General features: G+C 47.3%; 2 protein-coding genes across 2 annotated transcripts; one reads left to right on the plus strand and one right to left on the minus strand.

Moving 5' to 3' along the window:
• The first annotated feature begins 6,929 nt into the window (after positions 1 to 6,929).
• Adam19 (ADAM metallopeptidase domain 19) lies at positions 6,930 to 93,550 on the plus strand. The gene is made up of 23 exons (XM_006997378.4): positions 6,930 to 7,177; positions 11,020 to 11,102; positions 15,564 to 15,634; positions 43,317 to 43,395; positions 49,407 to 49,483; positions 59,965 to 60,157; positions 60,790 to 60,855; positions 65,501 to 65,572; positions 68,618 to 68,784; positions 70,328 to 70,412; positions 71,772 to 71,911; positions 74,374 to 74,551; positions 75,808 to 75,897; positions 77,511 to 77,706; positions 79,783 to 79,891; positions 81,508 to 81,721; positions 82,399 to 82,476; positions 82,585 to 82,693; positions 83,998 to 84,136; positions 84,845 to 84,929; positions 85,185 to 85,409; positions 88,916 to 89,068; positions 89,809 to 93,550. Exons 1-23 carry the CDS (start codon positions 7,081 to 7,083, stop codon positions 89,860 to 89,862), a joined length of 2,760 nt encoding a protein of 919 aa, XP_006997440.1. The 5' UTR covers positions 6,930 to 7,080; the 3' UTR covers positions 89,863 to 93,550.
• Positions 93,551 to 94,797: 1,247 nt separating this feature from the next.
• On the minus strand, positions 94,798 to 112,572 carry Nipal4 (NIPA like domain containing 4). Its single transcript, XM_006997379.4, has 6 exons — positions 112,030 to 112,572; positions 107,387 to 107,626; positions 104,351 to 104,407; positions 100,804 to 100,894; positions 97,535 to 97,695; positions 94,798 to 97,069 (listed from the first exon to the last, which is right to left on the minus strand). The coding sequence occupies exons 1-6, from the start codon at positions 112,070 to 112,072 to the stop codon at positions 96,441 to 96,443; spliced, it is 1,221 nt and encodes a 406-aa protein (XP_006997441.1). The 5' UTR covers positions 112,073 to 112,572; the 3' UTR covers positions 94,798 to 96,440.
• Between the last annotated feature and the right edge of the window lie 13,699 nt (positions 112,573 to 126,271).

Below are 126,271 nucleotides of genomic sequence, written 5' to 3' on the forward strand. Positions count from 1 at the left end.
GTAGGTTCCAACTTGCCAAATTTAGATCAGCAGTTTTGGATGTTCAGGGCATATTAAGGACGTATCAGGACCCAACTTGGAGAGCAATTGTTTAATTTTTTTAGGAGACAGGTCAAAAGGCTCTCTTTGGGGATATAGGGTTATTACCCATGTTGTAGGTTTTAGATGGGTTGAGGCGAGTTTCTTACCTTGAAATGTCCCCTGAAAAGTTCCCGAGAGTTTCTCAAGGGAACTATCAGGAAGAATGACAGACCCCTGGGGTCTGAAATGAAGCCTAAGTCTCAGGGCAGCACTGAGACTCAATAGATCTTTCTCTACTTCTGTGTCAGCAGGGAGAATGGCCCGTGTGATGCGTCTTTTTAAAAAATGTCTTTCTTTTGCACAGCTGAGGTTCTGCTTAGATGTAATTTGGATCTTGCACTTTCTCTCCCTGAACATCAGAGCACAAACCCTCGACATTTTAAGCAGCTGGGTAATAATCCATCATATGGAAATTATGTAATTTATGACATATTCCTCCACAGTTGGATCTCTAGGTTGTTTCCAATATTTTTACTATTATAAATAACCCACTATGAGCATTTTAGCCCATAAATCTGTAAGTGAACTGCAGAGTTTGTTGTTTTTAGGATCATTTCCCAGAAATATAATTACTAAGTTAAGTGTTACATGGGGAAGTGGTATTACCGATAAATAGCACACACACACATTTTTTTTTAAGATGGGGATATCCAATCTTTAAATTTTATTTTTTGTATGCATATGTTTATGCATCGTTTGCAGAAGCCTAGTGTCCCTGGAGGCCAGACGGGAGTATAGCATTTCCTAGAACTAGCATTTCCTAGATTGTGAGCCATCGTGTGGGTACTGGTAACTGAACCCAGGTCCTCTGCAAGAACAGTCAGTGCTCTTAACCTCCTGATCATCTCTCCAGCCCCAGCACATACATTCTTCATAAATAAATGGCAAGCCTTCCAGGCGCAGAAGTTACAAGTCGGCTTGTTCCTGTGTCAGTGCGGCACGGGGTGGCTCTAAACGACCCCACTTCTGGCTCTGGGCTTGTACGTTAACCATTGCACCTTCTCTTAGGGGCTACTTCTCAATTTAGTTTTTCTTTTTGAACTATTACGGCTCAAACATTTTTTTAAATGAACAATTGATGTGTGTGCATGGTGGATGCAGTGGTGTTTATGATACTACTACTATTATTTTTTTTAATTTATTTTGTGGTGTCTGTGTGTTTGTGTGTGCGCACATGCCCCATGTGTAGACCAGAGGAGGGGGCCAACTTCCTCTGTTCCTTTAAGACAGGGCTTCTCACTGAACTGCGACTGTGCTGGCTGGCCAGTGAGCTTCGGTGACCTATGTCTCCACACTCCTCCCAAACCCAGCGCTAGGGTTACAGACATGTGCAGCTTTGCCTTTTTTTTTTTTTTTTTTTTTTAAGATTTATTTTTATTTATGTAATTTGTGTTTGTGTGAGAAAATGGCAAGAATGTGCAGGTGCCTGTGGAGGCCAGAAGGGGGCGTCAGATCCCCTGAAACTGGAGCTACAGACAGTGACAAGCCTATAGAACTCAGAAATTGAACTCCCGTGGAGTAGCAAGAGTTCTTAACCACCAAGTCGTCTTTCCAGTTCTCATGCCCAGGGATTTGAACTCAGGTCTTCATGCACACAGAGCAAGGGCTTTTTTCCACTGAGCCACTTCCCTAGCCCCTTATTATACTCTTTTTTCTTCCGTTTTTCTGTCTATTGAAGAAGTTTTCCTAACAAAGAGTTAAGGGGGAAACGAGGGGTGGAGTTTAGCTGGTAGAGTGCTTGCCTACCATACACGAAGTCCTAGGTTCAATCCCCAACACCAAATGAAATCAGGAGCAGCGGCGGCGGCGGCGGCGGCGGCGGCGGCGGCGGCGGCGCACACCTGCAATTACAGAACTTTTGAAGTAGGAGGTTGAGGATCAGAAGTTTAAGGCCATCCTCAGCAAGTTTGAAGCCAGCCTGGGCTAACGAGACGCTGTTTCAGGAAAATAAAAAAGTTTCCCTTTCTAGGAACACTACGTATTTCTCTACATTTCTCATCTACTCTTTTGTATTTCTCAATACATTGAGTTTTATTTTTCTAAACAATGACCATTGTGTTCACAAGCTTGACGGTAACAGTAAATGAAAGTATCCTATTTTGCAAATGCAAGCTGTGTTTTTTTGCTTAATCACTTATAACAGGACCTTAGAAACCACAAGGAACGTTCTCCAGGGAACTCTGAGATCTGTCTTGTGACTCAAATTCTTCAATTTATGCTGGATCCAACACATTGCTGGGGGGAGCTGCCTTAGATGTTGCAAAGGGAGAGAAAAAGTGATCTCACACTGTACTAGACTTCCGTCTTCCAAGCACATTTGATCTTGGTTGACTTGGTATCAGGTTACTGTAAGAATCTGCCTGCTTGGCCAGTTCCTCCTGGCCTCCTACTCTCAATTTTTAATTATTTTTTTAAAAGATTTATTTATTTAATATGTATAGTGTTCTGCCTACATGCATGCCTATTGGCCAGAAGAGGGCACCAGATCTCATTACAGATGGTTGTGAGCCACCATGTGGTTGCTGAAACTTGAACTCAAGACCTCTGGAAGAACTGAACCATCTCCCCAGCTCAATTTTTAATTCTTAGGAAATTACATTTTTAAAATTTATTAGTGTGTGTGTGTGTGTATGCCACCATGGGTGTGTAGAGGACAATTTGATAGAGTTAATTTTCTCCTTTTACCATGTGGGTCCTGGGTATCAAAGTCAGGTCATCAGGCTTGGAGGTCAGTCCCTTAAGCATCATGCCAACCCCTTCTGATCTGAGTACCTAAGGATACATGCTCATCAAATATGCAGCAAATCAGTGTCAGCAAATCGAATTTTCTCAGTCTGTGACAAGACTACTCATTTTCTTGTGAGAAGAGAGTGTGCTAAAGCCCTCCCCCCCCCCCCCGGGGGGCATGTGGAGAGATGAGGACATAATACAGGACATTGAAAAAAGGTGGACATCTTCTTTATTCATTTAATCCATTATTTTCGGATAGCACTCTTGCCAAAGTAATGCAAATTTTAGCACTGATAAACTGAGCCTCCTGTAACAGTATGGAGGTGACTTTGGGGCCGAGACATGGGTAGAGGCTGCAGAGCTCTGAGGAACATGTTTATGAAGAGCCAAGAACACATTGAAGAATGCAGAAATGCAGACGTTAGGTGATCCACCAAGGGCTCAGTCAGAAAAGAGTGAGGTAAAAGTGTCCCAGTCTCAGAGATTGCTTATATCAGTGATTCTCAACGTGGGGATCGAACGACCCTTTCACAGGGGTCACGTATCAGCTATCCTGCATATCAGATATTTACATTACGATTCATAACAGCAGCAAAATTACAGCTATGAAGTAGCAATGAAATAATTTTATCGTTGGGATCACAATGACATGAAAAACTGTATTAAAGAGTCACAGCATTAGGAAGGTTGAGGACCACTCACTGCCTTATATTGTAATGAACATAAGCCGATAGAAATACATATAAACATTAGCAGTGACTCAAGATGAGTGTGATGGATCCTTCCTGTAATCCTAGGACTCAGAAGCCTAAGGCAGAAGGATAGCCCCAAGTTTAAAGCCAGCTTTCCCTATTTCCATCCATCCATCAATCAAATAAAAACCAAGGTAGTCCTGGCGAGGTCTTAGGAACTAGGGTTGGCAATCAGAAACACGCTATGAACTGTGCTCTAGCGTTCTGTGCAAAGTAGAAACAGCAAACAACAAAGTTGGATATTGTGCTAGCCTTGCGTTGCTATAAGAGAATACCTGAAATAACAACTGAAAGGAGGAAAACATTATTTGGGGCTCATGGTTATTTTGCATGGTCACTTGGTTGCATTGCACCGAGGACTATAGCAAGACAGAGTTATGGTGGGAGTGTGGGGGTTATCACCTCCTCATAGCCAGCAAGCAGAGAAAGGTTGGGGTGAAGATAGCCTGCAAAGGCAGGCCCCCAGTGCTTTACTTCCTCTAAGCAGGACAATAGCCTATTCAGAAAGATGAACCGATGAAGTTAGCATCCCTATGATGTAATCACCTCTGGGTGGTGCCAGACCTTCCCCACATATACATGGACCTTTGGTGAGGACACTTCCTATACTCAACTCATAGCAGGTATGCACTTAGCTGTGGGGATTCCTAGGTGAAGCACCCTGATTTCTCCATGGTGCTTAGTTAAATGCAAGAAAAAACACACGTGAATTGTAAACGGAACCTGAACTTGCTGGTCTGGCCCATTCTCAGCCTATTCATTGTAAATAATGAGGAGCACGGTGGAGGGAATTTGAAAGACTGTGTAGCTGGACCATCCCTCCATCTCTCTTGATTCCATACGTAACTAATGAGTCAATATAGTAGAAGTTGGGAATAAGGAAGGGATCATAGGAGTACAGCCAGGAAATGAAGGAAGGCCCTCAGTCACCTGCTTCTCCTTGAAGAAATGGGAAGAATGACCCTAAAGACATTTCAGAGTTGATGAGGACTTCCACTCCCACCACACTCTCAGGGCAAGGGTGTTTTAGGAAGCAGCGGTCCTCTCCTCCTCCTGCACCCATATTCTGGCTCTGCCAGAGAGCCCTGTGGTTGAAGGATGACCCTGCTGTGCCAGGTGACCTAGAGGGCAGATAATAAATTTGGCCTGGCTAAAGTGTTGGACTCCTTGGTACCTGCCATCTCCCATTCTTTTTTTTTTTTTTTTAATTACCCCCTTTGAAATACTACCATTTGGAAGCTCATACCTTGTGAGCTTTCACAGGCTCACAGCTGGAATTTTGCCGGAGGATGAGCCACACCCATCTCAGACATCCCTAAGTGAGATGCTGCTGAGAGGAGATTTTGGACTGTCAATCCACTTCAGTGTAAACTGACTTTGAGGGCTGCCAAGAGAGGGTGAATGCGTTTTTGTTGTTGTTGTTTTGCATTTTGTGTGTGTGTGTGTGTGTGTGTGTGTGTGTGTGTGTGTGTGAAAGCATGATTTTAGGGAATGAGAGGACAATATGTGATTAAATTGCCCCCGCCCCCATATCTTGGAACCCTAGCCCTGGTGAGACTGTATATGGAGATGGCGCACACAAGGAGATAACAAGGTTAAATGAATCCATGAGGATGGCTCACACAGCAGTGGCATCCTGGGGAGAGAGGAAGGCCCAGAGCTTGTTCTCTGACATACAGAGAAGGGGCCAGGCCAGAGCTTGCTCTCTGTACACACAGAGAAGGAGCCAGGTGAAGACACAGTTGTTTACAAACAAGGAGAAGTTATCAGAATCTGACCCCGTGACATGTGAGGCTTGAAATTCCAGCTTCCAGGACTGTCAAACAATTCTTTACTGCCTTAAATCAGTCCCAGCACTTGTTGCCTGGGTGAACACTAGAGCAACTCCCTACGCCACTATCTACTATTCCATCGGAGCAGACTGGGAGAACACATACAGTTCCTGTCCACAGCAACGGTTAAGAACTACAGTTTTTATCCCTCCTCACAGTGAGCTACCCTTGCAGATATCCCGCCCACCCACCCACTATCTTCAGGAGTTCCCAGCCTGACATCTTTAGTTATGCTATCTGGCTGGGGCCAGAGGTTTTGGGGGAAGGAACAGACAAGTGTCAACACCAGACTCAGTGTCCAGAACCTCGCCTTGAAATTGTGCTAAGCAATCTTAGACCGCTTTCTGGTTATCGCTGTTTCTGTTCATCGTTCACCAAATAAGCATGTGGAATCAGGCTTTGTAATAGTGCAGATGTGGACCTGGGTGGAAAGCCTGATATTAGCCCTGTGACTTTGGGCAAGGGACTTAGCTTTTGCAGGTTTGTCATCCCCCGCGCCGCGCCGCGCCCCCCCCCCCACACCTTTAATAACAGAGATAATGCTAATAACCCTCCCATGATGGGGCTAATTATTAGTGTTATTCTAGATAGTATCTCAAGTAGTCCACGTTGGCCTCAAACTCACTAGGAAGCAAAGGTAATCTTGAACTTTTGATCCTCAGGCTAAGTGCTAGGATTACAGTGGTGCACCACACCATTGGAATTATGAGGTGCTGGGGATGGAACCCAGGGCTTCGTGAGTGCTAGACAAACACTCTACCGGCTGAGATACATTCCTAGTTCACAGTGGACTCATTAAAAGATCATGTATCAGAGGCCCTACCACCTAGAGAATGTCAATAAAAGAACGTCCCAAGGGTTTGCTACTGTAATTTTCTTAGTGACAATCATTATTCGCAGGTTCCGTCTTCCATTCCATCCCAAACCCTAAACCCTCACCATCCCAAATTCTGCTCCCTCCCGTTCCCCACAGACCCTGGCTTCCCTCCTTTGCCTTGGTGTCTAGGCTGTTTCTTCGGCCTGGTGTTCTTTTCTGCTCTTCAGGGGCACAGACATCCTGTCCTCTGGGATGCAGGATCCGCAACCACCCCTCCTCGTCACCCCTCCCCCCAATCAGAAGGCGTGGACTAAAGGCCCAGATTGGAGCACTGATAAGAAAACCACCCCTTTTAGTCCTTATTTCTTTGCCTTGGAATTAACTCTTTCAGAGCCTGTCTCCCAGAGTGGCCAACCCTGGGTGGCAGCGTTGGAAAGAGTACCTTCAGTCACCCAAAGCCCTGAGCACAAAGCAGGTCAGAGTAAACTAATCTCAGTGCCGCAAAAGGGTCTGGTTAACCCTTTCGACCCCAGCCCTGTATTCTCCCCAGGCCTCAAGCATGGTGGATTACTCTAGGGATTCGGACCATCCCTTCCCCTGGGTGCCCTTCACCTGAGTCAGCGGGGTTCCCAGGGGGCTTCGCTCGCTCCTCCCACTTTCTGTCCCTCCAGCCAACCCCCCCACCCCCGCGTGGCGCCTCCCCTCCTCCATCTCCAGGAGCCCTGAGGGGCTGGGGGCGGAGCGTCTGGGCAGCGAACTAGGAGGCTTTTAGGCCAGCGATTGCTTGAAAAGCGCCGCCGCCGCTAGGCCCGGGGCAGGCAATGGCAGGGGACGTGTGATCGCGGACAGTGAGAGGGCCACTGCTATCATGCCCGGGCGCGCGGGCGCCGCCCGGTTCTGCTTGCTGGCTCTCGCTCTGCAGCTACACTGGCCGCTGGCGGCGTGCGAGCCGGGACGGACCACAAGTAAGTGGCAGCGCACAGCAGGGTCGTGCGGTGGCTGGGATGGGTGGCCTGGGGGGGTCTAGGAGTCGCTCTTGCAGGCCTGGAGCTCCGTGACCGCTATCCCTGTTAGCTCTGCCACTCCCCGGGGCGTGAGTGCCGCTACTAGGAGCCCAGGCTTTGTTCTCATGCGGTGAGCCACGGGAGGTCGTGGATCCGCTGCGCGCACTGAGCAATCAGAAAGCAGTGGGTCCTCTCGCTGCTTGCCTTCCTCTCTCCATCTCCCTTCCCTGTTTTCCTACTTTGGGCTTCTCTTTCCGCTGCTCTCCCCGTTTTTGCTCTGTTTTCTCACGGTTGATCATCTCCGCTCCGCCTCTCTCTCATCGCTATTTTGCGCCTGCTGCTCTCGCAACCCCGGAGCATCCCCAGAGGAGCACCCCAAGCATCCTATGCACAATGGGTGGGGGAGCCACTCCCTGGGATCTTGCTGGGAGTCAAATGCATGGCAGTGGGGTAGAAAATCAAAGGCTTCCAAGAGATCAGGGTAGGGTAGTTTACTGGGTATCTCTGGTTGTACACTTTGCATCCTTGCGTTGGCAGCGACCCTAATCTTAGACCATCAAAGGGCCATGCACACCCATTACGCTGATCGTAAGCTGAAGTTCACTACCGAGAAAGCAGAATTGTATAGGTACAGCCCATATTGAAGACCTCCTGACACTGGAAACAAGGACTCTCATTCCACCTCACCCAACGCCCGCCTCCCCTTGGCCTCAGTTTCCCCATCTGTGAAGAAAGGGGGATGCGCCCCGCGCTTCCAGTTTGGAAGCTGGAAAATGTCTGTTTCTCACAACTGTTTTCCCAGACACCACTCCCTCCCGGGCCCCATCCCTCTGAGGCTCTCCTAGGATTTCGCGGAAGAGAGGGTCCCGGAGGGGCAATGCCTGGCTTCTGTCATTCTGACCCCGGAGAGCTTAGCTTTAGCTCTGCAGCAGCTGGAGAGCTGGGCTGACTCCAGAGGGGGTGCTTGCTGTATCAACCGTCAGCGTTTTCAAATCAAACTAGCGACGCCCCGTATACCGGCTGGGCAGGCTGCACCCCGCCCCCCAACCGAGAGCCTGACGCAAGGGTCCGCCTCACCCCCACCCCATACTCCAGTTGGCAGAGGAAGCCTTTTTTCAAAGCTCTTATACCAAAAGGGAAACTGAGGCACAAGGGGCTTCACAGAGGAAGGAGGAGGGTCTTCCTTTTGTTGGAGCTTGGGGTGCCTTAAGGAAGAGGGAGCCAGGTACCGTTCGTTAGTCTGATTTTCCAGTCTAAGGAAAGCAGAAGGGCAAAGAAATCAAGCTTCACTGGATCACAGCGATCACTCAGGCAGAGTCGCTGTAGACCTGGGAAGAAATAAAAATCTACGGAGTAGTGAAATGACTTATGATCCCCAAATGAGCAGTTGCTATTAATATTTTGCTTTCCCTCTTTCCTGGTTTCCTGGTTTCCTATGACTATATACAGATGAATTTGGAAACAACACACACACACACACACACACACACACACACACACTTTAAAGGTACTCCCCAAATCATGACGTTTTCCAAAACTATGGTTTTAATGACTGTAAGGTCTACCAAGGGACCACAGATATATAATTTCCCCAAAGTTAAACTCCTGGCTCTCATACAAATGCAACAAAGATTTTCCTCCCACTTAAGACTTTCTCTATGAGGTGGCAGAAGCAGCTGCTAAAGCTGGTTAAGAATCATTAGCAGAACCCTAGAGATAAGGGAGCTGATGTGGCAGAGTCCGGTGGATGAGACAGAGTCACGCAGTTGTCGCTTATCTCTTCACTATGCTGAAGTCACTTGCATCTTTGCCCAACACAGGCCCCCGGTTAATGTTAGAGTTCACCGAGTGCAGGCCTTCCATCAAAAGCAAACAGAGCTAGAGATAACCTTCTCTTAGCCAAGTCGCCCATCCTGTTGTTAGACAGTGCTTCAGAGCTGATGCTGGAAAGACATCCCACGTGGGTCTTGCCTTATTTCCAAGTTATGAGCCAGTCTTCATACGCTGCATTGTGTTCTTAAACTGTACTGTGTTTGTTTAGACTTGAGATCGCTTTCAGTGCTTTTCATGATCCTGGGACCTTTAGACATTCTCTTAGACACCGCACAGCTCCTTTTGTCTAAGAGTCGAGATTTATCAGTCACTATAGCAGGGACTATGCTATAGTGTCTCCCAAGCCCAGCGGCATAGGGTTAATAACTCAGAAGGTACTGAATGTATGTGTGAATGCATCTATCCCTTCTGACCAGCGTAAATGAAACCAGGGAGGTTTCTAAAGGATGTATTTTGATTGCAAATATATCACATCAGTCTTTTGAAAAGGAATTTACTCAATGGTAATCCCACCACTACTCCAGCCATCTTTAAATTTTCTTCCCTGAGACAGGATGCTGTGTAGCCCGAGGTGGCCTCAGAGCTCACTATAGCCAAGGATGGCCTCTTGCTGCGATTACACATGTGTCACAATAACCAGCACAGCTATCTTTTATATCACTCATGTGATGGATGTGGTTGAATTAGAAGGAACAGAACATGGGAGGGCTCACCTACATCCCTGGGAGTCTTTGGATTTACCCCGTTTCAGAGACTTAATTTGCTCAGGAACCGGGAAATTCTCCATCAGGGTTGCGGTCGGTCTCCCATTCTTGGACGTGGCCTTCCTGTGGTTTCTGCCTCTTTTCTTGAGAACTCACTGGCGACCCCCAAGGGTGCTGAGAAGGGAGAACTAGGTGTGGGAAGGTTTGGAGACTAGGGAATGAACCACAGCTGCAAACTTGCCAGTAAGCCGGTCCAGTTAAGGTTACTGGTTTGCAAGTTAATGCTCATGGTTTGCAGGTTGGGGGCCCACGTCACCTTTACTCTTACGTGTGGCCCTGTAAGACCTCCCAGGGAGGTGACTGTCATCTCCAAAGAGAAAATTAAATCTCAGTGGTAACCAACGTGAGCGCAACCCTCTGATTATACCCAGAATTGTACCACTTCATCACTCCCCATGATGCTATCCCAGTCGGAGCCCTCCACATCTCTCACCGGGCTCCTGTGTGCCTCCATCTGTCCTGCCTTCCCGCTTCTACTCCGTCCCTATTCCCCTCCCCCACCCTCCACCCAGCAGGGATAGTCATCTTTGAAAACAAAACTACTCCAGATCATATTGCTCTTGTGTTTTGAGGCATCCAGAACCTTCTGAGTCTATTGATGATCAAATCCAGCCCCTCTTCGCGCCTTTCTGTTATTACAACCGCAGCTGTCTGGCTTAGCACGATTTACGAGACCATCTCCTCTTCCTTGCTTGGCATATTTACCAGCGTTCCCTGACTTACTGGACTATTTCCCCTTCCTGCTAGTTCCTTTTCGAGGTCCAGCCCATTTTGGCACTTGTCACTCTTTGCTCTTTCCCCAGTTTTTTGCACCACAGTCTTTCCTTTGGTTCCTGGGGTCCCAATTAAACACCACCAGTACTGACCATCCTGTTTCAAACAGGCCCCCTGCTAGGTGTCCCTTTATCCTGTGTGTGATCTGATTTTTCTCCAAGGCAGTTACCATCACCTCAGAGTATCTGTTCATTTCCTGTCTCCTGGCAAGGACACAGACCTTGTTTGCCTGTCTTTATCACTTTGTCACCCAGCCACAGTAGATCCCAGCAGGTCTTCTGATACCCCTGGGCGGAGCACTTTCCAGGCAGCAGTGATTGCCTCAGAAGTGGTGTGGAGCTGTACTTGGGCTCTGGAGCAATATGCCTGCTCCTGAGTGCCTGGGGTGTGGAGGTCTGGGATTCTTAGGGTTGTGCTGTCTTGTGTTGGCAGGAGGAAGTCAAGAAGGCCCCCAGCTGCAGCATGAACTTGTAATACCTCAGTGGCGGACTTCAGAAAGCCCAGGGAGAGGAAAGGTAAGACTCCCAAACACTTCTGTTGGAGAAGCATGACAATTCTCTTACTGAGATGTGGGGCCACCCAGGTATCACCATGGCTTCCGATTCTGGCCCTAACCTTTCACTGTGCCAGTCTGGGATATCTTAGCAGCAACTTTCCTTCACTCTATGGCAAACTTATAGACCATTCCCAAGCCCTTTTCATTGAGAAAATGAAAACTCACAGTAACACCAACACAGACTGGGGCTGGAGAGATGGCTCAGCAGTTAAGATCACTTTCTGTTCTTGTAGGGGACTGGGGTTCAGTTTCCATCACCCGCACGGTGGGTCACAACCATCTGTAACTCCAGTTCCAGGAGATCCAAAGGCTTCTGACCCTTGAGAGGGTACCCGGCAGGCACATGGTGTTCATACACACACACACACACACACACACACACACACACACACACACACGTATGCAGGTAAAACACTCATGTACACAGGCAAAAAAATAAATCTTTAAAAACTGCTGACACAGATTAAGTGCAAATGTGACTTTGTCACAGATCTTGATTGGAATTTCTGTTTTGTTTATTTTTGTCTGTTTTCTGAGGCAGGCTTTCCCGCAGCCAGGTTACGGTCTAACGCTCTATGTAGCCGAGAATGACTTGGAACTTCTGCTTCCATCTCCTGGTTCTAGGATCACAGGCATACACTAGTTCCCTTCTGAGACCAACTCGGTTGTAGTTTACAACCTGGAGTTCCCTACCTTCCCGCTTCCATTTCTCAAATGCTGAGATTACAGGTGTGTGACACTCAGCAAATTCAGTAAGAGGCAAGATAGGGAGCTCGGATTAGGTCATGTATCTTAAAAAATCCTACAGGTTCCTTGAGCCAGAACACGACTAGCAAAATGCACAGGTGTTATCAAGGGGATTGGAACATGGCCAAGAAGAGTAGGCGCTCTTGGTTCTAGTTCCAGATGACTAGAAAGGGAAATCCAATTGTTGCGTGACAGTTACCTGTTCTGGGATCTTCTACTTTACAAATGATTTGCACTTCCTCATTCATAAAATCAGTTTTAGTGGGAATAAAGAGGAACAGAGTTGTGGAAAAGGGCTGACTTTTTCTTTTTTGTCAGAGTCTTGCTACATACCCTATTCTGGCCTTTAATTTGAGACCGTCCTGCGTCACCTTCCCAGTACAAGGATTACAGGGATACACTACCATGCCCAGTTTGAAGGACTGGTTTCTGTGGTCTCTGAGGGGGCCAGATGGCCTGTAATTTATTGGGCAACAGATAGGAACAAGATTAAAGCTGGGGAAAGACGTGTCAGGGAAGACTTCAGACAATTGTGGCCCTGGAATCTGGAAAGATAAACAGATGCAAAATGCCTAGAATTTGTTGAGTTACTGCAGAGTCATACAGACGTGTCCCCAGTTCACCAGCTTGGGCACAGTAAGGCAACTTACAGAGAAATTTCAGGACAATAAAAGTAGGGAACATTTTACCCTCAAAGCAAAGAAAAAAAAATGCATGAGCTCATTCCATCCTAAGTAAGAAAGGCTCAAAATAGCCTCAGGAAAAGTTAGACAAATTAATAGATGGCCATCCTCAGGCAGATTGTTCTTTTTAAATTTAAGGTTTTAGATATTTCATTCACCACCATTATTGCTGAAGAATGGATATGATACTTTTTATAGAGGCTCCTTTGTTCTCTCCAGATGTTGGATGCTGGGCATCCTCAGGAAGGGCCCGAGAAACAAAGTGGAGGACCAGATCCTGTCTTTGTTCCCAGCCATTGTCTGTCCAGAGCTTGGTTCATTGTATTCTGTGGGGATAGTCAGCCCAGTGCCTGGCACCATAAATATTTGTTGAATGAGAGAGAAGAGGAGAGAAGAGAAGAGGAGAGAGAGTGTGTTAGTTCACTATGATTCTTACTTGCATCTGGGTAATTCACGGATTTACTAGGCAGTACTTAAATGCTGACTGTATATGGACTCTGATACAGATGTTTTAGGATGATACATATACATGGAATAGGCGTCTCAGATGGTGCGGAGCTGCAGGGCTGTTTAATTTCACCCTAAACAGAAAGGACTTTGGGTCCTTCTTTCAGGGAAATACAAACAGTGGGCACCTTCCAATGCTTCCCAGGACGTGTGCTGCTGTCCTTCTTCAGGCAGTATAGGAGTTCCAGGAGGAACGCCGCCGTCTGTAGTAGAGCTGGACAGGGAAGTGTCACAGAGCTGTGAGGTGCCGTTTCATTGTTTGGCTTGAGCTGTTCCCTGGAAACAGGGAACATCTGATCCTAAGCCTCCTGTCCGAGCACCCTCCAGAAGCCGAAGTATTTTTGGATTACCTACATTAAAAATAAATATTAGTCCTCATGTGGCAGGTTGTGTCTCTGTGTGAGGCACATGGTATCACTTGCCCTGTGCCAGCATTCTGTTTTTGGTGTGGGCTGTCACATGGGTGCCTGCCCCGTGGGTAATGACTTGCTGGGGTTCTGTTGTCATGTACTCAGTGCCCGCTGGGGCTGTGTGTCCTTGATTCTCAGTGTGACTGGGTAGGGCTCTTACTCCAGAAGTCCCCAGGGCAATACCACAAACGGGCGGCAACGACAGTGGGCACTGGCTGTGTGCTGAATCAGCACCGCAGAATCTGGGAAGTGAGTCTTTAGTGAAAGTGTCTGGGCACCCATCTGTCTCCCTGCTTCCTGGTTTTCAACCCCCCCACCCCCCCACCCCCGCTTTTTAATTTTTTTTTTTTTAATGTATGAGTGTTCTGCCTACATATATGCCTGCATAGCCAGAAGAGGGCGCCAGATCTCATTACAGATGGTTGTGAGCCTCTATGTGGTTGCTGGGAATTGAACTCAGGACCTCTGGAAGAGCAGCCCGTGCTCTTAACCGCTGAGCCATCTCTCCAGCCCCTCAAACCCTTCTTAAGACGAGGCAACAGGATTAATTAGGCATTGCACAAGGTACTTGATCATCAGAGGCCTTCGTGATTTTAAAGTCCTAAGCCCAGATCACAGTTGGGAAGGAGAGGATCAGGAATTAAGAAAGGGAATGTGACTGGGCTGTGGGTGTGGCTCAGTCTGTATTGTGATTGCTTCAAGTCCTGGGTTTCCTCTCCAATACACGCCCGCATGCCCGTGCTCTTGTATACAGTACACACACACAGCAAAAATTTTAAAAAATGCAAGTAGTGTCATTAGTTCCTTTCAGACAATCATATACTACTGAGTTAGTTTAAACATTTAAAAACTTTTTTTTTTTTTTTTTGATTTTTCAAGACAGGGTTTCTCTGTGTAGCTTTGCACCTATCCTGGAACTCACTCTGTAGCCCAGGCTGGCCTCGAATTCACAGAGATCTGCCTGCCTCTGCCTCCTGAGTGCTGTGATTAAAGGCACGCGCCTTTAATCCCAGCACCACTGCCTGGCCATTTAAAAACTTTTGGTCTATATTGTCAAATTACTTTTCAGATGATTTCAGTTCAAATTCCTAGTCACAGGGTCTGAGGGTATCCATTATGATTTACAGTTTTAAATGCCCTTTGTTCCTTTTGATTTTGCTGAGGATATCCTATTTTTTTTTAATGTTGTTGTTTTTCTTCCTTCCTTTCTTTTTTTTGGGGGGGGGCATGGGGAGAGGAAGGAGTTTACCATGATGTTCAGCCTGCTCTTCATGCCTGTTGGCCATTTGCATGTCTTAGGTGATCTGAGCTGGGTGTATGTATAGTGTGTTTGGCCATTGGCAAATTGCTTATGTATGTTTAAAAAACATTTACTTCTGGATTTATAAAACCCTAATTTGTGGTGCTCTTTGTTGCTACCTCTGAGGTGATTGGAGTTTCCAAATTGAGGGCTCACATACACACACACACACTATATATATATATATATATATATATATATATATATATATATATATGAACTCACTCTGTAGAATGTCCTTTGGTATTTTTTGAGATGATAGCTAATGTGATGATATTGAGGGCTTCCTTTAAACTAGGCACTGTGATACATTATTTACAATCATTTTCTCATCTGGTCCTTAAGGATCCTTGTAAGGTTGGTTATTAGCACTCCACGTGAGGAAAGAGGAAACAGAGATGTGGGGAGGCTTGGTAACATGTCCAGGTACACACAACCACAGATGTCATCCTGCACAGCAACCATGGGTCTGACCCTCCGGGTACTGAGGGTCAGGTCTCCCTGTGTGAACCTTCACAGGACCGCATGTACCTGCTCAGCCTTGAACCTCAGCTTGATTTTCTCTGCTTTGCTTCCTGGAGGAAAGCAGATGGGGAAGGTTTGGGTTGTTTGGGGACTGAGGTCACTTCAAGCTGAGGCTGGAGAGGCTAAAGACCTTTCCTTGCCTGCTTCCGGAGGATCCCTGTGCTGGCACTGTGTCAGATCCGGCGCTGGGCCCTGGGAGCCTTGGTCCCTGCTTCCAGGAACTGACATCCTTTTATTGTTGTTTTTAGCATCCACTCACAGCTGAGCTCAGGGTCATGGCTGAAGGGCGAGAGCTGATCCTGGACCTGGAGAAAAACGAGTAAGTGGATTTCTCCCTTCTCCTGCCGGACACAAAACAGTCAACCCACCTGCAGTGTCGGTCTGAGGCAGGTGTCACAGTATGAAAGGAAGAAGCTGAGTGGCATGGTCCCCAAGCTCGCCATCCTTGGTCTCTGTGGGGCATCCTGCCAAGAGAGAGCTCTTCCTTGGTCTCTTGACCGCTGGGAGATGGCTGGGCCGCTTCACATCCTGCTTGGATTTCCTTGGGCTGTATTTCCGGTGCTTCTTGGAGTTCACTCTGTGTGTGTGTGTGTGTGTGTGTGTGTGTGTGTGTGTGTGTGTGTGTGTGTGTGTGTGTGTGTGTGTGTAAGGGCGGGAAGGGACTGGAAGCAGCTGCTGACCCAGCTCCAGCCCAGTGTATGGCAGGAAGTGGAGGCGATTAGAGGGAGACAGGGAGAAGCAGCAGCAGCCTGGGCAGGGATTTGGCACCTCTGACCCTGATTCTTTCATCTACCCAAGAGTCTGCTGAGAAGGGCTTTGCCCGAAGCCTCCTGGCTTCCACGGGCCCAGCTTTTCCCTAACCTCATTCATGCTGGGCAGTGGCCTAGTTCAGAAATATCCCCGTATTGATTTCCGGCCTAACTGTCTCGATTCATGGATGAAGGAGATGAATAGATGACACTGCCTGGCTGTGGCCATCGATTGATGGCCCATTCTTCCTTCAGCCCCAGTCTACCTGGCCCCCCTAGAGCTCTTCGTACTTGGCCAGGGACTCTGACGGCCTTTATGATTTCCCCACGGATGGTCCAACTTGCAGCGTCCACATAGACGCTGGAGATAAGGATGCTTGGTTTGGATAGCTGCCCGTCTGCTCTTGGCAGCCCCCGAAACACCCTGGAAGCTGATGAGTAATGAAAGTCTCGCTGCCAAGAAAGGGTTAGAGCAAGGCCTTCCCCATCCAAAAGGGTGGGAATGGCTGCTTGGCTTGGGTGGAAAGGGAGAAGAAGGATTTATTCCAAATTTGGGCTGTTTGGACACTTGCAGAAAAGGATCACTGGAGTCCCCAGTGTGGTGAAAGGGTAACACACGCACTGGTACAGGGACAGGGTGTTTTGTGACACTACTCTTGGGGAATTGTGAACAAGGATCTGCTAACCAGTGACAGAGCAAAGTAAGGGTACCACCAAAGCCCAACTTTGTGACCCAGTAATTTTTATAGCATCAGGATGAGGGGTTACCTACAGACACAGACGTGACTCAAAGGATGGCAGTCTCACCAAGGCCTGCCCGGCATGGGTAGCAGCAGCTCATGAGAGCTGCAAGCCTAGAGCCTACTGCATGGCTTGCAGGCAGCTCAGGTGGCCTGAGCCTCCTCCAGGGGGCTGGGCCGGGCCGAGCCTTGGGGAGGGAGGTAGTCCTTACTGCCTTATACAGTTGAGAAGGAGGGAATCTAGTGATTCTGGTCATTTCCAGGGACTTCCTTGAAGCCTTGAGTGGTTTACTTCCTGAGTTTCATGAGCTTCCCAACAGAATGGGAAGTTTTCACTCCCTCTAGAGTAGTGGTTCTCAACCTTCCTAATGCTAGCACCCTTTAATACAGCTCTTCATGTTGTGGTGACCCCCCCCCCCCACACACACCCGCCAATCATAAGATTATTCCATTGCTACTTCATAAGTGTAATTTTGCTGCTGTTATGAATTGTAATATAAATATCTCATGTGTGACCTCAAAGGGGGGGTCAGGACCCACAGGTTGAGAACCACTGCTTTACAGCAAGCGCCCTATGACTTAAAGAGCTGGGGTTTACCATGGAAGAAACCGCTATATAACACAGGGCTCTGGCTCTGCCCCCCACTTCTCTCTGCCTCTGGGACACTGGCTTTCTGCACACCAGGAAGATGAGCATCACTGCCGTGTTGGCTCCTTTCCTCCTGAGCCAAACCCGTGTTTTACTGGTTTGCCAGAATGTTTCCTTCCTTCCACTCCCTGGGACAGGCCTGGCTGGCTGGGTACCTGGCATGGGAAGCGCCTCCTTGCTCAGGGCTTCTCTTTGATTCTGATGCTGTGATCCTACAAGAAAAGGCCCAGGGAGGGCTAGCTTGTGCACGGCCTCTCTCAGGGATCTGCTTTGGTGCCTCACTGGCTCTGCTAACACTTCTTATATCACCCGTGTCTGTCCTGTTTACCCCATGTGGGACTTGTTATCCTTAAACTTCCTCCGTCCTGCTGAATTGATGATCCAGTCAGGGGCAGATCCTCAGCTGGATCAGCCAAGCAAGGACCCTCAGTCCTTGTCTTTTCCTTCTATGTTGAGTCTTCTGCAGAAGATCTGGGGAAGTTAGAACAGGAAGATGTCTTAGAGACTACATACGGAACACTGCCATCTCATGCACAGGTACAGGACTGGCCTGAAGTCACTCAGCAAGTGTCTGAGGAGGGCGAGTGGAAATCAGTTGAGTCCCTGGCTTCGATCTGGAGTTGTGATGTGTGGTCAAGGGCAGGCTGCTGAAATCTGAGAGGAGGGTAGCAATGGCCTCCTCATGCGGTGGGTTGTGAGGAATGGATGGCATGGTCAAAGCATACCATATGAGCACATGGAATTGTTAGCTATGTTGATTTTTAAAGATTTCTCTTTGTGTGTGCGCCCAAGTGAGTGCATGTATGCTCAGAGGCCAGGGCTTTATCTCAGGTGTCTCTGCTCCTCAGGAATGCTGCCTACTGTATTTTGAAACAAGATCTCTCATTGGCCCGAAGTTCACACCAGTCAAGAGCCACAGGGATCTGCCTGTCTCCCTTTATCTCCAGGATTACAAGTACATGTTACCATGCATGGCGTTTTTTACATGGGTTCTAGGATTGAACTCGGGAAGACAAAGTTTTACTGCGCAGGCCCTGTTGTGGTTTTTAATGCCCCTACTGAAGTGCTAGGGATTCCTCACAGGTGCACCCTGTTGTGTGCACCTGGCCAACAACTCTCTGTGAGGCCTGTGGGTCTAGATATGGTTCCTGGCCTCCCTGAGCTCTGGAGGCTACAGACTTGACCAGAATGGAAGCAGCAGAGCTGACCTCACCAGGTGTCCCTGGGGAAGGACTTCCTGCTATTTTCATCCAAATAATTGGGCTTGTTGTTTTTGCACACATGTTACTGAGCTGAATTGACTCCAACTGCACACAACTTCCTGGTGTGTTTATTTCCCCAAGTCCTCTCATTCACAGTGCCGTCAAGCCCAGATTCAAAACAGCTCTGGGCTGAGGAGATTTTTTTTTTCCTGAGTTTTCTAGTTAGTGTTAACATTTCTTTCTTGCAATGGTATCTAGGGAATCTAGGCCCTGTGCTCAGAAACTTCCCAAGCTCTATTCCTTTACCCTCCTGGTAGATTCTTTTGCTCTTCCTTCTGCTGTGGCCTGCGATGTCCCGTTCACGGGTGTGTAGGTCCTGGGGGGCTGAGCTGTGGGGAAAAGAGTTCTGCCATCGTGGAGGGAAAACAGTAAGTGAACAGTTAGTGTACAGTGTGCCGGACGATAAGAACTGTATACAGGAAGCAAAACACTGTGGGCTCCGGAAGAGCAGGGGGTGGGAGGGAGCAGATGTTGATGAATGGTATTCAGGAATGACCTTGGGGAGTTGGAGTGGAGACCTGAAGGGGTGAGATGGTATCAGGGAGAGAAGAGTCAAGTTCAGAGGTCCTGTAGATGGTGAGGATTTCAGCATCCCTGTCCCACTTCCTTACGTCTGCTCATATGTTGGATTCTCTGGCTTCCCAGGAGCCCTGGGCAAGGGCTTCTGGAACAATGGCTAGGGGAAGGATACTGAAATTTGTTTTTCATCACTCTGAGGTGTCTGGCTTTTCCCCATCAAATCAAAGTCCTCGTGCTAATGCGCAGCCCAAAATAGCAGTGAGCAGGCCTTTAATGGAATTCACACATGGAGAGAGCCTTGCCGAGAATGGTGAGGACGGAGGAGCCAGGGGAGGGGCCAGGAGATAGGAAGCCAGCACTTGAGCAGAGTCAGCAGCCTGGGCATCATCTTCTCCACTTTGAGGCAGCTCAGGATAAGTTGGTGCCATCCCTGTGACTGGTCACAGCTCCTTTTTCTCTGGAGCACCGGCCAAAAAAAAAAAACAAAACAAAAGTGACCCCTGTGAGAAAATGGGTACATGGCTTCAGGCTGGGTCTTGCATTCAGATGCTGGCTCTGCCACTTAACAGCCTCCCGGTGTCTCAGTCCCTTCACCCAGCACTATAATCACAGTCCTGCGTCCCAGAGCCACGCGGAGGCTGGAGAGATGCTGAGGTGGGCGTAAAGGACCTCACCCCGTGTCTGCCTTGTGCTGCACACTCGGTAAGGGACAACTGTTATTATCGCTCCACTGTTGGCCAATTGCACAGCCGGAGCATGCTCACTGTAAAACACGCAGCCGTGCCAAGGAAATAAAGCGGCGGCGGAGGTTTGCTGCTCGCAAGGAGAGCTCATTGCTACCTGCTGGGATTTTCTAGACCTTCCCTGTGCCTGTGAGGACAGGGATCCTGTCACGGGCAGTCACCGGGAAGCTGACACAGAGACTCCTGGGATGGCTGGGAGGAAAAGAAAAGAAGATTTTGTATATATATTATTGTATGTGCATGGGTGTTTTGCCTGCTCGTATGCACCAGCACCGTGTGTATGTCTGGTACCCTCGGTGGTGTCAGATCTCCTGGAACTGAGTTACAGTCGTGAGCTGCCATGTGGGTGCTGAGATTTGAACCCCGGGTCCTCTGGAAGAGCAGCCGGTGCTTTTAAGCTCTGAGCCATGTTTCCAGTCCCAAGAAAGGAGATTTTTACCATATTAACTGTTCTGTACTGTTATGTGCCTGACTGTCATGAAAATGACACCACCCTGTCTCGGGAAAGCATTATGGTGTTATTTACGGTAATACCTAACATTTGCACTTTGTATAATTTGGGGACATTGCATAGTTGTTAGGAGGTGGTCACGTGAGGTAGGCATCCATTCTGGTGAACATAGCCCTAAGTTCAGAGAGATGATGTGGGGTTCACAGACACACCCGCCCGCCCGCCCTCCTGGGCCTCAGCTTTCTCTTGTGTAAATGGGATTTTTGTTTTGAGTTGGACTTCAAGAGTCTTCTTGTATTACCTATTTAAAGTACACTATGTATGTGGATATAGGAAATTCCTGCTTCAGGAGACTCCCCCTACCCCCTCACAGAGGGCAGCCAGATGATGAAAAACCATGTCCCAAACCATGTCCTTGAAGCTGGGGTGAACTGTTAGCTTAGGACTCACCAGTTCAGGCAGCAGAAAGAGCAGGGGGGAATTACAGGCTGGAAATGACAGGCTGCTGCTGTTCACAGCCTGTAATTTGGTGGCATGCATCCATAATATTTTTTCTCTGTGACTTACCCCCTGTTTGAAGACTGCCATTTACCCAGGGACTGTGTTTGACAAGCCTTATGTGCTGCACAAAGCTTCTCTGGGGAGCTGTGGGCCCTAAGTCTCTGCCCTCTTGGTTACTGTTTCTGAGAGAGGGTCCACTGACCTGTTCACCCCAAGAGGGAGTGAGCCAGCGGGCCAAATCACTGTATGACAAGGTCACCTTCAAGAGCAAATGAGGACTGGAGGTGTAGCTCAGTTCACTGAGTGCTGGCCTAGCGTGCATGAGACCCTGGATTTCTTGCAGGATATAAATTGGCCATGGTGGTGCGAGTCTGTAATCCCGACATCCCAGAGGAGGAGGAGGAGGAGGAGGAGGGCGGGCAGTTCAAGGCATCTATGCTCGTGAGGACATCTGAGCTGTAGGAGACCCTGTCTCAAAAACAAACAAAACAAGCAAATGAGAAACCTTGTGCCAGCACAGGAGGACCTGTGGCCATATCGCTTTCTCCGCTTGTCCCCTGAGCACATCTTGGGCCTCTCCTCTCTTGAGTATACCCTCCCACCTTGAGTTCAAACCACAGTGACATTTAGATTTAGTCTCAAGAAGGGAGTGACAGTTGGGCAGTGGTAGTGCAGGCCTTTAATCCCAGCACTCCAGAGGCATGGATCTCTGAGTTCGAGGCCAGTCTGGTCTACAGAGCTAGTGCAGGACAGCCAGGGCTGTATAGTGAAACCCTGTCTCATCAATCAATCAATCAATCAATCAACCAATCAATCAATCAATCAATCAATATGACATCTTTTGATTTCAAGGGTACAAGGCTCATCAAAAACAATTGATATTTGTGTTATTTTATGCTGTCATTATTAATGCAGAACTTGGGCATTTAGAGCTTTGGAAGTTGAAATACCCATTATAGCTTTTGGCGGGTTAGAGTTTTAGGGGTCTTAATATCCACCCTGATTTTTGACAATAAGCTCTCTTCATAGTTCAGTTATTATAGGAAAGGAGATTGATTTCATTGTCCTGAAACTTTAGAGTCACTCTAGAAAATGAAGTCATTTGGCATTGTTTTGTTTTCCTGTTTCTTTTCTTCCTTCCTTCCTTCCTTTTTTTTTTTTTTTTTTTTTTTTTTTTTTTTTTTTTTTTTTTTTTTTAAAGACTGGGTCTTACTGGATAGCCAGGATGTCACCAAACTCATGGCAATCCTCTGGCCTCCATTTCCTAAGTAACGATATTACAAGTGTGAGCCACCCACCTCCCCAGCTTTTCTCATTTTCTTCCTTTCCTCTTAGCCCTAGTTGGGTTGTTTAATGATAGAGAAACAGAGGAGTGGGCCAGTCATCTAGCAAAGGGCTTTCTTCAACAGACGACTTGAATTACTTACTGCCTCCCATTCCCACAGTTTTCTTCCATGGAGTTCCTGTAGAATTATTCAGCTAATTCAGACAAGAGCCACCAAGCATAATGCTCCTGCCACCATGCTCCATCCCAGCACCTTCTCACACCGGGGCAGACTTTAACATCTTACCTAGAGGAGAGGACACCTCCCTTTGCCCCTCTCTGCTCAGAAATTTCATTGGTTGTTGGCAAGATTCAGTTTCCTGGGTCAAAGAGATGCTGGGAAAGGTTTAGCCGGGTCCCGGTGCCCTTAGCAGACCGTGCTTTGCCGACTTGAATTTAAATGAATCACAGACATATGGATTACATTTCACTTAAAATACACATGGCCCAAGAAATTAAAGGATATCATACTTTAACCAAGTATTTGGCAGATCTCAAGTATTCAAAATGTTTTTGCAAAGCCTGCGTGCAGCTGGGCTCCCGGTTCCCTGCAGTTAATCCTGTGAGACTTGGTGCCAAGGAAGCAGCTGGATGGATGGGTGGGGAGGACAGAATTTGATGAGAGCTGCCTGTGGGTATCTGAAAATCTTTGCAGACATTTTTTTTTGGGGTGGGAAATATGAAGAAAAGACCCAGTCCTACTCCATCAAAGGCAATGAATGAATGCATGCGTGCATATGAATTCTGAGTGCTGTGTTAGGTGCCTTGCCCTGGAATGACCTGGAAGTTCTGTTTGAGATGTGGTTTCCCACTGCAGCCAGCAGACAGATTTGTTTCACTTTACAGTTCCCATGTTGTGCAGAAGCCCTGGCATTGTAGAACAAGTGGAATAGCAGGGTGTCTGATAGGACGTCTGTGCAAGTTGGATTCTCAACCACACTTGTGCATAAGCAGACTGTCTAGTCACCATGGACCGGAGGTTTATGTCTCTTTCACGTCCATGTATTGAAGTCCTAGCCCCTTAAGGTGATGTGTTAGGTATGGCTTTGTGAGGTGATTGGGTCAGGCAGTCTCTACATTTATAACATGAGTTAGGTGGCCTTCTAAGAGTCCCCAGGATGCTCTTGCTACATGAAGATGCAGCTAGAATGAGTATCTAGGAAGCAAAGAGGCTCTTTTCCAAAACCAACTATTCTAGAATCACGAGACATTAGTTTCTGTTGTTTATAAGCTGCTCCGCTTGTGTATTTTGTTACAGCAGCCTGAGAGGACTAAGGCAGCATCCTTTCCAGTTACTGGAAACAATACCTTTTCAGGGTCCCTTGTTCAAAGTTGATCTCAAAGTATTAATAATAATTAGGAGTGGTCTTCTGAAAACATGCAGCTACACAATTACCTGGAGTGTCAGGCAACCTCCAAAATGGAAATGAACAAGGTGTGTGGAGGTTGAACCTCAGAGACTCCACCTTTAAGAAAGAGGCAGGGGGAGATTTGATCCCAGGCAAAAGATGATGATGTGACCATGTAGGCAGAGCATGGAGTGATGTATTCGTGAGCCAAGGATCAGTGGCAACCACCTGTGCTGAAAGAGGTACATTTTCCTGGTGAAGCCTTGATTTTGGCACAGTAAAACTGATTTTAATCTTTTGGCTTCTAGAGCTTTGAAAAAGCAAGCTTCTGCGGTCTTAACCCACCAAACCCAGGAAACAAACATGACAGCGTTTGCTTGTGGCTTAGAGATGATAGATTATAATATATCTATTTAGTCCAGTGTCTGGTACATGTCAAGTAGGTTTTCAGTATGTGTTAACTTTATTTTTAAATTATTTTGTGACTGTGCTTTAGTTGTATGAGTGTTTTCCCTGCATGTATGTCTGTGTACCGTGTGTATACCTGGTGCACACGGAAGGTGGAAGAGGGGATCAGATCCTCTGGAACGGGAGTTATAGACAGCTGTGTCCTACCATGTGGGTTCAGGGAATTGAACATGGATCCCCAGGAAGAGCAGCCAGTGCTCTTAACTGTTGTCTCATCTCTCCAGTTTCCTGTGAAAAAAAAATTTCCCTCTCTCTCTCTCTCTCTCTCTCTCTCTCTCTCTCTCTCTCTCTCTCTCTCTCTCTGTCGTGTGTGTGTGTGTGTGTGTGTGTGTGTGTGTGTGTGTGTGTGTGTGTGTGTGTGTGTGTGTTACTGGGAATTGAACTTAGAGCTTCACATGCCAGGCTAGTGTTCTGCCACTAGACTGTACCTTTAGCCTTCTTTGTTACTTTTTATTTTGAGACCGGGTTTGGTACTAAGTTGTCCAGAATGTCTTTGATTGACTGATGCTCCTACACCAGCCTCTAGCGGGGCTTCCAGGCCTGTGTCTACCGTTTACTTCTAGAACAGACTTTCCGAGACTCTTGGATGATGCAAGGCATCACCAGCGAGAAAGTGACGGGAAGAAAACATGTTGAGAAACCTGTGCGGTTGTTGCTTATCATTCTTACCTAAGTTCCGTGACAACCTCTCTGCCGGTCACTCTGCTAGAGAACTTAGGGATGAGGATAACTAGGGATAATCACTACAATGTTGCAGATGCCCACATAACAGGCCCACACTGCAGCCCTGACATGACTGGTTAATGTCATCGCCACAGTCACTGTATGAGATCTAGGGACCTGTATTAGTCTGCTTGCAAAATGGGTCCCTGAAACATTATAATTTTTCAGGGTCACCTTGGTGGGGTGAGAGGCAAAGAGATCGATGTGAGCCAAAGTCCAAGTTGGTCTAAATCAGTCAGTCAGTCAGTCTGTCTTTCTGCCTGCCTGTCTCTCTTTTATTCTCTCTGTGTGTACAGATAACATGTTTGTGCACATTCATGGGGTGCATGTAGAAGCCACAGGTCAGCCATGGGTGGTGTTCTTCTGGAGCTGTCCATCTTGTTTTTTGGAAGCAATGCCTGTGTTCTAGAGCTCACCAAGTAGGCCAGGCTGGCCAGAGAGCTCCAGGGATCCACCTGTCTCCAGTTCCCCAGTACAGGGATTGCAAGCTTGTGCTCCCCGCCCCTGTGTGTCTGTGAAAAGCATGGTTTCTGGGGACTGAACTCAGGTCTTCACACTTGTCCAGCAAGCCCTTTACTGACGACATTATCACCTCCACCCCATAATCCAAGCCTCTTAATGAAGCGATTATTTTGCCTTCCCTGCCTCGGTATGCTTTGAACTCTTCTTGGTTAATATGAGCACGGCACTTTCCCCACGTCTTTCCCTTGTCCTTCTTAGTTACTATTCCTCTGCTGTGATGAGACACCATGACTGAGGCAACTTATAAAAGGAGGCATTTAATTGGAAGCTTGCTTACAGCTTCAGAGGGGGAGGGGTTAGTCCATCGTCGCCATGGCGGGGGTTTGAGTAGGCAGGTGGGCAGGCAATGACATTGGGGCAGTAGCTGGGAGCTCTCACCTGATCCCCAGACAGCAGGCACAAAGAGTGAGCCGGAGCAACACAGAGCCTGGTGTGGGCTCACCCCAGTGGCAGACACACTTCCTCCACAAGGCCACACCTCCTAATCCTTCCCCAATAGTTCAGCTAACTGGAGACCAAATATTGAAATATATGAGCCTGTGGTGAGCATTCCCATTCAAAACACCATGCCTTCTGTCTTCTCAAAATTCAAATTAGAATTAGAATGCCAGTGTAATGTAATGGGGGTAATCCAGGCTGGCATGGACCAGAGCCTGGCTCCTTCTGTTCTCTGAAGTTGTGTGCTGGTTAGTGTTGTCAGCTTAACTGAGTCTGGATTCACCTAAGAGACAGGGTTCTGAGCATATGGGGAATTATATTGATTGTATTGAGGTGGAAAGGCCCACCCACCATTCCCTGGGAACTGTGTTAATAGAGGAAGAGCTGAGTGGTGACATGCATTCATTGCTCTTGGTTTTCTTGTGATGGAGACAATTTATTTATTTATTTTGTCTCCAGTTTATTTTCTTGAATGTGATGTAACCAGTGGCCTCAAGCTCCCCATGCCTTGATTTCCCTACCACGATGAATGTACCCTTGCACTGTGAGCTGGAATAAAATCTTTTCTCCCTTCAGTTGCTTTTCCAAAGGTATTTTTTATCAGAGAAACACGGTGTAAGCCTTGCCAAGTCCCCTAACCTTTGCGAGTCTCATGTTCCTTATCCATAGTGTAGAGCTAATAGCGGTGGTCATGCATAGAATTCAGTAACGTGATGGACCTTAAGGAGCTTTCAGTGGCTGGCGCACTGTGGGAGAGCAATAAATAGCCGCTATTGTTTGTATTTTGCAGGGTCAGAAAAACAGTGAAGAATGATGTAAGAGGGAATTCCCCAGAGTTGATTCCCAAATGTAACAAGAAGAGTTGACCTTAAAACCCACTGCCCCAGGGAGGAAACTCATTTCTGCTCTTCAGCCATGCCCAGTTTGACCTAACTGTATCTCAAACACGCAGTGTAACAGCCATGTCCTGTGTGGGCCCAACTGTACCTTTTTTCTGGGCCTGTAGAGTCAGTTTGAGCAGGACCTCATGGTGAGGCCTGAACCTGCCTGATAAGGCGGTTGGGATCGGCTTTCCAGTTCCGGCTCTGTCTCTTCCCCTGGCCTGCAGCCAGGGCTGCCTGCATAGCCAGGAAGGATGTGCACCTCGTCTTTTGTCTCCAGCTTATTTCTTCTGGCTGCCCTTCATTGGGAGCCAGGGAAAAATCAATGGGAGGAAGCTGTCCACTGCCCAGTGGTGGCCTCACAAGGACCCTTGCAGAGTTAGGGAAACTGGGGATTTGGAAGAAGTTGGGGATGTTACAGACTGTGAGGATCCCTTTATCGCCAGGCTGTCGGCCTTAAGAGAGCAACAGTCCAGGGAGTGAGCACTTACCATGAACTTCATGTATTTCATAGATTTGTTTAACTCTGTTTATTTACCCAAATGGGGTCCTACCGGGGCCCTTGATTTTATGACCTATTTTATTTCACTTGGAAATACAACATGGGCATTATTAATATTATTTTCAGGCCCAAACTATATAAATACTAAAGTTATAGGGTTTTTAAAAAATGAGGTCATATTTAATATATGATTTTGTACTTTAAATTAACTGTTGTGCTGGCTAGTTTTTTGTTAACTTAGTAAAAACTAGAGTTACTCAGGAAGGGGGAAACCTTACTTGAGGAATTACCTCCATCAGATTGGCCTGTGGAGCATTTAATTGATTAATAATTGATGTGAGAGGACCCAGCCCACCATGGGCGGTGCCACTTCTGGTAGGTGGTCCTGGGTTGTATCAGAAAGCAAACTGAGCATGCCGTGAAGAGCAAGTCAGGGAGCAACTTTTCCCTGTGGTCTATGCTCCACAGGTCTAGGTTCCTGTTCATTCCTTGACTTCCCTTCATAGTGGACTATAAGTGTAAGCTGAAATAAACCCTTTCCTCCCCAGGTTGCCTTTCTTTATGGTCTTTATCACAGCAATAGATATCAAACTAAGACATTTGTCATCAGGACAAATTTTTCCACTTTGTAGTTCGTTTTCTCTCTCTCTCTCTCTCTCTCTCTCTCTCTCTCTCTCTCTCTCTCTCTCTCTCTCTGGGTGTGTATGCAAGAGCATATGTGTATTATGATTGGTTGTTGTGTGTGTAGTATGTGCAGGTAAATGTGTGGGTGCATGAACCCATGTATACAAATGAGAAAGCCCAAGCAGGATGTTGAGTGCTATCTTTTAGCTTACACTTTATAGGATGTCTTAGTTAGGGTTTCTATTGCTATGAAGAGACACCATGACCATGGCAATGGCAACTCTTATAAAGGAAAGCATTTAATTGGGGCTGGCTTACATTTTCAGAGGTTTAGTCTGTTATCATCCTGGTGGGGCATTGAGGCGTATAGGCAGACATGGTGCTGGAGAAGGAGCTGAGAGTTCTGTATCTTGGGAGTTGAGAGTTCTATAACTTGATCCACAGGCAACAGGAAGTGAACTGTGACTCTGGGCATAGCTTGAACATAGGAGACCTCAAAGCTTGCCCCCGCCCCACAGTGACACACTTCCTCCAACAAGGTCACACCTACTCCAACAAAGTCATACCTTTTAATAGTGCCACTACTTTGGGGGCCATTTTCTTTCAAATATAGGATCTTTCTTTCGCTGACTGAACTGGAAGGATGTTGGGTGATATCTTCTATTATCTTACACTTTGTAGGGTCCCTTGCTGAACTGGAAGGATGTTGGGTGATTATTTTCTATTGTCTTACACTTTGTAGGGTCCCCTACTGAACTGGAAGGATGTTGGGTGATATCTTCTATTGTCTTACAGTTTGTAGGGTCCCCTACTGAACTGGAAGGATGTTGGGTGATTATTTTCTATTGTCTTACACTTTGTAGGGTCCCCTACTGAACTGGAAGGATGTTGGGTGATATCTTCTATTGTCTTAACAGTTTGTAGGGTCCCTTACTGAACTGAAAACTCGCTGTTCAGGCTAGGCTGGCTGGCCAGGAAGCTCTTGGGATCCTGCTGTCTCCTGCCCACAATGTTGGGTTTGTAGGCATGCATATCTCTGTCAGGCTTTTTACATGTGTGCTGGGGATTTGAACTCAGATCCTCATGCTTGCAGATAGCTAGTGCTGTAACCCACTAGCTATCTCCCCAGCCCTGTTTTATTCTTTTTAATGGAGACATAGGATTCCATAGTGGTTATGGTGGATCAAAACTTAATGGTTTTCTATTAAGGAAGAATGAAATTTCTGATTTCTTGTTACTACAAATAATGTCACAGTGGGTATGTGCAAGTCTTAAGTGCTTGGTAGATGTTTCTATAGGATTGATATCTGTCAACAGAATTATAACATCATGTGGTGGTTATGTTTAAAATTTCTTAGAATTTTGATAAATCATACTTTTCATTCCATAGGTGTCTGCCCAAAAAGTGTACCATTTCACTTGTGTATGGTTGAGTGTGAGAATATATTATGGATATGTTTTCATATGTACTTATGACCATTTAAAGTATCTTTATTGACTAAATATATCACAGTTATCTTGTCTTTTAAATTTTAATATTAGTTTTTGAGAGCTTACTTATTTATTTTTATTTTATGCATATGAGTGTTTACCTGAATTCATGTCTGTATACCATGTGTGTGCAGTGCCCCTAGAGGCCAGAAGAAGGTCATTAGGTTCCCTGGGACTGGAGTTATGAATGGTTGTAAGCTACAGTGTGGGTGCTGGGAATTGAATCTGGGACCTCTGGAAGAGCAAGCAGTCAGTACTATTAACCACTGAGCCCTCTCTCCAGCCCCTTACAATGAACTCTTAACAGTTCTTAAATGGAGAAATGATCAAGTTCACAAAAATAATTCAATAAATCCTCAAAGGCTTGCTGTTTTTAATTGTTTTTCTCACAGCTATGATGAACTACCTGGTAAGAAACAAGTTGTGGGAGAAAGGGTTTGTTTGGCTCTCAGTCTAAGGGGATACAGTTTACCATGGTAGGGCGCTGATGTCATAAGATGAGCATGAGGTGGTCACATTTGGGTCTGTAGTCAGGAAGCAGAGAGAAATGAATGCTGACTGATGCTCAGCTTTGTTTCTCTTCGTCCTGCTCCTGCTCCTGTTCCTCCTCCTTCTTCTCTTCTCCTCCTCCCTCTCCTTCTCTTTGTCCTCCTTCTCCTTCTCCTCCTCTTCTTTCCTTTTTATTCAGTTTAGGATCCTAGCCCATCTTCTTCCTATTTTTTTTCTTTTTTATTCAGCATGGGACCCAAGCCCATGGGTTGGTCTTCCTTCCTTCGTTAAACATTCCTGGAAACTTCTAGATATGCCCCGAGGGTTATCTCCTCAATGAGTCCAAGTCGTGTCAAGTTGACAATGAAGAATAATCACCATGATCCAGATTCTACAATACCCAAGATGCCTGGGTTAATTTCATCTCCTCTTATCAGTGGGCATTCAGGTTGCACCTGCCTTTTCTTTTTAAGGTTTTATTAGCAGTGCTGGGCTGGGTAGTGTACTTGTAGTCTTTGGAAGGTGCTTTCCTGACTGGTAAGAACCAAGTCAAGGGAATTTACAAATAACACATGTATATAAGAAGGCCTCTTTATACATTACATCCTTTTTTCATACATCCCCACCCATGGTTTTGAAACCTGGGCTCACCTACCTTTATTTTTCAAATAGCTTCACATAAAACCTACTGTATGCCCCCATTTAAAGCAACTAGTTTGCTGTTTTTCAGTTGGGCAGCTTCCACCATAATCTGACCTTGGAGACATTTCCGTCATCCCAGGAAGAACGTATTGGCAGTGTCACAGATTGAATTGAGTTGTTATCTGCCCACATCCTTACATTGGAGCCTGGGTTCCCAGTTACTCAGAATTATCTTATTTGGAAGTTGAGTCACAGATGTATTTTGTTAAGATGAATAAGGTGGACTCCTATTGCAGTGTGACCGGATTCCTTGTTGAAAGGGTAGTTAGAACACAGGCATGCCCATGGGAAAAAGTCATGCAAAAAATTGAGTTCCAGTGCCATAAGGCAAGAACCAGGCTGGGAATGCCCCTCCCATAATGCCTCCAGCCATCAGAGAGAACATGGGCCTTCTAGCACCAGATTATGGTAATAAACTTCTGGTTTTGGAGCCACTTCATTTTAATGCCTTGCTGAGGCTGTCCTTCCTCCTTTCTCTCCCTCGTCAGTCTATAAGTCATAGACCTCCAGCTGCTGTTTCTAGATTTGCCTAATCTGGGTGATTCCTGGGAGACTATGAGGCAGTCTGTCCTTCTCTTCCTCTCTCTTCCCCCTCTCCTCTTGTCTGCCCTCCCTCCTTCCTACACTTGATCTTAGCCAAAAGTCCGAGAAGCGATTCTCCCTCCTTCCTTTTGTCTTTTCCCCTTTCCTCCCTCCATCTATTCCCATCCACCTCTCTGACACAGTTTCTCACACAGTCCAGGCAGGACTCACTATGTACCCAAGGCTAGCCATGAGCTCTGGATCCTCCTTGCATCCCCCTCCTAAGGGCTAGGAACAACAAGGATGTACCATCCCATCTGGCCTCTGTGCTCTTTTCTAATTTTTCCTAATTCACTTAGGTTAATGTTTCTGAGGTTTATACTTGGTGCAGTATGTTTTAGTATTTTTTATTTATTTATTTATTTATTTTTTGTTTTTTTTTGAGACAGGGTTTCTCTGTGTAGCTCTGGCTGTCCTGAAACTCCCTTTGTAGACCAGGCTGGCCTTGAACTCACAGAGATCCTGCCTCCCAAGTGCTGGGATTAAAGGCGTGCACCACCACCACCTGGTTCATGTTTTAGTATTTTTTAAATTGCTATATACACAGTATTCCATCCTTCATATATAGCACCTTATAATGACCCATTCAGCTACCAGTTGAGATGTCCCCTTTGAGCCTCAGCTAACTTTCTGCTCTTTGATGACCTTGATTTTGGGGCTATTGATTGAGTACCTCTGTGTATAGTCCTGTGCTAGGTGCTGTTCTCAGGGGACAATAACAAAGTGGAGCTGAATAAAGTGCTGAAGAGGCAAAAGGAGAGAGAGCATCTCTGTCTGTGACGGGGTCCTAGGAACCTTCCCTGAGAGCGTCCTTAGAGCTCAGTCTTTGAGGATGAGGGACAGCTTTGGATGACATAGGGAGAAGGGATGAATGGGACAAGGAGAGAAGAATCCGGACTTAGAAGATACTATGTAAATATTTGGTCTCGATCAAGGAGAACTCAAATCCTAGTCATCTGTTTGGAATCTGGCATCCCTAAGTAGCTTCATTGTTGGAGATAGCTTACTAGTGATGTGTTAAGGTTGGGGAAGGGAAGGTTGGTTTCTCCTTCCATGTCTGGGCTTTCAGAAGATTCCAGTGAATCAATTTTAATTGTTTTTGAGACAGGGCATCTTTATTGTCCTGGATTTTCCCAGGTATCTGGCCAGTGAGCCCCAAGCATCTGCCAGTCTTTGCCTATGTGTAGCTTTGGAGCCTGTCCTGGAACTAACTCTGTAGCCCAGGCTGGCCTCAAACTCACAGAGATCCACCTGCCTCTGCTGGGATTAAAGGCGTGTGCCACCACTGCCCGGCCACACCCAGGTTTTTTTAAAAAAAACGTGTCTTCTGGGGATTGAACTCAGGTCTTTGTGCTTGCCTTGCAAGCGCTTCATCTACAGAGCCGTCTCCTCAGCCTTCATTAAGAATTCTGCATTTCATTTTTCTCTCCTTCTCTCCTGTTGTTCAACAGATACCATGAGTGCCAACTATGTGGCTGGGTGTTCTTGGGATAAGCAGTGGCAAGAACAGTAGTCCCTGCCATTGAGGGGCTTAGTGTCTTGTGGAGAACAAGCTGGGCTTCGAGCACGGAGAAAGCAGAAGGTGCTGTGAGGAGAACTGTCCTAGATCAAGGTCTTGGAGGCTTTTAGGAACAGTAAATAAAGGAGGATGGTGTGGTATAGTCTGCTCAATGATGGTTAAATGTGTACGGCTTGTCCTTGTAAGAGAAACAAGGGCCCAAAGACTAGGTGGGAGATGCAGAGATACTCTCTGTGGTTAGGACAGAGCAGGGGGAAGGAAATGAAGACAGACCCAGGGCTGGGGGTGGGGGAGACAGAGGGATGAGTCCCTGAAGGGCCTTGTGGGCTTTTATCTTGCGAGCAGTGGGAAGTGATAGAAGAGGCAGTTAGGATAACTCCAAGTAGTTTTAGGTCTGATATGAGGACAAGGTGGCCTATATGGAGAGAGGAGGATGGGTTGCTGAGAGATTTGTAAGATGGAGTCATAGAGATTGTGAGATAGGGCAAATATGGCCTGAAAGAGAGGGTGGATGGATGCAGGGACCATCTCATGATTTTCAGCTTGAGTAATGAGCAGGACAATAGTGTCACGTCCCTGCATTTGAACTTAGCTTGTGGTGGGACCCTGAATAGGCCATGTCCTTATTCAGATCTTGGTTTTCTCATTAGATGAAGATAATGATCGCTAGTCATCACCACGTGTCCCAGCACATGTAGAGGCCAGAGATAGATAAGAGTTCTTCTTCTCTATTGCTCATTGCTACCTTGCTTCTAAAGATAGGTCTCAGCAAGTTGGGAGCTCACCAGTGGTCTAGACTGTCCGGCCAGCAAGCCCCCAGGCATCCTCCTGTGTCCCTGTCTCCTAGCAGTGAATGCTGGGGATCTGAACTCAGGCTCTCGTGCTTGCACAGTGAGCCCACTGGCTACCGTGCCATCTGCTCAACCCTTCCTCTTCTAAAATTCTAAGTACTTCATTTCTCAGGAGCAGGGGAGTCTCTGCCTCTACCTATCCAGCAGTAGAGATTTCACTTGGGGGCCTCTCTGGGGGTCTCAGATTGGCTTTAGTTGCAAACAATTATACCATTGAGTGGGTGGAGCTTGGATAGGCACTCAGCTTCTTGACCAAGCTGGGTCTTTTCAGGTCTTTATGACTCAAGGGCATAAGGAAGGCTCTTTTCCAGTCTCTTCCATGGCTTCCATGTGCCCCCACGATCCCCTCCCCTCCCCCCAGGGGACGTGTTTGTGGAAAACTGGCAGGGGCCTCATATTCTCTTGCATCAGCCTCCTTGAGAGAGGTCCAGATGGGCCAAGTGGCTATAATGGCTGCATTATATCAAGCGTGGTTTCTTTTTTTTTCAAAACCTTCTTTCAGGAGAAGGGAATTCTGGGAAAAAGGATTCCTTTGGAGGGATGAAGGAAAGGGTGATCTAAGCTCGGGAGGACTAACAGGGGCCCTGTTTCTGAAGCTCTTTATTCCTTGACTTAACCAAATCCTAGATTGTAGGGCTTACACATGAATGCAAAGGTCAGACTAGATCCTTAGGTATGTGGTATAGAAATGTGACTGGGAAGAGTGGAGCGAGGGACACGCTCTCGGTATCTAGGCCAGCCTCACCCTCAGCACCCACACGATCGCACTCGCATACACTCCCACATGATTGCACTCGCATACACTCCCACACGATCGCACACACATACACTCCCACACGATCACACACTCATACACTCCCACACGATCACACACGCATACACTCCCATACAGGACTACATGTGCACATATTTGGTAAACAACCGATTAGAGGAAACTGGAAATTGGTTATCTTACCAGTTCTAAGAAGGAAGGAAGGAAGGAGGTGGCTTGTGAAATGGAGACTGACTTGAGGACTTGCTGGTAAGACCTACCTTCACGTGGCCCAGCAGCTCTTCATGAGTTGCTAAGGGTCCTAACTCGACTGTTTTCTGGTACTTTCATGACTCACCTCCTCTGATCTCCATCCCGGGAGAGGCGGGTCTCCACAGGGTAGGAAATGCTACCTACCTTCGAGGGCTGATTCTCAATCCCCTAGCCCAGTGCCTGGCACATGACTGGCCTTGGTCAATATTTGTGGGGTGAGTGCGGTTGCGGTTATAGGATCCGGGACTCGGAAGAGGTCCTGGAGTACAGCCAAGCACTTAAAAGTGTGTGATGAAATCAGGGCATGAGGAACGCAGGTTTTCTACACCCGCTTAAGCTGCCTCCGATACACAGTAGGAATGAGGCTGAGCCAACATCCTTCTGCCCAACGCCTGACTTAGCCACCCCTAGTATTTTACATACCCTTGGGTATCGAGACTGCTGGGTTTGGAAACAAAATAGAACCGCCATGTTGATATGTTGCTTTTACTCTTTTCAGATCCTTTATCTGTAAATGAGGAAGACTTGAACAGAGAGGGTAGGGTGTGAAGATTGTTTTGTTGTGGTAGATTCCTTGGCTTGCATGCTAATTCTGTCCCATGAAAAAGTTTGTGGAAGGGAGATGGGTGGCACACACTTGGTTGGGGCAGGATCAGGGATGATAGACCCTTTGAGAACATCTGCTGGGTGAGGCCTCTGGTATGGATGGATGCAGGGGTCATTTTCCAGGACATTTAGATGCCAGTCCTGACTTGTGACTCAATTATTTGGCTGAGTAAGAGCAAGCGCCTTGACTGATTCCCAGGAACCCAGTCAGTAGTGTAGTGAGAGAGGAGCATTTCGCTAAAGCAAGTCAGGCCACTCCCATCCCTAGAACTTGGCCCAGATGCGAGGCAGGTTGGGACAATGATCTCCTGTGGTCCAGGAGGGCCCTTCAAGTTTTGATGCTATTCACTCGTGTTCCGAGATGCTAAGAATCATGGGCAGGTTTAGAATTGTTCCTGCGTATTTAACCACAAGCACCCACCTTTGAGGCAGGTAAGTTTGTGGTCTTCAGGTACCCACTTTGTTTTTTTTTTTTTTTCAGGGTCAGATACACCTGGTCCCCTCTTCCACAGGTCTTCAAAGGTCTGGTGATCTAGTGGAGACTGCTTTCCTCCATTTCCCTGGGGCTCATTCTTAAAGCCTGTCTTCATAGTATGGCCATCTACTTCCCCCTCCCCCATCTGCAAACACCCTCCCCCTTCCACCTCCCCCACACCCTGGTACTCCCCTCCAGGCCTCTGTGGTTTCAGCTAAACTGATGAACAACTACTGTGATTATTTACCAAATACGGGTTACCATACAGGTTGCTATCAGGGAATAGTTCTCGCTCTTAAAAAATTTTGTATTTCTGAGGAAATTTAATTTCTCTGAACCGTTCTTAACCAACCATTTCCAATAACCGTCCAGGATGGGCTATGTAGGGTGTCTTATCAGTGAGCCATTTCCTGGGCCCCTCAGGTCTCCTGTCAGCTAAGCTTGCCTGATCCTGAGATAGCAGCAGCCCTGTTTGCACAATGGATAGTCATCCTCCTAGCCACACAGCCAAGAGAGAGAGACACTGGAGAGGATTAAAAAAACGATCCTGCTGGCTGAAGGATAAATAGTGCTTATCCAGTTGAGCATGACATAAAAAACAACACACAGGACCAGGAGCTATTGGGGTGGTGCTGGTGGGGTGGGTGGTGGGTGGGGGGATGAGGTCTTCAGCAACCAGAAGATACAATGGGAAGCTGCTGGTGAAGGGGAGAGTTGCCCTAGTGCCTTGTTTAGAGATGTCCTTAATAGGAAGCTAAAGACGTCATGCCCACAACTTGGGGCTTTTGAGAGCTGGGCTGGTGAGTGGCACCATCTTGCTTCTAGGGTTGCTTTGGAAGCTGGTGCCCTAGCCAAGAGGGATGCTCGCTCAAAAGAGTCCTTGGGCGGGAGGAGGGCTCAGCTCTTCACTGTGGGAGCAGCCTTCCAGGGCCCTTCTGCTCCCTCACAAAGGAATGCCTGTGCTTGGGAGCCCCTGGACTTATCAGTGCCTTATTTGGCAGTGGGGCTGAGCCCTTTACAAATCTGTTTCCATTCCTGAAGAGTCAGAGGAAGACCAAGCCGAGTGCTGGTTTGGAAAACTTACTTCTGAAAGCGCTCTGGCTGTCTTTTCCTCCTTAGTTTTACCCTTCTGGAGAACCAAAATAAAACAAACAACAACAACAACAAAAAACATAACACATTTTTTATTTTGTCCGTCCAAAATGTGAACTAGCAGAGGCCACTTCATTAGAACGGCACTTCCTGCTTTTCAGGAATACTTCCAGTGCCAGGGAGTCCTGGGTATCACCATTTCCATTTGATGGGAATCCGGGAAGCCGTGGCTATAGCTTGATGGTAGAGTGCTTGCCCAACATCTGTGAAGCCCGGCTTCCACCCGGCTTTGTAATCAATAGACCTGCTCCCTGGAACACTTTGGTCCCAAACTGTGTGGATTAGAGACAATGTGCAGCGCAAAAGGATTGCTGAGTTGCAGTTGTTAAATTAGACACAAAACTGGTTAACCCTAGGGGCCACGAAACAATAGCCTTTAGGGTTATCTTTTCTAGTGAGTGGAAATATTTGCAATTCTCTAGTCCCTTACTAAGCCTTTACATGTGGACATCTAAGTCCACAGGGTTGTATGAGAGCTACATAATTCACTGTGAGTAGTGTCCTGAAGCTAAGGCCTTTGATGGAGTCTAGAGAAACTTAGCTGGGCCTCCTAGAGTCTGAGTCTTGACAGCTTGTGCCCTCCCCCAGAGTCCTTGTGTGAGGTTAAAAGGAGCCAGAATCATCCTTGCCTTGTTTCATGTCTTGGAAAGACAGTCCAATGCAGTTGGCACTCAAGCCAAAGCATTCCGGGTGTGGCCGAGGTGGGTGCCATCAGCAGCCTTCAGGCCACACAGCTAGGAATACAACTGGACACATTTGTAGACAATGTCCTACTGTAGTGCCCAAAGCAGGGACACCCCTGGTTCCCTCTCTGGTGGGTTGGGATCATTGTTAGATTTTTTTTTTTTAAACCCACACATAAAACAGTACCTATTTCTAGGTCATTTTTTAGGGTTTCTCTGTGTAGCCCTGGCAGTCCTGGAACTCTCTCTGTAGACCAGGCTGGCCTCGAACTCAAAGATTCACCTGCTTCTGCCTCCGGAGTGCTGGGATTAAAGGTGTGTACCACCACTGCCAGCTTGTTTTTAGATTTTGTGGGGAGGTGAATAGAAGACTAGGAAGGGAACATAAAAAAGTTAAAACGAACCTAACAGCACAAGATAGTTCCCAGAGCATAAAACTCCATCACCTGGAAAAACCATTAAAGACGCAGATTTCTTACTAGTTCCTTAGAGAATAGAATTCTCAATGGAGCCGGATGGGTTCTGGGGCTTTGTATTTTCTTTTTCACAGCCTTTCCTGGTGTTGTAGAATGATTGGACCAGAGTCTGTGACCTTAATAGTGTGAGGGGAAAAACCCAAAAGGCAGCCACGTGACTAACTTGGACTGGGTGAGGACCACCCCCTACCCCAGGTCACGTAATAGGAGGAAATGAATCTGCGACTCCGTGTGTCCAGACACTTGGATCCTCTCGGAAGGACCAGATAGACCAAGGGGAAGGGGAGCAGTAAAAATAGCCTGGGAAGGAGCAGAGACGCATTTGTTCATGCCGAGCACATGGGAGGAGGTTGTTTTTCAAGGTGGCTCGGAAATCGTTATCACTTTGTACCAGTTCGCTTATCAGATGCTGGAGGAGGGTGGGCTGGGCACCAGGAAGAGGCTGCGTAGATTCATCTCAGCCTGTGTGCTCTTTGCTCCTGAGAGGGGGTTTTAGCTAGGAGGACCACCTGAAACTTCTGTTGGTAAATAGTTCTGCAAGAGTGCTGGTAGGCCTTTGAAGGCTACGGGCCTTAGGAATGTTCATCAGAGCTGTTTACATGCTGCATGCATTGGGACTTGGCTGCTCTAGCGGTTTCAGGTTGCCATGGTAGATTCTGTTCTTCTCAGGAGAGTGCCTGGGAGTGGTGAGGAGGGTGCAGCTCAATTTCTTAGGTTGGCTTAAGGAGATTCAGGGTGTTTTTAACGTTTTTATGGATTTTCTGTGGACCTCACATTTTTTAAAAAAGATTTATTTATTTTTCTTTATGTGACTGAGTATTAGCCTGCATGTATTATATGTTCACAATCGGCATGTCTGGTACCTGCAGAGGCCAGAACAGGGTGTCTGATCTCCTGGAACTGGAGTAATGGTTGTGAGCCACCATGTGGGTGCTAGGAGCCTAACCTGGGTCTTCTGAAGAGCAGCAAGTGATTTGAAGCACGGAGCCATCTCTCCATCCCCAAGATGGAGGTTTTGTGTGGGGACTTTGGGGCTGAGTGACTAGGGTTTGGTCTTTATTTAGGGCTGCAGTGTCGTCTGCTGTCACCACCATGATGACCGGGACACGGCAGAGACCCTTCTGCTACTCTCTGCTGGCCGGTGGGCTCCTTAGTGCCGAATGGACCGGACTAGGAGGCAAGAGAGGACGGCAGGAATGGTTTTTCTCTCAAAGCCAGTGGCGGAGGGTGGAGGGTGGGAAACGTGGACAGGCTCCCCCCATCCTGGATCTCCATAACCCACAAGTCGTTTCCTGAAAATCCTACTGCATGCCGGCGGTTAAGAGACAGTTTCCTGCCACCATGCTGAGCCAGCCCCCTTTCAGAGAGATGAGAGAAAGACGTAGTTAGAGAAGGGACAGCTGGCCACTCAGCATCCATGTATGTGGTCTCCTCTCTGGGAAGACGACAGCACCCTTTGTCCTGAGCACAGTGCCAGGGTCCCCCTGCCTGGGCACCTGGGCATATTCAGCCTTTGCTTGGGGCCGGTAGAGAGTCTTTGAAAGCAAAGCTTTGCTCCCATTGGTAAAATCGTACAGCTGATGATGAGACATGACCCCTTTGCTTCTAGAAGGAGGGACCTTTCTGGCCTGCATCCGTAGCCCATGGGGCATTTGGATAGAACTAGCTCAGACGTTCTTGCTCATCTACCATCTTGCTCCTGCTCTGTGCTTAACTTACTCCATGGCTCTTCTCTGCAGACACTCGTATCCAAGTGGGCACAGTTGCCTTGATCGTGACACGCTATATTATCAACCTCAGGGCTGCCACCACCACTATCATCATCACTTTTGGTATACAAGTTCTAGGCAATTGGTTTGATTTTATGTTTTCATCTCAGAGACTCAAAGCAACAAACCGCTTAAAGAGTCTGCCTCTCAGATGTGGGGTTGAAATCTAGCTCCAACCACGTGGTGGTCCCTTACAGTTTCCTGGCCCCATATCTCCACAGTGGGAATGGTAGGATTTCCTACCTCTCAGGTGTGCTATGAAGGTGCAGAAACAGCGTCGTAACTTAGCAGTTAACTGGAGAGGGGTAGTAAACTCGTGGGTTTGCATCGACCCAGGATGTGGTGGAGGCAGGAAAGAGTGGAGACTCAGACAGGCAGACATGTATACACATTTCTGAAGTTTGCTCAGAAACTTGTGGTTTAGAGTGTTGGTTCTAGGCTTGTTCTTGTATCAGGATTACCTGGAGGGAGGGGTTGCTGAGACAGAAGGCTGGACTCAGCCTCAGTTTCTTTTTGATTCAGTAGGTCTGGGGTGTGGCCCCATACTTTGCATTTTGCATGTGGTGTGTGCTTGTGTACCTGTTCATGTGGTGGCTAGAAGTCAGGGGTTTTTCCTCTATTGCTTTCTGCCTTATATTTTGAGAGAAGACCTCTCACTGAACCTGTCTCTCAGTGATTTCTGTTAGATTGGCTGGGCTGCAAGTTCCAGGAATCCTCCTGTCTCTGCCTTCTCAGCACTGGGGTTAATGGACACGTGCTACTATGCTGGGCTGTTTTTCCTTCATTGATGGGAATCAGGTCCTCGCCCTTACGCAGGGAGCCTGTTACCTCCTGAGCCCTCTCCCCAGGTCCTAACTTGTATTTTTAAGTAGACCTTGTTTAGAAATGGTGGTTAGGTAGCAAAGGGAGCAGGCTGTATCCTACAGATCTGGATTCTGTGGACAGGATGAAGCCAGTGGGTGCTGGATACAGAGAAGTGATTTTAAATTCAGGGTGAGAATCCTATGGGATGACATGAGGTCAGGACTGGATTGGGTAGTTGCAGGAACTCCCAATCTCTGGAAGCTTCTTTTGTTGAATGGCTGTCTGGTAGGTTCTTATACTAAGTAGGAGGGTTATTCATTAATTCACTCATCCACTTATCCAGGATAAATGTGTATTGCCTGCTTTTGGAGATAGTCAGAGCTTTTAAAGATAACATTGGTCCCTGCTTTCAAGGGAGTATGTAGTCCAGTGAGAAATCTATTTTTTTTTTCCAAGACAGGGTTTCTCTGTGTAACAGCTCTGTCTGTCCTGAAACTCAATTTGTAGACCAGGCTGACCTGGAACTCATAGAGATCCACCTGCCTCTGCCTCCCAAGTGCTGAGATTAAAGGTGTGTGCCACCACCACCTGGCCTATTTGATTTTCTAACCAACGTTAAATGCTGAGGATCCAAGAGTCCCATGCTGATGAAGACAAACCCCCAGTGAGCTGCAGAAAAGCCATCTCCTGAGCGAGTGTGCCTGCGAGCCTGTGAGCAAGGATACCACAAAGGCTCACTTTGGATCACTCTCTTTAGCCCATCCCTCACCCTCACCCCTTTTGGCTCATTTTAATGTCGCCAGATAAGTGATTGCCCCCCCCCCCCCCCGTTAAGACATGGAATAAGCTTAGAGCATATTTACCTTAAGTGCATTTCCTGTGGGAAAATTTACATCTCTTCCCTGGCACCCAGGATGCGCCATTAAACTCTGAACTCCTGACCAGCCGTCCATTATGCAGTCTGTGAAAACAACCCAGGAAATGGAGTTTAGGAATGAGCTAATTGCTTTTCATCTTCTCTCTTCAGTGATGTACGGAGTGGATTAATAGCTGAGGAGAGAGACCCAGGAAAATCCATTCATTTTTTCTGGGTTCTTCCACGATAACCATTGTTAAAAGCAATAGTGAGGGACTAGGGAATGTGACTCAATGGCTGAGAATACTTGCCTGGCATTCATGAAGCCCTGGGCTCAATCCTTAGCACCTATAAAACAGGGCATATTGTCACTCATTTGTACCTGTAATCCCAGCATTTGGGAGGTAGTGACAGGAGGAGGATCATGAGTTCAGGGCTCATTTTAGGCTACATAATGACTTCATGGCCAGCTTGGGCCACATGAGACTCTGTTTCCAAAAGTTAGAATAAAATAAATGTAATGATGGTAATCATTCATTTCTACCCAGTTCCACTCTACTGTGCTTGGCGTTCAGCTTGCTGTCTGCATCATCCTGTGGTTTGATATGGTGGGTAAATTGCCCTCGTTCATGGGAAGAGGAAACCGAAGAGAGGAACGGTGACCAGCGAGTGGCTGTAGAGACAGCCATGGCCAGAGCTGGAATCAAGGCGTGTCTTTCAGATCCCAGGCCATGCCCCAAGCCCCTGGTTTGCTGAACTACCCGGTAACTTAGACCAGTTAGCTGTGTCTTCCGTGTAGTTAACTTGCCAGTGCCGGAAGACGCAAGCAGGCTTAAGTGTGGGGCCTCTGTCCTCGTGAGACTTACTGTTGAATTCCTTGTGACCCATGAATGACTCCTCTCTGACTGTCTGGATGCTACACAGAACATGGGCTTGAGATTCCTCGGGGCCAGCTGGAGTCTGTGTTTTTCTGGTTTTACACATCTCTCTTGGGTTCCTCTGCTTCTCCTCAAGACTGAATGCTAATTCTTGAGTCATCTGCCTTCTGACTGCATCCTGGGGTGGGAAGAGCCCAGCCTCGACTTTGGAGCCATATCCCTTCCTCTGGGGAGTGTCACCTCGTCCAAAACCTAGTGTCCCTTCGGAGTCCATTGGCTGTTCTTTCTGGCCTCAGCCTGTGTTTTCTTCTGAAAGGACTTTTGAATTAGGTTTTCTGTTTTCAAAATATTTGATAAGTATTTTTTTTTAAATTGCAGCCATATGTAACTTGCCTTGTGAACATCTGCTCTCCCCCGAGATAATCACCATTGACAAAGGACTCTGGGCCCTGCCAGTTGTTTTCAGTACATGCATTTGGGGTACATTTAGTTTTTTACTCAAATGGACTTGAGGATACACATGTTTCTGAAATGCCCCGTGACTTTTTAGATTTTCCATGTTTTATATAAATATGCACTTCTTTCTGCCACACTTGAATTTCTGATATCTTGTCCCATTAGAAATCAGAAATCACTGTATTCCCTGACCTTGAATTTCTGGGTATTAGTTCTGTTGTTAGTTGAAACATCTGTTTGGTTCTTTTATTTTTCATATAACTTTGAGAGAAATTTTAGGAACCCTGCTCTGTATCTCCTCTGGTGAGAGGTCCTTAACTTCAGCTTCAAAGGGTCTGTGGCAAGAGAGAAAACAGTATCTCCTAAAGAAAAAGTGAGGCACCCATGTTAAAAGTTAGCGTATACAATATTGGAAAGATCAGTTGACTTTCACAATAGGGTCCCCTGACCCTGCGATATTGTGGATGTGTTTGTATGTACATCTTCTCAGGACCCAGAAAAACAAATCAAGAAAGTACAGGCTTAGTACTGTCTACTCCATCTGGCTGGAGTGATGATCTCTGAATATAAAGTTAATGACAAATTTCCTCCTGGTTTTCTTTTTGTTCCTTGGTTCCTTAGCAGCCACCCAAGTTTCTTCTAGCCGGGGCAGCCTTTCCTGGTTCAGTTAAAGTCACTGGCACCATCCCCAGGAAGATGGAATCTTCAATAAAGATGCAAATGTCTACTCTTATTTCTTCCAGGCACCTTTTTGCTCCAGCCTACACAGAAACCTGCTACACGGCAAGTGGCAACCCTCATACCACCCCGCTGAAGTCTGAGGTGAGCCAGCAGACACATGTCCCCATCAGCTCTTGACTGGGTGCTGCTCTTCAGGGTGGGGGACATAAGTGATCGAGGTGACCTATTTTCTGAAGGGCTTGTTTCTTCTGACTGAAGACCTAGGGCACAAACAGAAGCTAAGTCTATTGTCTCCTAGCTGTTCCCTGTGTTGTTGGCAAATAATAATAATAATAATAATAATAATAATAATAATAATAATAATGATGCAAACAGATGGCATGTTTGAGGGTAATTGCCTTGATTAAAATCCATGTAAATCATTATGAAGTACACATATTATTGGGCCTATGTTAACTAGTCATATATTAAGGATCTTTAAAAGGGATAATTTACTCATTGTCCTGTCATCTCTCCCAATTAGATTCTGATTAATCTTTTAAAAAAATGTAAAGTCTATAGAGTTTTCATCACTGTGCATACAAATTTATATTATCATCATACCATTTTAACGCAATCGTAAACCATTATGGTTTTTTGAGATAGGGTCTATTTAGACCAGGCTGTCTTCAAACTCATAGATCTCTTCCCATCTCTGCCTCCTTAGTGCTAGGATTAAAGGCATGTCCCACCATACCCTGCTCTATTGAGCCTTTTAAAATTTTGCTGTTGTCTTAATACTGGACATTTCCCCTTCAGAGTTGTTTTTAGTAGGAAAGTTTTAGACATCATCAAAGAGTCATCATTTTGAAAATGGTTTACATCTTAATTTATTTCACCATACCCTACTGGTAGATATTTAAGACAGTAAATTCTACCTGCCGTATGATTTGTTGGCTTTCCATGGTGATTTCTGTTAGAATTCATAGGCCCGGAGCAGTGGATCTCAAGGAGGAGTGATTTTTTTCCCCCTGGCATTGTATACTTACAAATGCTTGCTGATTGCTGGATGTTGTTAGCATCTCATGGACAGAGGACCGAGAAGCTGGAAGCACCCCATTGGACACAGAGCAGAGCCTCATAATAGATTTATCCAGCCATAGTCCAACCAGTAGTGTCTCAGTGGGGAAGCCCTGGACCAGACGAGGCTTCTGAACCTGGGCTCATGAGATGTGATGGTAAGGGGAAGAGCATGAACTACATGGATCTTTTGTGTTTGAGGCTTCTGAGATAAGAGATCTGATGTCTGACATGGAGGAGAACAGGAGAGGTTCCTCTGCTCAGGATTCCTCTAACAGTATCTGTGGAAATAGATACCCATGTAGCTTGTTCCTCAAATATCTCTGCCGCTGTGCAGATGTCTGACAAGATAACTACTATCAGTTACTAGCAGGTTAGCTTAGTTTATCAGACTCCCTGGAATGGAGAAAGGATGGGTCCCTTGAGTTTGGACTCATCTAAGAGGCCTACAGTAGAGTAGCTGGATAGCTGGAGGGGATGCTCTGTTGGGCTGGATGTGAAGGTCAGTGGGACTTCTTCCCAAGGGTTTCCCAGGTAGGAAAGAAGTTGGAAGTGTAGCCAATGATAGCAGCCGGCAGACTGGACTGTATCAGGGAAACTGTCCCGTTGTGACCCACAGCTCCTCAAAGCCCCTTGGTCCAAACGTTTCCCTTCTTCAGACTTCTGTTCTCTGCTTCCAGGAATAGGGACAGGCAAAGGGTTGGGTAAGTGCCATGTGGAGAAAGCCCGTAGCCATGACCATTTCACAAAAACACCCTCGTCTGACTGAGTTCAGCCCCTCCCACTTCCATACCCACAACTCAAGAATGGGTCTCAGTGCAGTTTACTATGAGCTCATGCTTCCTGCTGTGAAAGCCCCCTGGGGTGGCCCCTCAGCCCCAGATGCTGCGGAATGCAATGACTTCATGGCTGATTTGACTTGCTCTTTGTGCTCTCTAGGCTGAGCACCAAGCAGAGATGTGTTAAGGGTCTTTCAGAGAAGAGCAGTGGGAGAGGATGTCCCCTGGTCTCCTGAATCCCCCTCCTTCCCGAAGGCCTTGCTGGCTAAAGCACATCCTTGCGGAACCATGGGCCAAGATCATTGTTTTCTTCCATCCACTACTCTTGGATTCTTGCAAAGTCCCCACCCAGGCCCAGGGGGCTCCCAGTCAGCCTTCTCTTTCGGAAACTAAGAAAGCAAGGAGAAACCGGAGTGCAATTAACCATAGCTGCTCTTGGCCTAAATGCTGAGAACTGTACTCTGCCTTCAAACTTATCAGGCATTCTGGGAATCTTATCAAGATTCATTAGCTAGCTCTGTAGGTTATAGCCCTAATCTAGGTCAAGTTACTGGGGGAACAGGTCTGGGGATGTGTTCCAAGAGCAAGACTTACAGGGTTTGGGATCTGAAGCCAGGGCTGCGGTCTTGGCTTTCACTAGCTGTATGGCCTTAATCAACCCTTTGGACCATACTGAGTCCTTTGTTGTTTTGTTTTTTTTTTTTCAATCTCAAAAATTGGTTGTGCTGGTAACTGACTCAGTGCTGTGGAAGGGTAAGACGAGTCACTGATTTTTATGGGACTTTATAAATATCATTTCTAACCTTGTATTTTACAGCTGAGGGGATTAAGAAGTGGAAATTAACTTGGCTATGATTAAAAGTGGCGAGACCCAGACGAGAGCTTGTCCACTTGGTTGCTAGAGGGTAGAAGATCTTTGGAAAGAGAACCCAGCCGGGGGCCGAGTCTGCCTTGGTTGGCAATGGTAGAGGACTTGGTGCAGGGCCAAGTTGCTGGGGCCCAGGGTTCCGCTTCACTGTGTCACTAAGTCACCAAAGCTCTTTACATCTATCTGATCTTAGCCTAAAAGCTGAGGTCCCTTAAACCGATCTTTAGTTTCCCCCTTTTAAACTCGTGGGAATAATATCTGCTTCATAAAGCCATGCTCAGAGTTAAAATACAAATTTAGCCAATGTTGTCAAGTGGTAGGAGCCTGTTGGCTGTTAGTAAGGACAGGTACCCTGGTCACGTGAGCTCATGCCCTCTGTAGATTATAGAGCCCGTGACAGTTGTAGAAGATGCCGTTGAAGAGCACACAGGGGATGTCCACACTGCAGCCGTCAGCCAGAGAGCCGAAGAGGTCTAATTCTTCATTAGCTACTTCTGGATCAAAGTGCATGACCCTTGTGAAGGAACCGGCATTTTGAAACAGGGTTCCACCTTCATTTCTGAATGCTTGACACTCACTCACTCCACTGTCCATGTGCCCTGCTTTCCTCCTGAAGGCCTGGCCCCCTCTCCCAGGGCGACCTGGCCATTTTTTTTTCTCATTGTCAGTGCGCTACACCTTGGGTTTGTGACCTCCCTATCTCCCTATTGAATTCCAAGGACCAGGTCCAGAACTTGATTGCTGACCATCTATCTGCCTCCAGTTCCCCTGGCCCAGGGACAGATACAACATGACAGGCCGGCCTTTGAAAGCGGTGGGACCCTTGGCTGGAAGTCCGACTGTGCATACAGCACCTGCCTTCCTAGGTGCTGGGGGATGACAAACGGAAACCTAGCACAGTGGTTCTCCTTTGTGCTCACAGAGAGGTCAGAATCTGACTTGGTTAAGGTTCAGCCCACTTGGATGCCAAGGGGAGGCTGCTGTGGCCCCTCCTCCTGGCTGTGTGTCAGTAGGAATGGGTAGATGACCGGTGCTGCTGGCCAATGGATGAAAGGGTACCTGTAATCCAGACAGGGAGCCCAAGATGAGTGTGGCTTGGCTTGTGCCTCCTGACACAGCTGTATGGCTCAGATGAACAGGATGTAGAATAGGAACAGTAAAGGTTGTGGGTTTGGGTCAGCCCTTTGCGTGGCCTTTTGAGTCCCCTGAGGCCATGTTTAATCTTTCGTGAAAGAATTGAATGAAAATATGTCTACTAATGTTTGCTGTCTACCTCTGGCTAGGGTGTAGCTCAGCTAGTTTGTTTGTATAGAGGACTCTCATGACCACGCTGAGGTCGGAGGCTAGCGGTGTGGAAGGCCAGAGAAGTCATTTATCCTGCTGGCACATGTGGGAATCTGGATTTAAGGCTGGTTTGGCTGGGCCAAAATGTTTCTGTTTAATTATGGGGCTCTATTCAGGACTGGAGGTGGGAGGAAAGTGAACCCAGACTCAGGGGTTTGCCTTCTGGATCCCCCTCCCAAGGAAACAGCTGCAAACAGTGTATTCTGAAGATGAGGTCCTTAGGTTGTCTGTCATGCAGAGACAGCCTGGGAATTTGTGATTGCTGCTTAGTGTTAGGGTGCTGGGGAAGCCCTTTTAAGAAGCTGACTGGGAGCTGGAGAGATAGCTCCTTGGATAAGAACATTGGCAGCCCTTCCAGAGGTCCTGAGTTCAATTCCCAGCAACCACATGGTGGCTCACAGCCATCTATAATGGGATCTGATGCCCTCTTCTGGCATGTAGGTTCTATATGTGGATATAGCACCATATATATAAAATAAATAAATCTTAAAAAAGAAAGAAAGAAACTGACTTTACCAGTTTTACCTCTTTCTGTTCTGGCCTCTTTGGGAAGAGTGTTTTTATCCCTGGTGTTTTTATACCATCTGTTTTGGGGAGCAGGACGGTTTGGCTAGCTCCTGGGCACATGGGCACTCTCAGAGGACTCTTTTCTGGTTGCTATGGTTAGCCTAGTGTAACACTCCTCTGGTACCACAAGCCCTTATGTGTAGCTGTGTGTCTTTGACCTCTGCATCAACTGCTTTTTGTCACTGGGATAAAACACCACGACTAGAAGCAACTTACAGAAGGAAGAGTTTATTTAGGTTTAAGGTCCCAGAGGGTTAGTCCCTAATGGGGGGAGGGGCATGGCAGCAGGCCGCCAGAGTGGGAGGCTGAGAGATCACCTTCTCAGCTGCAAACACAAAGCAGAGAGAGGTGGGTGGGGCTATGAAATCTCAAATCTTGTCCTCCATCAAGGCTGTACTACCTACCCAAGTAGCATTACCACGTGTTCAAATACTTGAGCTGGGGTGGGGGTGGGGGCTCACTTCTCATTCAAACCATCGAAGCTTCCTAATTATTAATGATTAGCTTTCACAAGACTATAAACCCCAGGGACTGGAACTGTGTGCCCATTTTCTTCCTGCATCACTGAAGCCTTGCCCAAGGCCTGCATATGGTAGTTCTTGGTGTTTATAAAGGTGGAGAGCTCTAGCTGGGTTTGGGGACCCAATGTCCGGGAGGCATCATGACCAGAGAACAGCATCAGGCTTCATGGAGCTAGGTACCGAGGAAGCAGGGTCCAGGTGTGGAGGGGTTCAGGGAAACATCTTGAGCTGTGTTCGTATCTTGACGCTGCCCTAACAAAGTACTGTGAACCTGGAGGTTAAAATAAGAGAAATGGATTCTCTCTCCCTTTTGGAGGCTAATGGTCCAAAACCAAGTTGTTGGAAGGGCTGTGCTCTCTGTCAGGCCTCCAGGGAAGAGTCCTCCCTTCGTTCTTCTGATTCCTTAGTGCTCCTTGGCCTCTGTTCCATCACTCAGTCCCTGCCTCTGTCTTTAGGTGGCTTCTCCCCTTCTATCTCTTATCTCCTTTTATCCAGGAAGTAGATGAGGCATTAGGTTTATGACCTACTCCAATCCATTGTGGCCGTATCTTAATTTAATGACATGATCCAAACCCTATTTACAAATGAAGTCATATTCCGAGCTTCTGGGTGGGTATAAGCATCTTAGGAGGACACTATTCAACCCATGAAAGCGAGTGACCGAGGCAACATCAACAAGAAACTGGCTCTTCCGGAAGACTCTTTCCTGAGGCTGACATGTCCGATCTGACACTGGGCTCTCCAACCTGGCAGGAGTATCTTCGGCAAATCTTTTCTGCTCCTGTGATCCCTGACGTCTTTGTCTCTTCAGTAGGACTGGTGACATCTGCCTGCCCTATCTCTTGCGTTACTGTAAGAACCAAGCAGAGAGGTAGCTTGGAAGCTTTTTTGCAGGTTATGAGATGCTGCAAGGTCGGGCTTGGTAAGGCACTAACCCATCACCTGTCACTCATGAGACATTAACATGGTCATGTTTCTCGGTGCCATTTGACACGAGCGCTTTCTGTTTGCCAGGATCATTGCTTTTACCATGGGACTGTGAGGGGAGCCGAAGAGTCCAGCGTCACGCTCAGCACCTGCCGGGGAATTAGGTAAGAGACCTGAAGCTGCTGGGGATGACTGGTCCGATCCTCAGGAAGATATGCAGGGTCAACCCAAAGCAAGGGCTTTGGACAGGAGGCCACTGGGCATGTGTCTATACTCTGACAGGGGCCAAGCTTGTGAGATGCCAGGGAAGTCCCAGATAATCCACACAGACACTGATTTTGGGTTTATCTTTCATGATTAATTTGATATGCTAAGATCTGAGTTCTATTGTTTAGGAATGGTAAGGCTAACAAATCCAGAGATAACCATGACTGGAAGCTTAGCATCAATGGAGAGCTGTCTGCCAGGTGTGAGTGGCAGGCAGTAAGTCACAGTAAAAAGAGGGTGCTGATCTATGAGGGGCAGTGTGGGAAAGCACAGGGAGGTGAAGAGACAGGAAGCTGTGGCATGTGGATTAGTTCAGGGAAGGAGTGGATGAGCTTGATGAATGTTGTACCCATTTCTTGAGACCCCCAGAGACCACCAAGGAGCCAGTTTCCAATGCAAGCACATAAGGGTCCTTTTATTGTCAGGTTCGAACCTGGGCTACCACATGGCAGATGGAGGGAAATGCGGCAGTGGTGGAGGTCTCAGGGGCAGAGAGTTTTTATAGGGAAAAACCGCAAGCTGGGAATTACATGCTTTGGCAACTTGGGATTGGGTAGAAGGGATATGGGGCAAGGTGATTTTTTGAAACTATTGGTCCAGACTTTTGGCACGAAACCACATTTGAAACCATTGGGTTGGACTTCTTGGCAGTGGACCACAACTTGCTGAACAGGATCATCTGGGCTGCTCAGCAGGATTATCTAGATATCTTCAAGGGCCATAAACCACAGACAGGATGTCTGCAGGAGCATACTGCCCTGTATCTGTTCTAGTTGTCATGGCACATTCCTAAGGTCCTTCCTGGAACTGAGTACAGCAGGTGGTCTAAGATGGTGGCCCTTCCCTAAGATGGAGCCTGTATTGCCTTCACATGAGGAGTGGCAAGTACGAATAAGTTCAGTAAACTCTGAGACATGGAGTCCATGAAGTTGTATGGTACCCATCCCCATGGGTAGGTGAGTAGTGTTCCAGAGGGTGAGAAACCAAGACAGTTGGTAGCTGGACCCTGGGCTATTAGTTGGCTTGTACTGAAAGGCATTGTAGCCAGCAAAATGTCTGTCTAGGAGTTGGGTAACAATGAGGGGTGGGTCCCTTCAGGGTCAGTGAGATCCCAGAAATGAAAGCACAGAGAGTTTGAAAACAAGTGACACGTCAGTAGACTCCAAACTGGGTTTCTGTGTTCCTCCCACATCTTCACTCTGTGATAGAAGGACTTTCAGGTTGTGTAGCAGGAAGTGGGAAGTTAGGGAAGAGGGATGTAGCGAGAAAGGAGAGGATAACTTCTGAGACAGAAAACCGACTGGAGAGTTCCAACTAGATGATGCTTGGAAAAAGGGTGGGTGGCCCTTCTGTCCCTAAACCAAACTATCCGGGTTCGAGCTAGGAGCAGCACAAGTCTGGTGGGAGGCTGGAGAAGGCATCAGATCCCATAGAAGCAGAGTTACAGATGGTTGTGAGCCACCATGCGGATGCTGGGAACCAAACCTGGGTCTTCGGCCAGTGCAACAAGCGCACCTAACTGCCGAGCCATCCCTATAGCCCCCTGCCGTACCTTTATTTACGTATTTGAAAACCCTGGGCTCTTATCTCCACAAACTGTGCATGGTGCCTGAACTCAGGGTGCTGACTGACTGATTCCAGGAATAACGGCAAAAGTCTTGGTTGGCGGTCGCCAACTGTATGCTAGGGACAAGACTGCTAATGTTAAGGTACCCACTCACTGTTATCAAAGGCAGAATACAGCTCCACTATTAGCTCTGATGAGCTTTGTAGGAGGTGGCTTCTTTCCCTTTTCTGATTCAGTGTCTGCTTCTGTCATTTACTAATGTATGCCCATGTCCCACACTGGTGGATAGCAAGCTTTCTCATTTCTGTATCCTCATCTTAACTGAGGCACTGATGATAGGTAGGGTAGAGGCTGTTTCCTTAGTTCTGCAGCACTTCACCAGCATATAAGATTTGCTCCAGGACTTAGCTAGCTTATCCCCGCCCCCCAAATATAACCAAGGCCCCTTCTGACTGCAGGTCTCATGTCTGTTTATGAGTTGGTTCACATCCCTGAAAGGTTTGTGTGGCGGGTTGCCTGAGGGAATCAGGCAGGAAATCGGTTTTGGCTGGAAGGTAATTAACAGTGGTCTCATATCCTCCACTCAAGTGGCCTCCTCCAGCCCAGCCAACTGGCTGGTGTTTACAGGTTCAGCCACCACCACCTGCAGGCAGCAGCAAGTAAACAACGGCTGTCCCATCCCAGGACGGAGGAAAGGAAAAAGCAGGTGTGACCTGCTTTTCTCTGCTTCTTTGTGTGTGTGTGTGTGTGTGTGTGTGTGTGTGTGTGTGTGTGTGTGTGTGTGTGTGTGTGTGTGTGTGTCTGTGTCCCTTCTGGGTCTGGAGCAGTGGGAACACTCTTGGCTTGGCCTCTTGTGAATCATTCCTGTAGCCAGGCTGATGGGGACGCTCACCAAGCTGCCCATGTGTTTCTGTTTTGCATGCTTCCATCTGGTGGGGTCCCACATGCCTTTCTTTCCCAGCCCTCTCCTCCCGCCACATGCTAAGAAAAACGAGGTCATGGCCAGGCTGAATTAAGAGCTGGAGACTTGCAAGCCGGCCACACTGGGTCCCCGGAGCAGAGACTGGATTGGCAGCAGTGTTCAAACCCAAATAGCTTCCCAGGGCCCCAGAAGCCTGATATTTCCATAGAAAGTCTCCATAGCAACCATTCATCTCTCCCGGTCATGTACTCCTGTGCTTGGAGAAAATGGATAGGATATATGCAAGGCAGGCTCTTCAGGCTGAAAATGAAAGGAGTCAGTAGACCCTCTAGAGCAGCGGTTCTCAACCTTCCTCATGCTGCGACCCTTTAATGCAGTTCCTCCTGTTGTGATGACCCCCAACCACAAAGTTATTTTCATTGCTACTACCGCATAACTGTAATTTTCTTACTGTTATGAATCATATTGTAAATATCTGATGCGCAGGATATCGATATGGGACTCCTGTGGAAGGGTCACTCGACACCTCCAAAGGGTTTGCCACCCACAGGTTGAGAACCACTGCTCTAGATGGTTACTAGGGCCTTGTCTCTCCAGAGTACTCTGTAGGTCAGTTTATCATCAAAGAAACAATACCCGATCACAGTGAAATAATCCAAATGTTAAAAAACATGTAAGGGTACAAGGAGACACAGTGCTCTTTCTCACCCCATTTCCCCAGATCTTACCTCATTCCCAGAGGCAGCCATAATTTACCAGTTTCTTATGAACTCTTGGAAATACTCCTGGCAAAAGGAACCCTGCTATATAATATGATGTTTTATAACTTGCTTGGGGCCCAACCCCTTGGGAATTGGGGTCATTGGTGGCTGTGGATCTCATCAAAGACACAGCAAGCCATTTGTGTTAGTCAGTCAGCTCATGGCTAAATGCTTCAAGTAAACAACTCACACAGGGGAGATTTACTTGGAAGATTTGCTTTGGCTCAAGGTTGCAGAGGGCTCAGACCTTCCCTGCTGCCTCTGTCGATCTGGAGTCCACAGTAAGACAGAACATTCTTAGTCAGGGAGACGGTAGTCCAAAGAACTTGTTCCCAGGGATCTTCTTCCTCCAGCCAGGCCTCCTCCAAATAGCATCCCCAACTGGGATCACTATTTCAATGAGGATGTCAGGTGTCCATACACGCTAGCCTGCCTTACACTAAGAACCTGTCTTGTAAATATTACCACGATGTCCTGTATGCGTAGATACGTCTTCACTTCTAACCAACAGACTAAACGTAAGGTCTGATGATCATTTATGGAACATTTTAGCCAGTACTGGGCTGTGATGTCCTTGACTAAACCTGTATGTGTGTCCCATCCATTGCTGGTGAGGTGTTTTTGTTTGGTTGTTTTTAATTTTTAAGACAATACTTATTGAAAACTGTCATTATGCAGTCAATACAGTTTTAGAGTTAAACATCCAAACCATATTAGGAGTGAAAGCTAAAAACTACTGAAACTTCTGTCCTTCTCTATCCTCCCACCCAAATCCATTGCTCATTTGAGTCACTGTTGGGGTACACATTGAGATATATTGCTTATTATGTACAAGTGAGATCATCCCATGCATACCGTTCAGTTTTGTGATGTGTTTCCAACTTAGTACTAAGTCATAGGTGCACACTGATCTGTCAAATTACTTTAATGGGTCCTTAAACTCTTATGTACCATAGTCTGGCGAATTGAATTATAGAGACAGTCTCTCAACAATAAGCAATAAATAATCCTCACAGATCCGCTTGATGGATGAGCATTCTGTCACAGCAGTACTCTCATCCAAAATCTGGGACTCTCACAGCAATTCTGCTTTGACAGGTTTGGCTGGCTCCTGGGCTCCCATCCTGTGCTCCAGGGAGACAGTCTGAGATTGGGGACTGGAGAATATGTCCAAATGTGTGCACCTTGGACTGGAATGAGTTTAGAACTGCCATTCTAGGACCCTGAGTTCGTGCTGTGACTCTACACTTCCTGGTGGTGTGATCCTACACTTCCTGGTGGTGTGATCCTACACTTCCTGGTGGTGTGATCCTACACTTCCTGGTGGTGAGATCCCCGTACCTCTGTCTCCACTGTTACTTTTGCCCTTGTCTTCTCCTTGGCCAGACTGGCCCTTCCCCTGGGCGTCACTCTGTCCTATAGATAGCTACGTGCTTGGGAAGGGTGTGGATAGTAGGGTTGGTAAGGTGTGCCTTCCAGAACTATGACTCTGCAAAGTGAGCAGCTTAGAATCTGCCTCAGGCTTTACATCAACTCATTCAGTGACCGTGGAGCAAGTTCCCCACCCACCCTTGGATTTCTTCTCATCTAAAACCAGAGTAGACTAGATCGTAAAAGTACCCTTTAGCTGGGGAAGCCCTTGGCTCCAGGAAGAAGGAGCAGAGTCTTGGGAGGTGGGGCAGGAGGAAGTCCTCCTCTGAGAGCTATATCTTTCTGCTGCAGGCTTGATAATAAACTCCACCTGTCAGGTCCTGTGTGGAGTAAGCCTTTCGATGGATGGCAGGACCCTTACACTGTGACAAGTTTAGATTCTAAAGGCAGCCCATTCCTGGTCTAGAAGCTGGTGACTAGGGCAGGGGAGATAGCTCAGGTGGTAAAGTACTTGTCATGTAAGTCTGAAGATCTGAGTTCGGGTCCCAGGATCCACTTTATATGAAAGCTGAGCATGATGATGCACACCTGTAATCCCAGTGTTGGAGAGACAGAGACAAGAGGATCTTTGGGGCTTGCTGGCCAGCCAGCCTAGCTTAATGGGTAAGCACCAGCCCATTGAGAGACGTTGTCTTAAAACACCAAGATAGACAACAGAGGAATAATACCCAAGGTTGTCCTTTGGGACATATGCTCCCCACATGCACACACACCTGCCAACTAGTGCTGTCCTTTATAAATGACTTAATTATTGTTGCATATGTATAAGGGTGTGTGTGTGTGTGCGTGTGTGTGTGTGTGTGTGTGTGTGTGTGTGTGTGTGTGTGTGTATGATTGTGGAGGAAGTGCTTATGTCAAGCTCAGAGGATAACTTTATGAAGTCTTTTCTCTCCTTTGAATTTAACATGGGTTCCAAGGAGGATCGAACCCAGGTTTGTGTAGCGAGAGCCTTTACCTGCCTTGTCATTTCACTGGCCCCAGCTGGTGTGGATACACTCCTGAAGTCTCGGTTTTCTGCCCTGTAGGATGGGAGCGGTGATATTGATGTCATTGGTGAGTTCACATTGGGTGATTAGCCCCGTCTCTTGACAGCAAGATCTTTGGTTGGCTCATGCTGTATCCCCAGGGGCTAGAACAGTGCTGCCCCATGGCAGGTGCGCTGTGCAGACATCCTAAGTGGCTCCCCAACAAAATGCTTTGTATCTCATTTGTACAGCATGCTTCCATGACTGCTGACTTTCTGGAGCATGGTCCCTGGTTGTCAGTGAGCACTGCCTTGGTCCCAGCAGGAACTCAGGACCATGCACCTTTCTTTTCTCTGTGTTGCCTTGGAAGTTCCTTGTGACCCATTAGTGTGGGTGCAGGTTGGGAGAGTGGTAGGGAGAAAGAACATGGAGCTACTACCTCTTAGGGTCTCTCCCTGTGTAGGGGCGGTGGATGTGCAGCTGTGTGTCTAATGGACAGCTTCCCCTGGAACAGCTCTTTCTCACGTCTTGAAGGATGTATTTGAGTGAGGCCCTCAGTCACTCGTGGGTTAAGCATGAATTTCTTGCTTCCTAGCTGACTGGCCCGTCTGGGTTCCTCTATTTTATGATTTATTTTTCTCATTCTCTTACTAACGAGGAGTAGGTTGGAGAGCAGCATCCTGGCCCTCTGCCTCCTGGGTTCCTTGTCTCCACTTCTGATCTCGGCCTCTGCCAGAGCTAACATTTAGCAAATTGAATCAGCGGAGGCTCTCAGGTTGAATGATGATGGGTGAGTGGGGTGGGGGAGGCATCTAGGTGACTTGTGGCTTGGTGGCAAGGGAGAGCCCACCGAACCTCATTTTCAGAAAGTCCCCATCGACAAAGTGGTTGGGGGCCACTGTGAAGTGCTAGGCTTGTGGCACCTCTTTTCCATCTCTAAGTAATCCTACAGGAGCTGGTCCGTGGGACTGGGGTGAGCCTCCAAGGGCTAAAGTGGGTGGAGGGGACAGGAAGGGGCCACTGAATCCTGTTGCTGGAAGGGATAAGCTCAGTGGTTGTCCCACGCTCGAGATTTTCAGACTGCCCACTTCTTGAGACAATTGCTCAAGCACCATGGAAACACAGGCAAGAGCATGAGCTCCTGACTGAAGCTCCTGAGTGTCGCCCAGCATTGCCCGGGGGACTAAGTGCAGACACTTGGGCCTGGTGACCCTGAGTCTCCTGGGATAGCCTGGGTACCTTCTGTAGATTAGTGGATAGGTGGGAAGCTCTGGTCCTGGGTTCTCTGAGCACAGGTGGAGAGCTTACCAGTGGAGGCAGATGCACAGAGCCCAAGGGGACAGAGACTGTGTCCCGGAAATCCTTGGCCCCAGGTGAAAGCTTCCTTTCTCATTTCCCCGAGTCTCGGTTTCCTCGTTGATAAAGCGTTGCCAGCCTTATAATGTGACATGGAATGAACAGAGAGTGCCATCTGCATTCGGTGTGGCACGGGGCTAGTTAGCTCACAGCAAACAGTGTCTGAGGATGAGGAAGGGCAGACAGAGGCCTCCAGTCATCTCTCCCAGAGAGCTGATGGGCCAGTTTCCTTCTGCCTACCTCACACTTCAGAGGGGAGTCCTTGGCACCATTACCTATAGCCACATGCACGCGGGGCACGTCTTTCTGAACCATTCTCCAGGGCTCTTCTGAATGGCAGTAAAAGGTCAGGGTGAAGGTCGTGGGATGTAGAGCCAGAACTCTGAAGTTCACCCCTGTTTTAACTCTTTACTACTTGTGTGAATTTGGGTGGGTCAGTTAATCTTCAACGCAAGTTTTTCCATTTGTACCATGGGAAAAATATTTGTAAGGGTCAGAGAAGTTGGTATGAGAAATAAAATGCTTATCAGCTTGGTGCCTGGTCCATAGAAAAGCTCAGTTATAGCCACTATGATGGTTATTATCTACCCTGCTGCTAAGTTCCTGTTGACCTCTGGCCTGTTTGGCCAAGGGCTTGTTCCTATCACAGCAAGTCAACTCTACACCTCATGGCTCTGTGTTGAGGCTTTCACAGATTCCTGTGGGTAACTTTCTGCTCACTGGGTGTGTAATATTGGTGCACACAGGCTCACCAGTTGGTTTGTGGTCTGCCGCCTTGTGTGGCCAACATTGTAGCCATTTAGAGGAAGCTAAGATGATGGGAGAGGCCCTGGTCAGCTGGGATGAGAAGATAGCTTGGGAACAGGATGCCCACGGTGCCCTGGTCTCTGCCCTTTCCTGTGCAGAGTTAGGGAAGTGGATGTGAGCCTTGCTCGTTGCCCTCCACCCTAGCTGTTAAGGGAACGCCTTAGGTGTCTCACCATAGGCCAGGTGGCCACTGCTGTGTCAGCCAGAAGGCAGCCAGGAAATTGAGGTCAGCAAGAGATGGGATCAGGGAAGGTCTACTACCCACCACAGTCTGTGATATCTTTCCTGAGAGTGTCATGGGCTCTTACTAAAGGACAAAACCTGGATAGTCATCCATGCATCCCAAGAGGACAGTTGTGGGCAGATGTTGAGAAGCTCTGCCACTCATGTGCCAGAGGCTGAGCTGAGGATGCCTTTGGTTTGGAGTGCTGAAAGGGATGAGAGCCTAGGTGACATGCTGCCAATGTCCTGTGGATTCAGTCCTGGGCTCACCCTCCCAGAGTCAGGAACCCACGGCCTGCCTGGCTGTCTTGCTTATCTCTCTATTTGGAGAGTGGGTCCAAAGGACAAAGCACATTTACCCTTGACCACGGTTGATGATGCCAGCAACCCTCTTCAGAAGTGTGACAAGTCATGACTCGATTGACCTGACTGTAGCAGGATACTCGTTCCCTAGGAGATAAGATGACAGGAGGCATTTGGGCCCCTTCCATCTCTAGACAGTTTCCTGAGAGATAACTAACCATGTGACACACAGTTCCATCTCTAGACAGTTTCCTGAGAGATAACTAACCATGTGACACACAGTTCCATCTTTAGATATGGTTTACTGAGAGATAACTAACCATGTGACACACAGTTCCATCCTTAGACATGGTTTACTGAGAGATAACTAACCATGTGATACACAGTTTGCAGACCATTGCCCTTTTTTTATTCCCATATCACAGTGGAAGATTGGCACGTCATAGATCTCAATAGAAGAGATAATGGAGCTGCCCTATGGGCATCTCCCTACCTCCATTGATCGTTGTGAAGCCCTGGGCAGGAAGTGCTCACTAAATGTAGACATCCCCGAGGCTTCGTTAGTGCAGCAGCATCAGCAGCTGCATCTAATCCATGGGTGTCTGCCAGAGCAATGACAGGTCATGAGTCACAGTGACTACTCCCTGCTCACTCTGTTCTTCAGCAGGGCAGGCATCTTGATTTGTTCATGTCTCCATCCTTAACAACCACCATGGTGCCAGATGCATAGCTAGAATGGCTGTCTTTCTACCAGTCATGAATACCATTTCTCCAGGCTCGTGCATTCCACTTCTGTAGATTCAACCAACTGTTGAATCAATCAAATGGTTTTGAAAAAATTGTTTTCTTGAACACATATATTTTTCTTGTCATTATTCTCTGGACAATATGATAAATGTAACAAATTTTTACATTTTAAAAAATTTATTTATTCAATGTATGTGTGTGTGTGCCTAAGTATATGTATTGCACCATGTGTGTGTAAGGCCTATAGAAGCCAAGAGAGAGCATCAGATTCCTTGCAGTTGGAGTAATAGGCAATTTGTGAGCTGTCTGTCATGGGTGCTGGGTTCAAACCCAGATTTTTCTAAAAGACACACAAGTGCTCTTAACTGCTGAACCATCTTTCCAGCCTCAGCATTTATGTTTTATTTGGTATTATAAATAATCTAAAGGTGATACAAAATATAAAATATACAGGAAGACAGGAATAGCTTATATACTGATAGCACACCATTTTATGTACAGTCTGGAATGTCTGTGATTTTTGTTTCCTTGAGAATCTGGACTCAATTCCCTGTGGATACCAACAGCAAGAATTGTATGTGTTTAGATGCTATCTAGAACACGGTGAAATCTCAGTGAGTGAAGAAATTAAATAACCCAGCACATATCTTTGAGTTCAGTACTGGGTGCAAGATTGTCACATAAGCCTAGTTATGGGTATCACTGCAACAGATAGCTGCCTCGTTAGCATGGGACAGTTGGGATGGGTAGGAATGCCGTAAAGTACCACTTGGCTTCCACGCACAAGGAGATGTGTCTTCATTTAATCACTTAAGAGCCTTGATGAGTTAGGACATTATCATTAGTACATATATTAATTTAGGAATGAGGAAATGGAGGCTCAGAGTGACATGATGTTTCTTGGGGAGTATGTGACTGTTGAATGTTAGCACTAACTCTAGAGCTTGGGTGACCTCAACTGCAGGCTAGTATGCTTTCTCTGTTCACTGTGCTCCGTTTTCTGCATCTGTGAAGTTTTGACCTATGGTTGTCATATGTCATGCTTGATTTGGAGGCCTTTAGGAGTCCCAGTCTAAGGCCCCATAGTGGGTTCAGGGAGGTGCAAGTGCTCAGAGATTTCATATCCCATTTCACACGTGGTGTATTTCTCTTTAGAGATTCTGAGCTTGCATCAGGCCTTCACAGAGGGGCTCATGGCCCACTTTAAAGTTAAGAACCATCGAGCGTATGGACCTATGCAATGGACTTTCCCAGACCTGTAAGCACTGACCAGAGAGTCCATTTCTCTTATCCACAGAGGACTGATTATCGTGAGAAGTAACCTCAGCTACATCATCGAGCCTGTCCCCGACAGCGACAGCCAACACCGTATTTACAGATCTGAACATCTCAAGCTGCCCCCGGGGAACTGTGGGTTCGAGCACTCCAAGCCCACCGCTAAGGATTGGGCCCTTCAGTTTACACAGCAAACCAAAAACCAACCTCGCAGAGTGAGTTTTTAGGTTCCCAGTGGAGCGGACAGACTAATGTGAGTTTGTCCCCCCCTGGGCACCCTTGCTTTGATTCTAGAAGTACTTCTGAAATGAGGGAGAATTGGTAAGAAAGAGGAAAAATCCCCCCTTCCCCTTGTTTCTTTCTTGGAATTGTTGAATGAGACACCATCATAAGAGAACCACTGTATTTGGAATGCTCTGAGATGCTGATTTCTGAAACTGTATGAGGTTAAAAAAATGTCCACTTCCCCTCTTGGAATACCTCGTCCAATGTACAAAATGTTTTTTGTTCACACTGAAAACAGAGGTCTGTGGTCTCAAGGTTATTTGGGAACTAAACTGTCGACATGTTCCCTTGTGGGTTGTTGGCCTCAATTCTGCCTCTATTAGCCAGTTTGGCTTCTTGGTTTTTGAGAAAAAAAGAGATTAGATCCCATGGCTCAGAAAGGCCTCGAGCAATAACCAGTTGCAGATGGAGGTGGTGGGCTGCAGCCAGCACTGTCCCTAACACCTAAATTTAAGAAGTAGGGTCACAGCTTGTTAACCATCACGGTCGCTCAGCAGTTTTTTTAGAATAAGCTGGAGCCAACTGTTTCTACCTCACTGATCTGCTTCTGTCTCTTCCCTAGATGAAACGGGAAGATTTACAGTCTATGAAGTACGTGGAGCTTTACCTGGTGGCTGATTACTCAGAGGTAAGGGGTCAGCGACAGATTTCAGCAGAAAAACTTCTCTCTTGAGAGCGTCCATTCAGCCTCTGGCTACTTTGGGGAGATGTGGACACATTCATCTTTTAGTTTATCGTGTAAATTTGACCTTAAATCCTGCCCAGGGCTCTTTTAGCCATTTTAAACAGGAAAAAAGAAAACAACAACAACAATCAAAAGCCAAGGAAAGCTCTTAGTGTGGACACATAAGCACTGGCGTTACTTAGATGGGGTCTCACAGTCCTATGGTTCTGATATTTGTTCTTAGATGGTCTGTAGTCCTTTCGAGAACCTTTTAGACTTCTGTCTTACAGAGGTAGCAAGTGTTTTCAGCGTCTGATCAGATGGCATTTTCTCATATGTATCTATTTTTATATCCATGTTGGTGTTCCCCAAATGTCCCCAGAGCAGCCGCATATGTGGAACTGTGAAAAATGCAGATCTCTGAGTCTCACTCCAGATCTCTTAAACCCCAAATTGTCAGGGTGGGGTCCCATAATCCATGTCTTACTAAGACATCGGGGTAGTTTTAATGCATCGCAGGTGATCTTGGGAACCAATAGCCTAATGGGCAGGGTAGCCCCTTAATTCATATTCCTCACATTGGATAGGACCTAAGATCTCACAAACACCCACCCACCTGGCTCAATCATTTGTTTCACTTTCATGGGTTATTTCCTGATTTTTCTAGGTTGTGCCAGCACAGTGCTTGGCATCAGGCTGCAGCCCCGAGCCAGAGCTGCTCCTTATTCTGGAGTTCACAGCAGAAGCTCCAAACCCTTGTCACTCTGGAGCATGACAGCTGCTGAAATGGTCCCTTGGCGATGCTTAGCATGCACACAGAGGATCTGATGTGGCTGGGGGACTTGGGAAAGCCTCTCTGAGGTGGTGATGGTGCAGGTGGCAGCTTGCATATAAAGCTTCAGTGGAGAATTATCCCGGAGTCACAGGAGTCCTGCCTTCTTCCACAGCTGACCTGGCGCACTCACCACACACAGTTCCCTTAACCAGGTGTTTCCTTCAAGTCCCACATCGAGCCAAGCCCACTTCTGTGCCCTGGCTGAACACTGAACCCAAACTTTCTGTCCTCCGTGAAGGCAGAGCTCATCACTCTGTCTCACAGCCCCTCCACTTGGGGCTACAGCTTCCCCAAAGGGCCTCATTCTTGGTAGAGTTTCCTTTCCCAGAGCCCCACAGTGGGGATCAGGGGGAGTGCCAGGGAGTAGGAGTGTTCAAGGCCAGGTCTGAGAGCTGCCTTAGAGTGCTGGAGGCAGGAAGAGATGGCCCTTGAGCTCCTTAAAGAAACGGGGGAGGGTGGGTGCTCACTGGGCAGAAGAGTGGGTGAAGGCTTTCTAGGGAGGGAACATTGTGTTCATTTCAGAAGAGTTTAGGGTTTTTTGGTTTTTATTTTTTTGGTTTTTTGAGACAGGGTTTCTCTGTGTAGCTTTGCACCTTTCCTGGAACTCACTTTGTAGCCTAGGCTGGCCTTGAACTCACAGAGATCCACCTGGCTCTGCCTCCCAAGTGCTGGGGTTAAAGGCGTGTGCCATCACTGCCTGACAAGTTTAGGTTTTTAACTGATGTTGGCATTTTTTTTTCTCAGCAGCTGGGGATGGGTGGGTTCTAGGGTTTTTATTTTCTTCTATAGACTGATGTACAGATGGGGGCGCAGTAACAGAGGTTGGTTTTAAAGCCATCCAGGCTGCCCACTCAGCCCTGTCCCACAGCGTCACCTTTACCACCCTGTACTGTGAAGGTTGCTGGGAGAAAGTGAAGCCCCTTCCTCCAGGATAGCCCTCCATGTAAGCCTGGCATCTAGCGGCACCTGGTACAAAGGTCTTTGACCACTTTTCCTAAGCCACAAGATCCTTTGACCAGATACAAGGTCCTGTGACCCCCAATAGTCAGGTACCTAGAACCCGCACTGCTTTAGTTAAAAGGAGGAGGATTCCTCCTTGTGCCCAGTGGGTCCTCGGTGCAGGGTTTTAAAAGCCACTGTGTGTGAGTCTCCGGCAGGCACAGAAGAGGAGGTAGGTGAAGATGGAGAGCCTTCTTAGTCTCCTGTCATCTAGACTCACAGCAAACCGGGGAGGAAAAGTATCAGCTGAAGGCACCTTCATGACTGAGGGGCCATCCAGAGAATCTCACTGTTGCAGAGGGGTGCCCCTTAAGCACCAGTGGCATAGGCATCTGCACCCCCTTTGCTACAGTGCTGTGACTCTTACTTCCTGGTAGGTGAAGGGATCTCTCGGTTCTCAGGGTCCTGAGCATCCCTCAGCTATAGACTTTGAATGATTCATGGTGGCGTGGAATAGGCCAGGCAAGATTTGAAAGCCCCAGAGTCTACAGGCAGAAATGGATCACTGGAAGTTAATCTGAGACTATGGGAAGGGAAGGATGCGGGATTTGTGATTTAGACGCAGCAGCCTTCTCCTCTGGGCTCTGAACTCAGAGCAGGTGGGGGGTGGGGTTCAGGGATGGTGGAAAAGTAGGTGCTGGGAAGCGAGGCTGTGGTCTTGCTGTCTAGAGAGCTGTCTGCAGTAAAAGTGAGCAAGCAGTGTCTCTCTGCCTCGTTCTAGGTGGGAACTTCTGAGCATGCCCATTCCATCGGTGATGTGGAGTATAAGAGAGCTTTTGGGGCGGTTCTGGGCATACTTATTCATTCATTAAGTGAAAGAGAATGTAAGAGAGCGAAGAGTAAGATTCACATTGGAGAAGGGAAAGAGTGGCTATAGATGGAGGCCTGTAAAGGACTTTGATGGCACCAGGAGGATGCGGGAAAGGCTGGCACACTGTGTTATGCTTCCAGGGTCACCCTAGAAAGTAGAACATTGAGACACCTTTTTCTTATGACCAGGAGTTGTAAGCTTACAGCCCATGGCCATGTGAACCCACCACATATTTCTATGAATAGTGTACTGGAGCAGAGCTACACCCTTTGGTTTATGGCCTCCTGGAAGCTTCTCAGCCACCAAGGCAGAACTGGGTAGCTGTGGTCCACTAAGCAGAACTGAGTAGTTGCGGTTCACAACCATGTGGTCCACCAAGCCTAAAAATGTTTACTCTGTGGTGCTTTGTAGAGTAAGCTTGCCAACCGCTGCTCCAGAATCTTCTGGAAAACAAGATACACTGCTTCAACTATGGTGGCCTTATTGGGCCTTACTGTTTGAGGGTAGGATTAATATATTTGGAAGCCTGAAATCTCATGCTGATGCTCTAATAAATATTTACTAAATGAATGGAAATAATCTGCCACGGGGCTAGTTTAGAAGCCGGGAAGCCTTCCTAAATGGAAACTTCTAGATTAAACACTCTGCAAAGGTCTATGCAACAAGGTCCTAGAATTGTACTCTGTATGAGGTAAGGCTAGCAATGGGGTTCTCTTCTGGTGAGTGACAGTCCCAAGGAAGTCAAGGAATGTTCTAGAATCAACAAGAGAAAGGAAAATGGTATACTTCTCTGTACCAGAGCTGGGACACAGCCCTTGCCAATCAAGTATTTTGGGGTATTTTATTTGGCTGTTTATTATTTTTCTTTGGGTATTCTGGTGGAGGGGTTGGAAGGAAACATGTGATAGCTTGAAATTGAATGGACATAGTACCTACAGTTATAACAGTAAATTCACTAGTATTCAAAATTGGTGTAAAAATGGCAGCAGACGGCATGTCTGTCATTTGGGGATGCGGGGGAGGTTACAATTCTAAATTTTTTATCTTTACATCCTGACGATTTCCTTACTTCATTATTGAAGGTAAAAGAAAGAGGTCTGTCCTTTTCAGACAGAAGTGACAAATATGAGGCTTCCTCTTGGAACTCTGGGCAGACATTCTAATTGAGTACAGCACAATCTTCTCTCCTATGCTTGATTAGCAATATCTGGCTTCACAATGATGAAGTTTCAGAATCTTTTTCACTATAGAAGTTTCAGAATCTTTTTCAGTTGAAATGGAGTGCAAGGCAAAACCTGTTTGCTGATGACACATGGTCCTGTCACCTCTAGGGGACATTTGCATGGCTCTCCTCTGCAGTTATTCTGTTCAAGTTCTCAGGGGGTTTCCTAGCTCTTTTAAATCGTGTACCTCATTAGTACAGGGTCTATCGTTGTAGTTATTTCTGGCTTTCTCGCCATTGTAGTTGAAGCTCCTGTAGTCTGGGGTCAACATGTCACATTCATATCCCCCTTTTGTGCTTAGCACAGCAGCTTGTCTATAGAGTAATTCACCATCAGACCAGGATTAACTGGCCACATCTAGGAAAGCCCTGTAAGATGTGTGACAGTGGCTTCCTATTGGGGTGATAAACAGAGCAAAGAGACCAGTCCCTCTTCTGACTAGCCAGTGAGTTAGCCAAAGGCATTATAATTTAAAGCATGGGAAATAAAACTTACCTGAAGGGCTAGAAGAAGAAACTGTCTGCTCCATGTGCTGCCTTGAGCTGGGAGATGGAGATGCCAAGCGGGATCTCCATCAGCTCCTACCCTCGGTGAGCTGTGGGAAGGACCACTGCCTAAAAATGACTGTGTATCCAAGACAGGAGAGTAAGAGCACATTCAGTGACAAGAAACCGGGCCCCAGAAAGGCCCTCCAATGAAAGCTGTGGGAAGGTCTCACCTGGTTCTGTTTGTCCCATCTAGTTTCAGAAGAATCGGCATGACCAGGATGCCACCAAACACAAGCTCATGGAGATCGCCAACTATGTTGATAAGGTGAGACCAGGTGTGCTTTCTGGGGGAGGTAGTGGCACCTCAGACGGTCTGTGGGACAGGCAGTCACACATATCTGAGCTTGTTGCTGAAGTAGGCACCCCCAGCAGGTCCTTGAAGGAATGTTCTGTGCCATCGATGCTGGGGAGGGAAGCATGGCTATACCCTGACTGTAAACCAGAGGCAAGTCACTCCGCTTCTTGGGGCTGAGCTTTGTTGTTGTTGGTGGTGGTGGTTTGTATGGGTATTTGGGGGCTTTGTTTTAATTTATAAAGCACAAGCATTGTCTTCAATCAGTGGCTTCCAGTTATTTGTATAGTTTTCTGATGGAATCCGTAAAAATGAGATCTTACGTCCCTGCCCATGTAGAAGTCAGATGGGAGCAGACAGCAGTAGACAGCCGCAGCCCCCACAGCCCCCTCCGACCTTTCTCACATCTGAAGTGGCTCTTGAGGTACTTTGGGCAAGGAAGAGCCTACTTTAAGAAAGCTTCGAGGATGTGTGTTTAGGAGTTCCTTCCAGGTGAAAGCCTTTGACGTAGGAAGGTTTGAAGTGGGTCAGGACCAGAAGGATCTTTAAAAGTCGGGATGCCATCTGTCTGGAGCTGCTGTGTGAAACTGTCTAAGGATCCGCTCCCTCTTCTAGGAAGACGACAAATGGCTGTGTCCGTGGTCAGGGTGATTGACAGCATGCACTTAGGAAATTAGCAGAGGTTTGAGCTGCACTAAACAGGGCGTTCTCAGACCCGGAAGTATTCTATGTAAAAGCAAGTTCCAGCACAAAATGCAGAGGAGGTAACGAAGCAATAACAGCTCCTCTCCACAGGCTAATAGTGTGGACTTTAAAAAGTAAGCCTTGGTCACGTGCCTCCTTTCGGGGTTGGAGAAGGGGCTGTGTTGGTGACCTAAGACTTCATGAGTGCAAAGCAAGTGCTCTGCCCCTGACCTACAGACTCAGCCCCTGGGTCACAGGGCTCTTTGAGGATCTGATAACCATTTCAGGACACTGTAGAACTTGGAAGGCTTGACTCTTGGCCTGCTAGAGGTTCCTGGGTCCCAGATCTTGAGCTGGAGAGAGGCTCAGCCGTTGACACACACAAAAAAATTGAACTTTCAGGGCTTACAATGCAAATTTGCTTGCTGTGAAGTCATTAGATGGGGAAGTTCTCAGCCTTGTATGCCCCCCCTCCACCCCCGGCCTCAACAGCTGTGGAAACAGTTCATTGGCGTGTAACAGGTAAAAGTCAAACACTAGCCTTTCCTGGAGGGAAGGATTCTAGGGACTAGGGACACGCAAGAGTCCTTTCTCTAGCTCCTACTTCAGCAGCAATAGTGTCTCCATGATCATATAACCAAACACTGAACATCTAGGAAAATGTGTTTTCCCTGGGGGTGGGGCTGGGATACCGGAAGCTGATGCAACTGTTACCTGTGTATCAACCATTGTCCTGGAGGCCAGGGAGATGGAGGGCTTGGCTGGCTGGCTGGCTTTAGGAATTTTTCTCCTGCACTGGATGATAAGGGCCTACATCTAGGCACTGATTGAAAAAATGGAAGTGGTGTGTCAGCAAACACATCAAACAAACCAAAAACAACAGCAAAGAGGAAAGATGTGCAAAAGAAGGTAACCCTAGACCCTAGGTATTGGAGGAAGCCCTCGCCTTGCCTTGCTGGATGGTCCATTCTTCAAAGCCTCTACTTCCTCCCAGCACAGGAGGTTAATTACTCCCCGGGGAGGGGGGGTGAGGCACATCAGCACCTCTGAAACTTGCTGAGCCAGCCACTCAGACTGAACATTTTGGCACTAAAACTAGAAGTACACGCATGTGCTGAATCAGGAGCCCAATCCACAGTATTTTCCCTTAACTGTAAGAAAAGCCAAGCTCACTTCCTTAAAACGCTCCTTAGTGAAGCAAATTCAGACAACTTTGGGCTCTCTGTAATGATGGATGTGGCACAAGATGCAATCCGGAGCCCATCTCGACTGCGGTGTCCAGGGGCAAGTGAAGGATCTGACTGTGTGTGTGTGTGTGTGTGTATAGTATATTATGGTATCTATGGTATACAGATCATATACTGTATGACCCAGCTCTTCAGCAGCAGATGGTCACAAGGGCCCTGAGGGTATAATCTGAGTTCATCACGGTTCCAGAGTCTTCTTGCTGAGACGTTGGACAAATTTCTTAACCTCTTTGAGCCTCAGTACTTGCCTTGTTCATGAAAAGTGCTTGGCAAACAGTGGTGACCCCGTTATTATTTTTAGCTGGTCATCTATCCTTTTGTGGCCTCTGTGTACACAAGAGGGTTTTTTTGTTGTTGTTGTTTTGGCCTGGTGTGTAAAGTATCTGCTGGGCAAGCATAAGGAGCTGCTTTCCTAGCCCTGTGTAAAAGCCAGGCATGATGGCATGTGCCTGTAACAATGTGGCTGGTGGGGGAGTTAGGGGACAGAGACAGGTCCACCCCTGGACCTCATAAGGCAGGCAGCCAGCCAGCCAGCCTGAATCAATGAGCTCCTGCTTCAGTGAGAAATGTGGAGAGTAACAAGGGCCCAGCACTAACCTTTGTGCTCCATGTGTACATGTGTACACATAGGACACATGCACATATAACATACACAGTCACTGACTCAGTAGCATTAAGGTCAGATCATTAAAGAACCCCTTGATGGGCCAGGCGGCAGTGGTGCACGCCTTTAATCTCAGCACTGGGGAGACAGAGCCAGGCAGATCTCTGTGAGTTCGAGGCCAGCCTGGTCTACGGAGCGGAACGAGATGAAGGAATGGCACCAAAACTACACAGAGAAACCGTGTTTCGAAAAACCAAAAATAAAACAAAAAACCCTTGATGGTTGGGATGCTTCTCCCTCCTTTTTCTTCTTGCCTCAGTGTTTTCTAAGGCAAGACACTCCAGTTTGACCACCAGAATGCATCTCTCTGAAGATCTCATTTCCCTCTTCCTGGAGCCAGTGGCAAGAGAGCAATCCCAGCAGACGGACTCTGAGCTCAAAGGCTGGGTGATGAGAAGAGCTGGCTTTTCTGTGTCTTTTCAGTTTTACCGATCCCTGAACATCCGGATTGCCCTCGTGGGCTTGGAGGTGTGGACGCATGGAGATAAGTGTGAAGTTTCAGAAAACCCGTACTCTACCCTTTGGTCCTTTCTTAGTTGGAGGCGCAAGCTGCTTGCCCAGAAGAGCCACGACAATGCGCAGCTAATCACGTAAGTAGTCCTTTCTGGTTGTGTTGCATCAGCTTTGGCTGCAGAACCTCTGCCTGCCACAGGGATACTAAGTTCACCCATTCTTTCCCACGGGTGAATATTGGTTGTGCAAGAGATCCCTTGCTCCCTGGCTAGATAACCAAGCATTTTTCAGACCCAAAACACCTTGAAAAAAAAATGTTAAAAAGTCTAAGAATGATAATAGTCCTCTGACGTGTTTCCATCCATGTGAGAAAATGAGCCTCACCCGTAATCAGCTGAGCAGCTGAGGCACTTGAGCGTCTATTAGGGGAGTGGATGACTCTCGGTCACAGCTGACAGCCTGAAACAGATGTTTTTAGCACCACAGTGGCAAGTCCTCAGGTCCTTCACGTGGGTCTCCAAGCATCTCAGGGCCAAGTGCCTGGGGGTGGTCAAAGCAGCAAACTGTAGGACCTTGGTGAAGCTTGGTGAGAAGTGCTGGCCAAGGACGGTGTTGAGGGTGTTGAGTCGGGGTGGTAGGTGACAGCCCCACCAAAGGTTATTGGCCTTCCAGGGTAATTTGCAGTGGTTACAACAAAAGGCACATAGATAATGCACTTTTACTTCTTATCCTTGAACACAGCCTAGTCAACAGTCATTTCAACCTTGATACTTTAATTTACGCTTTCATAGCAACTGGGATTTCCAGTATTTACTTGTCTGTAAAACCCGAGTGGTCACATGAGGACCGTCCACTCACTGAGCACATCTTTGTTGACTGAAACATTTCGTCTGAACTTTAGGATGGAACACCTTGAATCTGTTTACAGTAGGGCTTCTCCAGAGCCAAGTGCAAGTCTGTGAATTAACAAGTACGGCTTCGTACAGTTTGGTAGCTATTGAAATGATTAATCAAACATTTATTAGACGTCCATTTATTCCTCCTTGCCTCCTCTGTTTGGGTGCAACAGAGCAAGCGATATGTTAAACTGGGGGAAACCGAAGCTGGCTGTTGACACGTTAGGGTCAGCATTGCAGAGCAGAGGCGAAAACAGCTCATCCCTGCACCCAGCTGTGGTTTGTGAGGCTCCCAAAGAGACGCAGCTGTTTCCTTGGCCCTGTGTGATTTGAGGATGAGACATCAACCCCACAGCTGCTACCCAGCATCCCCACTTTTTGCCCCTCGGACACACGCCACCGGTGGAAGTGGACATGATTCACTGGGACAGCACAGTCTGCGCCACACCCTTCCCCCCTGCTCCTGCCTCTGGCCACGTTTTGTGAATCAGGAATGGGCCACAGCTTTTCAGGCCCTGCCTTCTTCCTTTCAGAGTCTTTGGGCACATTGTGAGGGGGAAGCGACCTTTCTTCTGTGCTACTGAGGAGGGAGTAAGTGAGAGGAAATCAGAGGTGTGGTATCCTGAAAGTTGTCCAGTTGGCTGGGTTACCAGGCTCATGCCCTTAGGAGCAATCTGGGAGTGTCCATGGGGTCAGTGCCCAGCCTGGTAGCCATTCACTCCTGTCCCAGGGGAACAGCTCTCTCGGCTCCCACCTGAACTACATGTCTTTTTCCTTCCTGCAGGGGTAGGTCCTTTCAAGGGACCACCATTGGCTTGGCCCCTCTCATGGCTATGTGCTCTGTGTACCAGTCTGGAGGTGTCAGCATGGTGAGTCTCCGACAATACAATGGTACTGCATAAGGGGACTGTGACTCCCGAGATAGGAGGCCAGCTTTGAAAAACCAATTTGATCTTTATAGTTGCAGACGAAAAACACATTAAAGAGAGCAAATGTTTCAAATGAAGTTATTATATCCTGAGGATGCTAAATTTTCATTCTTCTTGGTTTATATTGGGTTTTAAGCAATTGTATAAACAGAACTCTAGATCTCTCATGTACTTTTCCACACCATGGACTGGAGGAGTAAGAGCAGGGACTCGGGGAAGAGAACAAAGGTGGAAGTATTTCTAGTCCGGGTCTTGAGTCCTTAGATATCGAGTTGTGAAATAAGAACCTCAAGAGTTGCAATTAGGACATTTCTGTCTTTTGAAATTCTGACTTGGTGAATTTTTTTTTAGTTATTTTTTTTTTAGGCGAATTAGGTTTTTTGTTTCTTTGACTATGTAGCTGTGGTTTGCCTGGGACTCATTGTGTAGGCCAGGCTGGCCTCAGACTTGCTATCTAGTTAAAGATGACCTTGAAGTTCTGTTCTTCCTGATTCCATCTCTTGTGTGCTGGGACTAAAGGTGTACATCAGCATGCCTGGTATAAATATCCTATTTGCTGCTTTTGTTCTCCTTTCTGGGTTTTTGAGATGGTCTCACTCCATTGTCCAGGCTGGCTTCAAGCATCTGGGCTCGAATGACCTTCCCGCCGCCTCAGCCTCTCAGTTAGCGGGGACCATAGGTTCGCATCAGCACAACAGTTCTACTTGTTCTTTATGTTTTTTCTTTTTAATGTTGTTTTTTTGTTGTTGTTTTGATGATTAAGATCACACGCTCTCCAGGCTATGCATGGGTGCTCTTAGAAAACAGTGAGCTACGTGTAGCGACTGCTCAAGTCAAAAGGATGGTCAAGAGATACATCAACAGGTCATTCACAGTCTGCAACTTTTAAGAACACAGGGAACACAGTCTTTTGAGCATGTGATTTCCTGATGAGGACAGTGGCTTTAGACTCGTTAATAGCAAGTTATAGAGAAAGAAACAATATAATCAGCAATAGGGGAACCGGTGAGAGCTATCAGGCTCAGGTAACGAAAAGGCATGCAAGCCAGGCAGTGTTGACGCACGCCTTTAATCCCAGCACTTGGGAGGCAGAGGCAGGAGGATCTCTGAGTTTGAGGCCAGCCTGGTCTACAGAGTGAGCTCCAGGACAGCCAGGGCTACTCAGAGAAACCCTGTCTCAAAACAAACAAACAAACAAAATAAAAACAAACAAACAAACAAACAAAAAACCTAAAGGGAGGTGGGGCATGGAAAGTGGAAATGAAACCCTGACCTTGACTTGAACTCTTCTCTGAACAGGACCACTCTGAGAATGCCATTGGCGTGGCTTCCACTGTGGCCCATGAGATTGGCCACAACTTTGGCATGAGCCATGATTCTGCACATTGCTGTTCTGCCAGTGCAGCCGATGGCGGGTGCATCATGGCAGCTGCCACTGGGTGAGTCAGCCGGAAGGGTGAAGGTGGGGAGAAGAGGGAGGGGAGAGTTACAGGGTCAGTGTGACCCAAGCAGTCCTCTTAGGTGGCCCCAGTGAAAATTTTAAACTGTTGAGGAAGACAGTGATGTGCTGTGGGACACTAAGTTCCTTGAAGCAGGTTGGTGCTGGTAGAGCACTAGATGGAGTTACGTTTTGTTGTGGTTTTCAGCACTAAAATTGGAGTCAACACATCTTTGTTTTTGAGAGTGCACATGAGAAAGTGTGTTGCCCAGTCTAATCCTGAACTTGTGAATTTGTCCACCTCAGTCATCCAAGTATCTGGGGCTTTAAGTATGTGCTACCACACCCATGTGCCCAGTTCTTCAGGAAGTGTCTTAGTTACGGTTTTCATTGCTGTGAAGGGACACCATGACCACGGCAACTCTAATAAAGAAAACATTTCACTGGGGTGGGTTGCTGACAGTTTCAGGGGTTCAGTCCATTATTATGATGATGGGAATCATGGCGGCGTGCAGGCAGATGGTGGAGCTGGGTGTCCTACATCTCTGTAGGCAACAGGAAGTGGACTGACAGTCACACTAAGGGAAGCTTGAGCAAAAGAGACCTTAAAGCCCGCCCCCACAGTGACACACTTCCTCCAGCAAGGCCACACCTCCTAATAGTGCAGCTCCTTTGGGGACCATTTTCTTTCAAACCACCACAGGAAGCTTTATGAGGCCCTATTTTGATCAGAACCACAACCCTTGGTCTTTCCATGCCAACGTGGTCAGTACTGCTGTATTCCAGGCCTCTTTGGGAACTTTCTAGTTTATAGAACAAGAAGAGAAGGGGCCCATCTACCCACTCCTCGGGGAATCCGTGAAGAATATGAGCAAGACTGCTGAGTCTCTGGTGGATTTTCTACACTAGAGCTTTTGAAAGCGGAGAGCTTATCTTTTTGTGTCTGTACTTGGCACACATCATAGCGTTCTTCAGGACTCGAGCCCCTCCCCAGAAGGCATTGGAGTAGAATGTTTATTACAAATCATTGGGGTCGGTCCACTTATGCTTTCTAGAGAATGGCGGTTCCACGCAGCTTTCCTGTGGGTAGCACTAGAGTTTGCTTACCACATCTCAACTACTGTGACACCAAAAGGATGGTGGTGACATGTGGGACACAGACCCTTGGGCATATTCAAATCCCTCTGTGTTCATAGTTTAAGTCCATCCCTTTCTTTGCCAATCCCAACAGAGCAGTGGTTCTCAACCTGCCTAATGCTGCGACCCTGACCCTTCAATACAGTTCTTCATGTTGTGGTGACCCCCAGCCATAGAATTATTTTGTTGCTATGTCATACCTGTAATTTTGCTATTGTTATGAATCGTAATGTAAATGTCTGATCTGTGACCCCGAAGGGGTCACGGCCCACAGGTTGAGAACAGCTGCCGTAGAGTATCTGTAGACAAATGGTTGACAGTTACAGTCATTACTGCTCTAATCTGTTTTCAAGTTATTCACACACTGTAGTAGGTGAGTCATTAGTAGCATATTTCTTGGGGCATACTGTAGTACTGGAGGACACCTTTGGTATTTAACCTTTAATTGGTGAGAATTAAGGGCAGGGCCTTACCGGGGTCTCTCTGCAGACCCATGTTGTCATACACTACAGCAGTTTCCCCATATTTATAGTTTGTGCTATGCAGCTGTGCGACTTTCTTACACAGGCCTATGTTGAATTTAATTTATGAAGTAGGCCGAGTGTGAGGTGAAAAACACTAACTCAAACTAGAACATTTAAAACAGTGATGATAATAAAAGTCACTTCACACTTAGGACTTGTCCATTTCTGGAAGTTTCTATTTAATATTTTCAGGTCACCGTTGACTGTGGGTAACCAAAACCATGGGCAGCAAAGCTGTAGATAGGGGAACTGCTACACTTTTGGTTCATTTTCACCGTAGCAGGCGACTTGGGAGCTTTCGTACATACTCTTGTGGTAGAGACCACACATTTGTATACTGGCTGATGGAGTTTGCTTATCTGGAGAACAGAGATCAGCCCTTTAGCCCATGAGTAAATTAAACCCGTGATCTCAAGCTTTCTGGTTCTGGTTTTTGTCATGAGAAAATAGATCCCCATCTGGCATTGAGTTGGCTGGTGTTCTGTTCAGCTCTCAGTGTGGAAACCTGTCTTAATGTACTTCTTACCCTTTACCTGCTCTAGCTCCCCCATGGAAAGGACAGAAATTGCTGTTCTGCTTCTCAACTGTTTTTTTTTTTTAAATTTTTAATAAGAAAAATGTAACCATATGGCATGCTTATCTTTTCGTGATTCAGGATGACAGAATTCTAAGTTCATGTATTGGTGAATGTCCTGGTGGGGCACAGGGCATGTGTGGGGTAAAGTCAGCCTCATGGGTGGCAGGGCAGCAAGCTGTTTGGTGTGTTTAAACTCTCTGCTAATGGCTCTTTGTTCTCTGCCAGGCACCCTTTCCCCAGAGTGTTCAGTTGGTGCAACAGGAGGGAACTGGACAGGTATCTGCAGTCTGGAGGTGGGATGTGCCTCTCTAACATGCCAGACACCAGGACGCTGTATGGAGGCCGGAGGTGTGGCAACGGGTACCTGGAAGATGGGGAAGAATGTGACTGTGGGGAGGAAGAGGTAAGTGTCAGGGCCATGCTAGAGAGACATTGTTTTCAGAGCTTAAACATCGAAAGGACAATATGATGGATCATTCCCTAGTGGCCAGCATTTCTTACACATGACTACCACAGACCCTTTGTGTGTAAGATGTAGACAGTGAGTCTACCCAAGTGGACCATTTCTATGTCCTTTGCAGCTGTGGTCAGCACAGTCATATCCAAGATCAGGGTGGAGTCCTTGTGAGCAACTGCTCTAGCCATAAACCATGATTCCAGGGCACATAGGTTCCCTCCTCCCCAGAGGAGCCCCAGATGGTGTCTTTGGCCTTCCAGCTGCACTGAATTTACTCGGGAGGCCACACAGCTGGATGAGCTCATGAGCGTGAACCTTAAGATAACAAGCTCTCACTGTTAGGCCTGGAGAGGAGGAGATTCAAAGGGAGTGTTGGAAGGGTGGGAAGGAGAAGCAGAAGTCTTTGTGGATAGACTTTTCCTCCTACAGAGCTTCAGAATGAGTGTGGAGAGCATACACCCTAGTTCTGTCATTTTTATCAGAAACACGCCACACAACAAGAAAAGCAGAACTAGATGGTTTCGTCTCCGTGTTTTGAAGGATGAGAAAGTGTATGTTAGCCCGTGCTTGAGGGGTTGGCGAACAGTAAGTGATGTTTGGGCTGTGAGACTTGAGGTGTCAACATCTCTATGTCGAGATGTTCTTTTGGTGTTCTACATTTATTTATTTAGTGCGCATGTGTGCACGTGTGCATGCGTGTGTAGGTCAGAGAATAATGTCAGAGAGGTTTTTTTCCCCTTTCACCATGTGGAACACAAGGATCACACTCAGATTGTCAGGCTTCAGGCCTTGTTTTTTTTAAAAAAGATAACCCTGTAACTTTCCTAATAAAATAACCAGTAAAAGACCGAGAACTATGAACTAAAAGCAAAGATCAGCCCTGGCCTTCAGCAAAGAGAGAGCTCTGTTAGGAGCAGCGTGGATGTTAGGATTTTGCAAGCTCGGTATGACCTCATAATTACGGGATAATACCTACCCAGAGTCACCACGTAGTCCCATCTAAGTTGTGGTTTCTCCAAAGATGGTGCACCTGTGTCTTTTCTGTGGTAAATAGTCATTACCTTAATGAAGAGCTGCCAAGTGATGTTCTAGTGAGGAGTTCTAGGGAGCAGAAGGCAGGGCCACGTGAGGAAGGCTGGGGATGGAGGTGGCAAGGGTGCCCCCTGCTGGGCTGAGTCCCAAAGCTGTCTGTTGCCTTCCAGGAATGTAAAAACCCTTGCTGCAATGCCTCTAACTGCACTCTGAAGGAAGGGGCCGAGTGTGCCCATGGTTCCTGCTGTCACCAGTGTAAGGTAAGTGCCCCTTTCCCTGCCTCAGGCTTTCAGATGACAGGCTAGTGGGTGATGACTGTGTTTCAGCCTATATCAAAAGTTCTAGATACAGGGTTTAGGAGGGTGGCCTATGGTAGAACCTGTGCTTTTGTTGGTATTTTTTTTTTTTTTTTTACTCTTTTGGCTCTTTGGGGGGCCCACCACCCAGCTCCCAAATAAATATACACGGAGACTTATTATTACTTATAAATGCCTGGCTTTAGCTTGGCTTGTTTCTTGCCAGCTTTCTTAAATTATCCCATCTACCCTTTGCCTCTGGGCTTTTACCTTCCTCTATTTCTGTGTATCTTTTCTTCCAAACACCTGGTACCCAGGCCCATGGCCCAATCATCCTCTTAAGCAGTCCTGTTGGCTAAAGCCACTAGGAAACCTTGGTGGGCTCCAACAGTGGGTAGCATGGTCTTCTGAGATCAAAGGAGGGCTTTATTCTGAGCCATAGGTGTCCTTGCCTGGCTCGGGGGAACTTGGACACCATTTGTTTTGACCTGGAAGCCCCAGAGAGGCTGTGCTGGGTTGAGTCCTTCAAATCTCCCATGAAGGCTAAGGAGTAATCATAGAGTGACCATTCACTCAGCTCCTGGATTTCAGATTGAGCCTCGCAAAGGATTCCTTGACTTCAAGCCCTGCCTGTGTGCATTTGGGGAATTCATCAACCATCTGAGGTTCAGCTGTCTGTCTGTCTGTAGACTGGCTCATGCTAGACACACTGTTGGGGGAAGCTCAAGTCGAAGGTTTTTAATTGGTTTTTACTGTTTTCCCAAATGTGCTGTTGATTGGTTCTTTAATGTGCAAAATGGGATAAGCAGCTATATCTGTTTCATGGACATTGTGAGGTCAGATGAGATAAATATTTGGCTAACACTCAACCTCACATTTGGCCTAACAGCAGGGATGTATTGTTGATGAAGAGTTTGGAGACCAAGCTTAGTGTGGTGAGACATATTTATAATTCTGGCACTCCAGAGGCTAAGGCAGGAGGATTGCCATGAGTTGAAGGCTAGTCTGCGCTGAATAATGAGTTTGAGTCTAGTTTCAAGAACAAGCCAAGAATGTTGTGAATTGAAAACTTACATGAATTCCAACTTCCTGTGTGTGGGTATGTGCATTTGTGCATGCGTGTATGTGCACATATCAGGGCACAGATCTGCCACATACCATGAGATGTTGACTAGATTGTGTTTCAGTTCTTGAATTATATAGGACTGCCATGCAAACTAAATGAATTCCTAATGACACTTAAGCGAGGCTGCATGAAGGTAGCTGTAATTGCCAAGGCACTGAGCAAACTATAAATTGTTATATAAATATTATTTCTCGCCTGCTTCCCAAGACTGCTGTGAAAAGGAAGTGAATTGCGTTTGTCTTTCTTGGACACAACTCTGAAGGTGCTCAGTCACTGTCCCTATCAAAAGGTCAAGGATGGCTTGAGCTAACGAAGCCACGTGATCAGTGCTGTGATGTCAAGGTCATGGAAAACTGTGTTCCAAGGAGGAGATGCTGATGAGCTCTTGGCTGAAAGGGTTGAGGGGCAGGGAAGAAAGTGACTGCTTTTCTCTTCGTGTTCTTCACCTCAGCTGGTGGCTCCTGGAACCCCGTGCCGCGAGCAGGTGCGACAGTGTGACCTTCCCGAGTTCTGTACCGGCAAGTCGCCCCACTGCCCCACCAACTTTTACCAGATGGATGGCACCCCCTGCGAGGGTGGCCAGGCCTACTGCTACAACGGCATGTGCCTCACTTACCAGGAACAGTGCCAGCAGCTGTGGGGACCTGGTAAGGACCCTCCTGGAGAGCATGTTCTCTTCCACCCACCCCCTCTGAGCCAGGCTCCCCACTGGCCACCTAGCATGGCCGAGCATCTTGGCTTCAGAACATCTTCAATACCCGCCTCTTCTCTTAGCTTAAGGGAGACAGCCAGGGGCAGCCAGGTGACAGCATTCTTCCTAGTTCCTCGAGGCTTTTAGTTCTAATAGGATATTGTATATCAATACTCCCACACACACCAACGAAACAGAAATGGAGAATAAAAGAACATGCAAACGACTGTTAAGCTACAAAAGATGTTTAACCTCAGACATATTGAAGGAAAGCAAATTGTAACTACCACGAAGTGGAGTATTTTCATGTATCCGATCACAAAGACAGCAAGTGCTATAATAATGGCAACAACTGTCATAACATGGTATTGTGGAGGGTATGAGGAACCAGACACCCCTGTAGAAAGCAGTTTAGAGACAGCAAAAATTTTTAATGCCACTTTCTGGTCCCATAATTAAATTCGGCTTAAATTTTTTTCCACTTAGCCTTCTTTTTCTGAGAAGTTTTTATATGACATGAAATATAAAAATAGTATATACAGTGACCATTTGATAATAAATCATAAGGAAATTTATTTTAAAATAATCTTTTATATAGTTTTGTCAGAACAAATTTACACTTGAATAAATGCATGTACTTGTTTATTTTTACATAAAGAATTAAATCTTGGCTAAATAGTTGATGGTACAGGACATAGAGCATCTTCAGCAGTTTGTAGAGTTGATTAGTATTGTGATTTTTTTAGTTATCAGTGATGGGAACACCAACTCACATCCATATGTGGTACAAAAATTATCAAAGTATGTTTAGAGCCTTACCAGAAATTGTTGGAAATTCTGTTTTAATTCCAAATCATGATTCATTTAGTGATTTTTATTTTTTGAGATAGCGTCTCACTGTTTTTTTTTTTTTTTTTTTTTTTTTTTTTTTTTTTTTTATTTTTATTTTTTATTTTTTTTGCCTGCTGGCCTAAAATGTACTATGTAGTCCAGGCTGGCCTCCAACTCCAAGACATCCACCTGCCTCTGCCTCTGCCTCTCAAGTGCTGGGATTAAAAGGCAGGCACTATACTCAGCTAGTGTTTTTGTTTCTTTTGTTTACTTGTTTGTTTGTTTTTTAAAAAGAAAATCAAGTCTGCAATTCCAACAGTAATTTTATAAACCAAACCTCCTAACAAAATATTAACATTAATCTGATGTCTAACTGCTAAGGTATAATAGTAGGGAAAACATTAAGTCTTTGTTTTCCTTAATTAACCCACTGCATGAGACAGCATATGAACAGTGAAAACATGGCCATTCATAATATAAAGTAGCCTCAAGTCTGAGCTGAGGGGTTCAGTGGCATTCATTGGTTGTGTGCAAAGTGTGCAAGTGTCTTGAGAACCATAGACACAGCGAAGTCATGTGATGCACTGTGGGTGAGCTCTGCCGGAAACACCTTGGATTCAGTACACATTCTGTTTTAAACTAATTTTTGGTCATTGCACATTCAGAAACTCGTCACTATTTTGCATTTTTGATCTCCCCCGCCCCCCACATTCAGTTATGGGATTCAATATACCACCATTTTCAGAAGCTGGGAATTAGCACTACTCAAAAACAGCCTCCAACTGTACTTGCTTATGGATGTGAAGATATTTTCAAATAGGTTTATTACATTGCCGTTAATTGTAGCAACAGCATCCTCGGTGCCCTGGAGTATGTTTTTCTATGATATAAGAGAGAGAAAACGGGGTGGATATGAAGAAAAAATTCCAAAGATAATGTTCTAGCTCTTTAATGTTCGAGGCATGGATTATTAACTGATCTTTTGCAGGCCAAAAATAGGACAGCCCTTTTTCATTAGCAAGCAGGGTTAGCATGCAACTGCCATAGGTACACGTCTTCACTGAAATGTTAAAACCAAGCTAAAATGTTTTCTCTGAATTAGTCTTGATGAATATGGAAGTGTCATATTGCCCAAGGCTAGCCCTGCCCTTGGGAGCCTCTGGCAGGTTTTCACACTGACAGGCGGTTCTTTCACACCTAGGAGCCCGGCCTGCCCTCGATCTCTGCTTTGAGCGGGTGAATGCAGCTGGAGACACCTATGGGAACTGTGGCAAGGGCCTGAATGGCAAATACAGGAAGTGCAGCCCCAGGTGAGGACCGCAGCACAGACCCCGGGGAAGAAGACTGAACAAGTGATCCCAGCTCTGGCCTCTTCTCTCCCACCTGGCTTGGCGTGGCTAGCCCCCCGGCTGACTTTTAAACTGCACAGTTCGGTTCAGTTGGCTCGAAGGAAGTGAAAAAGAGGAGTGGGGAGCGTGGCTTCCTAGGAAGCTGATCGAGGTTGCTTTGGGGACTCGCTTAGAGCAGGGCCGGGTAGCTGGACATGGTGGCACAGGCCTTTAAATACCAGTATTCAGAGGCAGGCGCAGGCAAATCTCTAGGAGTTCGAGGCCAGCCTGATCTACAAAGCAAGTTCCAGGATAGCCAGAGCTGTTACACAGAGAAACCCTGTGTCAAAAAAAGGAAAGGAAAGGAAAGGAAGAAAGAAGAAAAAGAACAGGGCAGGAGATGGCCCTTTGGGACCATTTTTTGTGAAGTACTAACATTATGTCCTGTTGTAAGACCCATCTCGGATTCGTTTATTCCAGCCACCCACTGGCTCGTCTATTTATCCACTCACCTTCCCACCACTGTTGCCAATTTACCACATACAAGATGCTATATTGAGTGTCTAGAGCAGTGGTTCTCCACCTTCCTAATGCTGCAGCCTTTTAATACAGTTCCTTACGCTGTGGTGACCCCCCCAACCATAAAATTATTTATGTTGCTACTTCATAACTGTAGTTTTGCTACTGTTATGAGTTACTACAGTTGCTACTGTTATGAGTTGTATTGTAAATATCTGTGTTTTCTGATAGTCTAAGGGGACCCCTGTGAAAGGGTCATTCGATTCCCCAAAGGGATCATGGCCCACAGGTTAGAAACACTGGTCTAGAGCAATGTGATAATCAGTGTAATAGTTAATGGCTCTGGGCATTTCCCCCAAGTTCTTTGGTTGAGTTCTGTAGCATTCATCTAAAGGAACAGGGTGAGGAGTCACACTGGTATGTGAAAAAGAGTGTTTAAGGCAGAGGTTAGAGAAAACCTGGCACTTGACAAGCTGATAGCTACAGTAAGCTACAGTTTGTGGGGAGGAGAGGAGAGGGGCCATGAGAAATGAGCATGAGCAGAGGAAAGTAGGATAGCTCCTGAGAGGTCTAAAGGCATTGCTGGAAGAGCCTGGTCCCCCCCCCCCCCCCCCCGTGGGCGATGCAGTCAGGGGACTCGGTGTCTGGCGGGTCAGGATAGGCAGGAGGTAGTTACAGGAGTCAGGAAAGCTGTGTAGGAGGGAAGATTGACAGGGGTGGAAATGCTCAACCCTCAACCCCGGGAGCAATGAAGAATGAATGGGGAGTCAGAGTGAGACCCAGCTCCTAGTTGGAGCATCTGGGTGAATGGTTGTGTGATGAGCATAAAGTGACAGACAGGACTCAGGTCATGAGGTTATCCTTGAAGTTACGGCATCTTAAGTTCAACTCTTGGCCTAGGTCTGAGAGACAAGGAACCTGCGCCCTTTCTGGGTCTACCTCAGGTCTCTACGCTGGGGCCCAGCCCACTCTCTGGTCCTTTGCCCTCCTCCACCTCAGCCTGCTGACTTGGCTGACATTGAAACTCTGCAGCCCCAGTTCTGCCCCAGCCTTTGATACTGTCTCCTCTCCCGGCCCAGGGATGCCAAGTGTGGGAAGATCCAGTGTCAGAGCACCCAGGCCCGGCCCCTGGAATCCAACGCGGTCTCCATTGACACCACCATCACCTTGAATGGGAGGCGCATCCACTGTCGGGGCACCCATGTCTACCGGGGTCCTGAGGAGGAGGAAGGGGAAGGTGACATGCTGGACCCAGGCCTGGTGATGACTGGGACCAAGTGTGGTCACAACCATGTGAGTCCCTCCCCAACTTCCCCCAGAAACCGAGATAGAGACAGAAATGGAGAAGTGTGGGCCCTGGAGGAAGGTGCTCGGCTCCCAGAGCAATAGCATCCCACTCACAGGTGCCCACTCACAGGTGCCCACTCACAGGTGCCCACTCACAGGTGCCCACGCACAGGCATCCATCCATATGGATTAGACATGTAAATGGAGTCACCACTATCATCTGTACCATTAGCTATCACATGAAACAGAAGTAGCCTTAGAGTCAGGGAAACTCAAGGAAAATAATGCCACCCATCTTGTATATTTGTGTTAGTAAAGTTATAAAAACATAGGAACACTTGGTATGATGCCCAGCACAGAGGAAGCTCCTGCCACAATCATTATTTCAGACATAATACTGAAGTTAGTACATATTCACTCTTGGATAGCATACAATCAAGATAATACTAGACTATAAACATGTCCTAATTGTTGGATGTAACATTTTAGCAGTGTTTCCTGTGATAGCAGAATTTCGTTACTCACTGTCTTGCCTTTTGAGGCTCTTTGTGTTTCTCACTATAATATGTAAGAGGAAGAGGTACCTCTTGGGGTTCCCATTTATCCTAAGTACGAAACTCCCCTGTCCTAAGCCTCCCCCATGTCCCTGCTGCTCTACTCATGGCTGCTCTCCCTTTCTGCAGATTTGCTTCGAGGGGCAGTGCAGGAACACCTCCTTCTTCGAGACTGAGGGCTGTGGGAAAAAGTGCAATGGTCACGGGGTGCGTGTGCCGAGGTCTGGGTTCCTGGGTGTCTGTGTCATGGGGGCGCACCCTGTGGGAAGTCACAGCTCTCCTGGGTGCTGATACATCTGCGGCCCCTCACTCTAGGTCTGCAACAACAACCAGAACTGTCATTGCTTCCATGGCTGGGCTCCACCTTTCTGTAACACCCCAGGAGATGGCGGCAGCATTGACAGTGGTCCTTTGCCCCCCAAGAGTAAGTGTTCTGCCTTTGTGAGAGCCATGGAGACCATGGGGATGGGTGGTTGGTTGGCAGGAGCCTCCAACCTGTGGACATTGCAATATGCCATTGTTGTCTACTAATGTGGTGGGCTGTAGTCATAGGAATACTGGAATATATGGAGCCTGCGGGCCGTAGTTTGGAGTTGCCCGTTACTGAATCCAAGTTAAGTTGACTTCACTCTCCTGATTCTGCAGGGAGGGAGCCAAGAAGAAGAGGCCAAGTGGGAGGAAGCCAGTTGCTCCTACGTGGCTTGGGCTTAGTTGCCTTTCCATCCTTTTACTGGGAGAGAAAGAGAGATCAAGGGAGATTCTAGGTCATTGGAGAGTCACATTTATTTGCGGGAGTAACTAGTAACTAGTCCTTCTAGGGACACTTGAAATAAGATCACAGCCCTGGGTGCATTGTATTGGGTTATTCTGCCTTTTGCTAAATAAAGGCTAAGAAATGGGACAAGTTTTATAGTTGTTAGGGCAAGTCTGAAGGCCTCTACTCCTGTGGTTTCCAAACTCCTCTGTCTTTGAATAATTGCAAAAGTAGTTAAAAAAAAAATACAAGGCTAAAAACTGGATTGGTGGTTCCTGCCTGTAATCTCAGCACTTAGGAGGTTGAGGCAGGAGAATTGCAAAATTGAAAAATTTGAGGCCAATCTGTGCTGCACAGTTGGGTTCTAGGCCAGTCTGGGCTACACTGTCTTAAAAGACAAACAAAATAACAGACAAGCAGGAAGAATGCAAATATGTAAAATAGAGCAGAGTGGAACCTCATTGACGCAAGTGAACTTTGCATATTTAAATTTACAATTCATGCAACTTTTGAGGTGGCTTTGGAACCAGCTGTGAGGTTGAGGGTCGAGGGTGAGAGTTCCAGTCCTGAAGTGTCTGAGCCAATATCTTCTTGTCACTGGTCTGTGTCCAGGAAAATCGCCATGCAGGCTGGTTTTATGAAAATCCATTAGCTGGAAGCTAGACACCGTCTGAACTGCTTTGGAGAGAATCTCCGCAGTTGAAAGAAATGATTGTGGGGGTTTTCTAGAAAAGCCAGTGGGCCTGGCTCTTTAAGCTAGTGTTGATGCCCCAATAAGTATATAGTGTGTGTACGTGTGTGTGTGTGTGTGTGTGTGTGTGTGTGTGTGTGTGTGTGTGTATGTGTGTGTGTGTGTTTAAAATAAGTTGTACAAATACAATGCAAATCAACTGTCTGAAGAGGTATCAAGGCTGCATCATTTTCCCGTCGCCAGAATAGCCTCTGATCCCGTCTCGTGTGCTCTCTTCTGGCAGGCGTAGGTCCCGTGATAGCTGGGGTGTTTTCGGCCCTCTTCCTGCTCGCTGTCCTCCTGCTGTTGTTCCACTGCTACAGACAGAGCCACAAACTGGGCAAGCCCTCGGCCCTCCCCTTCAAACTGCGGCAGCAGTTCAGGTGGGACAGGGCGCTGTGCCCCGAAGGGCTTGGGGGCCCCCTCTAGATCGGAGAAACCTTGTGGAACAGTTGGTGGTGATGGGTCTAATTCTGGGAAGATGAGTACAGGGGACACGCCACCTTCACCCCTTCTGTCCTGCTCTGTCGCCATGGCAGACATTATTAGATCACGGCTGTAAGTGATTTCTACTGAGCTTGCTCATCACTGGTGAATTCTTCTCAATAGGAAGTGCTCAGACAATTCAATTTGGGTTATGACGTAAAATCTATTTCCCTTCCTCCACCTGGTTAAAGAGCCGCAAACTGAGGGAACAGGAAAGGGGTGACAAGCTAAAGTCAGTCACAGGGATAGCTAGACATTAGCCCAGGAAGACAAATGATATTGATGGACATAGTCTCAAGAGTTCTGTTATAAATGTCCTTGTGCTGGAAGGGATGTTTTTTTTCTGCCCTGAATCCTTCTGGATCCTTCTGGATCTGGAGACTTTCTGTCTCCTTTCTGGGGACAGAGGCAGGCCGATCCCTTCCTTGGGCTTCTCCCCTGGTCATGTGTGTACTTGTTTACTATTTAGGAGGTGGGTTTGAGAGGGTCATTCTACTGTCTCCAGAGAAGGGTTAGATTTGTCAGTTGGCCTGGGCCAGAGGAGCTCAGTCCACACACAGCCCTGAACATCTCCTTCCTCCATGTCCCCTATTCCTTGTTTCCAGCTGTCCCTTCAGGGTGTCTCAGAGTGGTGGAACTGGCCATGCCAACCCAACTTTCAAGTTGCAGACGCCCCAGGGCAAGCGAAAGGTAAGGGCTTTGCACCGTTGAACTTGATTGATTTCCTTTGATCTGTGTTAGTCTTCCTAAGAGTGCCCATGGGCTTGGCAATGAAAGCCATTTTATTGGCTTGGGAGACACGTCAGTCGGTTCGGAAGCCTGGGATCTGAAGGGCTGACTAGGTCAGCGTTTCTGTCCTGCCCTCAAATGAGGCTCTGGTCACCCCATTGAGACACACACACAGAGGATTCCTCATCTCAGCTGTCCCTTGTCTCCTCCATACAGGTGACCAACACCCCTGAAACTCTCCGGAAGCCCTCCCACCCTCCTCCCCGGCCCCCTCCAGACTACGTGCACGTTGAATCCCCACCTGCTCCGTTGCCAGCACATCTGAACAGGGCTGCCAGGAGCTCCCCAGAGACTGGGGCTCAGGTAGAAAGGAAGGAGTCAGCCAGGAGGCCGCCCCCAAGCCGGCCCATGCCCCCTGCACCGAACTGCCTACTGTCCCAGGTGAGTAGGGTCTCAGCAACCCTGGGCTGGGGATATTGCCCGTAACAGGACACGGGAGGCCGGGATGGTGTACTGGATGCATTTGACCATCTTTTCTTGGTGCTGCTGAAGCCAATGGGATTCCAGGAGTTCAGCAGCAAGAGGAAGAAACATCTTCCCTGGACAGCCCCTCAGCCACATGGTGCTTTTTTTCCTATTTGGTTTCCACCCACTTTGTACCCCGAATTAACTTCTTTCAGTTCCCTGAGCTCTTGTCCCCTCCAGGTCATTGGAGATGATGCTTTGCCTCCTACGCACCCACGTCTCCTTGCTTGGCCAGCTCCTATTCGCCCTCACTTGGGACCTTAGATAACACTCCTCCCGAGGGGCTTCTCTTACCCTGTAAGGCTGAGCTGTGTGCCCTGTGTCTCTCACTGTACCCACCCCTACAAAGTGTACCTACCAGTGAGCTCCCATGCATCCAAGAGTATTACCGAAGGGTGCACCCTGATGTCTTGCCTATCTGAGGGGTCTCCGGGGAGGTGACAGGTCTAGACTGGCCCCCTCCTCTGTAGCTGGTACTCACAACTTGGAGCGACCCGTGGCTTGTTTGCTTAGCATGTCTACTCTGGTAGAAGTTTCCCAGTGAAGACATACATGTTTCTTAGGCAGTGGCTCAGCTTGGTGGCTTCTAGAACTGACGGTGTATTTGTTCTTAGGGGGACTCCTTTCTTTTGGCATGGTCCAAAGGAGTTCCCAGGGCCTGGAATCCGATCACAACAACCTCTGGGGGAAGTGAAGGTTTGGTATGGTCCCTAGGGCATGGTGTGGTGAGGGTTTGACAGAGCTGAGGGTGTGAAGTCGGGTTCTGTGCTGTGAAACTGCTGCTCCTAAAGTCCTGTGTGTGTGTGTGTGTGGCGGGGGGTTAGGGTGTGATGGACAAATCCATGCAGGGGAAAGGCTGACTTGATGTATCCCAAAGTTATCCCAAACCAAGCATACCCAGACTCATTCCTACCTAATTATTTTACACACTACTAGTCCATGACATGGAGCTATCTATGCATGCCCCTAAATGTGCCTGCTCTCATTAGTTTTGTAAATCACGACCTTAAACTGAGCATGCTCAGGGATGTACACCTTGTGAATGTGGACGGACGCTCTAGGTCAAGTTGCCTTGCTGCCTTGGGAAGGGGTGCAGTTCAGCAGGTTCGCATTCTCCTGGCTCACAGCAGGTTATTCTCTTCTGCTCTGTTAAGTCTTGGCTTTGCTTAGTCATTCACCAAGAATCAGGTTGTGGTATCCAACCAGCTGCTTTGGGAGGCTCAGGGCTGAGAAGCTCAGGGCAGAAGTTCTGATAAGGCTCCTATGCAGATAACAACCACCAAGGGCTCACTGTGCAGCTTCCCAACTGTGACCCAATGCCCACATCCCAGTGTCTTTCCCTGGTGAGTTCTCTGGTGCGGTCTAGGTTCCATCCTGCACCATCCACCCCCAAGATCAGCATCCTTCTGGAAAGGGTAGAGCTAAAGTGTGTGGCTTTTGGGTCTCAGAGATTTTTGACTTCTCTTCTCTGAGCTTCAGTTTTTGCTCTGAGGAGTCATTCGTGTGGAAAACCAACTCTGCAATGCTCTGCCTTCTACACACTTGCCCCATGCCTATCTTGGAGTTCACTAGCGCCCCTCTCAGGCAGGCTAACGAACTGGCTTTTCTCAAATCTCATCAGCTTTGGGGGCAGGCTGTGATCAACCCTGAAAATTTCGTTTTTCCAATCAAAATAGAAGCACATATTTGTTTAAAGAAATTGAATAGCAAGGTTAGAGATTGCTTAGTGATTAAGAGCACTTACTGTAGAGGACCTGGGTTCTGTTCCCAGTACCCACATCAGTGAGTTCCAAGGGCACTGAACACACAGGCATAAACTCACATACACACATAATCAAAAATAATACAAATAGCCAGGTATGGTGGTGCAAGCCTTTAATTGCAGCCCGTTGGAGGCCAGAATAGGTGGATTGTTGTGAGTTCAAGGCCAGCCTGATCTACACAGTGAGTTACAGGACAGCCAGGGCTATGTAGAAAAGACCCCGAATCAAAAACAACAGCAATAATAATTCTTTACAGTTAAAAATTCGAGCAGCACAGAAATATGTATCTATTTTACGAGATTTGAATAGCTCATTTATATATGTGCTTGTTGAATTGACTGCTTCCCGAGTATTAGCTGCCCCAAAAGCCTGCAATGGCTTCATGAACCAGCCAGAAAAAGCACCCTGCTCCTGCCTGCATGCTAGTTCTAGTCAGAGATGGCTAGAGAGAGAAAACAAAAGCCTGATCAGTTATTTAGGTTGGTAGGGTAAAGGATATGAAAAGAAAGAAACAGATGAAAATAAAATGGCTTAGGGGTACCATGTGCTAGGGATATGGTTAGGTAATAATAAGGGAAATTTTGCCTTATCGAGAAAAAAAAATCCAAACAAAGTAGCAACAACAACAAAAAAGTCATTTTTTTTGTTTGTTTTTGAGACAGGGTTTCTCTGTACAGCTTTGGAGCCTGTCCTGGAACTCGCTCTGTAGCCCAGGCTGGCCTCAAACTCAGAGATCCACCTGCCTCTGCCTCCCAAGTGCTGGGATTAAAGGCGTGCACCACTACCACCTGGCAGGGTTCTTAAAGTTTAATTTGTCTAGGTACACACACACACACACACACACACACACACACACACACACACACACACACACACACACTACTCTTTCTGTTTTTCTGGACCACCCCCACCCCCTTAGACCCCTTCTCTGGATAGCCCTCTGTTGTCAGCTTGCTCTGGCCCCTTCCGGTCTGTCTGCGGTTTACCTCTGTTGATGTTAGTCAGCGATGCAGTGGTTTATTTTGTCCTCTGTGGGCTCCATTTCAGCTTCTCCTGCAGCTCACTGTCCTCATTGGCCCATACCCCCCTGCTTTGCTCTTTGTACCTGCTGTAGCCCAGGTCCTTGTGTAATTGTACATTGTTTTTTTCTCACTGTGGAAATTTTGGAAGTTTCTAGGTTCTCTGGTGTTATGAACAGTGGACAGGGGACATCCTTGCAACTTATCCTTGTGCACCTATGCAAACAGTCTCTAATGTGGCCAACAGGAAGTGGGGCTTTCACATCGGGAAATGACCATTTCTAGTTATTTATTTTAGTTTTGAGACAGGGCCTCACTATATCACCCTGGCAGGCCTGGAACTTATTATGGAGAGCAGGCTGGCCTTGAATTCACAGAAATCCACCTGCTCCTACCTCCTGAGATTAAAAGTGTGCAAACATGCCATGTCCCTTTCTCTAATTTGAGTAGATACAGCCAACTTGTTTTTCAAAAAGGTCTTATTTTTTTTTCTTAGTATGTAAATATATTATCCCCCACATGTGAGTTCTTTAAAAATGGAACCATCCAGTATGTAAGTTATTTGGTTTTGATCCGTGAGATAGTAGAGATATTCTCTTTGGAAAGGAGCCCCTCAAGTGAGACTTCTTGCCTCCTCCAGGATTTCTCTAGACCTCGGCCACCCCAGAAGGCACTCCCAGCGAACCCTGTGCCAGGCCACAGGACCGTTCCCAGGCCAGGAGGCACCTCCCTGCTGCAGCCACCTACTGCTGGTTCTCAGCCTCCCCGGCCTCCCACAGTGTCTCTTCCAAAGGTGAGTCCACAGAAGGACCCCGAAATGCCAGCGGGGGAAGTGTGTGACTGGGAAAGCAGTTTGTTCTCCCGTGATCCTAGCTGAACTCGTAGAACGGAAGCAGGAACAAGTCCTCGCTCGGAGGACTGTTGGGCTGCACCTTACATGAGCAAACTGTGATTTGGCTTCATTTGAGAATGAAGGCATCGCTCAGAAGCCTGAGTTCCGTGGCTTCCAGCTACCTTGGCACCCGAACAGCTAGGCCACCTTGAGTGAGACCTTATCTTGATAAGAAGGCTTAAGATGGGCCAGCAAGGTGGCTCAGCGGGAAAGGTAATTTTTAAAAAGACATGAGAAGCAGCAGGAACCAGCTCCATAGTTGCTATGAAGGTCAAAGCCATTAGTTTATGTAAGCCTGTCAGCTCATGTACCTTTCCCTAATGCTTCTCTCTGGCTGCCTTGTTCTTAGCTTAGTCTGGGGGGTTGGGTCTGAAGGAATGAGGTAGGGAGGCTGGTTGTCACCCCTATATTCCCATGAATCACTGGGAACTATTGTACCGAAGCTTGACAAGAGAGAAGAGGGCTGACTTTTCCAGCTTTTGATGGGAGGCACACAGCTTGCTCCCACTGCGAGGGCTGTGGGCAAGCAGCCGCAGGGGCAGGCTTCTGAAGATCACGCTTCTGTTCCTGACTGTCAAGAGCAAGGGGACAGGTGCCCTCAGTCCCCGAGGTCACATCTTTCCCTTCCTTTTCCTTTCCAGCTTCCTGAGTACAGATCACAGAGGGCCAGAGGGATAACCAGCTCCAAGATCTAGAACTGTCTAGAAGTTTCTTGTTTCCCTTGAAGACTCTGGATGCCATAGAAGGTCCGGAGAAAAGAAGACTGCTCGGCGGCCCTGAAGCCTCTCCAGCCTTCTGGAACCCCCTCATCTCCAGAATCTCCCTTCTTGCCCCAGTGCCTCCTGTTTCCTCTGAGGCCCAGAGGGACTTCTATCCGATGGCTTCTAAGTGTTGTCCTGTGCAATATACAGCCCTGGCAGGAAAGGGGAGCAGATGGAGGAAGATGGGGAAGATTCTCCCTCAGCCCCCTAGCCAAGAGCTACCAATGATGGTCAGGGAAGTCTTGAGCTGGTGGTTCGCGGGCGGGCGGAAGGAGGGGGTCCTCTTTCTGTGCCGAGCTTGGAGAAGGCATCCACCCAGGTCCCATGCTTCTGTTGACTGGCCTGCCTCTGGGATCCCCGGCTACAGAGAGGCTGGGCCTTACCTGTCCCTTAGCTTTTAGGGACTGTGGAGGCCACTGTTGCATCCCTGCCCCAGGGCTTGGTCAAGGTGCCTCTTTCTGGTTATATGGCTGCATGTGACAAGCCATGCTCCCCTCCCCGCCACCCCTCACACGCTCATTCCCATATTTACACGGGTCACTCTCTGACTCAGAACAGGTACTATTTGTAGGCAGTGTAGACAGCAGCGGGGAGTGGTCAGCCTCTGTCCCCTCTGAGCCGTGATGCCAAAGGTTGCTAGAATCTCCAGTTGTACATGCCCATTGTTCCATGTGTCCCCTTCTCCTCCTCTTCCAACCTCCCTATCCTATGGTGCTTTGGTGGTGAACCACAGCAATCCTGACTTGCTGGTGACCATATGCTTGTGACCGACAAATCAGGATCCTGCCTCACGGGGTAGGCACTGGACTTCCTGCACTGGATCTCGAGAGCATTGAGCAGAGTGGGCTTGGGGGAGAGAGAGAGAGAGAGAGAGAGAGAGAGAGAGAGAGAGAGAGAGAGAGAGAGAGAGAGAGAGAGAGAGAGAGAGAGAGAAGAGAGAGAGAAAAGAGAGTGTGTGAACCAGCTCTGCATGTAATTGTGTTTTTTTGGCCTCAAGCAGGATAAGGGGCCCCCTTCTTATTTCTGATCTATATCCTAGGTGAAGTTCTCCAGGGCAGACACAGGTATACTAAGGGGACAGATATGTTTGGAACCCCAGTTATTAGGAAAGGACACACAGGGGCACCAGCTCCTCCCTAGTGGTTAGCTCTGAGGTGGGATTGTTGACTCTGAACAGGTAGTTGACCTCTTTGGAAACTGTCAACAGCTATGGTGAACCCGATCTGGGCAGGGGCTTCCCAGATTCTCTTTAACCAGGGTTTTATGCATGTCCATTGGTTCTCTTCTGGTTACTGCCTATATGTGATCCTCATGGAAAGAGCTCTGGAAAGGTGGGGATGGGACTAGGGCGGACGCCATCTTGCCTGGAGCTCAGAAGGACGTCTTGGTGCTCTGCTAGTAAGGGCAGTTCCTACACATTTGCTGGCCTTGGCCTCTGAGAGGCCATCTTCCATCCCCCAAAAGGTGCTGGATAGCACTCCTAAAGGTCCGCTAGGGGCCTTCCTGCCATCGCATTAAGCAGTTGTTAGCTCTTGGAAACCTCCCTGAGGAGGAGGCAAGATGTTGACTCCCCTTTACCACCTCAGAGCCTCCTTATAGCATTCACAGAGTAAGCTCTGGACTTGTGCTCTTGGAATTGTGGGAAATGTGGGGTGCGTGGCTAGGGGTAGAAAGAGCTCAGGAAAACACCTTTCTCCTCAGGGTGACCGTGCTGTTCACACCCTGACTCCCTGAAGGCCACTGGGCCTAGGTGTCCATTTTCCGCCATCTGACAGCCTTCCATTAAGTGCCACACCAAATGACTACAGGTGGGGTCCTCAAAACACCCCAAAGTTAGAAACACCATTTCCTTTAAACCCAACCCTGTACCTCCTAGATTTTCTCCCTCAGCTCGGGAGGCGGGAGGCTCTGAGTGACGACAGTATCACAGCAACAGTCACAGCATGAGCCTTCTCAACCTCATGCCTTCTGTCCCTTGAGCCACACCAGAACAAAGACCCATTTCCTTGCTCTTTGGTAACCATTTCCTGTTTTTTTTTTTTTTTTCTTATTTCATTGCTTTGATACCACCTCCATCCCATAAAACTATACTGTGAACAGGAAGATGGCAGAATTTTTTAATTTGGTAGGGAGGTTGGCAGCTACTCTTAATTTACAACTTCATTCCTGCCTCTGTTATCCAAAGGCCGGGGAGGCTGCCACAGGTGGGAACCCCTTCCCTTCTGCACCAGGAAGTGTTGCCTACAGACAGATCTAGACCTCAAGGACAGAGTTTGTCCCTAAAGATTGTGTGCCACTTAGGAGGGGAAAAAATATTACCACAGGGCGAGGAAGGAGTGGTTGCCACGGAACACTTTGGTAAAGCTACCCCAAGTGTGTGGGCATCCAAGGCTGGAAAGGCCTTTTCTTGTGAGTAGAAAGTGAACAGGACTAGAAATAGCTGTTCTGTCCCCAGCCACTGCAGAGATGTGAGCGAACACTGGGGGAGGTCAAAGCCAAGGTTCTGGTGGACCGAGGGAAGTTCAGAGTTCCGTTTGTAGCTGGGTGTGGTGGTACCCACCTTTAGTCCCAACAGAGGCAGGGGGAATCTCTGCATTGGAGGCCAGCCTGGTCTACAAAGCGAGTTCCAGGACAGCCAGGGCCACACAGAGAAACCCTGTCTCCAAAAAACAAAATTATTTGAGACGGGATCTCATGTATCACAGGTTAGCCTTCAACTCACTAAAAAGCCAAGATGGCCTTTGAATTCCTGAGTGCTTTCTAGGACTGCAGGAGTGTACCATCGCCGTTGGTTAATGTGGTCCTGGGTTCAGACCTGAACCTTCATGAGCATCTAGGCAAATACTCTGCCAACTGAGATACATCCCCAGCCCAGGCTGTAAAATGTTCTTAGAAGCTAAATTAGCTGTTTGCCAACTTCAGAACCCTAAAGCCATTTCTGACCTGTAAACCTCAGGTCTCTGCTCCCTTCCAAGTTGCAACTTCCGGCTTGCTGCTTTCTGTTCCATTTAGCGCTGGTGACTTCCACCTGTAAGAGAAAAAATCCCTCTTCTACCCCTGCTCCGAGACATCGTCGATTTTAAGGTCTGATATCCCCTGCCACACAGCAGTCCCTGTCACTCTTCGGGAAACCGTTTCCCCAGCGTTTCCCCTCGCTTCAGTGAATTTGCCTATTTGACAAAGCAGGTGTGAGATTTGTGTTCTTAAAATTGGAGGCACATTCTAAAGCTAGTCACTTTGTCAAATGCATGTAATGACAGCCCCAGAGGACTCCACACACAAGCCAGGGAACACCAACTGGAAAGGTGCCCCTTCCCTAGGGACACCTCCTAGAGGTCTAGAGACTCCAAGCCCAGTACCCCAAAGTCATGTTCCCAGGGTCCTCTTGTACGACTGTGTGTACGCCTGTGTCTGGGATCCAGGGCAAATGTGAATTTTCTTTTTATTTGGGAGATTGTTCACAGGAAATAGTCCTCTCCCCTCTTGTCCTCCTATTGATTGTTTACAATATTTGTACATCTATGCAAAATACTTGAATGGGCCGTGGTGCCTTGTTTTGTTATTTTTTTGTTTTTGTTTTCTCCTTGTTTGTATTTAATTAAAACAAATTGTCATTAGGAAATGCTATCTGTGTGGCAGCTCTTTTGTGTATGTGCCGTTTCTTTACCCCACTGCTTGGACCACTGAAGACATGTGATATGTACTTCTCAGAAAGAAGTCCCCTAGAAACCTCAGGTCTTCGAATGAGGACATGACCTGAGCCAAAGTGAAGCCTCGCCCTAGGTTTCCCCATGACCAGTAGAGAGGATTGCTTGCTGTTGCTGTGCAGAAGATGGTCTGGCTTCATTACATCGTGGTTCATCAAAGGCTTTAATGACTTTGAGATTCTAGTATGTTCTTCTTACACTATCACCTCTAGAAGGCATCTGGGACATCTGTTACCCTCTCTCCTTACTAGGGGGTGTGTTTTAAGGAAGGGGACACTTAGTGAGGGTCTCTTGGGCTGGGTGGGCAGGTGGAGGAGGACCAGGCTGTGTGCCCTGCAGATTTCCTGTGCCTGTGTGAAAACAGCACATACTCATGGTGTCCCCACCCCCCACCATCGTATTCATTTATGCCCCATCTCGGTTCTGGGGTTTTCTAAGACTAATAATATCCACAGAAGGAAGGAATACTCACTGAGGGATTAGCCCATGCAAGGTACTTTGTACTACTTTTCTTCATGTGGGTTACTGTGGGGGTCTGAATGAAAATGGCCCCCATAGACTCAAGGAGTAGCATTATTGGAGGTGTGGCCTTATTGGAGTAGGTGTGGTCTCCTTGGAAGAAGTGTGTCACTGAGGGCAGGCTTTGAAGTTTCAGGCCCAGTGGCTCACTCTCTCATCCTGCTGCCTGTGGATCCAGATGTAGAACTCTTGGCTCCTTTTCCAGCACCATGTCTGCCTGCATGCCACCATGCTTCCCACACTGACGATAATGGACTAAACCTCCGAACCTATAAGCCAGCCCCAGTTAAATGTTTTCCTTCATAAGAGTTGCTGTGGTCATGGTGTCTCTTCACAGCGATGGAAACCTTAACTAAGACAGTTACCTCATTGAACCCTCACGTGAATGCTGGGAAAGCATCCTATATATAACATAAGCTCTTTCCTATGCCTGGTGCCCAGTAAGGGCTCAGACATTAACTAAGGTGTGGTCTTCAATGCAGCCATTCCAATAGCAACCTGCCCCACTCGGGTGAGGGCAGATGTGTGAAAGACATGGGAGGGCTTCACTTGGCATTTCAGACATCAGGGACTGGCCTCCCAGCATATTAGAGGGACCAGTGGTGTGAATTTGCTCCTGGTTCAAGGAAGATCAAGACATCTGTCAAGTAAACACACTCTGAAGTCTTTACTCTTGAGCCCAGAGTCCAGGCTCTCAGAACCGCCAGTCCACTGCCATACCCAAGATCCAATGTGTTGCATTGATTTCAGTTACAGTCAGAAATCCACATTCATTCAAATACTGGGGATTGGACATGGAAGGTACAGGGGCCCAGAGTGTTGATCTGCCCTAAGGACTTGCCCAAGGCTAGAAAGGGTTTGACATGGGTGTGGTTGTATTTAGGGGATCAGATGTGAACACCAATAGGCAGGGAGCTTGACAGGACTCTACCTGCACTGAAGATTGAGTCTCCCCTCTTCCCACACACTAGCTCCTAACTTCACTCTCTTGTGGTCCTTCCTTTCACAGTTGGAAGAAACTGGGAAGAAAAGGATCCCAATTCTCTCCTCAGCGGCTGTTCTGTGCATGCCTCTGGCCAAATGTGAGGTCACCAAAGATGGCCCCCGGGGCAAGTGATGGAGGAGGAGTCATGGCATGCTGCTTCCAGTGTGGGCAGCTGTTTGTCAGTGGAGATAGACTCAGTTCCAGTTGGGCCAACAAGGCTGTACCAATCCTGCACTCCTGCTTGGTTACTGAGATTCAAAGCCAATTCCACTAGCTACGGCTCAGAAATTTCCCCATACATTTTTTGGCCTGGGTTCTTGTTTGGGTCTTAGAGTCAGTCTAAAAATTACTTCCAGGTTTCCAGATAGCCCATGACTCCACCCTGCCAACATTGACATTGTTCCTCACACTCTCTCCCACCTCCCCAAGTCATAGTATGGTCAACTTGTTGATGCAAAGGAAGTCACATTCTGCTAAATTCCGGAGTGACAGCACAGTGCTGTTCTCTTCCCAGAGAAGGCTAGGTGAACACGGGTTTGGCCAGCAGAGGGAGCTGGGCTAGGAGGCCTCCCCTGCTGTTGTTGAGTTCTAAGGTTACAGTGTGCATGTGTCGGTGACTGGTGCCTTGGGATGGACAGAGAGAGGGAAGGGTGGTGGTGCTATGTGGGGCATGGACAGCAAGATATGACTTCCAGGCTGGAGTGCTTGGAGAATGGACTAGTTGAAACTTCCCTGAGACATCAGGTGGTTTTCACAGTAAGGAGGTCAGCTGGGGTCTTGCTTCATCTTCAGGAAACACCAGGCTACCTGGCACCTACTGTGCGCCTTGGGATGGTGAGGCGCACAGATTGCTCTGCAGTTCTTCACAAGCTCCATTCTTGCACTAAGGGCTGAGAAGTCCAGCTTGACAGGCCAATTGGTGTGGAGGATTTCCTGATGACCAAGACCTGAGGGCAGTTCTCGAACTGGGCTACATTCAGCAGGTCAAATTCTATCTTCTTCCCCAACAACATAGAGATAGATGGTGCTGAGGGAACCAGAGAGAAGAGGCTCTGGGCACTTGCTGGCTCCAACAGGAACTAGTGGATTTAGTCACCAAGGCTGTATCTCTAGGAAGTCCTGCCACCTACTCAATGGGTAGGGATTTTTTCTTCTTCTAGGAACAGCAGTGAGGTATAAATGAATATCTCAAGGAAAGATAGCCCTTGGCAACAGATGTGCTGAAAGTAACCTGGTAGTTTTGAACTTGAGAGGTCAGGCTGGACCATTGGGTGCCTCCTCTTACCCATGTATTCCAGGCTTTAAGAATGGATCATAAATACTTTGGGTTTCTGCTGTGGTGATGGTGTGCTGGCAAGTTCTATGTTGTCCACAAGGACGTTCTTGTCCTCCAGTTTAATGACCGTGGGCTCTGGGGCAGGAGCTGGCGTTGTGTTTTTATGAGTGTGTGGCAAGCTGATTTGGTTGATATCCAGATCTTTGAAAGCATGAAGCATGAAAACACCCAGGATGATGGTGACGAAGCCAGACAGGGTGCCCACAATGTCCACAGCAGACATGGTATACCACTCCTTGAAGAGGACGATGGAAGTGGCCACTACCACCGTGGTGAAGAAAACGTAGTAGATAGGGAAGACCAGTGAGGTGTTAAAGATATCCAGTGCCCTGTTGAGGAAGTTGACCTGAATAATGATGGAAAGTCCCAGGATGAGGGACAGGATGTAGGGCAGCGGGTGCCGTACCACTGGTAAACCCTGGAAGAAGTTCCTAATGGTGACACCCAGACCTTTGACGGCCGTCACGGAGAAGGATCCAATCACAGAGCAGATGATGATGTAAATGAGGATATTCCTTTGCCCATACCGTGGGGCAACAATGAAGATAAGGATGAGGCAGGACACCACCAGAAGGACAGCAAATACGACGAACCCTTCGGGAAGGAGGGACATAAATCATTCAGTGAAGGACGCAGACAGCATCTAGGGCCCCAGACTTCTAGTCTGACACATGTAGGTTCTAGTCTCAGCTTCAGACCTTTTAATAACTCATGCAACTTACTAAACTCTAAAACTTTAGTTTAGCCACTTGTAAAAAAAGGGGGGGGTCAAAAGTGTTTTTTTTTTCCTTGCAGAACTGTTTTATGAAATAATTCATATTCTTACATAAAATGTTGTTATAATAAAAATGTGTGTCTTTAGGGAAGTGCTCCACACAATGAACAAGAAATGGTATATGTTTACATCGATCCAGAAAGCTAAAGGGTACTGCCCAACTTCCTGTCTGTTGTTCACCTTTTCCTCAAGGGGGCAGCATGGAGATGGACAGAGCTCAATTAGATGGTCTACACATGATTCACCCCCTAGTGTTTTCTGCAACCCCCGTTCTTGAAGCCTACCTGTGTCTTTCATCTTGGACGCCATCTCCACAACAGTAGTGACCTTCTCCTCCTTGGGGGCGTGTATGACCATCACTGTGCTGCCAGCCATACAGATCACACAGCCCAGCTTCCCCAGTAGATTCAGGCTCTCTCTCAGGCAATAGGAGGAGAAGATGGCACTGTACAGGCGGATGGGAGAAAGGAATTGAGTGGAAGGGCCTATTCCAGGCCCCTAAAAGACACCTGGGGCCTGAGTAAACACTTATGGGGAACAACGTCTAAAATTCACTCCTCTCTGTAGAAGCCTTCCCAGATTCCTTCCCTCCAACCCCAAACTTAGTAGAAACAAATTTCTAAGAGGGATTGGAATGTGTGATGGAGGAGCCAAAATACACATGGATCTCTTTTATTTTTGAAATGGGAACCATCCACAAGCCAAAGGGTTGTGTCCTGGCAGGTTTATTGTCAACTTGACATAATCTAGAGTCATCTGAGAAGAGGTGGCCTCAGCTGAGCAAATGCCCCCATCAGATTGGCTTGTTGAAAAGCCGGTGGGGGCATTTTCTTGATTGATGGTGGATGTGGGTGAGCATAGACCACTGGAGGCAGTCCCATTCTTGGGCAGGTGGTCTTAGGGTGTATAAGAAAGCAAACTGAGCAAGCCAGGATGAGCAAGCTCCAGTGTGGCTTCTGCTTCAGGTTCTGCCTCTGAGTTCCTGGCTTTAGTTCCTGCCTTGGCTTCCCCCGTGATGGACTGTAATTTGTAAGCCCCCAAAACCCTTTCCTCCTCAAGTTGCTTTTGGTCATAGTGTCTCATCACAGCAATAGAAAGTAACCGAAGACAGGATAAAAGAGCCTTGCAAACTACTCTTCTCTGACTCCCTACCAACTGAATGTATTGTCCCAGAGTACTGCTAGGAGATATTTTTTCAGCCATGGGGTGTATGGTGTGCATCTGGCAGCAGGAAACGAGCCAAATGAATGCATTGCAGGTTCACACTACTTATTCACTCCAAATGCATTTTCTGGTCACTTCTATTCCTTGCCCCATGTCTGTTCCTTGGGTCATAGAGAATCTATTTCTCTTTCACTTGCATATGCCAATATCAACCACCACAATGATAATTACAGACACTATGTCTTGGGGCATGTATTTCTTAATAGGTGTGGTGTCAGAGTTGTCCTGACAACTCTGTGAGTTAACATATACTGCTCCCAATCTACAGACAAGAAAACAGAGCTTGTAGAATTTAAAATGACTCAGCAAAGTTCTTTAACTGGTAAGTGGCAAAAGCAAGTTTGGATACTTTGATCTCATTGCAAAGCTGATGGGCTTTCTTCTGCATTAAAGAGAACCTTTATGTTTTCCAGGGTCTTCACTGAGCAAGATCCTTCCAGCTCCTTGGTGACCTAATTTCTGTTCCCTTTTGATCCTCCAGATGAGGGAAGAAAAGGGGGGACTGGGCAGGCTGGGAATGAACCATGAGCTCACTTGCTTTATGAAGGTGACATTAGTTCACACTAAAAATGTATTGACTGCCCTGAGACCTAAGTATCACTTGGCCTATAGGCAAGCTTGTGGGCCATTTTCTTGATTGATGATTGATGAGGAATGGCTCAGCTCCTGGTGGTCAGTGCCATACCTGGGCAGGTGATCCTGGGGCATATAAGAAAGCAAATTGAGCAAGCCTGGAGATGCAAGTCCCAACTATTTTACCTATAGTGTTCTATTTGAGAGACTCTGATGGCATTTACAGAGGCAGGACCAAACACATCAGATTTGGGAAGCACTTCTTTCTACTCAGCAGTAACAGTGGCCAGCCAGTTGTGCACTGAGAGTGAGGAATCTACTTGTCTCATGACTGTGAATATTGCACACTTGTCATCAAGTGGAAAAACAACACAGAAGAGATTATATGTGCTAGCTGTGGTTGCCTGGGATTTACCAGAGCTCCAGAGGTAACCTCTAAATGACAGCATCCCTCAAATGGGCTTAAGGACCCATACAGAAATACCTATACAAGTACAAGTTGATAGCTTGGGAAGAATTGGGAGGGGGGATGATAAGAGGCACAAATGCTTAATATCAATGACTTCATTGTATTATTGGTTTTGGCTGTTCAGGGATGTTAGGAGTCAAACCCAGGCATACCAGGTGAGTTCTCTCCTCCCAGCTACATCCCCAGCTCTAAGATCCCTAATTTTTAAAACCATTGTTTGCAAAGTCTTTACTGAGAGGCAATATAGCACAGCGTGGCTGTTAACTCCTAGGTCCTGGAATTATGCTGCATAAGATAGATCCTGGCCTGACAACAGGGTCTTCATGCTGACATATACAAGTGGAAGAAGGGGTTTGTCTGTTTGTCTGTCCACCCAAGGAACAGAAATAGGTCAAGAAGTAGAGATTGATGCAAAGTTACCTTGGCCAGACTGCTTAACCTCTCTGAGTCTTGGGCACAAATTCAAGGATGAAGTGAGTTAATACACAGATTACATCCAGATGATTTCATGCATAGTTTTCCTCTGTATACTGTAGCCATGGTTGCTTGGAGCTAGTTTGTTCTACATCCATTCTGCGTATTATCTCATTTGGTTCTCTGGGTGTGTATCATTAGTATTCTATTTTACATATGGATGAATTGAGACTTGGTTAAGAGACTGGCCTATGAATCCATCACTACTAAGGTTTGAGTACGGATAAGTACTCGGGTAATGCTGTGGCTCACTTGGTAACATGCTTGCCCTGCAAGCATGAGGGGATTGAGTTCAAATCCTCTGCACCCACCTAAAAGCCGGGTGTGGTGATGTGTGCCTATAGTCCTATTCCTGGGGAGTCGAGAGACTGGAGGCTTTCTGAGCTTATTGGTGAGCTAACCAAATGGTGAGCTCCAGGCAGTGAGAGACATTGTATAAAAAAAAAAATAAGGTACAGACTAATTAAGATAGACAATGAACTCTAATCTCTGTCCTCAACAGACAGCTCACACACAGGTGTATACATATGCACATGTATCAGTGTACACAACCGTACACACTCACATGTACATAGACAATATATACACTATAAACAAAAGACCACTAAGGCTCTTATTCTTAATTCATTGAGGGAAACTGAGGCCCATGGCAGAAGTCATCCAAGGGCCTGAAGCTCTGAATAGCATGCTCCCTTTTTGGGGGGCTTGGACTGCTTTGGGGGGTCCTTGTAGCTGCTCCCACTTTGGAAAATCCAGGTCTCAACAAGACGAAAACAGGAAAGAGCCAGAGGTGGCAGAAGAGGGGACAGTGACCTTATGAGGACGCTCAGTGCTCCCAGCGGCGTGACAACCGTAGCAGGTGCAAATGCATAGGCCCCGAAGTTGGCGACTTCTCCAGCGGACACTAGGGAATTAGAGGAGAAAAGAGGCCAGTGTGACTCCACGGTACCACGTCCATTCCAGACCAGTCTGGGTAGAGATGGTTTCTGTCAGTGTTCAACAGGACCTACAACCCAAGACCAGCACTCCTTAAGATCCATCCACATGCTGTCTCCCTGGAGATAAGGTCAGACCCTGACTTTTGAGTTCTCCCCCTGTAAAGGTGGCAAGGCCTGAATCCTGAGCTCACAGTGACCTGAGAAGCCTCCATGTTTTTTGTGTGCCCGTCTGCTTTCAGTCCACACTCATGAAGTGTGTCTCACAGGCTTTCATGTTTTCATCTCTCTAAGGCAAGTTCTAGAAAATCAATTATCAAATAAAGAAGCAACTACAGTCATGGATTCTTTGGGTACCGCTTGGTCCATGGACTACTCTTTTGTAATGAAATTGTGGACAGTCATGTGGGTTAGTTTTTCTGTCAAGCTAGAGAGTCATCTGAGCAGAGGAGCCTCAGTTGAGGGAATACACCCGTCAAATTGGCCTGTAGGCAAAGCCTGTGGGGACATGTTCTTGTTTGAGGATTGATGTGGAAGAGCCCATGCCACTGTGGGCAGTGCCACCCCTGGGCAAGTTCCTGCCTTGAGTTCCTGCTTTGGTGTCCCCCTGTGGTGGACAGTCACCAAATAAACCCTTTCCTCCCTGAGTTGCCTTGGGTCAGTGTTTTATCACGGCAACAGAAACTAATCTAAGAAAATCGTTTGAAGCAACAGGAGGTTTAGGAGAGGCTGAATGACCGGGGAGCCAAGAATACTTTCCATCTGAGTTTCTAGGCTGCCCTTGCCTCCGAGAACCTTTTCCATCTCTTTTCAGCCAGGGCCTCTTGTGTGAAGGCAGATGGTCAGTAGGAGAGCTCTGCCCAAGGTAAGGACCGAACCTTAATTAGAAGATTATTGATAGGAAGTGTTAGTTTCCACCTAAAAGAATTGGGCTTTGGGGACTAGGGAGATGGCTTGGTGGGTAAGAGCACTTGCTGTGCAAGCAAGAGGACCTGGGTTCAAGTCCTCAGAACCCATGTAAAAGCCAGTCATGGTTGAGTGTGCCTGTAGCTCCAGCATGGTGGGATAGAGATATATGGATCCTGCAAGCTTACTGGCCAGCCAGCCTAGCAGAGATGGTGAACTGAACTTCAGCTCAGTAAGAGACACTGTTTTAAAAACTAAAGTGAGCACGTGGAGGAGACCCGATCTAGTGTTGGCGTGGTCCCGGGATTCTGTTTATGTCTTTCCTCAGGACAATGAGGTTCCTCTTTGGAGGAACCCTGAATGTGCCCTGTGGCTGCTGCTGAAGCCCAACATGACAGAGACCTAATGGGTCTTCATGAAAAAAAATCTACCCTTCTGATGCCAATGGGGATTGAGAGCCCAATATGGCCAGCTTTGGCAAGCATTAATGTAAGCCGAGGAACTGTAGCCATGAGGTTGGATTCTCCAGAAGAGCTGCCAGCTAAAGTCGTGCTGGGATCAAGAAAAATGGGCCTTGGGGGTTCATGTTACTGGAGTTGTATCCATGCCAGTGGATGTCCACACAATCCAGAAGAGAATTTGACATTGCTGCTGCTGCTGTTGCTGTTATAGCAATGGCAGCCACTGCTGCTACTGTTTCTGGCATTACCATTTCATAATTGCTTACTACAGCTAGCACAGTGGAGACTCTGGCAACAAAAGTAGCTAACACAGTTAGTTAATCTTTCATTCTATTGGGCATGATAAATTTAATTCAGTAGTTATATACATCTCGATTGGCTTTGAAAATTATAAACTTATAAACTCAAGTTCCAGTTGCTTGTGGGATACTATCTTATAAGGACTCCAACATACAGTATGGCTCATTAAGGAAGGGAATGGCTCAGTTGCCTTTAGCCTACTGGCTATGGGTGGGATAGGACCTCTGTTGGTCTTTTCTGTGTCGAACACACAGATTGCAAGCCCAGTGCCACTTTGAGATCTTTGGCAGCAGTTAACTCTGTAGCTCACACACAATTGAGCCTGTATAATAATGAGTATTCAGAGATGGGTAATGCCTGGGGGGCACTCACCAACCTAAGACAGAGCACCTGTGTGGCCTGGGCAGGCATCTCCATGACAGGTAAGGTGACCTGCTGACGTCCCACGCAACACAAGTCAGAAGCTCATTTTTTAATGAAAGGGGGACCTGTAGGTCCCTGACCCCCGTTTTGGGTAACTGTTGCCTTGCTTGCGGACCTTGATCTTGATATCCTCCCTATGCTAATTCCCTGCCAGGTTCCACCCTCCTGAATGCTTAAGAGAAGTTCCTTGTCTGTGTATCCTGAATAATGGGCATTAACAGCTTAGATGCAAGATTGTAAAACATCAGTAGAGAACTTCTGCCCTCCGGGGTCCTCCCATTGTGCTGTAAGCCTGTATTTAAGACCTCCTCCCCTCTTCAATAAATGACATTCGGCATTTAAAATTAAAAAAATATATATATTATATATATATATATATAATTGAATGAATACTGCGAATGTAATCTATGAATACCACAAATGTGATTAATATCACGAGTGTAATTAATGAATATCATGAGTGTAATTTAAAAAATAAAAAGAAAACTAAAGTGGAAAGCATTAGAGGAAGATGACTAACATCCTCCAACACACACACACACACACACACACACACACACACACACACACACACACACACACACACACCACACTGATGATGATGATGATGATGTTGGTGGTGATGATGATAGCAATAATAATACTAATATTTTTAAAGCTTTGATAGCCAGAAGGGTAGGTAGACAGTGGGGGCAATGTATGAGCGTACAAATCTAGACAAAGTAGCAGACCAGCTGCTATGTTCTAAGTGGGTCAAGCTCCTAATTGTCATGGTATAGTGAAGCTGCCTAAGGTTTCCAATGTCTACCAGATAGAGGCCCAAGACTGTGGCCAAGAGGCAGGCTACCAGTGCCCTGTACTTCAGTGGCAGCTGAAACAATACACTGGTATCCATTCAGAAAAACTGAGACCGGGTTTCCTGTATCCCAGCCTGGCCTTGAACTTGCTGTGTAACTGAGGGTGACCTTGAACTTCTGCTCCTGCTGCCTCTTCCTCCAGAGTGCTATGATTATAGGCATGTTCTACCATCCCTGTCTTATGTGGTGCTTGGGATTGAACCCGGAGCTTTGTGCATGCTAGGCAAGTGCCCTCCCAACTGAGCTGCATCCCATACCTCTGCACCTGCATCATTATCCTCATAGAAGAGGCCTTCCTTTGGGCTGAGAAAGTGACCTCTCAGCGTAAGATGTCTGCAGGGACAAGGTTTTCCCAAGGAAGTTGGCCTTGGGCTCTCAGTGTCTGTAATAGAGACAGAACTATTCCCTCTGCCCTCCCTTCATCTCCATCCCAGCCATTGGTAGATCACTGTTCTTAATGGTAAAAGATGCCACTTACTGGTAGCAAATCCAGCCCACCACATTGGGTCCTTCAGGTAGCCATAGCCTCCGTTCACTACAGAAGGAAATAGACACAAAGTTAGAAGGCAGTGATACTTCAGTGGGATTCTGCCTTTGCCCCCTTAACTGTCCCCCAGGACTTGCTTCTAGCATCTATATACAGTCGTCCTGTTTTGCACTAGTGACTTAGACTTGTCTTCTGAATCTAGCTGTGCATCTAAACTACTCACTTGACATCTCTGGCATCTTTCACAGGCACCCTAATAACTCTTGACATTCATTGTACCCCTGCAATTTGTTCAATGAAACTCAGGAAATGACACATCCAGAGGTCAGAGGCCCTTCTCCCCCCTCCTTCTGCATCTAGTCTGTATGACTGATTCTGTCACCAAAAAGTACCCAGGTGTGAATCCACACCACTGTCAACCTCCTGGTCCATCATGTCTGGCCAGGAGAAAGCTTTGTTACAGAGTTACTGTGACGCTACACTTAACCCCACAGCAAGTTGTTCCTTTCTTGGCAACCAGTGGTTTTGAAATATGCAAATTAGATTTTACCACTTTTCTGTGCATTGCTGCTCAGTGTCTTCCATTTACTCTTGAGTTAAAGTCCCAATCCTTATTGAGATAGGCTTGGTCCTGCCCACCTCCACACACACCCCTGCTGCACTCTTCACACTCTTCAAGAACGATTAGCTCTTTCCTGCCCCAAGTTTCTCCCTGAGTGCAGAATGCTCTGCTCTAATTCACACCCACTCACTAGGTCTCTACTGCTTCCCCTGGATGCCCCGTCTGGTCTCTCATTTCTAATATTCCCACTTGAGATGGCCATTCTCCTTCCTGGTTCTTATCACTTGTAATTGTAGGTGACCTGCTTATCTTCTGCATTTCCCCTACCTCAATAGACACATTCTACCCTGGACTTCGTTTTGTATGAGGGATCTCACTATGTAGGTTAGAGAGATTCGATCTGGAGTTGACTATGTAACCTCAGCTGGCTTTGAACTCATGGTCCTTCTGTCTCCATCTCTGCTGGGATGGTGTGCTGGTTAGTGTTTTGTCAACTCGACAGATTACAGTAATGTGGGAAGAGGGGCCTTCAGGAGTAGAATCGCCTCCACCAGACTGGCCTATAGGTAAGTCTATGGAGTATTTTTTTGACAGGTGTTTGATGTGGGGGCCCAGCTCACTGTAGCTGATACCTGGGTTGTATAAAAAAGCAGACTGAGCCAGCCTGGTCTACAAATCGAGTTCCAGGACAGCCAGTGTTGTTATACAGAGACATCTTGTCTTAAAAAACCAAACCAAACCAAACCAAACCAAACCAAAACAAAACAAAAAAGCAAGCAGGCTGAGCTTGTTAGCCTTGAGGAACAAGCCAGTAAGCAGCCTGTCTCCATAGCCTCTGCTTCTGTTCCTGCTTCCAGGTTCCTTCCCCAACTTCCCTTCATGATGGGCTCTTTCCTCCCAAAGTCGCTTTGTTCATAGTGTTTTATCACAGAAATAAATAACAACTAGGACGGATGGCATGCACCACCACCACACAGGCCACATTGGTACCATTCTTTGTCTATTTTATAGATGAGGGAATTGGGGTATATAAAAATACATGTCTTGCCCAGAACCCCACGATCAACAGTTAAGAAACCAGAATTGTAATTGTGATGGTCTGCTTCCAAAGTGCAGTGTCTCATGAGAAAGAGTCAGGCAATGAACAGGTCTAAACTTGAACATGCCATCTTCCCGAAACCTGTTTCTCCCTCTGCATTCATTGCAGAACATGGCGCCATCCACCATCTTCCCAGTTGCTCAAGTCAGAAACCTGAGTCATCCTTGACTTCCCTCTGCCCCTCCCCTGGGAGCCAGGAAACATCAAAGCCGGTGAGTTCCACCTCTCCAAACTAGCTCTGGAATCTCCCATGTGTCTACATTCCCAGTGTCCTATTTCCTCCTCTCACCCACTTCATTGGTTCTACTCGGGGACTCTAATCCATTCTATACAGGGGCCCTTTGGAAATCAGAAGTGGGACTGTCACTCCCCTGCCTAAAACATCAGTCAGTCACTTAATAGTCACACTCAGAACTCTGCACTCAGTTCCCATGACCCTTGTTGAGCCGGCCTTGCTGAGCTCACCTGCCCCTGCACTCTCTGGGCTTCCTGAATTGTCTTCAGTTCCACATCCAGCTCAGGTTCACCTCTGAGCCCTGGCCCTGGCTGCTCCTGCCACTGAGCAGTCCTCTCTCCGCTTTCCCTGCTACCTCCTTGTCACTCAGGTCTCAGTGTAAGAATCAAGTTGTACAGAAAACTTCCCTTCTGCACCCGGATCGGAGCTTTACATACTCCAAAAGATTTCCTTAGCAACCCTGCGTCTTCCCCATGAAGGCACTCAGCACACCACAGGATGACCTTGTGTTGGCTGTCTGTTTCTCCCACTTGACCACAGGGACTCTGTGTCCCCAGGTTTCACACTGGACCTGGTACATGGCAGGCATGCAATGAATGATGGGGATTCCTTTACATGTGATTCCTGAGGACAATTTCAGTGAGTCACACCCAGTCTTCCAAACGAGCAAGGCTCAGTGCCCGTGTCACAGTTCAGCTGTGTGTGTGTGTGTGTGTGTGTGTGTGTGTGTGTGTGTGTGTGTGTGTGTGTGTGTACGGGCACCTGAGGGTCTGACGTGCTGTGGGCTGAGGCATTTGTGATCCCATTTCACAGGAGAAGTTGTGACCTGCCTGCAGGACAGGTTGGTAAGAATCCAAGCTAAGATGAAGCCTGGAGTATCTGATTCTCCATCCCGGGGCTTTGCTGTATCTTTACTCTAATGGGTACATCATGGAACTCTCAGGAACTACTGGATTATAAAAGAAGGCATCCAGCTACTGGCAGTGGGGATTCTCAGCAGGGCTGACAGTGAGTCTCCAGTGCCCACCTGAGCCCATCCTCAGATTGCAGCCTGGGTCCCTGTGGAGGGAAGTCATCACTAAGGACTTAGCTGCCCTCACCCATCCCCTCCTGCCCAAGAAGCAAGCCTACCTGCCCTGGTGGCCCCTGTGGCCACAAGTCGTATGAGGCCTTTCTTCTTAAGGATGACGCTGCTGCCGATGAGTAGACAGGAGAGGAAGGCGAGGCCCACACCGATGTAGAAGCCATACCTCTTCCTGACCCTCTCTTGCCAGGTGATCAAGGTGGCATTGTTGGGCTCTTCAGGGCTGATGCCTCTGACAATCTGACAGAGGACCTCTTGGGAGGAGCAGTAGAGACTGACTATGGAACCTAGAGGGAAGAGCAAGCTGAGAGTCAGGCTGAGGACATGGGCATGGTTCAAATATGCTGGAATTGACGCTGACTTAGATTCCATGTTTCTGTTGCTCGAGGGATCCACCCCCACACCAGACCCCTATCAAAAAAAAAAAAAAGACTATTTCCAATTCTCCATGCTGTTAGCTGTTTTCTCACTAAGGGCTTCATTTGTATGGACTTATCAAACTGTAGGGCCTCCTGTCAAATCGGCGACTTCTTTAATTCCCATTCCACAGACAAGGAAACGGAGTCTATGAGGGTGCGGTACTTGTTCAGGGACTTGTCTTGTTTGTCTTAATTGATGTGGGAAACCCACCCCAACTGAGGGTGGCACTGTCAGGTGGAAAGAGGGTACAGCAGAAGGAAGACTGCTCCCCTTTTGATCACTCCTTCCCTCTCACCTGGAGTTAATGTACCTTTTTTCTCCTGCAGCTGGTTCCTCCCCTGACCCTGTCATCCATTGAGAACCAGCTGCTCTCCAGGAGCCTCCAGGGTTTTAGCAGTAGATCGGGACTATGTAGCCACCCAGCCTCATGGACAGAGCAAGCAGCAGGCTCTTGGGCTCTCCAGAATGAGACAGCCAGTGTGGGACTACCCTGACTTCTGAGGCACGCAGCCTAGAGGACCAGGGAACTACCCAGTTCTCAACCTCTCAGGAGTAACATGGCTGTTGTCATTACGGCAACATAAGCTGATTTAACACATTCTTTTAATATATATTCACCCTGTAAGAACTGTCTCTCTAGGAGACTTTGACTAATACATGGATGGTCTTGCTCTAGAATTCCAACCCATGGTACTAACGCCTCCCACACTGAGTAGGGCCCCACCTAATCTCTCAGCCATCACTACGCCCATCCCAGTGTCCTCCATAGGGATCCCGTCTCAGCCTTCGACTCTCCAATAACTATTAAGCTCACTTAGGGCTTCTTCACTTTAATGCCAGCTCTAGCTAGAGTGGGAATGTCACCGGGCAGATAGTCCACCCAGACTCAGTCAGCCTGAAGGTAACCGAGGTGTGATCTTCCTGTGGGTAGGACCTCACCATTCAAGGACTTATTTCTGAGATGTGTGGCATTTGGGTCAGTTGCTATGGACTCTTTCAGAGCATACTTGGATCGGTGTTCCTGTTATTCCATACGGATCTGTCTGCAGTTTCCTCTTCCTGTCTGATTCTTTCCTCAAGTCTCAGAGCCAGCCCCCGACTTGTCTGCCTCCTGGAACGAACACTAAGGACAGTCTTGGGCACAAAGGGCAGACCCTCAGTGAAACACAAAGCTACACAAGTCCAGTGAAACACACACGAAAGCGTAACCAAGCCTCTACCCGTGCTACCATGTACATGGCTCCTGTTCTAGAGTTTTCCTTCAGGACTCTTAACCACCATTCAGTGAAACAGTCACAGACCATTTCCAGGTCCTCAGTAGGAGAAGTCGAGTTCAATGACCTTCCTAAAGGAATACCTGTAATAAAGATGTGTCTAGGGCCACACCATCCTGGACACACGTGATCTCGTTCAACCTGTAATAAAGGTGAAGCCAGGAGTAGACCCCATACCCATCTGACAGTGCTCAGAACCACTACACACTCTCTGATAAACAGCTTGCCCCACAGGGCAGGAATGTGCGGGATGCATCTCCATTTTGTTCTGTGTGTTAACAAATAAACTTGTTGCAAATGGTCAAAAACGGGGTGCTTTCCCGGGAACATTCAGACTTGGGGTTGCACTTGACCCTCAGAAGGTCAGTTTGTCTATCTGGTCATGCCAGCCTTGGAGGCAGCAGCTGGGTCACTCTTAGACAGACATGCCCCTGAAATTCCTCAGTTTACCCTGCCCCCACAATTCTTGTTTGCTGTTGGCCTTTCTACGTCTTTCAGCTTCTGATCTCCCTATAATGTGTGTGACAAAGGCCTAGACCCTAGTGCCAAGGACCTACGCCCAGACCAGACCTCTCTCAGACCAAGCTGGAGTTCCTACTCTGTGTCTAGATGGGTCCCAAATCCAAGATCAGGGAGCTAGAAATTTTGCACATCTGCATCCAAGTAGCAGCTGGATGGAACAGAATAAGGACAAAGTTGACCTTTTGTATGTGGCCCAGAGCCTGGGAAAACAGGTAGAAGAAAAGAACCCTTTAGAAAACCCAGCTGGTCTCGGATGTAGCTCAGTAGCAGATACATTTCAAAGGTAGAGCACTTGCCTCGGATAGGTAAGGCCTTAGGTTCCAACCTAGGTACCCGATGAGGGAAAAGGAGGAATTCATTAAAAAATAGTAAGAGGGGAGGAAAGGCAGCAGGGAGTGGACGGGGAACAAATATGAGCAAGGCACAATTATGTATGTGTATGAAATTGTCTTAGCAAAACCACTATTTTGTATGCTAAGTAAAATAATAATAATAATAATAATAATAATAATAATAATAATAATGTGAAAAACAACAATAAAACCCCCAAACAGTTAGTCTAATCCTTATATTCTACTAGGGGAAACTGAGGTCCCATAAAGAGTATAGATTTGCTGGAGTTGGGACTGAAATCCATCAGGGGATATCTGTGTCTTTTTGCTATGAGACATCTGTCTTTCCACCATGGGACGATGAGACAAGAAGTCATCATCTTGGGCCCTAACCAGACTGGTTCTGTACTGCTCTCTCCTGTTCCACCAGCTCAGGGCATCCTTGCCCAAGAGCCTCATCTGGGGAGTTCCCTGAGCCCAGGAAACGCAGGCAGTAAGCCAGAGCTGGCTGTCACCTTTCCCCTGCTTCCTCAAGTCTCATTACTAGTGGGTGGAGCCAGAGGCTCACTTCAGCTGCCCTCCCCCCCCAGCTCTGCACACCCATTGAAGTCAAACTCTTCCAGTACAGTGAAGAGATAGAGAGCTGATGACCAAAGGGGACCCAGTTCGGAGTGGGTGCATATCTGAAAAAGGGGGTACCAAGCTGGTAATCTTTACCTTTTTCCCTAGAATGTTCTAGAACTAGGAATGCCTGCTGCCTTGGGTTAAGGGGTGAAGCTGAAAATGGCCTGCCTGGTTTCTCAGGAGACTAAGGTCAGTCAACACGTAAAGGGCTGGCTTCTCTGAAGAAGGGTAGAAGTTAGGGACCTCAGAACATCACACAGGCTGCACTTCCAAGACAGGAGGAATGTAGGGAATGTTCCAGATGGAACAGAACAGCAGCACTGTAGGTTCAGGAGTCTGAATCCGAGAGGTGGTTCATAGTCCCCCCTGTGTTACCTGGAGCAAGTTATCAGCCCGCCAGAGGCACTGTCTCCCTGTCTCTAGAATGGGCTCAGTGAAATTACAGCTACGTGCTCTAGGGATAAAGGCCAGTGTCAGGGTGCCTGCCCAGCGTGTACGAGGCGCTGGATTCAATTGCAAAAAAGAAAAAGAGAAAAGAAGCCAAAGAAAAGAACAGAAAAATAAAAAGGAAAAGGTTTTAAGAGCCTAGGCTAAGGCTGGGGAGATGGTCCCTTTGATCCTCAGTCCTGGAACTTACATAAAGGCAGGAGGAGAGAACTCACTCACAAAGTTGTCCTCTGTTCTGCATATCCTCAGTAAAGCACTCGGGCCCATAAATACACATCATGCATCACACACACACACACACACACACACACACACACACACACACACACACACACACACACACACACACGCTCAGACATACACAGGCACACTAGTAATGAATACATTTCAAAATAAAATCTAGGCTGGGTGGCACACACTTGTACTCCCCAGCAGAAGTGGCCCGAGGCAGGAGGATCACACATTTGAAGCTATTCTGGACAATTTAGCAATACTTTGTCTAAATACAGCAACAACAACAAACAAGATTTTGTATCTCCACAAAAATAAAGATAAGGCAACTGCCTGCTTCTTATCGAGTTTGCTTCTGGGATTAGACGGGAGAGTTGAGGGGAGGACCGTGGTCTACACAGTTAAGAACGCTCCAGAAAAATCAAGGGTCTTTTCTGAGCATTTCTCTCCCTTTCCCAAAAGTGTCATGTGGATTTGGGGATGGGGAACCTCTCTGCCCCTCTGTTCTCTGATTTGGGTGATGGAAGGATATGTCGGCAGGTACCTGCAGCGACCCAACACGACCCCTGAGCCCTCTCCCCGGCCCCTTTCACAGGCCACCTGCCCCAGTGCTCTGTTTTCCTCCTCTCAGTCTGCCTCAGCCCCCTGCAGCTGCCACTGGGGAGGTGACATCTCCGCCAGACCCGGACCTTCAGGACAGTTTGGGAAGCGGGTGGGAATCTGATGCGGAGCACCACCCCCTTGCTCGCGGCCCCAGCAAGTGAGGAGAAGTTGGCGAGGGTGGTGGGAGGAAGGTGAGAAGCGCAGCGCCCACCCAGGTCCCCTTACAGTCGCACGCACCGTTCTCGCAGCTGCCGTTGGCATTGGCGACCCGCAACTCCATGGGGACCTGGGCTGACGGCGCCCGAGGTCCGCGGCTCCTGGGCAGGTGGCCGCGACTTGTCCCAGCTTGGCTCCGGCGCGGGAAGCCGCTGGGGTCCGGACCCAGGGGTGGGGAGAGTGACGCGCCCCAGAGGGGAGGGTCCCCGGGGAGGAGTCACCCTGAGCCTTGGGCAACACCGGGCGCGGGGGGAATCAACACTGAGGTAGGGGCTCGTGCCCTTCGAGGGTGCGACCGCAGCTGGGTGCCAGCCACCGAGTCACCGGCCCGTGCCAGGGGCAGGAGAGAGGGGGCGGGTCCCCCGGGCCCGCCTTTCCGGACGCCAGCACCCACATCTAGCTCCCTCAGTGGCAGAGTTGATGCACTCCGGGATGGTACAGAGGAAGCCACTTTGGGAGGTGGAGATGTCAAGGAAAGGTCTGAGAACCTGGTTCCTCGCCTCTTTTCCTTTACCCTCCTCTCCTGTCTTTGTCATGGCGTAACTTACAGGTCTGATCTGTGCTGGGCCCTGAGGGTTGATGGGAGCAGAGTAGGTGCCCTTAAATATTCAATACATATTTGTGTCTCCTGAATGGATGGCCCGGGATTGGTAGGCTGGATGGAGGAAGGAAGTGACTGGCGGTCCAAATGAATCAGGCTATTCTTTTCTTATATAGTTCTGGGAGAAACAAATTAAGACCAATCATTAAGAAGCAGATATTTTTCAAAAATCACCATTTATAAATTTTATACGTATACAATCAAATTACATCAATATACATGTTTACATAATAAAAGCTGTGATTGAACAGATATATGTAAAAGTGATGGAGTATATGTATATATATACATAAAATTATGATGAAATGTGTATGTGTTTACTAATACATATATATGTGGGATGTATGGGTATATTAGCTCGTTTATGGTACTCATTTCATAATATAGGTATATATAGAATCATCACATTTGTATACCTTAAATACATGCAGCTTTCTTACACTTATTTGTGTGTGTGTGTGTGTGTGTGTGTGTGTGTGTGTGTGTGTGTGTGTGTTGCATGCACTGGCACTCATGGGGAAGTCAGAGGACAGACAACTCTTGAGAGATCTTTCTTTCCACCATGTCCCTAGGGATCCAACTCACGATATCAGGCTTGTGCTTTTACCCACTGGGCCATCTCATCAGTCCTGCAGTTTTTATTTGTCAAAAATACCTCAGCATGACTATGATGATGGTGGTGGTGGTGGTGGTGGTGGTGATGATAATTATAAAGATAAAATTACAAAAGATATTGACTCTGTGGGTCACAGTGAAACTGAGTTAGAAGAACCCTCACCTGAACTATGAAAACACTATGAAATGCCTGCTGCAAGGCAGAGTTCTAAGTCCCGACAAAATCCAGCTTGTTTAATCCCTGTGGTGACCATATGGATACATATCTTTATTATCTAGCGAGCACACCGACATCTACACATGATTGGGGCAATAGATTAGCTCTGGCTGTGGGGTCATCTCTGGACACACAGTGTCCGCAGGCTTTACCTCATCAAGCTTCCGATGAGGTAGGCTCCCTTTCTCGTCCATGTGAGGAGTAAGATGAGGACAGAGCCTACTGGGCTCCCACCTCGTCCTTACAGCCACTCCTCCCCCATCCATCTTGCTTGTAGCTTCGTCTCTGGGCACTGAAGAGGGGTTTTTCCCAGCCCATGGCCACCTCTAATTTTTTGGGTTAGTCACTTGTTTTCCATAAGGATCGGTCCCCTTATGGTCCAGTAACTCAGCTTCATGATGGTTCTTTCTCGGTATGTGAATTGCCACAAGGAGAGGGTCAGGATGGACAGGCAGAGGTTGGAGGAGAAAGGGCAGCCCCGGGCAATGCAGAAAGAAGAGCACATTAAAGGCCATGGGTCCTATGTGCTGCCTCACATTAAATGTGTGAGCCCAGAGTCCAAACAGGGCCGAGCATCGTTAAGACCAGTGTGAATCGGAACGTTGAGCAAGAAACTGGACTGACTGGCCCTGGTGGGAAACTATCAATTGATCTGATCATGCTACTCCAGAGGGAGGAATTGACAGGAGAATTTCTCTTTTCTTGTACTTCAACATTCCTGCAGTACAGTCCTGGCACAGCCCCAAACCCTCCTCAAGTTCAGGCTCAATTACTTGTGTTCTAAGGACAGAGGCAAGCATACACAAATGGCTTCCCTCTGGCTAGACTTCCAAATTTCTTCCAGTTGTCAACACAACAGGTATCATCGACAAATAAAAACTTCATGTGTGTGTACATGTGTGTGAGCATGCGTATGAGTATACATTTGTGTGTGGGCGCTCTCACTCATTTAGGAGGATAGAGGTCAATTTTGGGTGTCTTCTTCAATCAGCCCCCATCTTATTTCTTTAACCAGTCTCTCCCTGAACCTGGAGCTCGCTGTTTGTGTTGAACTGACTAGCTGGTAGACTCTCAGGCATCCTTCCATCTCTGCTCTTCTCTCCTCCCCCCAGTGCCAGGGTTACAGACAAACAATGCCACACATGGCATTTTTGTCTGGGATACAAACTCAAGTGCTCATGCTTAAAGAGCAAATACCCTCCACGACAGCATCTCAGCTCCTGTGGGTGCCCAGCTGGGAGACCGGCCCCCACATTTTATGGCAGGGTACTCCTGAGGAGTGACAAGAAGAGATATTAGCCAGAAGGATAGAGGGGAGAGAACAGATAAAAACACAGGATAGCTTTGGGAGGGCCTGGATCATTATCCACCAGCCCCTTCTGTTGCTTCTAAAGAGCCTTTTATAGGAATGCCAAGGGGTGGAGCAAAAGACCTCCCCCCTAGCACAGCCAAGTGCATAAGATTCCAATCACCTAGTAACCACACATGTGGTCAAGCAATCCTCTAATGCAGCCCTGCTGGGTAAAGCAAGCTCAGCTCTCACTAGGAAACCTTTGTGGGTCTCCTTAAGCCCCAAATTGCATGTATTTAAGGAATGCAGTATGATGAATTGGTTTGTGCATATATTGTGAAAGATTACCACAATCAAACTAATTAATATGTCCACTCCACATTGGCGCGCGCGCGTGTGTGTGTGTGTGTGTGTGTGTGTGTGTGTGTGTGTGTGTGTGTGTGTGTGTTGGGGAAACGTTTATGCTAAGAACACAAGATCTCATGTCTTTTCTTAGTAGCCTTTTAAAAGCACAACAGAGTATATTTAAATTATTCTTGCCATAGCTGTGCCCAGATGTGAAGAGAGAGACATACGTATTCTTTAATACACTTATTTTTATATGAATTTGTCATCTGAGGAGCTGCTATGTTTGAGGGTCCTGGCTAGATGTCCTTTTGCCTGGGGTGGAGAGCAGTACTGAGTCTGTCCTGTGCTGGGACAGGATTTCCCAGTAACAGGTAAAGTTGGTGTTTTAAGCTGCACCTCAAGGGAGAGAGGTCTAAGACCTTAGCAGGGCCTTCCATACCCTCTCAGGGCCTCAGGCTCCCCATCTGCTCCAGGAGGGGGCAGGGCCTCTCAAGGCTGGCATCAGGGCATCTTATCGGGACCCACATAAAGGGCCCCATTGAACTGCAGGCTCCTCGGCTACCATCCTGACAAAGCCCTTTTCTGCTCCAGCCACAATGGCTCTGTCAGGCAGGTAGCAGGGCCTGCAGCATTGTCTCCCCCATCAAGAACAACAGGGCTCACTGTTTGACCCAGGCTTGGTCTCCCTGGGGCGGGTGGGAGCTTTGAAAGGGTCTAACCAGCTAGGGACAGTCAGGCTCTGTTCTTAGGCAACCATGGTAAACCAGCCATAAATCTTTTGTCCAGATATTTAAGGATGAGCAGGAAACTAATTTGTTAAAACTATGTCTTCTAAAACCTTGACTTTTGAAAGCTCATGTCCAAGTGTTGGTACTAAAGAGCTGCACAGACGGATGTGGTAGCCACTGGCCACGTGTGCTTAATGAACCCTTGACCAGCAGCCAATCCAAACAGGGATTTGTTACAAGCAGCAAACAGCTTCTGTTCAGCTTTTGGGGCAGACAGTCCTTTGATACAGGGGTCTTTGCTGTGCACTTTAAGCTGTTTAGCAAGATCTGGCCTCTGTCAGGTTATTAAGAACATCCCCATGTTTCCATCTACTGCCCCTGCTTTGGATAACCCAGATAAACTGCCAAAATTACCTTGTCATTAAGAACCACCAAGATTTCAAAGAACAAATGAAATGATAATGTGGGGGAGATATTGAAATGAGAGAAATAAGTATTCAATTTTTTTCCTATTACTCTATTTCTTTTGATGTTTTATAAAAACTGATTAAAGTTGCTTTGGTGGCTTACGTTGTGTTTTTATTGGACAGGGCTGTTATAGATGAGAAAACTCTGGGCCGTAGAGTGAAAGTGACCAGTGGAAGGCCACAGGGAGGTAGAGCCAGGGATCAAGTCAGATCTCCAGACTGGCACCCCAGACCACCTCTCCTACTCCATACATGTCACAGTGAAAGGACACTTTTAAATGTCCATCGTTGGGGTGTTTCCAGTGTCGTGCAGCCAAATAACTCCCCAGGAGGAATAGAGGCAAGAGTCCAGTTAACACTATTTGTGTGCTTGCTCTATGTCGCGTGTGTGCTCCTTTAATCTGTGCAGTGACTTTGAGAAGAGGGTTCTGTGATTAACTCCATTTTCCAAGGAAGTCCATCTTGGACACATCACCCAAATGGATTCTTCAATCCAATGTGTGGTACCCTAAAGCTCTAGGTTCAGTAACACGCCATGAGATATGGGTAGGTCCCTTCTTCTTACATTCTATCTTGGGTAAGAAATAGTCTTCAGTCCTTCCCAGCTCTGCAAAGCTGGTCTTCGCGGCAAGGGCTGCTGTCCCCTCCTTCAGACTATAGGAACCATGGGAATGCAGACCATTGGTATGCAGAGGCTGGCCTGCAATTTTCCAGGTGTGCCTATGGTATGACTGCTGCTCTCATAAAGAATTTGCTGTCATTGGAAATCCTGCTCGGAATGGACTCATGTGTGTAGTCCAGATATAAGAAGGGCTATGTCAAACAATGGGGTCTTCATGTACCGCAACTGGCAACCAATAACGATTAAGAAAACAATACTGTTTTTGAGCACTTTTGTCTTCGGACTAAGCCCTTGACTGACACTAACTCATGCAACTATGACAAGCTGAGTACCCTTTGAAGTTGCATTTATAAGAAACTAGGGTTCAGAGAGGTGAAGTGACATTCCCAGGTTACACCATGATGGATACGGCTGGGATATTTTTCTCTCTTACGCTAGTTCTCTTAATGAAGGCACTGGTTTGATGAGGCTAGCGCCTTCTTTCCCAGTCCCTCCCTGGTCTTTTTCTCTGGATGACTGAGGAGGTAGGACCCACGCAGAAATCAAAGTTGGGGATCCTATGCCTTCTCATCAAACCTTATTTAGGTGCCTGGAAGAGCTCACAAATCCAACCTCCTCATTTTGCAAACAGAGAAACTGATGCAGAGACTAAGGCAAGGTCATGATCAACATCGCATAGGTAACTGGTAACAATCTACACTTTATTTTAAGTCACTGGGAAGCCATCCCAGGCACTTTTGCTGCCCTCTATTCTTTCCTTTTGGATACAAAGGGCTGATCTGAGGGCAAATCATGAGTTAACATTTTGGGGCCATTTTGTAAGGATGAGTCAGTGTGTTCAGCTTTTCCTTCCATTATCCCATTTAATTGTTACAGCTTATGCACTGGACACTGCTATGAGTGCCAGTTTAAAATAATGAGAAAACGGAGGCTCAGGAAGTTAAGTAACCTTTCTGCAGTGACACAGTGACTCTGTGATGAAACCCAGCCGACCGGTTCCAGAACACGTTTCTCGGTCACTCCTCTGAGCCTGAGCACATTACTTTTCTGGCACCGTCTGCCTACCGGTGGAAGGGCTTGGCATCACTGTCGAGGGCAGGGCTCACTCCAAGGCATGCAGGTGGAAAGTTTGGCATTGCTCAGCCTCGGTGTGGGTGCGCATAATCTACTGCGTTTAAGATTGTAAGATTGTCGAGCCTTATGGGAAACCAGCTACACTGCAGTCACTGACGTGTGTGATTGTTGCATGACTTGTATGCTCCTGGCTTCGGTGTATCACTCCAAGATTTACATAATCTCACATTAAGGTAATATCACTGCAGGCAAACTTCATGGTGAGCTCATGGTGTATGACTTTTAAAAAATTACATGTAGGGGTTAGGTGCCTAGGCTAAGGATGGAGGTCAGGAGTTGGTTCTCTCCTTTCCATCACATGGGCTCCAGGGATTGAACTCAGGGCATCAGGCTTGGCACTAACTGCCTCTACCTCCTAAACCAGCAGTTCTCAACCTGTGGGTCTCAAGCCCCTTGCGGGTGGCGTATCAGATATCCTGCATATGAGATATTTACATTACAATTCATAACAGTAGCAAAATTACAGTTATGAAGTAGCAATGAAATAATTTTATGGTTGGGGGTCACCACAACACGAGGAGCTGTATTAAAGGGTCACAGCATTAGGAAGGTGGGGAACCACTGTAACTAAACCATCCCCCACAGGCTGTTATACAACGTTATCTGTATTGTCACAGCTGAAGGTAGTGAGACTCTATGAGGCCATGTGACTTGCTCAAGTGGACCCGGACAGTAAATAGTTAAGTCCAGGTGTGGCAGGCTCTCAGGGTGCCTATACTCAGTCCTGTCCGTCCCCCCCCCACACCCCCCCGAGTCAGCTGGAAACTTCAAGGTAGGCAGTGGTGGGAATTGGTGAGAGCACTCCCATCTCCTGTTTGGACCTGCAGTATTTGTCCTGTGGGACCCAGAGAGCTCTGAGCAACTCCACAGTGGGAAATGAGCTTGACCAAGAACAAGCCTAACCCGGGCTTTGCTCCTTCCCCCCTTTTCCAGAAAAACAAAACAAAGCAATTTATTAGATAAACAGAAAAGAGGCTCAACAACTTTCTAAAATAAAAGAAAAGAACCTGGCAGAAATGAACTTGCAGCAACTGTAAATTGGATTTCAGTTATTATTTCCCATCATTATTGGCTTCATTTTCCAACCATGTTCTTAAGCCGCTCATTGCGACTCTGCAGTCTGAGAGGTGGATATTGCAGATGTCGGGAGACATGGCTTCCCCCCAATTCTGCCACCAACACCTGGAACTTAAGACGATTTCTTCCCGCTGGGTCTTGGTTTCCCATATATGTACATTGAAGATGAAGGAATAAAAGCTTCCCCACCCTTTTCTTTTTAGTGAATCAGAGTAGACGGCAAATGTTTTCCCCCTTACATAGAAAGTTGCATAGACAGATAACAAACCAACCTTCAAAATCAGCCTCTTTTGTGGCTTCAGTGAAAGACCCTGAAGCCTTGTCTTCTTGTCTCCATGTTGTCTGCCCGTCCTGGAAGCTCTTAGATTGACATGCCCAGGCTTGTATGCTCTGCTGGGCATACACTGGTCTTGTGGGTGCCCTCTCAAAGCCAGATCAGGGTTTGGGAGAATGGTCAAGGACCTTCCTGCATGGAATGGCTAATGAAAATGTACTTCTAGGCTCTGAACCTTCTTGGTTCTCCAAGTCCAGTTGTTAGGGCCTTGGGACACCAGCACCAGTTACTAAGTGGGTCTGAATACTCCTGTATGAGTGGTTGGGAGAATTCCCAAAGGAGAATTCCTACTCATTCCAGAGTGGTGTGTGAGGTAAGGCCTGGCACAGGAAAAAAAAAAAAGTGTTTTATCTGCAAGTTCAAGCAAAGGGGAGTAACCTTGTGACTGTGTGTGGCTGTCACCTCAGCCACTCATAACATAACCAGAGTGAACTTGGGTTTGCATCTTACAGAACACAAAACCCAAAACAACACGGGACAAGAAGTAAGAGACTGGAGGATTGCCTGTAGCACGTCAAGAGAGCACATGAGTCTTTTCCAAAGCAATACCCTCCCTGAATAGAGGAAGTGTAGAGGTTTTGAGACTATATATATATATATATATATATATATATATATATATATATATATGAAATATATATATTTAAGAAGGAAAGATGGCAGCCACATTTGGGGGCACACTTAGCTCAGTGTCATGGAGCCTGTGTTCCAAAGGATAAAATGGTGGACAGGAACACCCTGGGGGCATGATTAGTGTGCGTCATAGAGAAGATGGACAGCAACACCTCTGAACATGCTCAGTTTTCTTCTAAGTTTTAACTGAAAGGAAAATGACTCTCTGAAGACATATATGTATAGGAGTTTCCTTCTAAAGGGGCCTGCCTCAGTTAGTGCCTACCAATAGCTATGGGACCTTAAGCAAGTCATTTGTCCTTTCTAGGCTCTTCCCGTTTTATCTGAACAATGAGAATGAAGGAGATGATTTAATAATAATTTAATTGCCATAAAACTGTCTCTTATTGAGTATTAATGACACGCAGATTCTTTGTGTTTCCCCTGTACTAATAACAGCAGCCCCTTACAATAACCCTATGAGGTTGGTGTCACATTATCAACCTAACAAAGGGGGAAACTGAGGCATGGGGCAATTAGGCAACAAGCCCATGCTCCCAAAGCTATAGCTATCAGACGGCAAGCTAAAAGATGTTTATTTGGCTCCAAAGGCAACATTTTCCTCTGTAACATTACAGAGAGTTCTGACAGTAAAAACTGTCTTGAGATTCTCAAGCGATAATTAAAGATAACCAAAATCATAAGCGCGTGTATCGGTAGCTGCTCAGCCAGTGAGTTCCCCTTCCTCCCCTCCACGCTCAGAGCACCAGAGGCTCTAAAAGGCCTGAAGGAGTCCATGAGTGTCGACAAATCCCCCTATTCCCAGCAGGTAAAAGCAGAGAAAAGAAAACTGTCTCGTCTCCAGGGGTGGGGGATGACAGGGTCTCATGTAGCCAAGGCTGGTGTTGAACTCACCATGTAGCCAAGATTGACCCTGAACTTCTGACCCTCCAGTCTTTGCCTTCTGACTGCTACCATGCCCAATTCATGATTATTTATGTGGTACAGGACTGTCTTCCCAGCCAAACATCTTCAGGAGTTTGGCTGGGCCTGCTTGCCAGGGAGCATCACAGCTGAGGTTGGTGACTGTTGATGATCCTTGTTAAAAAGTGGGGGTTGGAAAGGCCAAGGGGCCCTCACCTGAGTATCCAGCCAGCCCTCCCAGCCAGGTGTATGCAATTCTGCCCCACTGTAGTGGCCTCGTGGTCTCTGGGAAGGCTGGAGGATATAGGTGGGGGAAAGAGGAGGTGGAGGGGACTCCATCTTCACAGCCGTGAGGACTCATCGTCTAGCCGGGTACAGACCTTCTAGTGTGGTGGCTTTAAGATCGCCCATTACTCTGTGAGTAAGCCTAATACACTCATTATTGGTTCCCTAGAGTGAACTTTGGTTGAACTGTACTTGGTTTTGTTGTGGGGACCATAAGAGAGAGTAGATAGCTCCATCTCCCCAAGGGAAGGAATTTTAGCAACTGCTGCTGGCGGAAGAAGCCAGGACTTGGTGACTGCTAGAAACAGAGCTACATCCCCAGCCAAGTGTCTTCAATGCACCCTTCCCGGTCTGAGTCCCGTGAACAGGAACCCAACATCGGTCTGAGTTCAGTAAAGCTCGAATAATGCCACACCCTTCTCCCCTGTCTTAGTGTACATTGGCTCATTAAAGGCACTGAACTGGCCTGTTATAAAAGTCCTGGCTAATTTAGCTTAATTGTATCAAATCCAATTGGTCATGAAATTCCACCCCGTGACCACATAGTATTAACAGCCTGTTCTGTAGAACACATTTGAGAGGAAGTTGATTCCTGTCCCTTTATGGATGTAAGGTCATGCACACCCAGAAACTTCCCATGGAGTGCCCTAAGCCATCTAGCCTCCTGGTTGCGCATGCTCTGGTAAACAATCCCAAATTCTTCTCTGAGCTGTAGGGGAAAGGGTTAAAAGCTGGAGCCAGCAGCTTGCACTCATGTTCTTCTGCTACACTTTCTCTAGCCATGTACCACTGAGCTGTTTCTTTAACATCCCTGCACCTTCATTTGCTCATCAGGCAGATGCAGGTAACATGGTAAACACTTAGTAAGGCTCACATGGAGATTAAGCAAGTGAAGAAATGAAATATGTAAAACAGCACCAGCACCAACTAAGAAGCTAATTGTCACCACGCCTCCAGGAGTTTTGCATAAAATGCAGTTGATCTGCATGTCCACGGCTCTGGAGACCAGGGCTACTGTTTGGTTGCAAACCCCCTGGAGCCTTGCTGGAGGGAGGCCAGAGACCGCAGGGCAGCTCCAGGGAGGCCTGTTCCGAGGCCACAGCCTCAGATGGGAATTCACCGATGCATCTTTCTAAACTGTGTGTCTTCTCCCCATCCCTCTTCTGAGTTCTTAGGAATCTATGCTGGAGTTGCCAGTTTAGGAGACATATTTGGGAAGAGGAACGGGGTAGGCAAGATTGCATAATAAAAGAATAGTAGCTTTTGAATCAGAGGGTCTCAGCATCAAACTCAGGCTGTGACTCTACTGGATTGCCTGATTCTGACCCAGAATTCCTCTTAGTCTGTGTTTCTCATTTGTCACATGAAGGTAATCATAGCGCTTACTTCTGAAGCTTGCCGGGACATGCCAAGTAACATTAGCTAATTAGTAAGTCACTCGGTGCATTGTGGGTCCTGTTCTAGCAACCAGGGACAGTTTATGTCACAACAGAGACAGACAGTCCTTACTCTCGTGGATCTTACATTCTAGAAGGGGTAGATATGCTGCACAAAATAACAGAAAAACTAATAGAAAACCAAGCATAGTGTAATAATGGGACATGAAGTATGATATGGCTAGGGAGAGGCTGACTCCAAGTCTCTGGGCATGCCTTGCTTAATTTGAGATCTGATTACCATTCCATATGTGCTCTGCTCCTGGCTTCTACTTCTGCCTGCTATGTTCCAAGGACAGAGACAGCGTGGGACCACTGGGAATCACTCCAGGCTGCCTAACTGCTGGGCAACTTTCTGTTAACATCATCGCACTGGAAATTCTGGTTTGCATGCCAGACCTGCATGAGAGACCCCACAGGAATCCAGAACGTGGGTTGAGGTTTCCTCAGGGCTTGTCAGGTGAGGCAGAGGAGTAGGCATCTCCTTTCAGGTCCAGGACCTGCCTCCTCCCATCAGCTTGGGGATGCCAGGACCGTAGAGTTCCCTGACAAGGGCAGAGACACAGAGCCTCCCACCTCCAGGTTGGCTACAGACCAAGGCTGAGGACCAATCAGAAACCACACTTTTTCCCCCCAGTCCAGTTAAGGTCAACGAATGATAATTATCTACCTTTTGTTCTTCAAAGAATGCAATTGCATTTGCTACTGTCCCATTAGGTATTAGTGCTTTTGTGTCAGTTGCCCTTCCACTCCAGACAACCTGTTCTATGGACAGGTTGACCTTTAGTCAAACCCTGGAAGAGCCGGAGACAAATAGTCTTCATTTGGGGGGAGGTCACACTCTTAATGTTTAGCATTTTGGAGCCCCCAAATCTCTGTAAGAAATCATCACAGCTGCCCCAAGAAGGATGCACACATTACTTTGCACATAGCAGGTCATGGGTTCTTTCAACCTGTTTGGCTTTTGGACAAAGGGAAATAGATCTTACATTTTTAAATGTGCATTATGGAGGCAGACTTTCAGCCAGCAGTGACAGGTGGTAAGTGTAAGACTCAGTGGGTGTAGACTGACAGGTGTGTAGACTGTAACTACTAAGCAGATAAAATTCCCTGCCAGCCCTTACATGACCTCACAAAGAACATATGATTTCTTTCATTTGTTGGTTTGAGACATAACACCATTTTTCTCAGGCTGGCTTTGACCTCACTATGTAGGATGACCTTGAATTCCTGATCCTTCTGTCTCCACCTTCTAAGTGCCAGGATTACAAGGCATGTGAATCCCCCCCCCCCCCCCCTGTTTTTCAAGGCAGGGTTTCTCTGTATAGCCCTGGCTGTCCTGGAATTTGCTCTGTAAACCAGGCTGGCCTTGAACTCACAGAGATCTACCTGCCTCTGCCTCCCTAATGCTGGGATTTAGAGAGTGCACCAACACTGCCCAGCTATGAATTCTTTTAATATCACCAACATCCTGTACATAAAAATATTTGGACTTATTTTTGTGTAGTAACTACTTTTGTGGTTTTCTCTCACACTACAGAGGTTCCTGGGAGATCCTCCCTGCATTAACACAGGTACCAAGACAGGGGTACCAATGCTGCTGTCATAGAGGCCAGATACTCAGTAAGAGGTGTGTGTTCAAGGACTACCTCTGGATCATGTGGCTTCTCTGAATAGATACTTAATAACAACAACTGAGTCATTATGTGATAAGCATCATTTTCATACTGGTATAACTTTAAGCATTACATGAATGTTATAGGCAAGTTATATTTTCATCCTTTCCCAGTTTTGGTTTACTAAAGGTAATATACTTCAAGATCCCAGAGCTGGTCACTGATGGCCCTGGGGGGAAGTCATTGCAGTTATGTGTGACCACAGAGCTCTATCACTGAATACTAACTATTCTTTCATTGACAGGAAGGGGCTGGGACAGTAGAAATATATAGGACTGAATCTATAGGAGAAAACTGGTCCTCCTGGATAAGCTAGCCAGCTTGACCCAGGAATCCCTGCCCTAGCCTTCAGATGGCTGCCATTAATACACACACCCATTATATAAATATACATATATAAAAAAACATATGTGTGTATGCGTATATGTAATATATACATATATATGTATATATGAACTAAGGATCTGAACCCTTGTCTTCATAGATGCTCATCAAATATTTTATCCACTGAGCCATCTCTGCAGCCTCCAGGTAGTGTATCTTTAGATATATGGCTACAGTTATCTCTGTAGGATAAATTCTAGAAGTGGAATTGCTAGGTTGGAAGCTGACTATCTAACAAGTGGATTCTTGTCAAAGGGCTGTGGTTCATCAGCAGAATGTTAACATTCCCCTCCCCCACGTCCAAATCTTAACTGCCGGAACCTGATACCTTACACTGTGAAAAAGACAGTGTGATTATGGTGAGTATATATATTTCATTATTTGATATTGTAATATAGTTAGATCACTTCCTCTTTCCTTTCTTCCCTCTCAACCTTTCCATGTTACCCCTCTCCCCACTCAGTTCTCTTTCAAATTCATGTGCCACACCCCCCACCCCCATCCCCAGACAAGGAGCTTTGGCTGTCCTGGAACTCAATCTGTAGACCAGGCTGGCCTCCAATTCAGAGATCCTCCTGTCTCTGCCTCCCTAGTGCTGGGATTAAAGGTGTGTGTGACACCACCACCCAGCTCTCGTGGCCTCTTTCTAAAAACTTGTTAAATGTGTATGTTACATATATTTGTGTGTGTGTCTTTATACATCCCTAAATATATAAATACAACCTTCTCAGCCTGTATATATGCGTATGTTTTCAGGCATGACCATTTGGTATTGGGTAACCAACTGGTGTGCTCTTCTCTTCGGAAGACTCTTTCTTCCATTCTTGGCATGTTTTAGCTGCGCGCAGTTCTTTGTCTAGGGCTGACACATTGTGAGCGTTCCCTTTCTCACGTTAGTGTGTCTATTGGTGCCATCCTTGCTCAGGTCATATTTAAGCAGCCATGTTGGGGAGGCTTACACTGAATGTCTTGAGATGGGCTAACAGCCTGGGTTTTCAATATATCATGGGGGTCCTTGAAAGAAGGAGCAGAGGATCAGGGTCAGGGTCAGGGAAGGTCAGGGAAGGCCAGGGAAGACCTGGAAGCCTACACTAAAGTGGCCACAGCCATGCAGCGTCTAGAAGCAAGGGTAGACGGGCACAGCTTTTTGCCCTGATATTTCTATAGGAAAGCAGGCTTCCTGAAATCCCGCCGTTAGCACAGCGGCTCTGGCAGATGATGGGGTTTATTTTGTTTTATTGGTTTTTCTCTCTCCATAAGATCATAATTGTATGTTACTTCAAGAGACTCCATTTGAAGTAACCTGATACATCAGCTGTGGGGGGTAGTATAATGTTGCGCCTTCTCTTATTTCCCTGGTGAATACTGTTTCCTCAAGTCTTCCAAGCTCTCTAGGTATTCCCTCGGAGAATCTGTCTATGACTGTCTAAAGAAGATGTGGGCTTACTATTTCTGAATAGTCACAGATCTTGGAGGCTTGCTCAGGGCCTCCTGAGGTGAGAGATTTCCTTA

The sequence above is a fragment of the Peromyscus maniculatus genome, chromosome 8, assembly GCF_049852395.1.
Source record: "Peromyscus maniculatus bairdii isolate BWxNUB_F1_BW_parent chromosome 8, HU_Pman_BW_mat_3.1, whole genome shotgun sequence".
In the NCBI taxonomy this organism is placed as follows: domain Eukaryota; kingdom Metazoa; phylum Chordata; class Mammalia; order Rodentia; family Cricetidae; genus Peromyscus; species Peromyscus maniculatus.

Bases quoted from the DNA above. Each gene is read 5' to 3' on its own strand.
- Adam19 (XM_006997378.4), top strand. From the start codon at position 7,081: ATGCCCGGGCGCGCGGGCGCCGCCCGGTTCTGCTTGCTGGCTCTCGCT. The intron at 11,103-15,563 runs GTAAGACTCCCA...TGTTGTTTTTAG, and splicing joins AAAGCCCAGGGAGAGGAAAG to CATCCACTCACAGCTGAGCT. The intron at 68,785-70,327 runs GTAAGTAGTCCT...TCCTTCCTGCAG, and splicing joins GACAATGCGCAGCTAATCAC to GGGTAGGTCCTTTCAAGGGA.
- Nipal4 (XM_006997379.4), bottom strand. From the start codon at position 112,072: ATGGAGTTGCGGGTCGCCAATGCCAACGGCAGCTGCGAGAACG. The intron at 107,627-112,029 runs GTGCGTGCGACT...TCTTCCCTCTAG, and splicing joins CAACGGCAGCTGCGAGAACG to GTTCCATAGTCAGTCTCTAC. The intron at 104,408-107,386 runs GTAGGCTTGCTT...TTCCTTCTGTAG, and splicing joins CACAGGGGCCACCAGGGCAG to TGAACGGAGGCTATGGCTAC.